Source organism: Caloenas nicobarica, chromosome 4, assembly GCF_036013445.1.
Source record: "Caloenas nicobarica isolate bCalNic1 chromosome 4, bCalNic1.hap1, whole genome shotgun sequence".
Classification (NCBI taxonomy): Eukaryota; Metazoa; Chordata; class Aves; order Columbiformes; family Columbidae; genus Caloenas; species Caloenas nicobarica.
The window spans coordinates 6,455,371-6,574,696 of NC_088248.1; the positions used below are offsets into that span (position 1 = coordinate 6,455,371).

At 43.6% G+C, this 119,326-nt stretch overlaps 1 protein-coding gene across 2 annotated transcripts; it reads left to right on the forward strand.

Annotated features, from left to right (window-relative positions):
* The first annotated feature begins 24,155 nt into the window (after window positions 1-24,155).
* On the forward strand, window positions 24,156-97,409 carry TET2 (tet methylcytosine dioxygenase 2). 2 transcript variants are annotated; one of them, XM_065634084.1, is made up of 10 exons: window positions 24,156-24,238; window positions 73,074-76,458; window positions 78,681-78,771; window positions 82,333-82,426; window positions 83,549-83,757; window positions 84,560-84,710; window positions 86,870-86,959; window positions 89,475-89,612; window positions 91,062-91,422; window positions 92,709-97,409. In XM_065634084.1, exons 1-10 carry the CDS (start codon window positions 24,209-24,211, stop codon window positions 94,115-94,117), a joined length of 5,958 nt encoding a protein of 1,985 aa, XP_065490156.1. In that variant the 5' UTR covers window positions 24,156-24,208; the 3' UTR covers window positions 94,118-97,409. The 2 variants fall into 2 exon arrangements, with proteins under 2 accessions (XP_065490156.1, XP_065490157.1); XM_065634085.1 differs by having other exon boundaries at window positions 24,162-24,238; window positions 73,200-76,458.
* Window positions 97,410-119,326: the final 21,917 nt, after the last annotated feature.

Below are 119,326 nucleotides of genomic sequence, written 5' to 3' on the forward strand. Positions count from 1 at the left end.
TAAACTCTGCCCATTTTCCATCTGAGTTGTGTCCATCAGAGCCAACTCTGCTGCACCAGAGGCCAGAATGAGAAGTACAGCTGCTTTGCTTCTGCTCAGTGTCAGTGAAAAGTCTCATATTACAAAAGAACACCTCCTCTTGGCTGAAGTCTACAGGTAAGATACATCTCTGGTAAGTTGCTCCAATGGAGATAGAAATTTTTTAAACATTTCCATCTGCTGAAGAGTCTGGCCATTAGTTTGTCCTTGTAAATTCCTAAGTGGCATTGGTTTTCCAACACTGAAAAAAGGGAAGCAGTATTTATGGGAATATCCAAATCCATAAATATTGCACAGACACGCACGCACACTCACAGAAAAAAAGTGTGGCATGTGATGCAAAGGCTTGCTCTTGCCAGTTAGTGCGAGGATTTTAGGAGTGCCCACAAACTCTACATGAAAATGGCCTTTTAGGCAGGCTTACATCACCCAGATGTTTTTAATTACAATGACTCTGGGACTAATTTCTCTGCTTATCTGTTACTGCCCTCCAGCACTGGTTCCTGTTGATTAAATCTGCCTCAGTAACAGAGTACAACTTTGCTTCTGGATATAAACCGGCTGGAGATCTTCAGTTTCCTGATAACTGGGTGTTAAGTCTTCGCTGCATTTTCACATAAGATAGCACGAATAAGGGAGATCAGATCCATAGCATGCTAATCCTTTGCCCTAACATGGGTTCAGAGTGCATTCCTGTCCGTCTCTCTTCTCAAAAGTTGCCCCGTCTCTATGTATGTCCCCGTGTGTCAGAAGCCAGTGGCCACGGTTTCCAGAGGTGACCAGGACCCGCAGCTTCACTTTGAAGAGCAAGAAGATCATCTTCTTTGAACACAAGGGCTTGTGTCTTAAGTGGTGGAAATAGCTCATCCCACAAGTGCAAGCTCTTCTCCCTTTCACAGGCGTACATGAGATTTCATAGTTTCAGACCAAGCATGTCGTTCAGTTCAAGTCAATGAAGACTTCGCTGTTTAACTTAGGGCTTCTTCCCTCCTGTTTTAGGCTGTGGCGAGAAGGGCTGGGTAACACATCCTGCCATGCATGACGTTTGATGCACTAAGTAGCTGCAACTGTACTTTCAAAAGGGAGTTTTGCAGGAACCAGCTTGCCGATGCGCACGCTCGCTTTGTGTGGGAGATGACACGACCTGCATGGACATCCCTACACACCACCTGTGGGCACGTACCTGAGCTCCCAGGGCTTGTCTTCTAGCTGTAGTGAAGGGCTTCACACACATGGCAGCCCTCTCCCAGATAGAATCATAGAATTATGTAATGTTTTGGTTGGAAGAGACCCTCAGGATCACAAAGTCCAACTATAACTTACTCTAGCACTAAACCATGTCCCTAAGAACCTCGGTCTAAACACCTTTTAAACCGCTCCAGGGATGGTGACGCCACCACTGCCCTGGGCAGCCTGCTCCAATGCCCGACAGATCGTGCCTGCCAGGAGAAGCCTCTTTCGTGATGGGCAGCGAAACGTTTTCACGATGCAGAAAATGATCGTTTCTCCAGACAGACAGCCGCTGTGCCCAGAGGGAGAGGGAAGGAAGGTTTATGGACCGAGGCCAGGGCTCTGAGCTGGAGCAAAGCGGCCGTACTGATGCAGTTTGATAAGAAAGAAAAAGCAACATGAGAGACTAGCGGCCCAGGATCCCAGCAGCAGCCCCGAGTGGTGGTTTTTCTTCTAAATCATTAGTGATTATTCGAGTTTCAGGGCACTTTAAAAAGCCCTTATAAGTGTGGAGCAGGGTTTGGGCTTATTAAATTAAGTGCCGTTTGTATTTTGTAAATATCTGGGAGGACATCGCATCAAAGCCTGATCTTTAGAGGTATTTAGAGTCATTCATTTTCACTGGCTTCAATGGAGAGCTGCATATCACATACAGCTTGGAAGTGGTTTCTCCCAGCAGCATTAAGAAAGCCGTAGAGAAGAAATGTCTCTCTTGCCCACAGGTGCGCCTCCATTTGAAACACCCATTCAATACCTAATGCGGAGTCTGGAGTGGTCTTCCTCCCTCTTTTGTCCCAAGAAATCCCTTTCCATGGTAACGTTATTAGCTTTTATGGACTTCCCTTTACATATTTAAAGTGACTGTAGTTCCACTAATGACTCTAATTGTTCCAGACACCCATTAATTTTGATTTATTAACTTATTCAATTTCCCATATTGTAGTCTTGCCCACTCTATAAGTAATTTACTGTTTTAATGTTGTGGGTCAATACTAATCATATAATCTGTAAGTTGTTTAATTAATAACAATTAGCACTTCCCATGAAGAGCTCATTTTCCTGCATGAACACTGTTAATGTGATTTTTCAGAATAATCTACCTGTTTCCTCCCCCAGCTGTCTAGTCAACTCACTTCACCAGAAAAGATGCTTTAAGCAGCCACGGTAGATTGCCATATTCCATGATTTTATCAAGCATCTTGTCATATTTGCTTTCCTTAAAGCCTTGGCCCTTCAACAGAGTAATATCACAGGAGTCTGGTTTTCAATATAACAAAAAAGTGTTGATATAGCATATGAGTGTAGGAAAAGCCCTTGCAAGCATAAACAGCAGTCTCAAAAACCAGAAGGTAAATAAGAATTAAATATATATATATGTATTCCTTTCATTCTTAAGATTTCGGGCTGACTTCTGTTTTTTCTGAGCCCGTCATTTTTTTTTTTAATATTGGCCAGCGGTGTTCCTGCAGTATTTAACAAGGAATATACCAGTCTAACAGTATTTAAACCCCTTTCATAAAGACCTCTGCAATCCCTCTATGGTGTGGCCACTTAGCAATTGTTTCTCATCCAACTTCCTACTAGTATTTCACTATGAGGATGCTGTGTGCTAGAGGTAACCGGGTTAAGCCACTCACAAACCACACGTTGCTTTCGTTGTCACGTTAGCATAAACCTGGACTTCCCATGTGGTCGACAGAAACGCACACGGGGCAGCACACGCAGCAGCTATTACGCTCTTGGTACCTCCTGAACCAGCCCAGGAAATGTGGTTAACCCTACGTGTGGTACGTCAGCGCTAGCAGTGACATAGCAAATGAGACAACATGGAAAAAAGACGATCAATATTCCTATTTTTACACAGATAAGAAAGTGATGCAAAGAGAGCTCAAGCACCACGGAGAAAGCCTGTGACAGACCTGATCCGGGTCCTCCATCCATCCTTCCTCCTCGTGCTCCCCCGTGGGACGGTCCCTGCTCTGCGTGGTTCCACCACATCCTCGCCTTTCCTCCCCTGGAAGCGGCTCTGCTGCAGCAGGTGTCCGCTCCTAGTTTGCTCTTTCCCAAAGGAACAGGAGGCAAGGAAGCAATTAATACAAACACTCAAGTTTTCAGAAAAATACCAGACATGGGAGTTAACATTAACTGCTCCCAGGAAGTTTTAACACTATCAAAAAGATGTTTACCCCAAGGTGGCTGGAAAAGGTGTTACAATGAGATCCCTGGCAGTTGCTTTATCCTAATCTTCCATGTTAAAAATTAAAGACTGTATTAATACAATGTCAGACTTACTTAATAGTACTCTTTTATCAAGTTGATATGATGGTAGCTAATTATTAAATGAGTTAATGTATGTCTTGTTGTTTAATGTACCGTGACTGATAATGAACTGTGTCAAATACTTATTAGGCACTCATTCCCTCTACACCTGGCTGACACTAACATGGCCCACAATTAAACACCAGTGCTCCCTCACTGCCAGCACAATCACGCTGTCAAACACGATCCCACCAGCTATTCCTTGCTCCTAAGTGGGAGATGTGTCATCCTCCATTTTTCTGGTCCCAGAAACTGTCCAAGAAAGAAGAAAACCAGAGACAGTCTGAGGCGAAGCCATCAAAGCAGCTTAGGTATGCCCAGAGGAACTCAAAACCATTGTCTTATACAGACCTTCCTTCATCCAGTTCAACATCACCTTTTTCATTAAGGTGGAAGCAGTGTCCCAAACACAGCCCAGATACTTAAGAAAGTCTAGGGCTCATCAGGCTCTAGGAACTTCATCGAAACATCTTTGAAGCTTCATTGCAAGAAGCAGAGCTCCAACCAATTCAGACGTGGCTTTCGGTCACAGTACTGCCAAGACTGAGATTTTCTTTGACCACAAGAAGTCTTGCATTGCCAAAGGGTCACCACCCCTCGTCAAGGGGCAGCTACCACAAGGCCACCAAGGACTGCTCAGGGTAAGCGAATTTCTTGAGCCATGCTCTTATTGCCTCTCTGCACCACCATTCAGTCCTCCCTCACCCCCAGTATCAGCACCCCTCCAAAAAAAAGGTAGACCAGTCACCTACCCTCATCTTCAGCCAGACTGACTGAGCCCCCGTTTTGGGCTTGCTGTCAGGGCCAAACTGAGCCTGGAGGTAGGAGCGGTGAATGCTGTTCATCTGGAGCAAGGCTACAGCTCTTGGAGCCAGAAAGAGTGGAGAAGAAGAGGAAGAGCAAGATCCAAAGCTCAACATGTGTGATTTGCTTTAGGCCTTCTCAAATAGCTGCTTTCTCACCACTAAGAGAACAATTTCCAGTCAAGCTGTCAAGCAGCCTTCTATTGTGCTCGCTTTGCACATTAAAAATTATATCTTTCCCCAGCAGAAACCTCTGAAATTTCTCGCAGTCATCTAGAAACACCAACACAGTGGGGAGATTTCAGCCAGAGGAGCATTTTCTGAACAACTGTGTGGGCCATGCTGCTAGCTTAGCAACCTGCCCCGTGATTTTGACCTTGTTTCAGGGAGTTGAAGCTGGGATATCAAATGCTTGACTTCATCACTTAGTTATGGAGCTGACTTTGGCTTGCATCTACTTTTGAACATCCTGGCCAGGGGAATGTTCCTGCGAGCTGCCTCCAAGTCCCGGTTGCGTGTTAGCTTGCTAAGCGCATGGAGTGCATGGGGTTTAGCGAGGCATCTGTGTCTCTGTTTATACCTCTGGAAAACAGCCCAGTGGGCTTTCGTAGGAATCTAAAGGCTGGGAAAATGAAGAGTTTGAGTTATTGGCACACTATTCTCATTTATCTGGAGAAGTTTATATAGCATCTAGCAGAGTTATGATAAATCTTGGCCAGCGCTGTTGGCCCCTACCTTGTAATAAGGCCTTGTAAGATGCTAGGGAATTTCAAAGCTGTATTTATGGGGGAAAATCAAGAATGAAGCAACAAGGTATTTTATTTACTGACTTACTTGGGCAAAAAGGCAGAAGTCAGAAAGTACAATATTAAAAACCAGTCATGACTTCAGCTCATACAAAGTCTCAAGAACAGGTTTAGTCCTAAAAATGGAAGAAAGTTGTTTGTTTGCCTGTCAAGAAGTCAATTGAAAATAAATTAAAATACAGCCTGTATAAGAATAGCTTCCCACCTGCTTGTGAATGCCTAAGGGAAATTACCTGAAAACGCAGAAACTGTTATACAGATCAAACAAAAGTACTTATCTATAATTACTGGACTTATCTGTTTGTCTCGGGACTAGCAGCAACAGCTCCCTTTGTTAGGAATAAATTTGAAGCTGTGATTTGTATTCTCTTCTTCTATCTCTTCCACCAAGATCACTCAGGAAAGATTCAGTTTATAAAAGAAAATGGTTTCCTTAACTTCACTAAATAAAGGCAGATTGAAGAGATTTGGCCAGGTAAATAAGTGGGGGGGAAAGAGCGAGAAAAATAGCCAAAAGTTATTTGGAGAAGATTCTCTTTTAATAACTTTACAGCTGGACCTGCTAGTATCTCAAAGACTTTGGAAGGTCTCCTGAGAAACTCCTCGCATTTCTGCTATGTCCTGGCTCTCATCCTACCTATTCAATAAATAATTATTAAAGTTTTAAGTATTTGCAGAAGAAACTTTCTGTCGCTAAGACTGCATGGTCTCCTGCCAACTCGACAAGCCAACATTGCACTGATCATACCAGTATCAAAGCCAAAGCGTAATTACCTGGTTTATACGAAGCTGAAGGAAGTGGGTGCCCCTGCTAGTTTGTAATCATTTGCCATTGGCCAGTGGCCATAAGGACTTGTCTCCATCGTACGCCCTCAAGTTTACAGCTTTTTGCTGGGAAAAGCTGTGCTTGTGCAGCTTCCACTCGAAGACGAGAGCAGTTAATTGTGCTTCGCTAAGTATATTAGAGTTCAGGGAGGTAATTTTAAAGTGAATCGAAGAAATCTGTCTGCTGTGTCCTGGGTATGTCCAAAACACATCTTGAAACAGAGCAGGATGGACAATGTACAACATTGACACCTGGACACCTGGATGACACCTGCCCCAGTATGCAGTTGGAGACCCATCCTCCATGAGCCCTTGCACCTCCAACTGCAAACACGCATGACCCTACAGCTGCAGAGAGAAGACACATCACTCCTACCTGAGCTTCTGCACAGCATTGCTGAACCTCTAGTGTCAGCAAACATCAAGATCCTGGGTGAGAAATGAGATGCCTGTGCCCCAACTCCAGTGCCCAGCGGCCACCCCCACCTCTGCCAGCACCTCCCTCCAGGAGGGATAAACGGCACAGGGGTAGGGATCAGAGCTGCTCCCAGTAACTTCTAAGCCATGAAACTGTCATTTTGGAGAGGATGTTATTGCTAGAGGAATTTCTTAGTTAATCATCAAGGGACAGATCCATTACACACACACAAAAAAGAAAAGCTCTATCCGCAGGGCTCCCAAAAAATCAATTACTGGAAATGGTCTGCTGTGGCTCTCTGCAACTGCTGTTGGCTTAACTGATTATTTCTAATTTAATACAAATCACACACTCCCCCTCACACTTTCATCCACCCACTTCCTTGAGGTCAACCTGCCTGTGCCTGGATAAAATATTCGATGAATCCCAAATCAGCATTGCTGCTGCCTTTCAGAGAGGAGAATTCAGCTGTTACATATTTCTGAGGACTTGATTATGCCCTTAGGTGCATTGCAGAGCTCATCCTCCAGCCCCCTGTGCAAGAGCAGGTCCCGGGAAACGCTCAGATCATTATCTGTTTCCAAGGGTAGCTTTTCCATCTTTCTTCTTTTCCCCCAAAGTTAGGGGAAGTCTGTACTGATGTGCATCAACAGCAAACTGTGGTGTTCTTCCCTGGAGAAAGGTCCAGGCTCTTTCTCCCACTTGTTTCTCAGAGGAAAAGTGTAAGCAGATAAATACATGTGACTTGGTACGCCAAGTCTTCAGACCAGGGTTAGGATGCATTTCTCAGTCAAACACAGTTTTGGGATAAAATTAGATTTTTCCACTAAGCAATGTTTTTGCAGCCATTTGGAAAGCTTGCTTTTTCATTCAACACCTAAAACCAGAATCCTTGGATGAGGAGGAAGGAGAAAGTGAGAAATTTTGGCTATAAAGTTCTGTATTTTAAATCTCTTTCACAGGAGCTGGAATTTCTTTCTCCAGTGCCTTTGCCTCCCCCATCTCAGGCTCCCCGAGCAGATATGTTTCTGCATTTTCCATGCTGGACTGTCCCACACATCCCACCAGTAACCCAGAGGGTGGTACCTGAAGGAGGTGGTGCACCTGCTTAGCAATGCAACACCATCCACCCGATGCACAGCAGCACGTGGAGACCATGGAGGTGAACCCCACAGGTCAGTTTGAGGAACCCCAGAGTCTCCCAGAACACAGTCACCATCTCCCCTGGTCTCCACCAGCAACAAGCCCTGGTCTCAGCTGCTGAGGAGGAGCATTTCATGACACACTGTGGATTGGGAGCCAACAGGGAAAAAGCCATATAGGAAGAAAACCTGGATCCTGACAGCTCTGGAGACTTTCTGAGCAAGTATTTTTATATTTATAAGGAAACCAGCTTCTGTCTGCATGCAGCTGTAACGGTAATTCAGGCCCAGTTGTGGCAGATGTAGAACCCATCAGTTTGCCTCTGCACGCTCCCATCCCACGGGTTTCGGTCACTCACCCGCCCACCTTCTCATCTTGCTTTCTCCAGCCTCGCTGCAATGGCTTGCAAAACAAAACACTGCACACCGGGAGGACGGTTAGCAAAATTTAGCCCTTTCTGTTTTGTTTTAATAATGACTAAATTCACGGACCAGGTGTATTTCTATGGTGAGAGTGCAGTAGGCTGTATGATGTCAATGTTTTCCCCTTTGAGGGTGAGTGATACTGAAACTAGCCTCTTTTTCTTAACCTCATCTATTTTTACTAGCTTTTTCTTTTAACATGCAGGACAGAGTGTTTTAGGAAATGTTTCCTCTTCATAGCTTTTTTTTTTCCTACAGTAACCCTTTTAAAATTCAGAGTATATGCTTGCTCAGATAATGTGTATCTGAACACACTGATTATCCTATTTTCATATAATTAATTTTTTTTTGTTTCCATGTGCATTTCCTGCTCATTTGACCATGTAATAATTAATTAGCATTAATTATCTTAGATTGCACTTTCACTGTCTACACATACACACAATTAGAAAGGCAGGCTTTTTACAGCCCTCTACTTTTCAGAGGGGGCACCCACAAGCAGTGAAAACATACCCGTGGCAAGGACACATTTCATGCTTGCTAGGGAATTCTGAAAAACTATTACTATTTGCCAAAACACACTTAAAATCTCAGCCACAAGCCCACATTGTTTCTGCCACATCCACACCAGGGCCTGTGGACTTTCCTCCCTCTCCCTCATTCTCCCCATTCCCTGCATCTGTGGGAAATGGGGATGGCAAGGGAGAGGGGAGAAAGTCCAACCTCTAGATATTTCCTTCCTGAAAGGAAGGATATTTCCTCAATATTTCCTTCCTCTGGATATTTCTTTATCTTCAAAGTCCTCTCACTCTCTGGACTAATCCCTTGGCTCTTTCACCTCCATTCACCCTTCTTCCGTCTCCCATCATCTCCAGCTGGTGCTGGCAAACACACAGTTTAAAGCCCTCATGCCCTTCACTCTCATTATCTTCAGCAGCTCTTTCTCACCGCCTCATGGGCCAACAAGTATCTCAGAAGACCAATATCTAACTAGCTTCATTGCTGTAAGCTGAAAGGGCTTCACCTTGGCACTCTGAAAAGCTGAGTATGGGCTTTGTCACTCTGAGTGGTTTGGTTTTCTTCAAGGCGGAATGTGCCCGCTTGCTCCAGGGAGAGGCATTTGGGAAGACCCTTCTGGTAGCGTGACACATTTTCAGCCAAGCCATCTCGCCACCTCAGCCAAGTCCTGTAGAAGCAAGACTGGAAGATGCCATGGTAATCACTGCCCTCCTAAAATACAAGGGATGAGACGTCAAGGAAAACTGTTGCCCCCAGATAACTGATGCTATCTGGATGCCACATAGCCCCAGCTGTCAGGAAATAAGAAAGCAAAGAGCAGAGAGTACAAAAAAACCCAGGCGGTGCTGCTCAGCAGGGAGGGAGGGAAGTGGTGGCACAACTTTCCTAGAAGACCGACTGCAGAAGACGGTGCCCCTGGGACTGAAGAATTTGAAGCACCAACATGAGGAGATGAATCATCTGGGCATTGAAAAAAAAAAAGTCTAACCTGAGACTGTGCAGATGAGCACCATGCTGATGCCAGAGATGAATCATCTGCCACCTGCACTGACTCAGAGAAGTGACAGCCGCATGTCACGGGAAGCAGCTGGTGCCGACAGCAGCGCTGCTGAGCCCCTGTGCCCGCACACCGAGAAGACCACCCTAAACCCCTCAGAGGGACGGGGGGAGGGATGCAGGGAGGGTGGGAGATGTGATCCGCTTCATCTCTGTGTCACTGAGCCAGACCCCATTCACCAATAAATGTTTTCGGTGCACATGATGTATATATGCATATGTGTGTGTATATATATACATATACACGAATGTATGAACATATTTGTGTGACTGCCTATATAGTCACACATATACCCACAGGAAGCACGCATAGTTTGGCAGTTATTTGCACTGATTGCCATTTGTGACTTCTGAGCATCTGAGCATCTTTAAGGCACATGTCACAAACCTGCCACCAGGAAGAGGGAACGGAGTTTCCCCTCAGAGGCAGGTAAGTGGCTTTATGCTGCTCTCCAAGCACAGATGAAGCTCTGGCAGATGTCACCAGAAATACAGGACTAGACCTTAACTGCCTGTGGTGGCAAAGGGATACTCCCCCTGGAAATAATTTTTCTCTAGTAAAATTAACATCTTTACCAAAAGAGGTTACCACAAAATGAACCAAACCCACGTGTCATCATCAGTGGGCTCCAAGCGAAGGGCTGCCTGCACCCCAAGCCCATGCCACCCCCTTCCCATCCCACACCTTCCCGGGAGCTCTCGCTCCAGCTGTAGCAGTCTGGTCCAGCCGCCCTTCCCTGTGCTGTCTCTGCACGGGGGATTTATTTCACCATCAGCATTTTGTGGTGCTCCTGAGGTCTCGCTTCCTTGGAGGGGAGCTGGCAGCGAGGTGAAGCCCCCTTCCTCCAGGAGGCAGGTCTCTTTCTGCCGTGGGGCCGTTTCCTCCCCAAATAGATGCTGTGAGGAACAAACTTGGCCTCTAGGAACAGCCACAGGTGTGAAACCCCCACAGCTGGAGGCTCAGCTGCGGCGGGGAGGGCACCATCAGCACCTCTCTGCCCCCAGCAAAAGCACAAGGCGATAGGAAAGAAAGGGGAGAGTGGTGCAGGGGCTGCTCCTCATGTCTGGTCCCTTGCAGGGCGGGAGGAGGAAGCCCAGGGAGTAGTGAGAGGGAAACGTTGAGGGGGGCTTCAGGTGGCAAACCCCTGGACTGATTGTTCCAGCTAAAATCATGCACTTACATACATGTATATTTTTTTATGTGTCTTTATATACCATTCTTGCTTAAGCTACCTTCAGGTTTCCCATGGCCAAGGCCCCAAGCACTCAACCCTTCCCTCCTGATGGCTCCATCACCTTCTCCTCCCAAACAAGCTGGCGCAGGGAGGACAAGCAGGTGATGCTGTCACTGCTAATGTCCTCGAGCAAAGGCGTGCAAAACTAGGGTAAGGGCAAGGACAGAGAGCCCCTCTTTGGAGCACATCCCGGGCTCACACCCCTCCTGCTGACACCACGGTCCTGACAGCAAAGGGGGTTTTGCTGCCTCTTTCCCACGTTATGTTGTTCTTTGCAGCTTTCCTGAAGGAAAGTCATCTAACTTCTGAAGCTTTTTCTTTCATTTCTACCCTCCCCACACTGCGGATAACAGCCTTCCTAAAAAGACCAAGTGTTTCTTCCTTGGTGGGCTTGTTGGTATGAGAGCACATGGGAAAGGGGATGCCCGCATCTCATGCATCTGCTTTGGACTAAAGCAACGTAGTACCATCAACATGAAGATGGGGGGTCTCTGCTGCTCCCAGGGGGGACTGGACTCCTATCCCCTGCCACTCCGACTGATTTTTCTCGAGCTAAAAGAGCAAACCTGCTTTGATCTTCCCACGCAGCAAGAGCTACCCTCCCTCTCGGGCTGCCCTTGCTGCAGGCTACATCAGCCCAAAAACGGGCTCCTGGTGCTCAGCCACATGGGAGATCAAGCTCTTCCCCAGGCTGACCTCTGGGAGCCGCAATGTTCTCATGGGAGCAGGGAAGAAAGCCAGGAAAAAAAAAAAAAAAAAAAAAAAAAGCCCCAACCCAAGCACTCTTGGATTTTTCTAAATTAGAATTTAAACGGCTGCGAGCCTATCTGCTGATAGCAGAAAGCAGATTGTGAGTGTAACAGGATGCAATTGAGTCAGACAATTCCAGGGAGAGCACCAGAAGGCTTAATATTAGCACTACTGGCATTCACAGCCTTTGCTAATGACTTAACGATTGTTTGTGCTGATTTGTGTTGGCTTCCGTACTCAGAGAGCAACACTTTCTGTTTAAAACTGGGAGAGACCATCAGGGTTCTTAACTATCTGATGGCTGCTTTCTCATAAATATATATTTTCAACACCTTAATGTTAAATAAATATGTGGAGGAAATGAACAAAACCCCTTAAAAAACAACAACAACAACAAAAGCCAAGTCTGCAGATTGCACGCTGAAAGGATGGGCATTTTATAGGCATTTTCCTACCCAGCAGCATTACCTCGGGAGATGAAACACACCTGCAGGACTCGACAGGATTTAGTGCCATCAAAATCCAGCAAAAAGCACCCAAAGGAGAGAAGTCGTTTCAGTTGTGCAAGGCTATGTCTCTCTGTGGGGAAATCCCTCTCTAAATCCCCACTCCTGCAATGACGAGCATTTAAGAGAATTTAGATGGGTTAGAGCCCAGACACGTTCACCACGCTGTTGCTCTCGGAGATTTCTCCTCTGACTTTAAGAGCGTGTATATTAAAAGCATTTCTCCGTGCTTGGGATGTGAGTTTTGCTACTCGTTCCAGTCGGAGCCTTTTCCTCCTCAGAACACCTGCCCTGAAGGACGCTTTGCCCTTACGGTTCATCCTTCACCAGCAGAGAGGCACTTTGGGAAGCGGTCCCCATCCCTCACCTCGGGAGAAGCATCCCTGATTGCAGCGGGCGCGTGGGGATGGCCACCCTGTGGGTGCACACTCCCAGCCACACGCATGGGACTAATTAGCGTGCATGAGGTAAATAACGACAGCTCAGCACCTACTGTTGGGCTCCTAACAGCAGGAAGAGTGTCAACACTTTTTTTTTTTTTTTGGGGGGGGGGGAGCGGCGCTTGGAAATAGATATTGATTCGTAATTCCCATTTAGCGCTTCCGTCGGGATGAGGCCTGGCGTACTGCAAGTATACTTTCAAAATCCGCTGGCAGAACGAAAGCCCAAAATTTAAGTGGGGGAAAAAAAAAATAAATGAACCAAACAACCTGGAAAACAACACAGCAAGCAATAAATCTATTAGGAGGGACAACCCCAGCCCCTTGGGAGCCTGCAGCGTCCCACTTAGGGCACCTGGCTTATTTCTTCTCCCCTCACTGAGTGGCAGCACCGATAGCATCCCACTTGCCCCACGCTTGGGCCGGTCAAAATTTGGGAGCCCTTAAAACAGGTCTGGGCTGATCAGATCATGGCGCTTCTGTATTTTTTTTTTAATACTCGACAGCACACTGGGACGTTCCCGTGCTGCAATCCACCATGGTCAGGAGGAAACACCACCCTTTTCGACAAGGCTACTCAAAACCCTTCGAGAGCAGATACATCACGCCCCAGGCAGCTGGTGGGTTCTCTGCCCCGTGGCCTCTGCCATGGGTGGCCCCGCAAGGGGCACACATGAGACCATCCGTGGAGAGGATGGGGAAACCTCCCGGAGTGGGAAAACGCTACTGCCAGGCCCGGAGGGGTGAGGACATCACCGGTGCTTCCCTTCAAACGCTCGGCAAATATAAAACAGGAGCAAGCCATGCCTGTGTGGTTACCTGTGTGTGAAGGAAGCGAGAAAGGAGGTAACGAGAGAATCAGTTAAAAAAATACAAGCTCCTTGTGGCTCTTGGATAAAAAGAACACACACACACGAGGTCTCTGCGCTGCCATGTGGCTCTTCTCCATTCACCCCCCACCAGATACCGCTGCAGATGTGCATGACCCGAAAGGGTCCAAAGACATCGCAAAATCAGGCTGTCCCCTCTGGACATCAGGTGGTGCACATGTCAGGTACAGCTTTGGCATGAGGAGGCTTCAGAAAGGGATTTTTGCCCCCCCACATTGCCACTGATTTGGATGTAGCAAAAATGGAGTTGGGAGAAAAATATCAATGAGTTTAAATAGACTGAAAGGAAAAAAAAATCTGTTCTCGATGATGTTCAGCTCCGAGACCAAATCCTTCCCTCCTCGCCTTGGCAAAGCTTGTCCTCAGTGAGCCTTATGGACTCTGATCCATATTGAAACCCCCACTGACAAAACACAAGAGCTTTGCTGGAGAAGATCTGGACGAAAAAAGCAGCACCACTGGGGGACATGATGAATGCTATCTGCCAGGAAAACATTGCATTTGAAATGTCAGAGGAGCAAAAGAGAAATTAAGAGCTTGTTTTCCAATGTGGAAAGTGTGATCTCACCTAAGTTTGGAGTGAAACGGTATACATTTCATCAACTGAAAAGTTTTAGGCTAAAATGTCTTTCCTGAGAAGACAACATTTATGCATATGTATATGTAGATACCCTTGTCACTAATCTAATATAGACACATATGTACCTAGATGGTGCTTACTTTCACTTGAGAGAAGCATCTTTGCTTTTACCCAGTAAAATCTCCCAGCAGACACCCAGAGCTGCTACAAGCAACCGGCCTCAGCAAACATCAGCTCTGTCGCTTGTCCATTCCCTCCTAATGCAATTAGAACAGATTAACATGGGTGACTAGATGTGAAAGGCAAACGCACCTCACTATCTCCATCCCACCCGCATTTATTAATTTGAGTCCTGCCCTTTTCATAAACTCGTTGCTCTCTTGACCTCCCTCAGATGGAGTACCTTTTTTTTGTCACTTGAAAATTAAGAAGAGCTCTGTCAGGGAGGGACAGCCAGCTGAAACCATCAAAACCACGTGAGTCCCACAGCAGTAGCCCACAAAGTCTCTTTTACCAAGCTAGATACGAGTAGGAGCTTCAGGGGCTCAAAGTGGGACAGCAGCTGCTTTCTCGACTCCTTTGGCAATCCCTGGCTTCGAAAGTCCTTGAAGGACTGTGCAATTAATACCATTATAATTCTTTTGCACGGTGTGTCTTGCACTTTATCTCTCGAATGCCAAACATCTGCTCACTGGATAGGCCTCCAGCGCACATATCTTCAGGTTGACCACTCACATCACAGTAACAGGACAAAAGACACAAAATCATGATCCACGAACTAGATTAGATGCCACTAATCCTCTCACCTGACCTCTCACACAGGTAACCTTTAGGTAACCAGCCAAAGCAAGCCATGACATGTATTTTAGAAAAACCCTTGATGAGAAGGCTCTGCCACTTCCCCTGCCAAATTGTTCCACAATATAGGAAAATAATATCGCTCTTATAAACAAGAACCTTTTGGACTGAATTTGTCTAGATTTAGCCCCCGCCCATGGTGTTTTGTTTTGCCTGTCTCTGCCTGATTAAAGAACTGGCAGCTACTGAGAACTTTTCCCTTTGTAGACATTTGAGGACTGTGATCTTAACCTTGCCTTTCTTAAAATAAGTAGGTTGAACTTCTTTACATGTCTCAGAGGGAGACAAGTATTCCTGACCTCAGAAAAAAGGTCAGGAACTGATGGCAAGCTGGCAGGTCCTCTCCGAAGCTTTTCCAACCTGTCAGCATCATTTGGATGCACGTCCTCCACTCCCAAACGGGTATAGCCTTTCAGTAATTACTTTGAATGTTCTTGCTTCCCTATGTATTTCCCACTAGAATTTTATTTCCTTAATTTCAGTTCACATTTACATATTTTCTGAAGGTTGGCTTTCTTGGACTGCTACCTCTAGAAATTAAATAACGTCTTCCATCCAAGTCACTCCTCAGTTTACTAGTCATATTTTTTCAAAGCGTATTTTAATATTCCAGGTTCAGTCCACTCCTCAGAATTTCAGAAAAAAAGTGATGTAAATTGTGACCCCTTCTTCATCCTTGACCATGTAGCCAGTAACTCTACAAGTGAGAAGAGCCCAGGAAACGGCACATCTCCACTACTTTTCTTACTTTCAGCACCCAGATTTTATTTTCTGTATAGTCTTCCAACTGGGATGCTGTGGTTTTTCCTGGGACTCTTTGAAAAGTCCATAATTTTCACATTGTGATGGAAACATGGGTCTGAGAAGGTCTGCAGGTGGTTTCCTGGTCCACCCTTAGCCTGTATGGGTGGATGTATCCTGACAGGCTCTGCCCTGCTGAGTCTCCACTGAAATATCTTCTCTAGGCAACTTGTTTCAGCACAGAACTACCTTTACAGTCAGAAATTATTGTCTTGGCAAGAGATGTGCCTTGCTGCCAATTACCCCAGGTTCTTTTTGCTTTATTTCCAGTGGATGTGAAGGGCAGGTGATGCTCAGCTTTTGAACAGAATTTAACACGGAGCAGATGACTTACCATGTCCTTACATCTGCCAAAACCCTGATTCAGCTGCTCCAAGCCCTTCTGCTCGTGGGAGAGCCTCGCTGTATAAGCTGTCATTCCTGCAGACCATCTCTGAACTCCTTCATCTAATACGCTGCTGGAAGCACAGCTCTCCAGCTGGCCGCATTTCTCCATCTGAAGCCCCACCAAGCCATGAACAGCAGAGGAGATCTCCCCATGGCAAATTCACCGTGGGGCGCAGTTTGCCCTTGGACAGCACTGTCTGGCTGCTGGCCCCAGAGCAGCACCCGCTGGTGCCTTTGGAGCCTTTTCTGCCGTACATCCCTGGTGTACAAAGAGCCTGTGCCCCTCCCGGGGACTGTCCCCACCAGGGGACTTCACCAGGTAGGTGACATCCTTTATCACCTGTGGGTGACCACTTAGGAGCTGCTTACGTGGTACCATCCCAAAATCTCCCTTCTGATCAACTGGGCTGTAACAACCCTCCTCTTTACACCCTCCTCTTTTCCCTCTTTGTCTGTCTCCAAACTCCTTCAATAAATCTTCCTCTTGCTTCCTCCCGAATGTCAGATGAAGAACAGCCTTTCTTGGTGTTTGCTGCAAAACTTAACCCCTGTTTTCTCTGCTTAGTTTTCCTAAATCTGCCATGCCCTTCCCTGCCCGTTTTTCCAAGCTGTGGTCTGTCCCCCAGAGCCTCTGTGGTGCCTTTTAAATCCTGGTTTGCTTCTGTGCTGAGTCTCCAAATATTTCCTGTTTATTTTCTGTAATTCTGGCATGATTTCTGAAGGAATTAAAAACAAATCTGTTTATCTTTGCTAAATCCCTCTGCTGATAAGGGTATTAGTGATCTTATTTACAAATGGAAAAGCAAGGCTAAGTGGGACTGGAAGTAAAAATCTCATAAAGCAGGTCCCTAATTTGAGATGCCCTAAAAGCACCTGGCAGTTGAATTTTCTGAAAATACCAAATAACTATCCTCTAAAAGTCATGCCCCTTAAGCTGCTTCTCTTTAGGGACCTCCAATTAGTGGCACCCTCACTTCCTTGGCACTGCAGAAAACCAAGGATGCTGTCACACAGGTGGGGAGCTCATCCACAGCTTTTTCCTGGATGGAAATAAAATAAATACAGTGCAGACTATGTGGCAATCAGAGTCTGTGGCCACAGACAATCTCCTTCTCTCACAGCGATCACTTTTTAATGCATCTTCTAATTTTTCAGTGATGGAATTAGCAAGGCACAGATTGTCCCAGCAGCTATCATATATATATTTTTTTTTTTAATTTTTTTTTTTTTTTTTTTTACCAGCATTTTTTCATTATCTCTCAATACCCCATTAAGTGAAGGAGAAGACAGAGCAGGTTGTCACCACTGAGCAGCACCACGGCTATTTTTCATTTTGACAGCCAGTGGCACATTACATCGGAGGCACCAGCTGCACGGAAAGGTGCACGATGCTGACTGAGGGCTGACCACGGGCCGTGCTTTGGCCACCAGCCCCCAGCCCTGCCCTGAGGAACCCGCTGACACCAGTGACCAAAACTGAGTCCCACCTGCTGCCACGTCACCCCGCCGCCTGCCAAAAAGGGGCGCAGGATGGTACATTTTGCCCACAGAGAAAGGCTGGAAAGAGCAAAAACTGTGCCAATGGGCTGTGAAAGGCAGACAGATTTCCCCACTGTCCAAATCTCCCAAAAGAAGACAGATTTTTAAATTTTATTTTATTTTTTTAAGTTGCTCAGGGCAATGAGGACTTCTGCTGGTGCCTCATAGCTGCAGAGCCCTGCCAGGCTATTCCTCTTGTTCTTCGAATCTTCAGACAAAAATGTACCTTATAATACATATAATGCGGTGACTGTGTGTCTGATGTATATCTGCAGCTTTCAGTAGAGCTTTTTTACAGCTCTTTGAAGAAGGGAGGAAGGAAGACCCTATATATCATCCTCACATTCACAAAAAAAAAGAAAGGACCAAATGCAGAGGTCTTTCCCCAAGCTGCAAAACCCCAGGCTATTGCCAGGTCATGTCCGAACCCAGACCTGTTGCCCCCGAGGAGCTATGGTGCCGACTCCCTGCCTAAAACAGTAGCAGGCACGCAAGAAAAAATCAAAGCAAGCTGACAGCTCAGCTTGGACCACAGACGGACTGCTCTGCCAGAGAAGGGAATCAAAAGAGACAAAGACAGCTAGAACATCTTCTTTATATATTGCTTCTAGATTAGAAAACCCGCACTAAGGAGATTGCGAGTACACAAGCATTTACATCGCTTTTGAACACCATTTAGCTGCTGAAATGCAGGCTGCAATGCAGTTATCTTCGCATGTAGGTTTTATGTGATTTAAGCAGAATTTAACTCAGTATAATTGTGCCTGCGCTAAGGGTATGAACAAAAGTGATGCAGTCACGTCTGCTCAGAGGCTGAGAGTTTCTGAATCACGGAGGTGATGGCACCCCTGTGATTCGGTTTGGGCTTCTCATCTAGATGTGCTCAGAGAAGGGAAACCAACAAGCCGAGTCCCACTGAGCTTGTTAAAAAGGCAAACGATGATTAAAAACTAAAAGGTAAAGCTTGTTACAAGTTGTCTGACCATGCAGCCCCTGCCTTTCCCAGGTCTTGCCTGGGCACACAGCTCAGGCTCCTTCCAAGGGCTGGCATTTGCCGTGTTGCAGCCCAGGTCACTGTGTGCCACCTGGTTTAGCTGTTTCATCAGCCCCTAATGGTTTTCCCTCAGCGCTTTTCCCTTTGCAGGACTTTCTTGGGAGCCAACTTTCACATCTGCCAGGAAATCACAGGCTGCAATGCAAAACGTAGGAAATCTCCTTGACTCATCCTGAGTCAAGAGCAAGACCTTCTCCTTTCTACTTTTGAGGCGAACTGTAGAAAATGACCAAATTCCCAAAATCCAAAGTCGTATGTTTAATCCATATTATCAGAAAATATTGAAGTAAAAGTGACTATTACTGATTCTCTGAGACTGTCACTAGTGACACCAGCGGACGTCAAGCTCACCTTAAACAAAGCCACCTTTCCTCGGTGCCTAACTACAGACACGGGCACCCTGGCTTCAGACACCTAATATGAAAATGTGGTTGCATGAGGCAAGTGCTCAATTACTCCTTCATCTTCTACTCCAATTTTCCGAGGAAGCCGGAGTCAGTTTGCAAGGAGAGGGGATACTGAGCACCTCCCAGAGACCAGCACCCGTAGGAATTTAGCCCTCCATCGTTCCCCTTTAATCCATAATTGATGAAAAGTCATGCCCAGGGACAGAGGACAGAGTGGCCGCTGAAAACAAACCACTGTTCAAATAGAGACACTTTTAGGTAAAGCCGAGGAGAAGGCAGGGCCCAGGAGCAACGTGGTGTTGGCTGGAGCCAGTGCTACCCATGTCCATATCAGAAACAGAAGTGTCAAAGTCTCCCACACCCACCCCTCTTCACACGGGCTCTGCTCACGCAGATACCGAGGGCTCATCCCAACCATTGGGCAACTTGCTCCCCAAACTCCACACCGAGCTAACGCATTTCCTCTGCACCGTCTCATGGGTGCTGTCCTGGAAAAAACCCCTCCTGTCCAGGGAAGGAACACCAAGAAATGACAATAGTGACCTCTGACGAATAAAGTGTCGTTCTGTTATACTGGAACCCCAGGCCACCTCCAAGCCCCACCAGCAGAGCCACAGCTGCAGCCCCGGTACCAGTTGGATCCCTCAGCTCTGAGGCTGGACTCTCGAGCATAGGGACAAACAGATGCCTCAGAACCTGAAAAAGCCCTGCTGAAATGATAAACTAAAGCAAAATGATGGCTTGCCAAACTGGTCCCGTTGCCTTTCCCACCGGCAGTGTAACACCTTGTCCCTGTAGGGCTTCTGCTGGATGCTGCTGTGATCTGGACCGGGGCCCATGAGAAATCAGCATCCCATGGTGGAAGACAGAGATAAATGTTTACATGGAGAAAAGACCTATCGTGTCGCAGTTGCCGGTCCTCCGGACTGCCGAGTTTTGCTCAAGGAGGTGGAATGGGCTATCTAGCACATTTGTTTTCCCTGACCTCATGTAGCTGTTCACACTTTTATCGCAGCAGGGAGAAAACATGAATAAAAGAACATGAAGAGTTGCATGCTCAGTAGAAACAATTTAATTATGGCCCTGAACTTGTTTTTTTGAACAGAAATTTTAAGTTAGAGTTGAATTTGGCTCAGCGAGCTGTGTGAAGTGGGTGGTTAATATAAACTCCCTTATTCTTCAATGCAGGTAAAGCATGAAAAATTATTTGCACTGTATGTCTTTCTGAACGTTTCATGCAGGCGTTTGGGGGAGAAGGGGCAAGTACATTATATTCCTTCAGATAGTCAGAGTCAGGTTTGCTCATTGCAGCTTTTGAGTTAGGAGGAAACTTTGGCTGCGATTTACGCCCTGGTTACCCCAACATCCTTCATGGGGAACGAGCTTTCCCTCCAGCAAAGGGGTAAGGCCCACTATCTTTTAAACTGTTGATCTAATTGTGTGCAATTACACATTGTACACACAAATGCTCTAATTGCCAAGTGACAGGATGCTTTTTACCTGCATTTGGCCCATGACATGTTTGTTTTGCTGCAGCGCCAGCTGGGGAAATAAGAAACATGGCTTCAGCCGAGACCTGCAGGGATTCCCCCCGAATCACACTGTGTGGTGATCAGGCCTCTGGACCTTATTGCTATTAACCCTCTGCTCTGCAAGTTAGATTGAAGCAGATTATTCTGTTCCCAGCAGATCTCGAAAGCTGTTCCTGACAAGGACAGCAGTTGACACACATAGTCTGGAGAGGATTTTTTGGTAGGATTCTCAGTGCATTTCATCAGTTGTTGAAATGTCCTTTTTTTTTTTTTTTTTTTTTCTTTTCATTGCTTACAGATGCAAAGACCGACTGAGAAGAAAAAGGCTGGGATAGCCCTAGAAGCAGCTCCAAAACACTGCTTGAACTGAGCAAGTTTCAGTGCATTTCCAAGGAAGCTGCACATCTGTTCTTCGCAGCAGGTACGTCTCTTGAAAAATGCGTGCAACTCCAGGCTGGGAACAGCATGCTCGAGAGTTTAAAAGTTTGGGTTTATTTTTCCCCAGCTTTTAAGGATGAAAGGGTGTGGGTTTTTTTAAGTCACTATGGTCAAGTTCAGGAATATTTTTCTGCCCATTTGATACGCAAAGACACGGCAAGACAAACTGGGTCAAATTTTCTCATTCAATAGATATGTAGAAGCCAAAAGAGCTACTCCAAGAAAGAAATTAGATCCGTATTCTTTTCATTAGGTTACTAACTGATACCAAGAAACGTGCATTGAAGAGCAAGCTGCATTTGACAGAGGCACGTGTACTAGAAAGCAGTTGATCTGGAAGCCAAAAGATCCTGCGGTCTGTCAAAATGTGGCAGGGCTGCGGGAGGGCACCAGGTCAATTAAGAGGCTTGTAGGTCAAGAAAGCTGAGCACAACCCAGCCGAGCAGGGGAGGCTCCGGTAGATGTGCCTTGTGCTCCAGGAACAGCACTGCTGCTTCAGCAGGACTGCTCCTGGCGTTGTTGGGGCTGGTGATTACAACGGGCTGTCAATAGGACAGTAAAGGGTTGTTGTTTGGTTTTGGGGGGCTTTTGTTTGTTTGTTTTGATTTGTTTGGGGCTTTTGTGTGTGTTCATTTGGTTTTTGTTTGTTGTGTTGGGTTTTTTTTTCTTTTTTTTTTCTTTTTTAAGAAGAGAGAGAGATAAAGAAAAGAATAGAGAAGTGAACCACACCTATGACAGGAAGCATTTAAAAAATGCACGCTTCTCTCGCATTCATACGTGCAGGTCAGATATGCATGGGTTGTTTCTTTATCTTCAGCACAGGAGCACAGTCGGAAAAGAAAAGAATCCCAGCTCAGTGTAAAACCCCTGCTTGTGGCTTTGGGGTTGGTTTGGGTTTTTTTTTTCTTTCTTTTTTCATTTTACCCACCCAGTTTGCCAGGTTTGCAGCTGCTTGCTCATGCGAAGGGAAGAGAGGGCTGTGCTCCCGGGAGCCGGCCTGGCAGAGCCCTGGCAAAACCAGACACCTGCTCTTTCCAGCCGCAAAGGGTGGACGGGCACAGGAGCGATCTGAGCCACGCAGTGGGGAGTCGTCTCACCCAGCACAATGCAAATACTGGAGAAAAGCAGAGACAGAGGCCTGGCTGAACCCTGTCAATGCCGTGCCCTGGTTAGGCAGAACGAGACGGTGCAGAGAAGGGAGGTGTCTCTGCAGGTGCTGTGAGAGCGGCTCAGCAGGAGACAGCACTTTGCACCCACTAAGAGGTCGAGTGTTCTCGCTCCTGGTAATGTCAGTTGGATGTGCCACAGCAGGGGAAAAAGCAACCCTAGGCTTTAATAAATATGCAGACTGAAGAGTTTGAAATAATGATGGAAACCAAGTAAGTATCACGAAAACACAACAAATCTGGCAAAACTGAGGCAGATCTTAACCGTTCTTTGCATCATTTACTCTTCAAAACAGAGACAGAGACTGAGCCTTTTTTCACAGGCTTAGGCTGCACAAGACAAGTCAGTTCTGTGGAAGCAAACACAAAGACCTTTGTCTAGAAAACTTGCTTATTTTCCTATGGGATAGGGCTAACTGGGCCAGCACCTTTCTGAGGGCTGGGGAGAGCGAGCACGGGTACAGGAGTGACACCCTGCTGGCAGCGCAAAGAGATTTTAGCAAGTTGAAAGGGCAACCTCTTATCTCCAGTCTGCTTCTGAAATGTTTCGCAGAAATTAAAGCAAAACCAAAACCCAGAGAACAAGCTGTGATGTGAAAAGCAAATTACTCAGTGATGACCTGAACTTCCTAGAAATCACTCTGATCTGCATCGAGCGCACTGGATTTGGCAACTTGCTAAAGCCTTTTCTCACCATCCTGACTTCCCCGGGCAGAGGAGAGCTGGGGACTCGGGCACCGCTGGTCACCACAGCGTCTGGAGACCCCTCCTGTCACCTCCGCGGTGAACGACATATCCGCGGGTGGGAGACGGTCTGTCCGGGAAGCGAACGGTCGCCTAAAATTCCGCCCCAGCCCCGCAGCGCGTCGCGGACGAGCCGGAACAGAGCAGCCTGGGGGATGCTCTAGTTCTTGCAGCGGAGACGGTACCGTGCAGGGGAGACCACCGGCTCAGTGCGGTGCTCAGGGCTCCGGTGCGGTGTTTCGGCCGTGAAAGCGCCGGTTCCCACAGAGGCGGGTTTGCATACTTCTGCTCCCCGCAGCCGCCCGGCTGGAAAGGTTGCAGCTCCTCCGGTGAAAGCGGGGCGGCGTGCGGAGGGGACGGCAGCGGCAACCTGTCGCTCGCTGGCGAGGGCTGGCCGGCCGGGGGGGGGGCACCGCACCCCGCACCGCGGGGCTGAGAGCGGCAGCCAAACCTCCTCCCTCCGCGGGCACGAAACCGCTTCTCTTGCGGAGAGCAAGAAAAGTGTGGGGGGTCGGCAGGGGTGTAATTGGCCCCGTTCGCGAGGGACGCGGGAGGAGTCACGCACACCGCGGGGCTGCGGCTTTGCGGAGCGGGGAAGCGGCGCTCGCCCGGGCGGCTGTGCGGGGGCCCCGGCACAACACGTGGGCCCTGGCGCCAGTGGGCACCGGACTTCCTTTTGGGGAAACCTGGGGAGATTTTGGTTTTGTTGTTTTTTTTTTTTTTTTTTTTTTTTGGCTTTTCTGTCACGCTGCCCCCTCCCACCGAGCCGCAGCCCGGGGGAAGAAGTCGCGGCCCCCGCAGCTGCCCACCCCGCCGCGGGAACGGCAGGCGGGCGGCCGTGGGAAAGCGCCGCCGGCGCCCGGGGAGGGATGCGTGCGGGAGGGGGTGCCCTGCGTGGCATCCCGCGGTACCCCACGGACCCACCAGCTCCCGCGCAGCGCGAAATCAAAAAAAAAAAAAGGGGGGGGGAGGAGTGGGAAGAGGGGAAAAGGGAGGGGGGAAAAAACCAACCCAAAAGGCCAAAAAGCGGCAGCAGCCGGTACAAAAAGCCCCGCGGTCGGGGACGGGGCGCCCCCGCTCGCGCCCGCTGCACGGGGGCGCCGGCGCCGCGCGGAGGGGGGCGCGGGGGGGGGGGGCAGTGCCGCGCGCGCGGGGCGGCGCGGAGCGCGGGGCGGGCGCCGACGTCAGGGCGCCGCGCGCATATTGATGCGGGGGCCCGGCCGCTTTCGTCAAGGAGCAGAAGGAAGCAAGATGGCGGCCCTGTAGGAGCGGGGAGCGCGGCGCCCGGCTGTGCGTGCTGGATGTCGGCAAGGCTGAGGGACGCGGCAGAGGTCAGAGCGGGTCCGCCGCGCCGGCCGCCTTCCCCGCGGGCTCCCCGGGGGGTGTCGCGGGGCCGCGCCGCGCCGCTGGGCATCGGCGGGGGGGTGGGCGCCGCCGCGGCTCCCCCAACATGGCTGACTGCCTGACTGACTGACAGAGGCGGCGGGGGGCCCCGCCGCCCCCTCCCCGCGGGGCCGGCCCCCAACTTCGCCTCGCCGCCCCTCCCCGCGCCTTTGTCTGCGCGGCGGCGGCGGGGGGGACGGGGACGGCGGCGGGAGCCGCCCCGCAGCCCCCCCCCGGGGGCTCCCCGCCGCGGGGCTGCCCCGCTGTCCCCGCCGCCCCGCCCCGCGGGGACCCCGGCGTTCGGGCCGCCCCGCGCACAGCCCCGCGGAGCGCGGCCGGGGGTCGGCGCCCCGGCTGTGTGCGCTCCGCGGCCGCGGGGGGACACAAAGGCGGGCGCAGCCCCGGGGAGAGGGGGTGGGCGTGAGGAGTTTGGGGAGAGCGGCGGGCGGGTGGGGGGAGCGAAACGCGGCTCTGGGGGGCGAAGGAGAAGTGTGTGCGGGTGGGGGGGGGGGGCTCGTTGCGAGGCCTTTCCTTTTTCTGAGCGATCTACACGCGCGTTTTGTCCGCGTTGCTAAATGCTGCCGGCGGGGCCACTTGCACAATGTGGCCACGGGAAGAAGGGAAAAAAAAAAAAATTACTTTCTCGTGCATGTTCCCCTAAAATGACGCTTTCGGCGAGGTCGGACTTGTTCCCCGCCAGATGACAGACAAGAGCAACAACCTCAGCACGTTGTGAGCCGGACGCGCGGCTCCGTGCGCTCGCACCGTGAGATGTGTCGGCGTTAGATCACCCCTCACACACCAGCGGGCATTTTCCAGCCCTTAGTTAGAATGAGGCTCTTCGGCTCGCGGTTTGAATCTTGGAGATTCAGCAGACCCTTTTTCTGCTAAGTAATTTTCCTTTTCAGAGAGTGAGGTGGAGGGAGAAGTGTTGTGGTCTAGTGTGCTTCCATTGAAATGTTGCAACCAAAGATCTCATCGCAAGATTTGTTTTCGATGCTGAGAAGCATGCAAATGTGCAGGCTTTGAGCAGTGATCAGTTCAGCATTTTTTTCTTTTTTTCTCTTCCTTTTTTGATTGTGAAGTTTAGGAGTTTCAAAGATGAGGAGATACTGTCCCTAGTGAAAGCAGGTCACAGGGTGTTGTTTGTCGGCTAATGAGGCCATTCTATTTGCATGTTAATGACAGATTGACTTACTGCAGCAGGGGGTGAAGTGTAGTAACATGTATATTCACTTGTGTATCTGCATGTGTATTCCGCTACGGCACTTTCTCTGGAGGTTGTAAAGTGCGAAACAGGACGTGGTTGCCAAAGATATTCAATAGGGAGATGTTAATGGTCAAGGGTCATGTATAAACTCGACATGGAGTGGGATCTGACTGAATAAAAGGTGATGGAAACAACACCTTGGTACATGCAGTGTCTTTTTAAGAGAAGCCCTTGGCATGGCAGGCTGACCATAGACTATAAATCATTCCTTCTCTTATCTTTTGGGAGTTAGACAAATTTCCTTAAGTGGCGTGTGATGAATGTATTGGTTCCTTTTAACAGTAGCCACGGAAAATGAGCGCATTTCTTTGAGCCCTTAGGGCCACTTTCCCCCCAACTACTGTTACATTTCGCCAAACTTTAATTCTTAGTAGGTTTTTTCTTTTCCTGGTCACCTTGCAATTAATTTCTCTCACCTCTCCAAGTAAAGGGAAGCCTATGCAGTTTCTATATAGATTACCATTTGTATATTGTTGCTAAAGGTCCGTGACCAGCAATGGTCAGGTAACAGTTTTTAACAGACTAACATACAGAAACAGAACCTCTTTCAGCTCTTTGTCCCCGAAACACACGGCGCTTCAGTTGCTCATGCCCTTTGACGCTTCAGTTCTCCGTTGCTAAATGTCTGACTTTTTTTTTCAAAAGACTCAAAAATGAATACAAACACTGATACTATTTTGCTGCATCTGTGTTAAAGACAGTTTCGCGTATTTCTTTTCCTGCTCCCAAATGATATTCTATTATACGTAAGTTTGTTGTGTCTTGAAAACATTAGTAAATCTAGCAAGTGAAGAACTTTTGGTCTGCCAGATCTGCTGCTGTTAACGCTTTGAAAGAATGTATGCATCTTGGATTTTATCTTGCAGAAAAACAACACTTTTGAACCAATGTAAATAAATCACTGCTGGGCAATATTTTGTCTCTCTTCCTCAGTGTCATGGAAAGTGTAGTGTGAACCCTGCCAGTGAAGTCAGAAAACATTTAAATCTAGCAACCAGGGTGTAGGGAGGAGGAAAAAAAAAAAGGCGGGGGGACAAACAACAGTGCTTAGGTGGTGGGACTAAACTGCTGTTCACATGAAGAACTCAAAAGTCATCTTTTAGTGGAGATATTTGTTTCAATTTGGGAAGCGACATCAAAAAACTTTGTGAATGCATCCAGGGAACCTCATAAAGTATTTTTGTATTGCCCATTTCAGAACTAATTATTAACAAATCTTCAAAAGAAGAAAAGGTTGAATGGAGACACTGAGCCTCCTGAATTTGCCGAACTATCACTTCGTAGTAAGGCTTTTAACAAGGACTTTGGCATTGTGCTGATTCCTGGCTTTTAGCCAGGGAAACTGGTATTGTTTTGATATAGTGTGCATGGTCCTAGACTTTGGCATGTCAACATTGTTTAAAGAACGAGAAATGTGTACCCGCTGAGGAGTTATTATGACTGACAGATTTCCAAGGTCTCTTGCTGGCACCAGTGCTGCATTGGGTAACAGAAATAGGTGGTGGTAAATATTTTGGTTTCTGCGTGCAGAAGTGGGAGACCCTGTAGATGCTGCTGGAACGGGGATTTCAGCTGCTAGAGTTGGAAGGGACTGTTCCCACTTCCCCCAAGCACTTCAGATGCTGCTGGGACTCCATCTCCCATACGGTTCCTTTAAATACTAGCAACAGCCAGACAGCCCTAAAGAGAAAAAAAGGAAAAAACCAAACCAAAACCAAACCAACCTTACTGTGTTTTGGAAACAATCTGCTGTTCAGGTGTTGAAAAACTTGAAGTTTGGGTTGGGCTAATGTTACGGACCCTGTTTGGGATTACAGGGAGTGCTTCACTTCTAAGTTACTTGCATGGGCAGTAGAGTGGTTTTCTCAGAGTGTGCCTAAGCAGTGCCTTTAAATCCCTTGCTCTGTTTCATTCTGAGTGGAAGATGTGTCTCTTGTTTCTACTGGAGCCAGCTAAGGGCATTTTTAATAAAATTGTCCATTTTTCGAGGTGGAATTTCAGGTGAGCTGTCAAACTTGGCTTGCCACAGCAAGTGACCCTTCTGCCTCTCTCACTTGACTGCCACACAGTAGCTCTAAGCGTGGTAGCAGCATCTGCAAGCCAGCTTCACAATTGGAGCCTGAAAGTGGTAGAACAAAGTTGCCAAGTTTCAAGTAGAGTTGGTGGTTATCTTGGAAACTGTGCTGGAGAACACAACCACAAATGATTTTGCCAAATAATATACAGTATTTATTTAGTCCAGCTCTCTGATTGCTGTTAAGGCAGACAGCCAGCAGCAGTAAGTGTTGTGACATCATTTTGAAAGGCAATGTGCTGGTTCTGAAATGGAGTGGGATGTACTATGATTCATTATTTAAAAAAAAAAAAAGCTGTAGTCTGAACAGAGATAAAGCATATGACTGCATTATGGCTGAAAGCCAAAAAGGGAATTATATGAATCAATCACACTTGTAGCATTATTCCAATCCCATACTCCATAAGGCAGTGAATACCTTCTTACTCATTCAATTATATTCTGCAGGAAAAAGATCCTTTTGAACACTGAACAAGTAACTAGTAACAAGTTGCCATAGTTCCGGTTGTTGCACTTTCAGATCGTCACTGCTTGCATGTTCCATTTGCATAACTCGTCCCAGTATCCTAGATAATAAAATGTTACAAATGGAAAGTACCATGAGTAATCATCTTCTCAGTCATCCATGGAAGTCACTTCTGCCTTCCCTTAGGGTAGACAAGGCTCTTAAGATCGTCACTGATTTTCTCAGGGAAATGCTCAGTGGGTGGAGAAGACAGACTTGGTGGGGTTAAGGAATAGAATTCTGAACCTCCAGCATTAGTTGGACTAATCCCAAGGACAGCTGATGACTGACCCAAAAAAAGTTGTTTGGATTGAAATACTAGGAATGTGCCTCATATTACGTAGCAGGGAGTAACGGAAGGAAGGTAGAGAAAAACAAGGTTTGAGAAATAGGAAGAACAGCCAACTGATTTCACCCACGTATCTCTCACTGTTCTTGAAATGAAGAAAAAAAAAATTGCCCTGCCTTATAAGAGGATCTGAAAGAGTGTTCTACTAGTTGTTCGTAGGAAAGGATTTTAAATCTGGGGACAATTTAAAGAAAGTTGCTGTTCTTTGAAAAACACTTTAACAATTAGAAGCCATAAATATTTAGATTCCTGTCTGTCTTTTCAAGCAGGCTTGTCCATCTCTGTCAAACACCTTCCAGAAAGCTGAATCATCTTAGCAACCTGAACAAAATTCAGGCTGTCCTTCAAGAACAAAGTGCTCTGTGGAGGTGTGGATTCCAAGTTGGAGTGTTGTTGCCTTGTAGCATACATATGGCAAGAAACCCCAGTAGGATTATTCTTGCAAATAAATAAAGGCTTGCAGTATTGAGGCTTCAGTTTGACCTAATTCTTGGTGTGTGTGTTTTTTGTTTTTTTTTAAAGGCAGCATTTCTATTGCAGTATGCAAAGGAATAGGCTTGTTCTATGCTTAAGTTCAGCAAGAAAGGAAGATTCAACGTTTTAATCCTAATCAAGTACATCATATCTTTTAAGACAGTTTCAAAGAAGTAGCAAAGAGAGCAGGTGAGTGGTTAGATAGCTGAGATAACCAGGAATAGCTAAATAACCAAGTACCCCTTGGAAGTGTCTTCCTTGGTTACAGAGCAGTAGCCTTGGCACTTTCCGATTAATTACTGTGATGCAATTTAGACAACATGAAATATCTTCACATGTCCTACAGCATTACCTCTAACAAATATATTCCATGTAGGTTCCCAGCGTATGAATACTGGCTTCACCAGGTGTATGTGTGGGGGTGGAGAAGTTTCCAGGTTTAAGTTGAATTTTTCACAGACGTATGAAGAGGATAATGACTTCTGCATTCTGTACTCTACATGAGCTATTCTTAAACTTAGTTTTCAATGACTAAAATTTAAACAACTTCTCTGCTTAATCTCCTTTCTAATAATGCATAAACAGTCCGAGATTTGTCTTCCAGTGTCCTGGCATGAGCTGCTTTAAGTCACATCATATTGGAAAAGGATTTAACTCCACTGCAGTAATACCCCGGCTTACCAAGCGGGTAGATATTAGGTCAGGAGGATGACTCTCCATGCGGTTGCACACACGTGGTTAGTGTTTACAAACAGTGTCCCAGCACCCTGGGCAGCTGCCTTGACGCAGCCAGCGAGGACAGAGTTCTAGGAATGTCCCTAGTCCTCACGGGCAGCGGAGCAGGGGGAAAGAAATAAAAACCGCAGAGTTTAAGAAAACGTATTGTAGTTTGGGTTTTGGCTGAGCTTTCTGCATCTGTGTTCCATTCTAGATCACTGATTCCTTTGTCAGATGCCGCTGTTTTTTTCCCCCCACTCAAGTGCAATCTGGGTTGTATTGATACATTTCCCTGGAATGGACTGGCCTTAAGTAAGAGATGGGAGTTAACGGAATTGCTGCAGAGGTTTCCAATGATTTCCCTGCCCCCCTTCCCTCTTAAAAAATGTATAAGGAATTCAATCCCTGAAAGCTTTTATGACAAAACAGCTCTTTGCCGTACAAGAATCCCACTGTAAATGGTTATATTTTTTCCTTAATTAGGCATGACTCACTGACTGTTAAAATACTAGAACAATTCCCTTTTTAAAGTACAAAAAAAAATAATGAATCTGACTAACTTTATAAGTAAAATCAAATAGCTGAAAGTCTTTATTACTTAATGAGACATGTTGACACAAAGAGGTGTTGCTGTTATGAAAGCTAATACCACTGCAAGGCAAGTTTTGGATCTCCATTAGGCATGAGAAGCTTGGTGGAGATTTCTGCATTTGCTCAACCAAACAAATAATGGCCACCAATCTGTTGCTTAAAAATAAAAGGACAGGGGAGAAGTGGTGGTAATTATTGGGGGTGTCTTGCCAAGATGGTTTCAGGAAGCACAGAAGAAAATACATAATAGCCTGTCAGAAGCACCCAACTGACAATGTATTTCATGCCCGTGGACCTAAACCAAAGCTGTCAGACAGGTTCTGGTCTCTGGAGACACTTGAAGCCTGTGTTGGGAGTGCGTTGTGAGACCTTATTATTACAGGTTCTCTTCTTCACCCAGAAACATTATTTTCCAGTCCCATGCACATTTTTCAGGCTTCCTTGTGCACTTTTGCAGCAAGCACTCAAGACAGTGTGCAAAGCACATGGCTTGCTTTACAAAATTAATCCTGAAAAATGGCTTTTCCTCACAGGGGAAGCAGTTGGTGCAAGTGTCTCTTCCATATTCTGAACTTGTCTAAATGAGTCATAGTATTTACCATCATACAACAGAGAGTGAAGGCCAGTCTGCAGATCTTGTTATACACATGACTTCTGCTGTTAGTTGTATGTTCACATTGGTTGCTTCCATTTTTTGTTAATGTTGATTAAAGTCACTGTATTTTTATTATTACACTCCAGTGGTTTCTTTCTCACCTGTCTTCTCATTTGTGAGACACAATTATTTGGGTCACATCCAGAACCTGCTTCTCTTTCACTAAGCCCTTCACCACTTTTTTCTTTTCTGACTTCTTTTTGACATGCAGTTCCCATTACTCTTGCAGCAGCTGGGTAGCAGAAGGTAGCAAGCAGGAATAAAGAATATATGAGAGAATGTGACAGTGGCATTTCTGAGTTTGCACTGATTATTTGTTCCTTCTCTTGCCACTTTTAGTGCTGTTAGAGAGATCAAAGGTTAAACATTAACCCTAGGCCTGATGCTGACAGGAGAGTTTTGCCTTCAATTTCAGTGTCCTTTAATAACTTTCCATATTTGTCCCTTAGCATGAGAGACAACAACTGTTCGTGCAGAACTCACCCCCATTTCATGCCCCTGATACTTTTTTTTTTCATCTTTGTTTAATCTATTTGTTCTTTCTGTGCTACTTCACTTGTGTTTGAAGTCACATACTTTGAAGTTATACAGTTTTTATATTTGCCAAAGGACACAAAACTTTCAGCTCTTATGTAAGCAAAAACCAGAAAAGAATGATAGAATATTTCCTCGTGTGCAAGTAGCGTTACTGTCCTGCCCGTGTTAAAATTAGGAAAATGAGGAGTTGCAGTAAAACAAGAATTGCTTCCCTTCCCCCAAAGTTACTAAAGTTCACAGAAATGAGATGTTTCCTTGGAGCTTAAAGTGCATGTATATAATAGCTTAATAAAAGGAATGCAATTTATCCCTGAAAGAGAACATAAGAAAGCTGGAAAATACATTGAACTCACCTCTCCCTGGGATTTGGAGAAGTGTGTGTGTGTGTATGTATTACAGACCTTAACATAATTTCTTTTCAAATGACCAATTTTCTCTTCCCACTGCACTCCTTTGCTTGCCTGCCTATTTAAGTTTGTCTACCCAAGAAGGCCTGAAGTATTACTAAAATGGGAACGATAAAAATCAAAACCACAAAAGCTAAGCAACTGAAAAGGGTCAGTTTTAACACTTATTTAACTCATAAAACCAGTAGACATTTTTGGGGAAAGAAAACCTATGCTAGTGAGTCTCTGTTCCACACACAGTCAGTTTGCCAGTGTACACATCACATATCCAGGAGCAAATAAAAATATTGACCGAATCGGGAAGAGCACTCGTGATATTTATAAACAGGAAAAATGCACAAAACACAAAAATACAGCCTTTCAGTTCTCTGTTTCTATGGTGCTCTCCATACTTTCCATAGAACATTTGTTCTCTTTAAATGAGTTTAGACCTGTTCTTTTCTGCTTCTCTGTAATCGTTAATGCAGAGAAGCAGCTTTTGTAGCTATGAGAAGGTAGTAGGAAAAATAAGAATTGTGCTGATCTATTTTCTTTCTCCCTGTTACTACATGTAGTGCCTGAGAAGTGAGAGACCAGGTAGGAAAACATGGATTTCTATGTATTTTTCTACTGTGCCTATCTTGTGCAGTTGACAATATGTTAGCTATAGGTAGCTTGCTTTTTTTTTTCTTTTTCCCCCAGTGCTGTCAGCTGACTTGTGATCCTGCAAACTGATGGCAGCCCTTGCCATTTTCACAAAGCTCTTTTCATTTTCCTTGGGCTCACAGAGCTATAACAGTCTGCCTATGTACAGACACTTGCAGGAGGAAGGCACCCAGTCACATACTTTGTAGCAACTGAAGAAAAGTACTTTTGGGAGTATTTTTTCTTTGATGGACCACAAAGAGGAAACAGATGGAAAGTCTTAGAGGCAGGTATAGAAGCTAAAACCTAATTTTTACTTAAAAACTGGGATAAAACAAAACCTCCTTCGGAGCAGTTGCAAGTTAACATGTTTTTTACTATAAAACAAACTCTAGCTTATGGATTGGAAAGAAGTTTTTGACTACCTACTGAATAGCTGCTTTTTCTTGAATCAACTACTACTAGCTGGTTGGAGATATTTTGTTGGACAAGCTGGAGCATGAGTCTAATTCAGGATGGCAACTCTGCTTCTAAATATGAGAGTGGATAGAGTGAAATTAATTATTGCATGTTAGGAGGCATCTCATATCCCAGCCACGAAACAGAATCCCACTGTGCTTGGAGCTGTATAAACATAAGCCATTTTTGTACCATTTTGCTGTTTAATTCGGAGAAGGGGGTTCTGGCAGCACACAAGGGGCCAGAGTGTTAGTAGCTCTTGTTTATAATGCAAAGCAGAGGCAGGCAGCTCCCTTCCAAAAAACTAAATATTTGCAGTAAATAAAGCAAAGCTGTTATTGCTACCTGCTCTGTGTGTGCGCGCAGAGGAGTTCCTAACCAGCGTAGCTGCAGTCTTTTCCCTAGGGTGCTAATATAAATGATCAGGCAAAATGTGCAAAGAGTAAGAGGAAAGGGTACAAAATTAACAAGCAGCAACTGATAGCCAAAGCACACAGAGATCATGCAATGTGGTACAAACCCTGCTGGAACCATTCATTTCAGTGCCTTTCTTTTTTTCTTTTAACCCTAAAAGACATACAGGAAAGCTGTGGTATAGCTGGGAACTGAACCCATATCTCCTAAGCCCCAGTGCTTTACCCATGATACCCTCTTTCCTGCTCATTCAGAGGTTTACAGATAGTTTTCTCTGCTTACTAAGATAACAGAAGTATCAATTTTAAGAAACAGAAACTAGACTCAGAAACAAGTAGCTTTTCACTTTTTTTTTTCAGAAATTGGTTTTCAGTAGCCTTTTCTGTTGATTGACAACACGTAACTTTTTTTTTTCCCCTGCACAAGCCTTTTGACCTTTAAACTATCAGTGCTCATCCAGAAAAGCCCACCAAACTAAATACTGTTGCTTATCTCCTCAATGAAAAGGACAGCTTTTTGCGCACTGCTTTGACCACAGCACTGTTGAAACCCTCCACTCCAAGTGAAAAAGGGTGCAGGAGAGGATGTTATCTCAGTTTTACTGGCACTGCAGGTATCTCCATGCCCCTCCAAACAAATAAGCAAAATTTCACAATGAGCTAATTGTAATTAAAAATAGTATGTTGTGTCAGTTAATTGTAGTGTGTGAAACCAAGTCGTGTAATGTCATTTCAATAAGTAGGTACTCCAGTAACTCCCATTAACCTTTAATACCCTTGATCCTCCTATTCATTCAGGCAAGATTTCCCACAGTCTGCAAACTGTTCCTGTACATCAGCTCCAACCTACCACACGACTCTTGTTTTGATCTGTTTTATGAGTTAAAGGTTTGTCAGGGTTCCTCAGCCTTCATGCTGACAACGTAATTGGTAGTGGAGCTCAAGCGGGAGGGTGGGGGGGAGAACAACAACAAACAAAAAAAACCCCAAAACAACAAAACAACAACCAAACCAACTTTCATTTGTTGCCAGAAATCTCTCTGCTGGAGATGGGATGCACAAACCCGTGCAGGTGACGCAGCCTTTGCAGCCTTCATAGCTTTCTGTGCAACAGTCACCTGTTACCTCCTAGACCTGAATCAGAGATGGTACATTTTAATGGTGTCTCTCTCCAGTCTTTTAGAGTTCTTTTGCTGTGGGTAGTCATAGCTCAGCCTGCCTGGTTTGGAACATAGTGCATTCAAGTGAGAGCCTACCCTAAGTAACTTCAGCACATTGACAGACTCGTGATACAATCCATGATGAAATGCATTTGGAAATAAAATCCGATGGGTGATTTAGCTCATGCAGCGTCTCTGGATGCTGACCAAGGCAGTTGACCATGAAGGACAGGTGGATTTTTTTCCCTGTCATGTTTGCAGATCCGATAGCGCCGCAAGCCACTTTGGAAAAAGATGGAGCGGGAGCATTCAGACTCGCTTCCCCCAGTTGCTCCTCTTTCCATGTGGTCTGGAGGTTCAGTGGCCAAGCCCACACGTGGCTGGGGTGCATGTGGCCAGGGTGCACGTGGCTGCACTGTTTACAAACACCCTCCCAGGCGTCCCCTGGGTGCCATGCTGCGGGGACAAGCTGCCTTCGTGTGGCCTGTGCGAGCCTGTTTTTCACCCACGTCCGGGGCTGCTCGTAGCAGTCACGGCCAAACGCAGGGCGGTGACGGGCTGGCGGAGGCTGCTGCCTCGTTTGGGTTTGCTCGTTTTACATGTAAGCAATATTCAGGCCAGGGGTTTAGAGCAAGGTCGTCCACAGTGAGTGAAAAATAGAAACTTTATTGCTCGATAGAGTAGTAGCGCTGGCTAGACATACGTGCAACAGCGAGGAACGTACTTTTCTGCTTTCCAAAGATGCTATTAGGGAATTGGGTAACACTTAGAGTAGGGCAGGATTTCAGAAAGCGTGTGGAAGTGAATGGGCACGTTTTTATTTCCTGCTAGCAAACCAGGGACCACCTTTTGTCCGGGTTTAAGAGGCGGGTCTAAATGAAACACAAGTAGCTTGGAGCAGCTAGTATTTGAAACCACAGTTGCATTATCCCTCAGAGAAAGAAGACTGCCTTGTCTTGGCTTTGTTTTAGCAGGCCATTGGCATACAGCAAGAGGTTTGAACAGCTGTGTGTTGCTGCATTAAATGGCCTCTCATAGCTGAGCCACAAAAAGACAAAGCATGCTTCTTTCCAGTTGCTCAGCTAAAATTGTATTGACTTACTTTTTGCTGCTCTCCTCACAAGTTCAGAGTTCAAGGACTCATGTATCTACTGTACCTTGAGTTCAGATAACAAGATATAACTCCATGGAGGGAAACAAACAGAAAAGCTCGTGTTCTTCAAAAGGCAAGCATTTTTCTGTGCTTGTTCCCCTGTTTTGTTTCGGGGTGTGCACTGTTTATTTTTCTCCTTTTGTTTTACTCTCCCTCCTGGCGCCCGCTCCCGCTCACCCTCTGTTGCGTGCACACCCTCTCCCAGCCGCCTCGCCGGCCGGCCTGCCCCACAAGTGCAGACTCAGCAGGGACTAGTAACGCTTTAACTCTTTGTCCTATTCTCAGCTCTCCCAGCAAAGGTCACAGCAAATGAGACTTACAGCTGCACTTGAAACAGAGCTGGTGTAGGAGGGAGGGACTCTGACCTCAAACTGTTCCCCTGCTCCTGTGTTTTCTTTCTTGAAGCACATAAAGTGTGTGGCCAGAGTGAGATGAAACTTTCTGTAGGCTTTGTGGGGCTGTATCTGCTAATTTCTCATTAAGAGGAAATGAAAGACTTGTGACTTCTGTTTGTACTCGCCATATCTAGCTTTATGCAACCTCTGCTGATACACAGAAATAATTTAGAAGTTACTTCCTCAAATGCCTGAAACGTGGTCTTAATTTCACCAGTGCAAAGCCAGCAAAAAGCTATTACAGACATGAAGTCTCAGTTATCTGTTTTTGAAGTCATTTTGGAAACTTTGGCAACGTTCCCTTATACAATTCTTTTTTCCTAATAGCCATAGTTTTGCATTGTGTTGTGGGACCACACTGGCTCCAATTTCAGTGACTTAGGGCAGAAATGAGGTTTATTTTTCTCAAGAACAATTCAGTGCTGCCATTAGCTTACAGCTGAGAGAAGGAACCTGCCTAGAGACCGTCAACACTCGCATATATCCACACGTGCAACGTCTAGGAAAGAGGTTCCCATTTACCCTTCGAATAGCCCGCCGTGGCGTTTCGCAGGGCTGCGAGGGGCACGTGCCAGCCGCAGAGTTGGCGCTGGTTGGTTCAGCGACGTCGCCGCTGACGCCAAGGTTTACCTCTCCAGTCCGCGCTCCAGGTCATGCTGGTGTCTCGCCATGTGCTGACGCGCACATGGCAGCAGTGTTTACAAACATGACCCCAGAACTCCAACCGGCAGCTATGAAAGAGCCAGCGAATGCCACATCCCCGTGCACGAGGGTGACCTGGATCGCCGGCGCTGGGAGCAGACAGCAAGGCGCTCGTGCCGAACACAGGCTCTGAGAGCCTGTTCAAAGTGGATGATTTTGCTCCCAAACTGTTTTGAAATATCATTGCCACCATGAGAGAGTTTTCCACCGTAAACTAAATATAGCTACTATTAACCAGCAGGAGCGGCGGGTGATTCAGCAACTCGGGGATAGAAGTGACTCTGTTCTTCGGCACCATAAGTCTGTTTCTGTGTTGAACTGAGTCAGAAAGTACATAAAATTTTCGAAGTGGGAAGGAACTGCAAAGCTGGCTTACTTTGGCTAAAAGAAAAGAACACTGCATGATCCTGTGGTTCCTGATTGACGGTTCCTTTTTTATTCCTTTTATTAACACTTGCACTTGGGCACTATTAAATACTTTGTAGTCAGGTTGTGACCATCCATTTAGGAAAAGGATGCCTTAGTATTTTCAAATGACATACCTCCATCTACAAAATATGAATACCACCGTATGACTGACTTTTTTTTTTTTTTACATAGACCTTAAGAAATAAATGCATAGCTGAAATGCCCCTTTAGCAAACCAGGCATTGTATGCTCAGCTGTCAAATGTCCACATCCTATCTTCTTATATAATTTTTAAAAATCACTTTTGGATGCAGTAAATATCTACTTTAAAAAAAAAAAAAGTATCCCTTCCTTACCCTTGAAGTTTTTCGAAGAAGTTTGTGTTGTATGCCAAGTTACTGTAAAGCAGTTTGCTTCCTAGAAGTTAGTAGCTGCTTATAAAATGGAAGTATGTGGTCAGACAATTAGTTTTTGACAGATTCTAGTGTTCCAGTTTTCACAGAAATACACATATGTGGAGGAAGACAGGCTACATAACTGGGACTGGTTGCGAAAGATAATCAGAGCTTTATTGAAAAAGCTGCTAAACTAGCAAAAATAACCCATACTTGTTAATAAATCACTTCCAGTTTTTACTTTTGGAATCAAAGAATTTAAGCCTAGCATTACAAAAGCCTACTAAATGGTGAAGGATTTTTTTTTTCCCCTCCCAAATAGAAAGATCGACCTTTTAGAGGAGACAAGATGGTAGAAAGATGGTAGTTCTATTTTATATTAGTAACTATGATACATCTCAGTGTTTGTCAATGTAATGACAAAGCCCTTAGGAAAGATACACTACAAGCTTCTCTGTGCATCTTTTCCAATGTGATTCACTTCCATTACTGAATAAAACTTTTATTAAGTATAAAGCTACTCCATAGTCTTCACGTTTTCCATCCAGCTCTGCATTAGAGGTGTCAAAGCTCCTGCAGAGCTTTTCCACTATGTAAACAGAATAAAACAGGAGAGGCCAACATGTGTCCACTCTGGCCTGGTCACTAACTCATTTCACATGATGAGAGAGCTCCAACCTGAGCAGGTCAGCCCCTGATCCATTGCTGGTTTTGTCCAGTCTTGTAGCTGATTTCTAATGTTACATTCAGAATGTGAGCGAATGTGCTTGCGTCAGTTATTGATGTCTTTTCACTGCTTCAAGTTCATTACAATGTTCATTACACTGTATATAATAGACCTAGAAATAAGAATGGAAGTACTGAAAACAGGTCACTGCTGTGCTCCTATTTTAAGAGTTCTTTGTGGCATTTCTGCTGCCTGAGGAAAGCAAATCCACCTTACTGTGAAACTGTGCAGGTATGGGCAGACTTGGAGAAAGGGGAACTAGAGTCTCACTGTAAAATCTTCTCTATATCTGTATAGCTTTTTTCCTGGGTACATAATTGTATGTTTTCTGGAGTCTTTCTTCAGAAGCCCTGAAGCACTTTTTACAATGTTCTGAATCAGAAAGTACTGAGGTTTACAAGGAGTGGTTTATTTACGATGTCTGTGGGCTTTAGCAGTACATTTAACTTTACCGATGTAAGATCTATACAGATACATAAATTCTGTGTCTGGTGCATCTTTGACTCAGAGAATCTTATTATTGTTACCATTTATGATATTTTACATTATACGAAGACCTTCTTTAGTCACTGAAATAAGACAATATAAGGGAAGAAATGTTGCTTATGATGAAGATTATTTTATTCAATACTCTTAGCTGGGGTCTAGATGTAAGCAAATAGTGTAAGATTACCATTGTATTCTACAGAGTGAATACAGCCATTGTGTCAGTTTAGATGAGTATCTCAAAATAAATACAGGCTCTGTCATGGGTTTGTCCTCTAGGTAAAAAAGTAATGGAAATCTTGTTTAACAAGTTCAGCGAAAGGCACACCTAAAGTTTAATTATGTCTTCAGATGGATGGGTGCAATTCTTACTAAAGAGTTTTACCCAACTACCAGAGAACAGACTTGGGACTTTTGATTTTTTCTTAGATCATATGCTGATGAATAATCACGCCTGTGCATAGTTTGGGGAAAAGAATCCTTTGGCAGAATTAACAACTATCCTCAGCCATATCTTTTTCTGCCAGTCCACTTGTCATCGTTGCCCGCCCCACCCCGCTCCTCCCAAAGCAAATCTACCAAAAGCAAGGGGAGATGGAGAAGAGATGAAACAGCATCTGTGGTAGTTACCAGAGGGATTTTTCATTGGTGTCTCTTGGAGTTAGGAAACTTGGAGGGGATCCAAATTGCACTACCAAAATTTGCAGCACTGAATGAGGCAGCAAGAGGACTCCCTGACCCAGGAGGTGGACAGACAGACACCAAGTTGTTCCTCTGTCTCTTCTCTTACTCATTGATTTCTCAGCAGAATGCAGTTCCTTAACAGACCAACTGCTTATTCTTTTTGTGGACAGAGAATAAAGTATACAGAACACCTGCTGGACAATACATTAAGTTATATTAACAACTGCCCACAGCACTCAAAGGCAAGGTAGGAACATGCAACAGGCCTGCAGAATATCTGCTCAGCACAAACCACAGGCAGAAAATGCTTCCCATCACCCTACTTAAAAACAAAGCAAGTCTTGTTAATTCAAGAGTCACAAGAACTACCATGTGTGGCAAAAGAGAGCAAAGACAGTGAAAGGAACAAGGAGTATTTTAGATTTTTACAGTCCTGGGGAATGTATGTGGAAAAACACCCAGAGATGTTTTTAAGAAGGCAAGAAAATCCTACATTGTAGAGTTAAGTTTTAAAAAAGTTGGCTGAGTCATAGCAGCAATGGCTCTTCATGTTCACAGGATTAAACCAATGAGGTGCTGATGTTTCTTCCCACGTCTTTCAGTACCAGAACAAACACTACTGTGCTTTGCCCACCAGCCTGCTTTTGGCCAGGGCCAACCTCCAAAGCTTCAAAATATGATGAAACCCCCATTTCTAGAAGCTAAATTATACATCAGCAAAATAAAACGGCCTTTAGTATGTAACAGGCAAAGCATGATTTATGAATTCAATAGAGATATACCAGACACAGCAAAGTCAGGCCTTCTCTTCTACTCATGTTCCACTGTCCTGGCAGCTTTTTTTCTTTTACTAGTTATTTTTCCTTGCCATCGGTCCACAAGTGTGGGGACAATAGATGTCTCAAGAACAGTAAATATCATGAAACTCCATGTGAAAGAATGTTGTGCTCCAGCATAACATTTTGATATGGAAAACTGGGGTTTGTTTAATTTTAGGGGGAAGAGTGGTCATTGTCTTCCCTTTGTGAGCCCCTTAAGGCCTGTGCAAATTTGCTTGCACCCTTGTCCAGGAAAATTCCCACCAGGATATACTAAATGGAGTTTTGATCAACTTTTCTCCTTTTGGACAGATACAACATTCTAGCTGAGGCCTTGACACGGCTGAAAAGAAAAGTAACTTAATGCTTGACAAAGCCACACAAACAGGACTATAGCCTGTGCAAAAATTGCCTTTTTTTCTCAAAAAGATTGACATCAACTGTTCAGCTTGATATTCACTGTAACTCTGGGAACTGCTGTTCCTCATTCAGTGTTTGTGCTCATGATTGTTCCTGCCTTTGGAGACATTGCCCTTGGGCTACTAATGTGAGAAACCCCAGAAGAACTTCAGAAAAAAAAGATAGTGTGAAAACAGAGAAGTTGGTGTCATCAAGGAGGAGGAAATGCATACTGAGGGAATCTTAAAATAAGTAATTACTCTTTTTTTGTGAGGATCTGGTGATACACTGGACTGTGAATTTCTTGGACAAGGTCTGTATCTGTGTTACCTGGGCACACTGCTGCTGTTCCATGCATAATGTAAAGAGTTCTCTCCTGCCAAAGATGATCTGGACAATATCATGAATAGCTTAGTGTAGGCACTTGCTCAAGGTGGCACTAAAGAGAAATGGGAAAAACAGATGCAATGCAGTACTTAATCTTAGTAATACGTACGGTTTTGTTAAGCTGTGGTGGATAGAGATAGAAGTGTGTTTCAGGGAACCCAAAACACTAGAAAAGATTTATCTTGAGCTCCAGTTCCAGAGGTGTGTGGTTTTGCCATGGGAAGAACTAAGATCTCCTCCTCCTGTTCCAGTGAAATTTTCAAATTATGAACGTGCCCATGTATTCTGACTTCAAATACAGACCCAGCCTGTGCTGGGTCAGGGCCTCAAAATGGGCAGCACGAAGTAGAGCACAGTGAAAATAATGTTGGAAGGTGAGCTAGATACCATACGTTAAAGGCAGAGAAAGGCTCTCAGGAGCTTACCTTTGGCCCTCTAGCACAGTTTGAAGAAAGAGATTATTTGAAGAAGTAACAGCCAACATATTTCAAATTGCTGAATCTAAGGACCTTGCTGTCACAACCTGTTGCTGGTGCAGGTTCTTTTGTAAGTAGCAGGCATTTCTGTGAATTAGGAGAACGTCTAGGCTGCTGCTCCTTAGGATACAATCTACAGGGGGCTTTAAGTCTCATGGTTTTGGCTGTAAGCTGGAGGTTGGCTGAATGCATTGCTGAGTGTTTATACCTTTTGGCTGAGGCATCTGCCCTTTAGCAGGCTATGATAAAAACAGACAGTTGTTTGTTGCAGTGTGGCACTTCTCAGCTGCTGCTGGCTGTTTCCCTGCGTGCTCTCTCCTCGGAAGACTTGGAGAGTACTGCAATGAAAACAGGGTCGAGAAAATCTCCTATTAGGAGGAACATATACAAAGTGACCACCTACCCCAAGAAGCTATTTTCTTCATTTGCTTGCTTTTGCAACACCCAGAAAGTTGTTTTTTATGCCACCAGGAGCTAGTGTGGTCATTTAAACAGTTCTTTCTAAAGCAGTGGCATGAGCTGTTAAATTATCTAAAAAGAGCAAACCAGTGTTGGGGTTTTTTTTAAGATTAGATTGAAGGAAAAGGAAAAAGCGCTCTGCTGTAGTTCTCTCCTTTTGTTTCTAGTTTTAATATTTAATGAACGTGTGATATTGTTCTAAGCTAGTCCTGATGGTCTTGTGAAGTTAATATTTAAAGCAGATGGCTGCAGCGCTTTAATAAGATGGTTACCATAAAGACACAACACTGTGAAAGCAATAGTTTCTGTAATGCATGGTCTCCTCACTAAACATTTTAAAGACTCCTGATCTACACGTAGCAGGACTAACCAAGAAATGGAAAAGACAGACAGTATGCCTGCGAGGAGTATTTACTTCAGCTGGGGTCCACTTAAACCTAGCTGGATAGCTAACATTTTTGTGGCTCATTAAAGAGCTGCTTGAAACAACATGAAACATGAGAAGAGAGATAAGCAAAAATATTGATGGAGGAGACAACTGTAGGCAGGAGATAGATTATTTCAGTTATCTCGTTTTGGAAGGTGAGTTGGACTCAAACGTTAATACAAACAACTTTAAAAGCACAAAACACCCACAAACAGTTAGCTAATACACCCAAATATTTACTTTGCAATCCTCAGGCTTTTTGTTTACTTCATCCTTGTATATCTAACATTGCCTTTCAACACACTTGTTGCAGCCTAATGCATGGGGAAGGACACATTGTGTACTTTCAGGGATCTGGGCTTTTTATTACTGCTTCTAGTTTTCCTTATTCTGCCCAAACTGTTTTAACCCGAAAGTACCTAAATTCCACTGCATGTGCCAAAGAATTTTATAGGCTATGACACAGACTTCAGAAATCCTTTTTAAAAAGGTAATTATATCTATGAATATGAGTTTGCACTAAATCAGGATGTTCAGGGGGGTAAGCGGCAGCCTTTTTGGAAGGGTTACTGGTCTCCTGTGTAGAACTGGGCAGGAAAGTGCTGCCTCATCTGCCTGTTTCTCTCTCTCCAGGGAATTAAGAAGTAGTTTTCAGCAGTCACAGAGGACCAGTACACAGAGATACTGGTTGTAGGACTGTAGAAATTATGAAGCAAAGGAGGTTTCAAAGCAGCAGTAACCTGACGTAAGGGTAGCACTTGTGAGAAATATCCATCCTTTCATAAAATGTGGGCATCCTGCTGGAACTCCTGTCTGACGGTATAGCTAGCAACAGTGCTGACCTGGAGTAGGTTCAGAGGGAACTGGAGACAACCTGGGCATTTTCTTTGCTTCATCCTTTCTCTTGTTTCTTTCTGTTCTCCTAAACTCAGCAGGTGTTTGTGTTTGCATGTTTTTGCTTCCCTTCGCACTTTAAAACACCTCAGCTGGGCAGGCCCAGTTGCAGGGTTCGCCTCTTCCATGAAGCTGAACACATCATAATTTAAATAAAAAGAAAGAAGAGGGAAAACCTGTAAGACACACTCAACTAATAGGGTTTTCCTCCACCCTGAGACTTAATTTGTTTCGTTGGTCCTTTTTTCTGTATGGTCATATCTGATTCCTCTGCGGGCTTTTTCTATGACTTAAAACTTTCAGAGAAAGAAAACCGCATATGATCTAAAACACTTCCCACCTTTCTGCTTTGTCACTATGGTCCTCACCACTATCATCCTCTACACCCCAAAGTACATCTTGCCTACTTCTCACTGTCCTTTAGTTTCTTTCACATATTCTATCTCATCTCACTTGTGAGGCTTAGCCTGTTGCCTTCCTGGTGGTATTTTTCTCTCTCACTCCTGTGAAGTGTTACTGTGAGAAACACTGCCCACAGCTTTGCAAGTTTAGCAAGTCTAGAAGTCGGAGGTATTCCCTGCCCTGCTTTACATATTGTCTGCTTTGGTTTAGAAGTATTATAGTGCAGCAGTAGAGCTATAGACAAGTATTCTGAAACCAACATCAAGCCCTTATTCATGAAGCTCATTGTTTTAGATAATTCTTCAGTACAGTGTTGGTGCTCTATGGATGAGGACGCTCACCCTCAGACTTACTCCAAATGCACTTACGCTAAACACAGAGGCACAGCACACAAAACGAGACATAGTATCTCTGTCTCTATTTTCATAACAGGAATATTTTTAGGCATGACAGATATTATGAAGGAACTCTGCCCAGCTGCACTCAGGATGGATGGGGCAGGCTATTTTAGGTTATTACATAGCACTTCTCAAAAAAGAAAGCTTTGTAGCATGCAGGCAAAAGCTTAGCAGGCAAATCTCTCCCTGGGACACCAGCAAAAGGAGCCCTAGGGGAACGGGTAGCCCTGTGGTCTGTATGTAGATTTAGCCTTGGACTCACTTGGTGGCCCCAGGAGGGCTTGAGGTGTGAGCACCTGTTTCCAGTCCCAGCCTTTGCCGATCTGTGTAGGAGTGTGGTCCCTGTACTAAAGAGCTTTTTCTGCTTTTCCCTTCATTAACTATAAACCTGAACATGAGCACTTTTCCACAGTGATGATTAGTTAATCTCACAAATAATGTCATTGACTGCAGTGAGATCCCATGTGGTTTTAACTGCATCCATGTAAGAAACTCACAATACAGCCCTTTGGGAAGAAACAAGATAACAGCGAGGGGAATCAAAAGCACATTATATGTCTTTACAGTGTCTAACAGAAGGAGGCCCTAAGCTCAGCTGAGGCCTGAAGACATTGCTGTGGTACATAAATATTTTTTTTCTTTATAAGCTGTTAATTATTTGTAAGTGCAAATACTGGATAGAGCTGCAAAACTCAGGACCCCACCAAGTAGGACAGCATAAAGTTGAGAAAATCCTTGCACCCTAGAGATTAAAATACCGCTTTTGTGGCAGAATACAAGAGTCAGAAGAGGCAGATAGCTCTTTGTAGGAGGTTAACAATGGAAAAAAAACAAGCCCAGGTTTAGTACGACTTGCAGTAGTAACATTTTGCCACTTGTCTGTGGTGCAGTGGCTTATCATTCACACAAGCAGAAGCTGCAGAAGAGTCTGGTGATCACAACCTCTGGGAGTACTGCTGTTGTGATTATCTCATAGCACTATCTGTGTTAGTCCTAAAGGGCTGGAAATCTTTTACGTTGATGCAGTCATAATTAAATGTGATCCCATTGCAGTCAGTGGAGCTATTTGTGGAATTAACTAATCACCGGTATGAGTAAGGGGCTCATAAGTCAGCCAGTAGTTACTGTGGAAAACCTCTGTGGGTTAAACTGAAAGCTGTTGAGAAATGTTGATATTTAAATGGCAGACACAGTAGCTCAAGAACATGGGGAATAAGAAACTCTGCTTCTAACATTTCCTGGCATATGACAGTTTTGATAAGGGGATTACTCTAAACAAAATTCTCAGTCTCAAGAATGTTCATAGCTTTAATTAGACCAAGTGTAGATGGAAATTTACAGCATGCTTAACCTTCTATTTAAGTCTCTCTGATATGTTCCCTTTGCACATGTGTTTGAAATAAAGTGCGAGTGGAAAGAATAACCTTCGTGGTGCTCTTTCAGGCTTTCATTGTACAAGATAGGTGCCTGTGTCTGGGTAAGTTGTCTTAGTTACTTAGTATTTGATTTTTTTACTAGATAACTAGGATTTGTGCGTGGAGAATGCTTGTTAGTGGGTGCAGCAGGCAACTGCAAGTCAGTGGCTACAAGAGGAGACTGTGACCAAAGTGTGAAGACTCTCTGCTACCTAATTCTCATAAGTTGCCATGATAATATGCAGCAGATGTGTAACCCTGTCCCAGTTCTGTCTGTAAATTATATTTTATTGAGTAAAAATACACTGTTCACTCTTCTAAAACCATGAATTTGAATGTTACAAGCTAAAGGGGTTACTTCTGAGGGAAAAGACCTACCCTCATAGGTGGAAGTGTGAATATCAATTCTTGAAATGCAATTTCACATTAACTTTGTAATAGACTCTGTGTTTGCTAAAAGAGGGTCTTAAATTTGTTTAATTTTGAAATAGCTATTTGCGTGGGGGCTAGAGATCCTTACTACAAAATAAAAAATCACCATTATGTGGTAAAATTAAAGGCCCGAAGTGGCAGCTGACAGATTACAGCATCAGAAGGATTACACAGCTGTACCCACCACACCTACTGTCCTGACAGAGGAGACCACAACCCGTAACCTGTGTTCTAAATCACAGGCATTGCATATATACTGACACTCTTTTTATACATAAATTCTGAAAAGACCTTCTCACAAGAAGATGTAACCACATGAGAAGACTCTTGATTTTTTTTTTTTAAAAAAGTATGCTCCTTAAATGCCCCCACCTCACCCCCATAAAAATGGTGCTTTTTCAAACTTAATCCTAAAACCACTGAAGTGACTGAAACAAATCTGATTTCAGTGATCTTGGGATCAAATCATTATGTTCAATTAAGCAAATGCTGCCCAAGTGTAAGGATATAAAGAACTGCATTGACTTTTCATTAGAAAGCTCCTGTTAAAATCCCACCTGAATCGTGTTTCTAATGAGCCCACCAACCTTTGGGATCAAAGTTTCTGATGATTTATAGTTTAGCAGCGAGCTTGCCTAGATGCTGAGTATTCTCTTTTCTCTGCCTGCTGACTTCCCTTCTCCCTTTTCTCCCCCCGTTTATTTACTCTGTTTTTTTGCTATCAGTACGTGACACTGTACTGTACATTGTGCAGCTACATTACCATTTATCTGATGGAGCTGAAAGCCTAGATCTTTCTCTGTAACTTTTGTAAGCCAGACTTTAAAAGCTTCTCCTTCTCCTCACCCTCCCAGATCCCTTCAGGGAAGAAGCAATATGAACAAGAATATGCACAGATCTCTCAAGAATACAAATTATGTTCTGAACAGAAAGTTGGCTCATGCATGTCAATTACTTTTTATAAAGAATAAAACATTCACCTATAGTTAACCTTTAGAGGGAATGGAAAAAAGAAAGTTACTGCTTGCTATATGCTATTTACTAAAGTGGCAACTGGCAGGATGAACTGTAGAGGGGAAAAAAAAAAGTTGCTCTAGAGCATTCTGGGAGAGTAATTTTGAGCCGGCAGAGAGAGAGAAAGTCTCACAGCAAAAGACAAAATTGATTTGTTGCCAGGGTGTGCAACATGGGAAGAATAGACATGCTCAGCAGTGGTGCTTAATTGTCCTTTTTATACTTTCTGCACCGTCTGTAGTCAGGCAGAAATAAAAGCCCAGTCCTGAGTCAACTAATGCAAATGCAGAGGAGTTTTGGCCTGCCTGATCCAATGGCCTTGCTTAAGCTCATTGCTTATGTGTGTTAATAAAACACTTGTGGTCTCAGTCACTAGGAGATATGCCATGGATTATTTGCTTCAGAGAAAGCCTGTTTCTGGTGTATCCACTAGTATGTGCCTTTACAAAACACTTTTGCTTTTTCATTGAAGAGGATCCCTCCCTTTGTCTTAATGCAAGTAGCATTTGAGGCGTGCTTTATTTCTTTATTTATTGTGGATTTTTGCCCTCTATTGCGGGTTCTTAAAGAAGTAATATCTTCAGGAGAAGATTGCATTGGTCTGTAGTGGCATAATCGTAAATCTGCCACTCTCATTAGATAGGATTAGCATACTCCATGACTTACTAATGTAAGCATCTGCAAAAGTAATAGTTAGGAGGGCAGGGGGAATAGAAATTGCCTGGCCAGTCATAAAAGCATCAGAGCTGCTGGACAAGTTAGCGAAACGTGCTGCCAACAGAAATGAGATATATGTTTTTTTGTGAAGATGCATAAATACAATTATAGCACCTAAGTTTTAAACTTTTTTTGCCCAATGTTCATGAGAAACTGGACCTCAGTGAGTTCTCCCCTTGACTTGAACCCATGCTGCTCCACAGTGGCACGGAGAACAGACTTACACCCTTCGCACTGGAGTTGTGCTCTATGTCTCTTCATACATGGCAAGGCCCAAAACATCCACTACAATTTAGTGGATAAAATAAACCTCTCAGGGCACACTATAAGACACAAATGAATAGGGAGGTGGTGGAGTTTTTTTAAATTTATTTTTGTTTGTTTGGTTTTTGTTGTTGTTTTTGTTGTTGGTAGTGGTGGGAGTTTTTTGGTGTTGTTTTTTTTTTTTTTAATAGAAATATTATTTGCTTGGGATGTCTCTGGTCTCTGAATACAGGTATAAAGTCTGGCTTAATAACAGAAGCCACAGGTTTCTCTGTTCACAGTTCAGACCCAAGTGGCAAGTTGACGTGTGAGGTTATTCGGTATCTAGATCCTGATCTGCTGATGTGTGCCTCAAAAGGCACGAGGAGTAGTTCAGTCCCACACTTGCTCCAGACACTCACATTCCTGAGAGAGAGGCTGGTGCATAGCTGTAATATTACCCATGGTGACAGTCAGGTGATGGGGAGGTGGCTGGGACTGCTCAGGCCTTTATGTTACTCCTGACTTCTGGTCACCTTCTGGAGGTGAAAGCAGAGCACTTTGAGCCAGTCATCCAGCCAGACCACTGGGTGCACAGGAGCTGCGATAAGTCATTCCTGGTTTGTTTGGGGTGGAAGGTGTTAAACAAGGGCATTTCCTTCTTCGGGAAATGGGTACTTGCAATAGAAAGTTATTTTTAGTCCCTCTGTGCTCCAGGAGTTGATACATAGAGCCCTGACCTGTCTGCTGATAACACATTACCTCATTTGCAGCTCTGCTGTTGATGTGTGCTCCACTATGTCCTTGCTTGAACCTGGCAGGCACCATGTGGTACAGTTGTCATGGCATTGTCTGATGGATTAAACTGCAGCAGTGAGGTTGCTACCTGTTCAAACCGACACAAGAAGCCCAAACAAACTCTCAGCAGCAAGGTATCTTAGCAGTAACGCACGAGGGGACAGGCTTACATCTATGTTATACCAGAAGTATCTGGAACGGTACCGTTTTACAGCAGCATAGCTGACACAGTCTCATTGTGTTAACACCATTGTTCAGACCTCGAGCCAAAACTCAACCAGTATGGCTCTGCTGAAATCAGTGGAGCTACCCTGATCTACAGCGGTGCAATATCTGCGCTTGTCTCCTCCGTGTCTTGCAAAAATCACTGGATTTTTTTGGCCAAAGCAAACAGCATCTTCGGCAAGTGTTCGGTCTCCTTAGAAAGCTGGTCATGAACAGCCAGCACCTACCCAACAGCCTCCCTTCTCGTCTCCGCCAGGTTTTCACTGCTGCCAGCACAGCACCACATCCATCTGGACAGCCAGACGAGTCGCTCTCTTTGGAGGCGGCCCGGTTGCCTTTCCATGAATTGGCACGGAGGTGGCGTGGCGGCGTGCCGATCGGCTGGAACCCTTCCGCCGGGAGGACGCGCGTCACCTCTGTGGCACGCTCGACATCCCTTGGCCCAAGGCCCATGGCCTGCAATCCCGAGTCAATGCTCAAACTAGGTTTGTCACCCAGCTGACAGTGTAGTGACCTTACTCTGTGACACAGATTCAGTTCCACGGGTCACAGGAAAGATATCGTATAAGCCATTTGATCGTTTTGAATGGGATGTTCATAGCAGCTATTACGAACTAGTTAGATGGGTAAATTCATCCTCGTGTTTTTGCCTATGTAGTCACTAGAGACCTTTCTCTGATCATGTGCATCACTATTACGATTTGGTCACACCATGCTAACTCTAAAAGTAGGCGAGATTGACAATTGTCATTCACAGAAAGCCGAATCTCACAATTTTGGTGGTGGCATGGCTTTAAAAGGAAGAAAAGTCTTATTTCTTTATCCTCTCCTTCTTGGCTATATAAACTTTGTTTCACCTCTTGCTTGCTCTGTTCTCTTTCTACAAGCTGAAAAGCATTACTGCTTTATTTCAAAACTTGCTTTTGAAAGTTTTTCCTTCCACTGTATCCAGAACCTCTTTTTTTGTATCTAGCCTTCTCCATATCACATTCTCACTCATCTATTCTTCCCCTCCTTTAAGATCCTTCCTTTTATCTCACTGCTTTTTTTTCCCCCAAAAAGCCAGACATCTGATTAATCTAACCAAGGTCTGCATCTCTATCTGGATACATACAACACACTCCTAACTTAATTCTTTGCAGCCTGCTTGCTCCCAAAGCACCTATACATTTTCTGGTTGTGTGACCACCCTGCTTCCCTTCACATCCTTCAAACTTCTCTCTTCAGTTCTCACCAGCAAACTTTGCAACTACATTCAGCTGTTTCTAAAACAGTTCCCTTCCTAAATTAAAAATTAGGAAGGGACTTCTAATACACTCCCAGCTTTCTGCCCCTTTTGGCTTTGAGGCTCTCCAGTCTTTCACATATGTGTCACTTTAATGTGTGTAAAATTGCTCTCTGGGAAAACTTGTTGACCAGCACGAAATTCCTACCCTGCAGTTGCATGACTTAACATGCATTAAAACAACCCAGAATTTTTCTAAACTGCACCACCTCTCTGCCCTACCCCTTTCAGAAGCGCTGCTCTGGGTGCACTGCCAAACACTTCTGATTTGTTTTCCCCAAAACGTCAGTTCCTGAGTTTCTCTCCATAGAAGAAAAGAAAGCTATCAATCCAAAGTACTGTCCTCTAGTCAGTCTCAAATTACAGTAAGTCTATTTCTTGAAAAAGCCTTGCTTGGTTTTACTTCTTACCTTCTCACCTCTCTCTGTGAACTCAAACAGTGATTGTCTTCCATTAAACCATTCCAGTTGCCTCCAGAGGAGCCCTGCACACAATCCTCACCGACCTTGTAGGGTCCAGGAGTCAACTACTGTCCAGGCTTGCTTGCAAATTACCCTTCTCTGTTGCCTCCTCTCCACTTCAGTTCTTGCAGATAGTGTTCCCTGGTGTCCTCTGACTTGTGGCTAAGGTGGTATGTCTGAGAGCTTTCTGCTCTTTGGTTTAAGTAGATTTCCCTTACTTATTTTTACCAGCAACCATTCTGCTCACTGCCGCCAGCTACTGCTGTCATACATCCCTCTTGTGACTAGAAAAATATATATTAAACTAGTTTCCCAGCAAAATTAATAATACAGGATGATACCATGCCTGTCCAGCCCCCACAAAGAGAGTCTGAGGCAACTGGCTCGTTTCAGCCACGTGTGATAGATTTAGTGCTCGTACTGTTGTGCGTATCGGAAGCTGGGTAAAGGAGAAAAAAACCCTGTAAACATCCCAAGTGGGGGAACAGCAAATGCATGACCTCACATGTTATTAAACGCCAGAGAACCCTCATGGGATACAGCCCTTATACGTGTTCCAGCCATGGGAAAAGCTGCTGCTGAAACTCACAGTTGCCCAAGAAAAGCAAACCAATGGGACTCTCAGGCTTCCTGAGACTTGCTGCTTCCAGAACTACCTGCTTGGAAAGCACGACACGGGTCCCAAATCAGGAACAGTTTCCACTCCAGTCAGAATCATTTAGCGTTTTGCATTTCAGCTCAGGAATAACAAATACTTGTTCACAGCATTGTGTTCTTAAACTTCAAAATACAAGTAACAGTACTGAAATCCCTTGTGTGGTTGCATGGCCTGGAAAGATGTTATTTCTTAGGTGAATGTTCAGGTCTAAAAAGCTCTGTAAGTAATTCAGGATGATGAAAGGTATGCACCAATTCTGGAGGAATCATCAGCCTGTTGGAGTTATTGCTACTGACTCTCATGTCACAGCACTTCTCCAGCAATGAGTTTTTGTATAAACTGCTCACTGCAAAACAACTTACTTTAATGGATAGAGTTAGAGCTTTACAATATACTAATAAAAGTAGAAATTGCAAGAGAAACTGGGAGGTTTTGAGCAAGTCTCAGGCTAACTAGTATTCATAAAGAAATAACTACTGTAAAAGCAAGAAAAAATTATTTTAGATAATGCTAAAGTGGTTTAGAATAATCTATGCAAGTCTAAAGGGAGGAAGGAAAGCACATGGCTGAAGCCACTTGGGAATATTCTGGCTTGCACACAGCATCACGCTCACTAATGCAGTTACTCACATTTCTATATATAGCTCTGTGTATCCCAAAGATTCTCAAGGTGTTCTGTATAGTTTATATAAATAAAAACCCAACATGTAAAGATCATTCCTTTCACTCCCTGCCCTCTGCTTACTCTGAGCAAAAATGTAGTTAACTGTTTCAGAGGAAGACAGATTTTTGTGCCTGTAAATGAAGCTACGTAGTCTTTCCGTGTTGAGGGTTTGGTGCTAACAAAAGGGCAATATGGTTTTACATATGGAAATGAGCCCTACTTCCTGCGCATTTGACTTTTCTTTGCAGCTGAATTAGTTCACCTGTGTAGCAAGGGAGGTCCAGTATGGACTAAGGCAGAGGGTGGAACTGACCCATGGCTCAAGCTGGAATTGCTACTGCACTTTTTTTGCATAACACTTTGACCTCAGCTTCACGGGGCTGATTCTGGCGACTGTCCACATATTGACAGGATCTCGCAGAGGTCGATGGCAATTCCACAAACTATGTATGGGACTGCTCATCAAATGCCAGAGGCAGGCATTTTGGAGAGCTGGCTACCAAAACACCAGCAGTACGCAGCAGAGCTCAGGTTCCCTGCAGTGGAGTTGCATTCCTAAGCAGCTGATCTGTGCATACTGTGGTCACCAAACCTGCATACCTGTCTTCTGGTAAAGCAGGCCCTAAGGACCGTCCCTCCAGAGGCATTTAGATGTCTAGAGAGTCATATGGGTGCTTCTGTAATTCTCATGAAGTTTCTAATTATGTTAACTACCAAAACAATTTTGTAAACCCCTTTGAGGTGCCCATCTGCCTGTCTATGTGCTTAAACACCACTGCACGTTTGGGCCCACCTTTTGTTCATTTCTTCAGTCTCGTACTCAAGTTTTGTTAAGGTTTCCCAAGCAGTTGCTGGGAAGAACAGCCACCAGCCAGCTGGAGGGTGGGCCCTGTGCCACACCATGTCCCTTTCTAGCCTGGGCAGGAATAAACACGGCTTCCCCTCCGTGTCCCTGTGCATTGCGGGCGCTCAACCAGCAGCCGGGCTGCACGTGGAGCCGAGAGCTGCTTCCTCAGCATGTTCCTATCGGGCAGCTGGCTCCAGCCCAGCGAGGAGGCTGCCTCCAAAGCACGTGGATGCACATGCAGCTTTTTCCAGCACAGCAAAGCTGATCCTCTCCAAGTCTAGAGATCAAGGTCCTCACAAAGAGCCAACTCCTTTCTCTCTTGGGGATTTGTCCGCCCTGCCTACAGGAAAAATCTTACACGCTTGAAAGTTTCACGGCAATTATTCCCAAGTTTAGACAACAATGAATGCACATGTAGCAGAGTAACAGTGAAAGCAGTTCCTCAGCATTTTATGTATGCATGGAGCTCGTATTAGTCACATACAACAGCTACATGAAAGTCCAGCCTGTTCTTCATGATCACCAATGGATGTGGAAATAATTCTGTTGCCCGCTTTGCAGCGGTCACCTCACCATTGCGTTCTTCTCTTGCATTTGCTGGTTTTCCCCATTACACAACCCGGTTAGCTATTTTTCCTGAATTAAAGCTACTCCCATTCCTTGCATGTTTCCGTGATTACACCACGTTTATGATGTAATTAAGAGCTCTGCCCATTTGGCATCATGCATGCTTTCTGGAGTATCGCGGCACTCCACGCTCCTACTTGTGCCTTCTGGTTTCCAAGCAAGGCCGTGGGAGGACAGACTGAGCAGCAGAACCCAAAGGGTTTCCTCACCGAGACCAAACCTTCTTGGCTTCACCAAAAATCTGTTTATTCTCATATTGAATACTCAAAGTATTTTTGGGACAACAGAAACAGAAGTCTTGCACCTAGGCATATTTCCTCCTTTTTCACTATAATTAGAAGTTGCCTGGAACGACCCACCTTTTCCCATCCACCCCCTCTTGCACGACTTCCTTCTGGTTTGTAACTTCCCATCAGGGTGTGGGAGAAGAAAGGAACAACCACCCTTGGTATTTTCTTCAGACAAAACTGTTCCTGAAGTGCTCTTTCCTTAGCATGTTGGTTATTGTTGTCCATAAAATAATGAAAGGAAAAATGTGCCTATGTTAACTTGTCAAGGGAAGGAAGCAGGACAAGAGGCTTTTTTTTAATTAGTCATTTTGTGAACGTTTGTGCAAGGACAGAGTCTGCTGCCAAACAGCATCTCAATTAGCATGTCCCTGTGGGCAGACCTTGCTTGGGCTGATCTGTGGCTCACAAAGGTGGCAGGGGGAGAAGACACAGAAAGGATTTGTTTGCTTTTTTTATTCCAACCCCCCCCCTTCCGTTTTTGTGTTGCTAGGAGAGGAGACTGGTACAGTGCGTGGTGTCTGAGTGGGACCAGTGACCCAGTTCAATAAACCTGGCTTGGCTTCTGTGAGACTGGAGCAGGGCGGTGCAGAAGAGCAGGCTGGGACCCCACCAGGCACGGAGCAAAAAGCTGTTTCTAGTGCTTTGTGAGGGAAGAGAGGTGAAACGTGAATAAGTAAGACAGGGAGCAGGAAGGATCTGAGAAAGTACAAGGATGCTGAGCAAAAACATGCAAAAGTAGCCAGCAGTTTTCACTGACCAGTATTTCTTCACAAAGACCACTGTATTTATCAAGTTCTCCAGACTTGGAGGGGATATTGGGTAGTGGGGGGGAGAAGAACTGAAGGAAAGGAATATTTTTTTCTTAAGAAAAAGTTAATGAAGGTTATTTTTCGCTGGTGAAAACAAGGTGTGCCTCCAGGCTAGAGAAAACCACCCAGGATATTTCACCCAGGATATTTTAAAGGTTTTGGCATTTTTGTCACACAGCAAAACAGTGTTTTGCATCGCTGGAACTCCCTGAGGAGTGCAGTAGCATTTCTCAGCATGTTAATTATCAGATAATGCAGCCGGTAGCTTCTGCTCAGGAGAGGGGGGTGGCAGTGAAGAGATTAAAATGATGATTCAATCAGGAGACTCTCAGAAATCTGCCTAGTGACAACATTTTTTTTTTTTTTTAAAGACTCAGGCTGTGTGGCATAGTTACAAAGGAGGGATCTTAATTAAAATTAGCAGGCAGATGAAGCATTTGAATGGGCATCTTTCAATTCTTCTCCCTTTCAGCTCACAGTGAACCCTCTTCTCCTTTTCTGTCTTTTCTCACAACAGCTTAAGTTTGCTTCAACAGTTTTGCTTGTCCATTTTCTTTCCATCATCAAAACATTCCCTTAAATTATACTCTCTCTAGAATGCAATGCAAATAACTTGCATTTCTATGATGCCTTTCAGCCAGGAGCAATTTAAGAGGCAGTTCTGATTCTTACCAGCCTCTGAGTTACTCAATATATCACTCACTATCCCTTGTTATAGCTTGTGAAACAGGGGCAGAAATTAACTTAGGGTCTGCATCATGATTTGCTTTTGCTGGGCAGCCATAACAGAAGTTACATGTGGTTTATTTGCAAGTTTATCAGATCAGAACAGAAATGCTGTTCAGCTCTGGCTCCAGCTGCTTCTGTTTCTGACACCTGTTGACAGTTAGGGATAAAATTTCCTGCACTAGGAGAGGCAAGCAAAAACTCAAACTGTGCACATCATAAAGCTAAAATAAGCCCTTGGGCATTCATACGTATATATAAATACGCAAGATTCTCCTGTTAGTGGCAAAAATCATGTCATACTACATGAATTCAGATATAGGTGTTATAAATGAGGGTAATCGACAATTTAGTTTGCACCCTCTGTTTCACTACCATTAATCATGCAGGAGAGCAGGCAAAGCTTCATTGCCTGCTTTCACCAGAGAAATGAGACAGGTTTACATTTTCCTATTTACAGTGTCACTTCCTTAAACCAAATTGTCCTGACAGAGCACATAGCAAAGCAAGCACGTACTTTTGAGTAAGTAACAACATTTGAAGGACAGACTGATGAAATTCATTTTCTGATTATCATCATTGTATAATTAAACAGAGCGCAAAGCCAGGTAACTTGGCTTTTAAGTTTGTTACATTCCTGGATTTTGGAGCAGCTTTCAGCTCAGCAACTTGCTATGCATGTGCTTTGCCAAGCAGAGCAAGCCAGCTTGCTTCATTTCTTGCTAGGGTTTGGAATTGAAATGTAGATTCAAAGCAGATGGGGATGTTTCTGCAGCAGCTGAATAGAAATACACAGAAATTGAGAAAACTTCCTCCCTCCTTCCCCTCCCCCTCCCAAACAAAGTCAGCTATCATCTCATTCTGACAAAGGCCTATTCTTCTGTGGGCCACATAAAATTATCTATCTGGTGAGGATCTGCATTTATGTACTATCCTGGCTTTTTGTGAAGTGCTGGCCAGCCCTTGGGCCAGCAGCAGCCACATTTATTACAGACGGGCAGGACGACCTCTGTTCAGGAACTCCTTGAACGTCTGTTTTACATACAAAGAGAGGGGAAAACAAAACAGCAAGAACTGAAAATCAGTGAAACTGAAAATTATTTCCTAGATGGCCGGTACCCCCCATGGGCATTCAGTCTAACCTGATCTGTGCGGGAGCAGCACAACAAAGCCATCCTCCTGGATTAGAGGTTAGTAAGTACAGACAGCTGGTCTCCCCTTGGATCTCTCCCCTACACTGACCTTGCACAGGGAATCCCTTCCTCCTTTATCCTTAGATAAACTCCCATCGTCCCTGAAACGGGAGTAACTGTGCCATCTCACAGTCATATTGCTTCTGCATCTGTCATGCATCCTTGTGAACCACCTTTGTTTTCAGCGGGGAGTTTCAAGTCATTACCTGCTTAAACCAGGGTTTATTCAATGTGTTACTGACTGAGGGTTTTCTTAACCCAAGCACAGGAAGATTTCCCGTATTTGCATTTTTCTTCTCTGTTGAATAAACATTTCATCAGATGATGAAAAAAAAAATAAACCTCATCCCTTCCTTTCTCTATCTAAAAACCCAGCATCTGAATACTGATCTCTACCATTCTACCCTTGGTGGGTGCATTTTCCTTTTACAGACTTCAGATCCCACACAGATTTCTCCATCTCTTTTTGTTACAGTCTTTTTGGTGTAATTGACCTTAGCTGTGATACTATGTATTTTCTCATTCCCCTGGGCAAAACATCCCCTCCAAGCAGTTTCTGTCAGTTCTTTTCCTCCCTCCTTAAATAGTATTTTACCTTTTAGGAAAACACAACTGCCTCCCCTCTGATACTGTCCTTATCTCCTCCATGCACAGCAAGAAAAAGAATTTCTGCTTCTTGGGAAAACACCCATGAGCTCAAGGAGAGAAAAGGTCAACTGTGACAAGGATTATGCATTTTTGTAACTCCTTTTTTCTCCTAATCTAGAAAGATTCCTATTTTATGTCTGATCTACAGAACTAGAGTTTACCCTTGCAAAAACAATAATGTTGTTACACCACTTGTATTGCCTAGTGCAAAGTGAAGATACCACTCTTCATTATGACAGAGGTTTGTTTTTCTGAATTGCTAAATACCATTTAAAGCTAAAAAATAATCCCATTCTCTCAACCCCCTAAAGATTGCCAAGAAATATCTTAGCTCTGTTTTAAAATTGAGAAGAACAGAAGAAAAAGGAATATAGAACTTTTTTTTCTGTAGGACAAAAAGCATAAACATGAGGTTTGCCTAGATTTTCTTCCCTCCTTGGCAGCTCCCAAGTATCATACAACTAATGATGAAGTGAAAACAGTAAAAACAGTCAACTGTGAGGACTGTGGAACTGAGGAAAGATATTTCTGCCCATCCATTACTGATTTTATTCCCAACTCTAAAGCATTTTGCAGTTCTGCTTGTAAGACAGACACTGACCATGGACTAAAGTCATATAGAATATGAAAATATCTACCTTTCTGGGTATGGGATGTCTTTTAGGAATACCCCTCTTACCTAAGACCTCACAGTGTCATTTTGACTTCCCTGGGCTTTGACACAAGTGCTCAGATGCTAAATTGGCACAAGCAGAAATGCGGCAACACAGATGGGTGGGATTTTGGAATACGCATTCAGGAGCAACATTGTACAGGGCAGGAAACTCTAATGCAACTACTTTGCACATTTTAATATCGCCAAAGATTTTAAGTGCAGAAACGCAGTTTCTCATTTGTCATCTGTGGTGACTTTAACTAAGCTCTCCGTCATGACTAAAAGATAACAAGTGAGAGAGCTGCGTAAATCTTCCTAGCAGATGATCTGTTCGACAACATAACTTTGTCAAATGCACTTTATAACACTAAAAGAGAAAGCTGATGATCTTTGCTCTTTGGGGTGTCAGGTACTTAATATTATCCATATTTTTTTCTTTATTCAGATACTATAAATCTATTTTTTCCCTTTAAGAAGATGAGAAATACAGAAACTAGACTTGAAAATTAAAGTGTGGGGGTTTTTTTAAAAAAAAAAAAAGTCTCACAGAAGAGTTTCCCTTCAAGCAAAAAATACGAAGAATGCAAATAAACATTGTCAAGCAATGAAAGACTCAGTATTACAAAAGAAGAGCACTGCAGGAGTTACTGGGGCATGACCAATATTAAAAAGTACCACCACTGACTACTTTTCCTGTTCTTGAAAGTAGCACCTCTAAGTTGCTAGAGTCTCTAACAGTTCTGTGTAAAATCTGGTCTCTGGTCTAGTCAATGCCAGTTTTCCTGTCATTGCAATGGTAGCAAATGTTTATGGTCTGCTTTTCCATGTATAGTACATGTAAATGGAAGTGTAAAAAATAAGTGCAGTGATTTATTACTTTAAAGTAGTTGTGCCTGAAACTAAATTTAAATGATGATAAGGCCACGAAAGATGACAAAAGCTAACAATGAATGTTACTGCTGCTCCTGTTGAAGACCCGCTAAATCTCAAGTTAAAGAACTTCATTTAAAACTTAAAAGTATAGCTGTTTCTTTTACAATGTCTATGAACAGTTCATCCCTGAACTTCCGGTCAGAAAAAGACCCACCCTGTATCCTGTCCTGCGTGCTGTACTCTTTGCCATGCCAGGCTGTACACGGTGTGCGGCCGCTGTTTTACAGACAGGCAAGCTGCGATTTGAACAGACAGATGCCCAGCTTGCCGCTTCTCATGTGAGGTCCTAAGTCCCCTGAGTATTGAAATGAAAAAACCTGTGTAGATACAGACACCGTGCCTACCAGGTGCCCAGAGGGGAGCCAAAGGTGGGAATAGCATCTTGCAAGCTGCGTTCCTCAGGGATGGAAAAGCTCCTGGGTTTTCCCAGCCGTGTCAGTCTGGGATACGGTGGCAGTCTGGCCACCCTAAATCCTTCGAGGAAGGTTACTGTTCAGCTTTACATGTGCACTAGTTACCATCCTCATGCCTTCGTGCGTGAAATGCAAATCAGCTCTTAAAAGAGAACGTTGGCAGTACTCGCCTTAATTAACCTGGTTCTGTATAATATAAATATGTTCTGTACCTTTAACTGAAAGAGGTAACAGTAATTAAAATGCTTACAAAATGTGTTTCCTAAGTTTTGCACATTGTTACGTATTGGTTACTGTAATTCCTTGTGAATCTGTATCTGCCATCGTGACCTATAGGAGCAAAATAACGGGCAGAGGCTGATGCTGTTTTAGCCGAGACATAAAGCAAAGGCTCAGTGGTGTCACATGCAAGCCCCAATATCATCCCGTAACCCGCTGCGGGAAACAGGAGGGCTCCCCAGGGACAACTGGCCTCAAAAAAAGGGGCTTCATAAATCTCACAGTTGGTATCTTGGGTCAAATGAGCATGTTTCCTGGTACCAGGCCAGAGCAGAAGAGAGGATTTCAGAGCAAGTCGGCAGGATCAGGGAAACGTACAGAGTTGCTCTGCACTGGGAGATACAGGGCATCCTGTGGGCCAGTTCCTATAAAGACTGATCTGAATCAAAGTTATTTCACTTACTTGGAAATGAGTGCCATAGTTGCGAAGCATGGGCTTAAACTTCCAGTTAAGAAGGAAAGCTTTTCTTATCAGCTATATCTGGAGGAATTAGCTTGATTCTCTTGCCTTTTTGGGCCCTTAAATCACTGTTACAGTTCTAAGCAACAGATGAACAGCACACAAGATATGATGCTGCAGTCATTTCAGCCAGAATTTCATTACAGTCCTCTGACTCCTGTGCAGACACATGTATTCTGTAGGTATCCCTTATTGCTTTTAAAACCAAAGCTTTTCTAACTGGTAAAAATAGTGGTAATTTTTAGTTCCACAGTCAACGTAAAGCAATGCAGTAAGTTCCTAGCTGACCTGAGCAGGGGGTGAGCCTTCTGTAATAAACACCCAGCGAAGGTCACTGCCTGCCCAGTGGGAGCATCTCAACAAGGGGAGGCTTGAAGACTGGGCCAGGTGTCAATCCTCGGTGTTTTCATCTCCAAAAACTACTGACAGTGTTTGTGCTCAAAGTCTTTAGCTCCAGTCTCTAGTCGCTGTGCTGCCTTCCTCCAGCTTCCTGCAGCTCCGGGGAGCACATTCCCCCGTCCCCATCACTTCCTCTTGTTAACCTTGCCGTGGAAAAATCTCTCTCAAAACCTCTCTCCCTCTTCCTTGCTGCTATCTGAAGTACACCAATCTTTCCTCCAACACAGATACAATCTGAGGCAACAAACAGAGAGGGAGTTATTACTGCTGACCACATATTTTAATCTATTGTAGCAATTTCCTTTGTAATGCTCATCGAGCTCTTCAGTATTCGGTAGATGCGGGCTCTCCCCAACAGGTCCCTTGTAAAAGGGACTGCAAATCCTTGAGCTTTGTATTTCCCTCCTCCCAATCTAAAGCAATAGTGATGCTTACTAGCATCCAGTTATTTGCAAGATAGCCTGTTCAATCAAAGCAGGATTTAAAAACCTAACATCAAAGAAGCATCTCTTATATCATGGAAGTTTTATTCTTTTGCAAGGCTGTGTACATTGTTTTAAGGCAGTTCCTCAGCCATCAGCCCACAATACCAGACTGCTTTTAGCATAATCTCAGGATCTTTTCTCAAACTCATTGGCGACAGCACCACTAGAGTTAAAGTGTTTTGTTTTTCTGTTTTAGCTTTAACATCTTTTTGCTGATTTCTGAGTATCTTGCTTTACAATAGCCTCCTTCAGGCAACAGACTCCAGAACAAAATTTAATCTTCAGAGAGCATAACAAAAGAAATCAGCCTTAGTTACCAAAAGATCATTAAGTAGTAGCAGCTGTTTTTAAGACATTGAATTTTTTCAACGAAGCCAGAAAAACTGAAGCATAGACTGAGACTTTATGCTGCCTGGTTATATTGCAGCGTATGAATTTCACCAGCCAGTGAAAGGACCTTTAACGGTGTCAAAGGGAGAAGGTGGGAAACGGGATGAGCTGGGAGGCCGCAGCACCCCAAACGTGGACTCTCAACAGCTTTGTGCTCTGATTTCTCTGAAGGAGATGGCGTGCTGCAGAGTTGATGCACAGCAGTAGGGGAACACGTATCACCTGATCTGCTTAAGTCTTCTACATGCTTTTTTAAAGGTTAATTGCAGGTATTCCAGAATATCTTTTCTGCCCATCTCATTTTTAGTTCTAAGTACAAACTATCTTTCCAGAACATTTGCTTAATCATCAATACCTATCATAAACTTTTAATATCATTTTGGTTTGAGGGGCTGAGGCATACTTCTGATTTACTACACATCAGTTACACGCAAGCTTTCGGGAGCTAGATCATGTCGTTAGGAAGGGTTGTTTGCTGGGGAGTGTAATGCACAGGTGAACTTTGCCATTCATCATTGTCCCTCACCCTTCCCACAGTGAAATTATTAGCTCATTTTCTCATAATCAACCTGACTGACTCTCAAATTGTTAACAAACCAAAAATAAAGTGTCCTGACGTGCATTCAACAGTGGCATGCATTGTTGGGTTAAATGACTGTGTTAGAGATTTAGTATCCTGATAGCTGTCGTCTTCTCTTTTCTCCCAATCCCCATGTTTTGCCACAAGGAAAAGCAGCTCTTCATTGCCCCCAACGGCTGTATAGAAGTTTCCTTTTTCTTTGCATTTTCTTCTGAGCAAAACTGGTTGCATATGTCAGAATTTGATGCCTATCACCCTTACTTTGCCCCAACCCTGTTTTCTCCCTGATGTATTTTGGGGGAAGGAGGGTGGAAGCTGGAGCAAAGGTTTGTATTGGCAAGAAAAGCAGCAGCTGTGCTGCGCAATCACACTTCACATACAAGGACACACATAAGCTTACAGGGACTCGACCAGCACAATGTGAGGCGTTCATCCCTTCACCTGCATTCCTGAGCTCAAGACCACCACAGCTATTAGACTTCTGGCTGAAGGACTAGCCTGGCAAACACTCCACATAACCTTGCCAGCAAGGAGCAGTTCTGCAGGACTTGCGGGATCAGGTCCTTGTTGCTAGAGGTGTGGATTTAAATAACGAAAAGTCACCTGACCCTTTTGAGGAGAACTCACCTGCCACCCTTCCAAGGAAGAGTGAAGAGAGGCATTTAAAATGCTTTCATTAAATTTCACCATCTATAGTAAAGATGTTTACTTAAGCTGAAAAAAAGTGTCAGCTATGATTTATGAGTTTCATTCAAAGCAGTCCTGTATCTTAGTTTTGTCTGTAGTTCCCAGCTTTCTAAATCCAGTTGAGTGTGTACTTTACAATGGTGAGCTTTTCATCCACACTGCTTCTTTGTGCACCGAGAGCGTGACTGTTATGGACAGACAATAATCAATTAGTGAAACGGTATCTCGTGACTGAGAACATGAAGTGGGCTTTGCGGGAGCTGACAACAGCTCTTTTAACTCACCCGTTTCTGTACTTCTCTTAAATATCGCAAAATAGCAAAGGTCTTTCATTAGAGCTTCAGACTCTCTCAAATCCACGTGGGCCACTGGATACCTCAGAAAACCATGAACTGATGTGAGCCGGCAGCAAACGGCGAGTTGCCAGAATGAAGAACAACCGACTGTTTTCAAAGCTTTGAAAATATTTGAAAAGGAAGGACAGAGAGAGGAGTGTTGCAGTTCCCTTCAGGACTGCTCAAATGCCGCTCTTCCAAGTGTCAGCTGCGGGAGGCTGAAAGTCTTAGCGAGAGTTAAAACACAATCTGCCAGTTCTTCCTCCTCCTCCCCCTTTCAGCTTAGCAGCAGCAAATTTTCTGTCTCTTCATGTTGCATCTCGCCGTAAAGAGGAAAATTTAAACAGGAGAAAGAATGTGCTTTGAATTACTGGAAATTAAAGCAGGAATGCCAGCTCATTCTGGGATCCCAACCCTTTCTCAGCACAGCAATCCCAGGTTTTTATCCAGTTTTGTAATTTAGTTAAAGTGAGAAAGCTTCACATTAGAGCTATGTTTTTAAACAAACATCCCATTTGCAAAATCTAGTCTTTTTATTGGTTTCCAGTTTCCCTGAAACACCGAAGGGAGATTCCACAGAAAGGCAAATGCCTGTTTCCCTGTAATAAGTTTTTTCTGTAGTTGCTCTCTAACTAAATTTTTCTTGCTACAAAATACATAAAATTCCCTGTCTACTGCCCGTTTATGCTTAAATGTTAAGAAGTTTTAAATTGCTATAGATAAAAATTGCATTCACTGTAAGCGAGGATCTACCAAGATAAGAAGGAACTCGGAAGCGGCTGCAATTGTGTGGAAGCATGAACTGGAGCCTGTTGCTTCATCTGAAGAACAGGATTAATAGTGGCCTTCTAAAGAAAAAGCTTAACACTCTCTTGCCAAGTGATAAAGAGCTAGAATTAGAAAGGGGAGAAAATTACTGTAGCCAAGATGGTGACTACAGAAAAATCTGGTTTTGAAGCCAACCTTAAGAAGCTAGGTTGTAACTCCTTGATAGGTGCTGACGTGATGGGAGGTGGATGTCTCTTGCCTTACAATTTGTTGAGTATCCAAAATGAAAAAGTAGTCCCGTGTCTTCATCTCCAGCCTAAAACCAAAGGGGATGGTAACAGTACCCATGCCGAGCTCCCTTGTGTGCTCAGAGCCGTGGCAAGGCAGCACCACTCCCATGTTTTTGTTTCTCTCGCAGAGTTGTGCTTTTATCCAGGTTAGATCTTGACTGCTCTTTGGTCGTCAGCTGGCTCTGGTCATCAAAAACACCTTGTCTTTCATCTCTTGTACATCTGGAGGGGCAAATGGAACTATTTTTTCAGATGTAGATTGCAACACGATAATCCATGCCATTGTTACATGTAGATTGCAATAACCCACATGAAAACTGCTCCTGAAGACCACACATGAATGCAGAAAGAAGCTGAATGGCAACCATAGCTCCAGGGGGCATCTTCTAATAGACATCTAAAAATGCATTAGATTCTTATCTTCCGTAGTGCCTCAGCAACAGTGGAAGTCAGAAGAGATGTTTGTGCCAATAGCTCACAGTCTTAAACATACTGAAGTTAGAGGTTTTAAGGAAACATCCTCCTCTGTAAAGCTCTGCTAGAAGTAAGGAGCCTGTTCTGTGCATTTCAATGCAATTTATACAGTCCCTCTCTGTGCTGAGGGAATAAAACTGATTTTAGTTACTGGGGGGAAAGCCAAGTTAATTCATACAGGTATTTAAAATGTTGCATAGGCACATATTATAGCTGCTTGTATATAAATCTAGCAGCATGTGGCATGTGTATAAGGTCTCCGAAGAACAGACTGTTTCATTTGCTTTGTGACCTTGGTGCATCTGGTCAGGGAACAAATGGTATGGATATAGATCCACTCAGGGAGGAGATCGGATGTCACAAACTGGGTTGTTTATTCTGTCTAAGAGGAGAGCATTAATAACAGTCTTCAGTTACACAGGGAGAAAGAAGCCATAGCACTGAGAAAAAACAACTACTCTGTGGTAGATGGGAAGAGATGATCTAGGGTTGTGTTTTAAGTGGTAGAAGCTTTCTAATAAGTAAGGTTACTGAAGCACTGCATGTAACTGTGGGTTCTTATGCATCCCTCATCATTAGAGACCTTTGAAAACAGATTGGAATGGGCTGGTACAGGTCTGGGTGCTGCCGTGGAGCCAAGGAACGGGGCAGTCATCTCCTCAGGCCCCTGACAAACCTATTTTTCCCATGCGTTTATGAGTGATTGGTTCGGTTTGCCGAGCATGGGAGCTCTTTCTCTGCTGCCTCTTGTTTCTCATTGTTCAAGACTAGTAGCCAAAAATTGAGTTCACTACAGTATCCCAGCCTAGGTGCGGCAGAGACATGAGAAAAATGGAGTAGAAATGCGTACAGGGGTGTAAAGGCGACCACAGTGAGGCCAGCGAAGGGGCTGAAAGCTCCGCTTTATCATCTGGACACGCAGGAGCAACAGAGTCATCATCCCTGATCTCTGTATTCTCCCCACTCCCATGTTGGCAGAACCTTCACATTCAACTTTTGAAGAAGTTTAAGATAACTGAATTTCATCCAAAATTCTCTTTTCATCAGAGATGGGAGACCAACAGGATTTCCTATTTGAAGTTCAAAGGATAATGGAAAACAGAGCGGTGTAAATCAGCTTTCTGAGGATGCTGCAGCCCATGTTTTACTCTCTTCTATCAGTTCTTCCATCCACGTGCCAGACGGGACCATTTGTGTTCCTATTTTCTAATGTTACTGTCCCAACATGATGAAACGCCAAAATCTTTAGCTTGCCAGTGGTTTTTCCTTTGGCTCCTCCATTTCTTCTTTGTAGTATGCAGTGAAAAGAGCCAAGAGAATCTGTTTCACTGCTTCTAGTTCTCGAGGAGGATGTACTACTTAATAGCAAATTACTTAACTCTGCCAACAGCTGCGATGAAATCATCATGGATAACCGACCTTCAGCTGGTGTTGGGAAGTGATCTACCCAAGAAATCCATGCTATATCCAGGTCCGAAGCCAGATGGAAAAAGATCACAGAAACTGGAAGATAATGATGACGCTGACCTCTTGGTAACCTTCCCTAAACAGCAGGTTGATAACATCAAGTATTTCTTGAAGAACGGTTCAGCCACCGGTTCAGCTTATTCTGGCGTGCTCACACAGAGCTCGGTCAGAAGAGCCTGAACAGTTCGCTGTTGCTCTCGGGTAGCTGATTTTAATCAGCGGCCAGTATCATTATTACCATTTGACATATGGGGTAGCTGAAGTACTGAGAGGAAAATCATCCCTCAAATTCTACCATTTCTCAAGAATCAAAAATATGTCTGAGTACCAGTTGTGCACCTGATAGCAGAGCCCACCCTGTCTTGCCAGCCTTTGCTCAACACACCTAACCTAGCATGATAACGGGCTGAGATGAAGGAAAATAGGAGACGTGGTTCTGCTTTCCTAACCCAACATGTTTGCCAGCATTGAATTCACAGGCACTGGTGAATTACCCAAATGATGCCCTGTGTGGGTCGCTATTTGAAACAATTTTGCTAGTCCAAACTTCACAGGCACACAAAATAAGTTTCTTATTATACCCAGGCATACAAGTATCTCAGTGCACACTTCTTTGAGCATCCCGAGTGTTTAAGAATCACTTCCATCCCCACAGCCTTCCTGTTACAATTATCAACTGCAATGTCTCTCAAAAACAGCAAAGGCAAAAGGGTGTTCTAGTTCAGCTTCCCTGTATTTGTGAAAGATATGTTAATAGTCAAGGTGGTGCTGAAGAAATTGAGCAATACTGGTTTTAGAGTATGTCGGCATATTGATACCCAAGGTAATGTCAAACAGGCTAATGGGGAAGTAATACAGATCTGTGTGATGGCCTGGCGGTGTAAACCACCTGGATCCACCACACTCCAAATCTAAGCCACAGAAATGAGCCCGCAAGCAGCAAGAACAAGCATAGGTACCAACCTCATCTTGAGCGTTCTAGTTATTACAGCAGGAAGGTCCTTTTGTCTCTTAAATACAACCTGGTTCTGAAGTTCGGCCTTTTGGGAAACAATTCTAATCTAGTCATACTATGGTGGCATTAGAAGCAACTTCAAGAGTTGTGTTCTTCTGCTAGAGAAGTGCTGCATGGTACAATTAGGTGCAAAGTTTGTACAGGACATAAATCAGAAAAAAATAGGAACTGGAGAGCTGTGTGATGCAACATTATAATTCCTATTTACTCGCATTTTATATTCCTTAATTCATTTCCTTCACATAATTGGTTTTTTCCACCTATATTGTAGAGGCATTTAATTTTCGCTCTCCTTGATTTTATGGAATTGTTAAAATAGTGCAATTTTTCATGTCTGGGTAGATATTATGCAGCATCCAGTCTTGTTGATAGTTATATAACGTAACAAGGGGAAATCACTGTGCAGACCCGTTTAGCTTTACTCTCTGTATTAAGGTAAAAAAAAATCAAACTGATTCAAGTGCTTTTCCAATTAGATCATTGCATCACTAAAATGCAAGAACTGATTTCAATAAATTGAGGGGGGGTTAGCACTAGTTGATTTAAAAATGCATGAATTATGAGGCTTCTGGCTTGCAGAGGATTTAATGAATTATTAATCCTTATATTTCACAAATCCCGTGCTCTTCATTCCCTTATGTCTCCTTATGTCTATATTCACTACTCACCCTTTTCCCTGCAAATTAAGGATAAATTAGCTATAAATTAGGTAACAAATTTTAGCCATACTACATTTTCTCTTCTGTTTGACACAGATTATTCGTAGATCTAAATGCCAGAGAAGACAATTATATGCATGTAATATGACCTCCTGCAGAATACAGTCAGAGTCTCATCTAGTAGTTTCTAGATTAACCCCATAACTGCTATTTAAAGCTACAATGAGAAAGCGATATATATTAGAAAGAAATACAGCCTTAATTTCAAAACTTCAAGGGACAGAGAAGGCACAGCATCCTTATGTGAGTTTTTTCCAAGGCATTGCTAATGCACTGAATAAATACACTATCCAAATGAAGAGACAGCTGAATGCAGTGCAAAAGGACCCCATTGTAAGCCACAGAGCCCAGCTAACAACAGAGTGTCCTTGTCCTTCTCAGGCCTCCTTCACGTCTGCCTTAAAGTTTCCCTGAGCCACCACACTTGCAGCAGGGCCGCAGCGATGCTGGGGGGGAGCAGAGCAGATCCTTAGGGCACGTTGTGGGGTTCAGAGCCTCAAATCACTGTAGGCATGAATACAATCTCTCTTCCGAATCTCCTTTGGATAACAACGTTAAAATTCTCTGTCACGGGTGCCTTGGTTTCAGAAAAGCGTGTTAAACCTATATTTAAACAATAGTCCCACACGGGGTTTGCTTGCTGATGATATTGTAGTTATTACAAATTACCAGCAAGCCTGGCCTGGGAAGAAGCTGTTCCGCGAATGGCAAACCACCCAGAGTTTCGGGAGGTGTAGTCTGGGCTTACCTCTCCCTTTAGTTTCCATGGGGAAGCTTGCTTTGTTTCTCATTGTATAAACATAGTGCACCTTCAGTGTGAAACATACAAAATCCTTAAACTACACCACAGTTTTCATGTGTGCAACGTCTTATCCCAGCAATAATGGAAATGTCTCACTGATAAGCTTTGATGTGTTATATCGCCCAATAGCCATCTGAGTTAACTGTGCATCTTTTCTCCTCTGGTGACATTTGCAGCTTGCTTACAGGTCTGAGCCCAAGAAACTGATACTTAGGCCAGAGAAAAATGACATCCCACGATAACCGCACAGTCATAAAACATGGTGTTGAGCACCATAACTGCTTACACATCTTGTTCCAAAGTTAAAAAAGAGAAAACTTTGACACACAGAGTTAATCAGAAACAATTTTGCATGTATGCAAGTCCAAAAGATTTAAGGTTTTAGTGCAGAAATTGAGCTTTCTGATAATGCCACGTATGAGTGTCCTTACTTAGGAATATTATAATAAGTCTATTCATGCTTTTTCTTGAATTTTCATTCATTCTTGAAATAGCAAAAACAAAACAAAACAAAACAAACCCTTCACTTCAGGAGTTTTTTCACTTTTTGGAAGTTCAGGATTTAGAGCTCTTTGCCAACAGCATGAGCTTCAGAGAAGAGAAGCAACTAGACAACAGCACATAATACTACATAGCAAATTAAGCCAGAAGAGAAGTTCACTACTGTACCCAGGCGATAGGAGCAGGAGAGTGCAAGCACAAAGTACAGCTTACCAAACTGGAGTTTGGCAAGACATATAGGTAAATTCACCTCCCATCTAGAAAGTGCTAGAGGTTTCCTGTCTGGGAGCAGTTTAGACCTCTGTGTCATCTCATCTGGCAGTGGCAGAAGGTGCCAGCAGGACAGAGGCTGTGGCAGCACTCCAGGAACAACCCGGCGAACCATTGCAAAGCTCCCAAGTATCTGACTTCTGCTTTCTTCAGTGTCATCCTGATAATCACTTGAGCACAAGTCAGCTGAGGTTGTGATCTCAGGACGTGTATTTCTGCCAGGGAGAAAAACCTCTGAGGAAATACATTTCTATCCCAGCTAACCCCAGAAGGGGAACCAGCCCATCTAACATCCCACCTTTTGGCCCTCTCAGGGCCACAGATACTCTAACACAGCATCCCCTCACCTTTTTTTTCTACTGGGAATCTTGCCCAGCTTTGCAGATAACCCTGCAGTGGATGGATTCGTCCATTCATTCATCTGAGCTGCTTTGCATTCACAAACTCCCCAGATACAAGTGCTAAATAGAATAAGGTATGAACTGCTAGAACTGGCTAAAAGTAAAGAAAGATTTTCCATGAAAGAAAATGACATCACCAAGAACACTTCTGCTGCTGCAGAAATGTTGTGCTCCTAACGACACCTTCCACAGTCTTTCGGTATTCCCATATTGATAGAGGTTGTCAGGAATATGCCAAACTTGTCCATAAAACAGAAAAAAACCCCAACCTCAAACTCTCTCTTTCAGTACCTGGTTTGCAATTTGTGCCCCATACATGGCAAGAAATAAGTGTACATACATTGCTTGCATCTGAAAAAGTCAAACAGTGGTGGACTGAATTATTACTTGAATGCATATTGGTGGGATGAGATGCTGATCCATTCGCACAGTAATGTGCTATATTTAAGTCACGCATCGTGGCATCTTCAAAGAGGCCAGTCATAATTATGATGGATTAGACTGCAGAGTCAGTCCTACGTGCAGTAATTGTTTCACAGATGCTGCTGATGTGACTTGAATTTCTAATGAATTATAGCTGAAGAAGAATATGTGGAGCTACTAAGTGGTCCGGATAAAATACAGTTATGGGAAAGACAAAAAAGGCTAACTGCTAGACATAGGGAAATGTAGATTTCCTTTGAGCAGCAGACAGTTCACCCCTCAACAATTACAAAGAAGAGCGCAGAGACTTTGTAAGGTGCGACCAGGTCTGCTTAGTAGTAGCATCAAGAATATCTTCACAGTGTCCCAATTAAAACCAGTAATAAAGGTATCGCTGCTTTTTGTCTTTTGCCAATTCTATACTACAAATAATTGCTGTGATTTGTAGCTGCTTGAGCAAGCTTTGTACTCAGGTGTGACTTGAGGATTGTGAATAACTGAGTGTAGACAGAGAAAGCAAAGAAAGAAGTATTAAGAGAAAGCCACCACAATCCTAGATGCATTTCAAAGAATGCAAAGTTGGCACTTGTAATCAATGAATTAGCTTTGTATTTTAAAGAAACAGATTATTCCCTTATACTCTGCAATGTCTAACACCAGTGCCTTTTACACGGGAGGTGATCAGAATGTGGGGGAACTGGTTGACTCATACCATGAGGTCTTTGAGAATATCATGAGTAATAGTCCACGTCACACAGTGAACATAACCTCACAGGTTTTGAGGACACTGTGAACCTAAGACCTTTCTGAAGCACAGTTGTGCTCATTCGAGGAGTTTGTAAGCTAAGTTCAGTGAAGTCAGGCAGCCCTCACCTTTAAACAAAAAGGTGTTTTTTACCTGTCAGTAAGGAGTCGAGAAGAAAGATTGGCTGGGAACTCTCGGAAGGAATTTGCGTGCAACCCACACGGTACACCAGGACACAAGCAGCAAGGCGGACTTTGAGGACAATGGGAAGCTTCTCATGGCTCAGTCACACAGACTAAAACTTCTTTAAAATAAATTAAGTATTTTAGAAGCAGCTTGACAGCACAGTGTTAACTACTGTGGTGCCTTTTACTTCATTGCATACTTGTGAAATACAGCAGCCTACACACTCACGTCTGAGTTGTAGTTTGGTTGCAATTTCTAGGTATGAAAGATGTGAAGGCAAAGAATGGTTTCCAAATTAAGCTGACATTTTATTTTTGAGACACTTTGGGAGTATCATTCTTCTGCCTGGCCTAGAACGACAGATCAGAGGAATCCTTTTCACACTGCTTTCTTTTAAGCATGGAATATTGTCTCTCTGGGAAAGCTGCTAAGGCTTGTGTTTTGTGGTACTTTAAAGATGGACAAACATTCTTTTCCATCTCCCTGTTCTTAGCTTTCCCTTCAAAAACTCTTTTTTTTTTTAGGTACTGTTACTTGCAGAGATAACTTCTTCACTCCTGTCATACAAAACATAAATTGAGTACAGAAGGAAAATCAAAAAAAACTTCAGGAGGTCAAAAGCAAATCTAAAACCAGGTTTGGGATAAGGAAGAAGTGGATACAAATCATCATATAGGTGCTTTCCAGTCAAAATATCTGTTTGAATTGTCCTGATACTGAAATCAGAGCTGCAAGCAGAGGGGATTCAGCTGGATGTAATGAATCTCATGAATTAAGATTACTTTTAAAAGCATTTTAGAATCATATTATTCAACTGAGTACGGCAATACTGCACTGAAAACTGTATAAATTAGATGTTCCTTAGCATTTAAAGAAAATATTAGCATAGAATAAATATATAAGCAGAGCAACCACGATAGGAGAAATGTTTCAGTGTAGTAGTTCTTCCCATGTTGTGGCAACAGCGGCCAAGTGTCGTGCTTCTCCTGACTTTGCATTCCAACCAGGGGTGACCTGGGAATGGAGAACCCTTTGCATTCCCCTTTGTGCAGACTGAAAATAAAAGCTTCAGGACGAAGACATGTATGAGTCCAGATTTTCGCTGTGCAGTCTCACATCTGTAAGAACTTCTGTTGGTCTGTCTTCTGTCATTTGTGACTGGTTGAGAACCATAAAGCCAACAACAAATAAATTACAAGCAGAGTCAAACAAGGGCTTTATCTATGTTAACTGGGATTGTGAATCCTGGGAACATCCATGTGAACAGGATTAGCTTGTCATTACACGGAATTTGTTCACTGCACATTGTCAGTACTTTTATCCAACTAAAAACTTCATTTTATAAATAAAATATAAAGGGTATATGAGAAAATGGGATTTTCCATCCAAACAAAGAAGAAAAAAATCCTAGCTCCACAGCTGTGGGCCTCAGTTCAACACCCAAATGCATAGATTAAGCCATGCTTGATGTCTGTATTGTACATTTGAAAGGAAATTAATACCTGTAAAAACATGACTTCCATCAGACCTTTCAGAAGTCTCTCAACTTGTTTCTGTCAACATTCCCAAGATGTTGATGAACTGCAAGAGTTCCCATGGACAGCAGTCAGGCATGGCTTTGTCTCACATGTATCAAGCCACTCGCGTGGTCTTTAGGAACGCCAGTTTTAAAAGACCTTGTCAGACAGCTGAAGACAGAAAAAAGGTTTTCCCCTCTAATTGGCAAGCTTGGTGACAATAACCCTTCTAGTCATACAAAAGAGGTTTGGCACACTTAATCAAATAATGGGATTAGCACCAAGTCTGGGAGCCATGGTTTCAGCATGACTTTCTGCCTTACCAGGGGAAAACAGTGACAACGGGGGAGTCTATGTACATCATTCCAAAGCAGAGAATATTTTTTGCACTATTAGGAGAGATATTTTTTTTGTAAAATATCTGCTTGTGTGTTAAACGGGGGTAAGGAGCTGCTCTGTATTTTCACTCTCTTTTCACCTTGAAGAACAAACCTTCAAGAAAAAGGGAGACACGGGGCTGCAAAATGTGATAGGACAGTGAAACTCCCCTCAGGTGCTTCTGCAAGCTCACGTGTGTTCGCGCTGGTCAGGATGACGGGTGCTCGAATACTGCAGGAGTTGTCAGTAACTGGCTGTTCATCAATGGAAACTAAAACTGACTTAGATTCTCTCTGGTTTCTTTTCTCTTTCAGATACATTCAGAGGGTAGCCTTGTGGATGGCCCCGGAGCAGGCCAGATGGAACAGGACAGAACCAACCATGTTGACGGCAATAGATTGAGTCCATTTCTAATACCACAATCTTCTCACGTTTGCCAGGCAGAGCCTTCTGCGGTGAAGCTACAGAATGGAAGTCCAGCAACAGAGAGGCCTGAAGTTGAAGTCAATGGAGACCACAAGCAGCTATTCATTAAAAGCAACTATGGAGTGCCCCACCTGAAGGGAAGCCCAAACAACTGTGTTAGCCCCGACCTTTTACATGAAAAGAAAGTATATTCCAAATATATGCAAAATGGTGGGATAAAACGCACTTTTAGTGAGCCCTCTCTGTATGGACTTCACGAGAGCAAGAAAGTGAAACAAGACAAAGAGGTAAATGGAGAAAAAGCTGAGCCAGAGGATAATAATGAAAAACCAAGCGTCTCCAATTGTTATAGTGAGAAGAAACCCGAGAGTTTTACAGGACAAGAAAATGAAGCTTTGGATTTGATACAGTCTACAAGATACAACAGTGGTGGTTCAGAAAACCCTCGTGACTTCCTGATCCAGGATGAGCAGGAGCGGGAAAACGTTCATTGCCACAACAGGGACATTGTCTTACTACTTAAGAACAAGACGGTGCCAATGCCTAATGGTGCTACAGTTTCTGCCTCTTCCATGGAAAGCATGCATGGTGAACTCCTGGAGAAAACACTGTCTCAATATTATCCAGAACATGTTTCCATAGCAATGCAGAAGAACACATCTCATATCAATGCCATTACCAGTCAGGCTACTAATGAGTTGTCCTACAAGACAACACATTCATCCCATACCTCAGGGCAGATCACTTCCCCACAGACCTCAAACTCTGAGCTGCCTCAAGTGCCAGCTGTAGTGGTTACTGAGGTCTACAGTGCAGAAGACTCCAGTAAACCACCTGTATTGCCAGGTAGCTGTTCGTTTCAGAAACCAGAGCTACAGCAACAGATTCCAGGCTATGATCCACACCGGTTACCCACAGTGAACAGTACTGTTCATGGAAGTACAGGGCAGGTTCCCAACCCAGACCTCTCTCTATGTTCCAGCAGTAACCTGCAAGCTCAGAGTGCCGCTCTGGAAAGGTTTTCTGAGCAAGCAGAAAAAAATGGTGCTTTCTTTACACAGAACTCAACGTTTCACAAAGATTCCTCTACCCCTCCTGCTCCGGAAATGAACAGTGCACTGCCCGTCATGGTGCGAGAAGGACACCATTCCTTTGGCAACAGATGTGATGAAACTCTTCCTGGGGAGATAAAGAATGAAGGGCAACAGCAGGGACCAATGTCAGAAAGTCCCAGCCTTGGCCAACAACAACTTCACCCTCAGCAGAGACTTCCGCAGCAGGCGCAAACGTCGCAACAAGATGTCAGTGAAAGCAGCCCGCAAGCTGCTGTGGCCGCCTTGATTCAGCAGCACCCAGAAGAAACGCCGCCGGCATCAGAGCCTCCGCTCCAAAACCCGCAAGCGCGCGGAAGTGAGGGTGAGTTGAAGCAACACTATCAGCATTTCCCAGGACAGAGAGAATCTGAGATTCCTCCCAACAAAGAAAAGGACCAAGCGAAAGAGCCTGCGCAACAGGCTCAACATCATTCAAAAACAGCCTGGATAGAACTGGTTTCCACCCAGTTCCGCCAGGGACAGCCTCCCCAAAAGCCCAGCGAAGCATTATTGCGATCAATTCTTCAGTTCCAAGCAAACACAGCCGAAAGAGCCTATACAAAACAGTATGCTGGAAGTCCTGATGCATTAAAGGGGCCTTCAGGGCAGCCCCAGAGCCAGAAGATAATGCAACAGGAACAAATTCCTCCACTGTACAAAAGCGAGACCTCCCAGCTGCAGCCGCATCCCCCAGCTGACCAGCAGCTGCCGTTCCAGAAGCACTCACCGCAGCCACAGCTCACAAAGGTGGATTCCCTGCTCAAGTCCCAAGTGCAGCAACAGCCTCTGCAACAGCTCCATTTCCAGCAAAGACCAGAACAACAAGCCGAACAGCCTTTAGGGGTCCCGTTGAAACAGCAGCACTTGAATCCCCAGCCAGGGGAAAACGAGCAATTCTTGCATTCACACATTTTGCAACAAATGCTTCAAAAACAGGCACAGCAGGTACAACTGCCGTGCAGTCCGCAGCTAACCCCAAACCAGCAACGGGCTCTGCAGATGAAAAATAAAGACCTGCCTCAAACCGTTTCCCACTCCCAAAGCAATGATGAGCAGCCGCTAGACAGGACATCCTTCAGTCAGCTTAAAGCAGAGGAGTGTTTTCAAAGTGGGAATAAGTACATGAAATCAACTGCGTTCCCGCTGCATAACCCTCAGCTAGGCCTAGAGCAGGTACAGAGCATAAACAACAAAGCTCCCCTTTACACTCAGACAGCAAACGCTAATCTGCAGCATCCCTGCCCAAACAACGTACACTCGATTTCTGAGAAGAAAGAAAGCGCCGGGAATATGGAACGCTTTGGAGCCAACAAAATGCAGGACTTGCAACACGCGCAGTATTTTTCAAAAAACTTGACTGCAGAGCAAGATGTGAATCACTCTTTTCAAGAACAAGAGCAGCAGACACAAGCAGCTTCAGTTATACAGCTACCACCACTCCAGCAAACGCCATGCTACGGTGGTAGCCTGAACCAAGATCTCTCGAGCCAACAAGCTACACAGATTCCTCAGCGGTACTTACCACACAGCCAGCAAACTGCCCCACACTCCCAAGACCAGAGAGGCTGTCATTTGCAGTCCCAGACCCCTAAGGATTTTCAAAAGCACGCTGCTCTAAGGTGGCATCTCCTGCAAAAACAGGAGCAACAAGCATACCAGCAACCCAAAACAGAGATTGGTCCCAGTGCAGCACGCAAGCCCATAAAAATTGAGGCTGGCACAAAGTCTAATGTCTGCATGCGTCTATCGGCTGGACAACTGGAAAACAAAATGTGGAAAAAACCAATTAAACAAGAGAATCAGCACTTTGGCTGTGCGAACATGCAACAAAAGAGCATCATCGAGACAATGGAACAGCAGCTAAAACAGATACAGGTCAAATCACTGTTTGATCATAAGACTTTTACTATCAAATCACCTAAACATGTGAAGGTTGAAACAGCAGGCCCTATTACCATCCTATCAAGAAATACTGGTGCTGCAGATTTTGACACTCAGACCTCAACTGTAGATCAGCAAGCAAACTTATCTGCTGAGAAAACCCCGACCAAAAGAACAGCTGGAACTGTTCTCAATAATTTTTTAGACTCACCTTCCAAGTTATTGGATACTCCTGTAAAAAATTTATTGGACACACCTGCCAAAACCCAGTATGATTTTCCATCTTGCAGCTGTGTTGGTAAGTGCTGAGATGTACTAAAAATGTACTAGTTCACAGGAAGGAAACGAGCCTTCAAGTTGGGGTCGCGGGGTTAGATGGATGTTTTTCTTGGAGGATTTTTTGTTTTGGTTTGGTTTTTTTTAGAACAGTAATTAGTAAAGACTTACAAACTTGCAGTTTTACACACTTATGCCTACTCCACTTATCCAACCCTACACATGTGCCCTTTCTCCATATTTCATAAAGCAATTACCTATTTGCGTTTTTCAGTCAGAATGCTTATGGCCAGAAATGTATCCCCTCACATCCATTCTCCTTGAGCAGCAGGCATGTAATGACAACATGCTGATAAAAAGTAGGTCTTAACTTTATAATCTATTTGTCAAGGTTAGATATGGCATTTCCAAAACACGTCCTGTGTCCCAAACTTGAGATCCTTACACCACTTTCTGCCCTAACAGTGAAATTGCTCAAGCTTCCCTCAGTAAAGCCAAAGCAAAGAAGGGATGACAGATTATTCCTCGCTTGTTGCAAGAGTTTATCCTCCCTTTCACACACTTGTCTCCTGCAAGGCTAAAGGGATTGGCAGTTTCTTAGAGAAGCTACACAAGCAGCACTAAAAAGGCAGCAAGGGGGACCCTCGGTGTTTCTAGATAGCATGCCCAGTCCCCAAAAGCTGGAAGAATGGAGCAGAGGGAAGCAAAGCAGAGTGACAAGCGTGACCCTGTAGCTCGAGCCTCCTCCGTACAGCACTGACACTGCACACAGCTCTAACAGGCACTTTCAGACTCTACTCAATGAACTATTAAGGCTGAAGCACCAAAAACGGGAGGTGGGGTGGAAGTAATAATTCGTGTTGTAGTTTCACTTACTGGGATTTTGTACAAACTATAAAAGAGGAAAGTTAAACCAATGCTCCTCCAAAACTGCAAAATGGAACTTTTTGCGTTTCTGAAGACTTGGGGCTGTGTCTCAGAGATGACCCATGGGAACTAAAAGAGGAGGCAGTGGATTTCCAAAGCTCCCAGGAAGAAAACTGGAAGCATGTTCCTTGCTGTTTTTTAAGAAACAACCTACAAAATGTAGGGGTTTTTAAAAAACACTGAAGTTTGTGGTGGTTTTTTTTTCTTGAGATGGTTTCTCCAATGTAGTTGGCACAAGTTTTTCTGACAATCATTTCATTATTTTCACTATTTTTCTAGCCAGTACTGCAACTGCAAACTAAGTAAAATAGATTATTCTCCACTTGCATTTTAATTCTTCAGTCCAAGCAGACTCTCTAGGAGATAAAGGAGCATGAAACTTAGTTCCTGCCATCTTTGAAGAACCCAGTGCCAGAACATAATCGATAGGATTTATTGCTGTTTCCTACCAATACTTGTCCTTAGGAAGATTAAATTAAGCCATTCCCCCATTGACACGTTCAGGTTTATAGCACGTCTCCATCACGTTTCTGGAGGCTGTACGTCAAGAGCAGCGTCACCTCATCCAGCCTTTGGAGTTAACGTGGCAGCATAAAATCAGCCCTCAGGCAAGTCAGCACAGTTCCACCAGCTCTTCCTGAACCCTCCGCACCACCAGAGCCTGCCTCCCGGTACCAAACCAAACATACAGCGTATATTGGGAATGCTGACATGGTCCTACCTACGCACAGAAAACCAAGGCCACATTCATAGCAGACAAGTAATTTGACTAAGCCTTGTGCAGGATTTCTTTCAGCAAACTTGCTTTTTTTCATTTCACAACGGCTTTCTGAGGATGGCAGAAATTCTCTATGTAACCTTACTGGCCACTTTCTCAAGCTGCAGGTTCCTCCACTGTAACACGTCTGCTGAAAAACAAGTACTGTACAGCTCCCTAATATCAATATTTACCGTTGTTATCCCATTTATCTTCCTTTCTAGATACTGGGAGAGGAGGAAGTGGGAGAAGGAAAAACAATTGTTCAGTGATAACAGGAAAATGCCTTTTAAATTTCAGTGTAGAGCCTGAGACGTGAAACAACTGTTTGTGGTAGCAAATGGCACAGAGTCCGTATCACAGCTATTTGCAGGATTAGCCACGTGCTTTGCATATTTTGTACAAATTGCATGGGCATATTTTAGACAGAAGCGTTTGAAAACTCTGACCCCAGACCCACACAGCAGTATTCTGACAACCTAGATGTAAGCTTTGCAATGTGACTTTTTACATTAAAGAATTAAGCTTCGAAGTAATAACCTTTATTTTGTTTTAAACAGAGCAAATTATTGAAAAAGATGAAGGTCCTTTCTATACCCATCTAGGAGCCGGTCCTAATGTGGCAGCTATTAGAGAAATCATGGAAGAAAGGTAATTAGCGCAAAGGCACAGGGCAGATTACCGTTTAGCCTTTTGTGGATGTCAGAATTTTTCCAGCTTTTGCACATAAAGAAATAAACAATTGCAAACCAAGTAATTACTTGTAGGCTTAGCCACTCCAGTGTTGCCAACATTACGCGCTGTGCTATTCACCAGAGAGTCACAATATTTGACAGGGCTAATAGTCTGCTGGCTGGCACGGGCTCCGCACTTTGAGACAGATGCCAGCAAACCCGAGCAGGAACAAGCAGTCACCAGCCTGCCAAGCAGGATGGTTGGCAATGGCTGCAAAAGCAGGCACGGACCTGGTGTTCCCTCTGGGGAGGAGAATGCCGAGGTAGAAGGAAAATGAAGAGCAGAATGCCAAACTCCAGAATCTCCAAAATTAGCTTCTCCCCCCACCCCCCCAAATTACTAAGTATTTAGCCCTATAAAGGGCTAAATCTAACTCAGTCGCATCCAGGAGTGCCACAATGTTGTTGGATAGGATTTCAGCCCAAGAATTGATAAGTATTTCTGTGAAAAAAACATCCCCTTTCCTCAGAGTATTGCACAAAACCAGCCTTATCTTGATTCTGGACAGTCCCTCTATCATGTTGCATTCTGTGGTATATTTGTTACATCAAAGCCAACCAAACTAGAAATTTTGAACAGCACAGAATAGATACATGATCTGTGCTATTTAAAAATATGTGTAAGCGCAAAACCCACAGCCTTTCTAAGGTATTTAAATTTAAAACTGTCACAGAAGTGACTTCTGCACTGTGAATTCTGCATTACTTGTAGCTTTTGGTGTGCTTAGGCATTAATGGACAGATTTTTAGAGGTATCTGGGGATTCAGTTCCGCTCTGAACCAACGAGCGAGCAAAAAGCTCCCCAGTAAGACAGATGGGAATTTGATTTGTCAATACGTTAAAAGTCTGGACTCCAGAACTGCAAAGAAGCTCCAGCTGGTTGCAGAACCAGAAGCACATGGGTGTTGTTGCAGTGCTGGGTCTGAGCTAAGCAGCACCACTTCTCAGCAAGGTCTGTTCATTTGTGCTCATCACCTCCAAACCCTCAGGTCCTTTCTCTTTCTGAGCACCTCCTTCTCCCTGGCACTCCTGTGCAGGGCTTGTCCCCAGACTTGTTTTCAGCTCTGTGAGCAGCTCACATGCATGCAAGTGACATAAATCAGCTTCTTCCTGTGAAGGTGGAGTGAATACTGACCCTTCTGAGAAGCTGCTTACAAATTGTTATCTCCAGAGCCCTCGTTGACTGGTTAATTCTTTAGTATTTACAAATAATAAATAAAATTGGAAAGTCATTCTTGTCATGATGTCAATTACGAGCTATGAAACTCTTTTTATTTCGTTACTTTGGAATGTAATTTTTCATCCTTAATATTGACCTCACCGTTTTTTTTCCTTTTTTTTTTTTTTTGGCATTTAATTTCATGTTGGCAGAAGGAAATCCTGAGAGATTATAGATAACATGCATCTACTCAGCCAGGTTCAGCACAGTATAGCAGCAGTCACTTGAATAATGGCTAGTTTTCAACTGTTCATATGGTATGAACTGTGCAATTCCCTGACTGAAGAATTCCATAACTCCTCCTTGCTAGTTAATTTTGTATCTCTAAGTAAACAAAGCACTTAATTATAAAGTTACTCTCAAGCACATGTGTGCAGTTGGTGACACTAATCACAACTGAAGCACTTTTAAACTGGCTTTCCATGAATATGGATTGACTTTTAAGGTATTGGTACTGCCAAACAAACCAGCATTTGGATTTAGACTTGCAGTTAATATTTTAGCTGTACTAGAACAAATTTCTTGCAGAGTCCATAATGGGTACATACATTTTACCTCTTCTTTCTCCCAATCCCTACTTTATGCTCAGTGAGTTTTTGCTCTGGTTTTAAAGCCAACCGGCTTTGGCCTGAAAGCAAACATGACAAACATCAGGCACAAATTCCTTTGTGACAGTTGAAAAGATTTGAGACGAATTCCATTTCATTTCCAGTGTGTAATGTACAACATCTATAGCAGCATCCACATAGTTGTCCTGTAATCCAGATTAGTGAATTGATAGAAAACATTAAGATTTAATTTTTTAAAATGTGGTTAAAGAAGCAAACGTTTACTAACATCCAAGCCTAAGTAGGAAAAAGTGACCCAACAGCTGCCTGCAGAACATGTGTAGTACGACTTGATTTTATTTGTATAATTTCCTGTGACACTGAAATTTCACAGTGAGATCACATCTAAAAATAAGCATTTTTCATTTCCTTTACAGGACAGAAGCTTAAATAAAAATATTTGCTCTTAAATACCTCACCGAGATTTTAGTGCAAAAACAAGAGGGATGAAAGGTCAAAAGTTCTCAAGGCATCATTAAACTGCTGCATAACAGGAAGGAACTATATTGATTGCTCTGTAGGTAACAGGCAAAGAACAAGGAGATTGTGATTTAGTCCCCACACTCGGTTATTTTAAAAAAAGAAAAGTAATGCAAATGAGAGCGGCAGAATTCAAGAAATGGTGATGGAAGTGGAATTTGCCCAGTCCCCAAAATGCAGCCAGGTCAACACGGTAGCTGGATCTGTAATGTTGCAGGCACAGAGGTTTCAGACTCACGACCTCACCCGAGACCTGGCGCGTTCTGGGGCTCAGCAGGTTTGCACCCCCTGGCTGCAGCAGCCTGGGGAGAGCCCTGACCACAGAACCTGTCTGGAAATGGCTTAACAGGTCTGACACTTTTTCCTGAGTCAAGATTCGCTTCGCTTAGTGTTTGCTGCATTATTTCCACCTGGTCCATCAGAGGACATGGCAAGTGGAGCCCCTTTGCTCTGGGTAACAACACTACTTGCATTTGGGGCTAGATTCTGCCTTGATGGCGTAATCACCTTGATTAAATGCTTCAGCGAGAGCCGAGCTTGCCCTCCTCAGTTACAGAAAGACACACTCAAACAGCATCATTTGATGAAAGCTTATGATTCTAACTCAGTATAGAAGTCAGGCAGAAGTAAATCAGTAACAATTCATGAGTGGATGATAAAGTAAATAGATACGATGCAAGTTAATCATGACTTAACTGATTGACACTGTATCTAAGCCAGAAACAAGCGCATAAAATTAATAGAGTGACTACTGCACGCCAGCTGTTCCATGACAACTTAATTATATAAATTTCAGAGTAATAACTGTAAGTTTAACCCAGAAATTAAAGAAAAATGTAAAATTCCTCTCCAAAATAGAGACACTGCAAGTCCACTTTTCAAAATGTCATGTATAACAAATTCTCTACAGAAACAGTTAAAAGGTTTGCAAATATTAATGTCATATGGATAATTTTTACTCATCTGAGATGTATTAAAGACAGTTGCCTCTCTTAACATATCAATCCACCACTGTAATAAAATCGGCAAGATAAACTGCAGTGCACATCCCTCCCTGTAATTCATAGTGTGTATTTTTTAAGATAAGACTGGCAAATGTGCCCCATTTTTTTAGTGTTCATGAAGAACCAAATGAAATCTGCTTATTTTACATATTTTTGTTTGTTTAAGATTTGGACAGAAGGGTAAAGCTATAAGGATTGAGAGGGTTGTCTACACTGGGAAAGAAGGCAAAAGTTCTCAAGGATGTCCAATTGCTAAATGGGTAAGTGATGCACACAAATGTTAAGACTAATCTGGTTCAGCGTGATGGTTCCTGTAAGCAGACAGCAGTGACATGTCCTTCTGTTAGGTGACACTGTGAAACTTAAAATAGCTCAATGGCAGCAGTATCGCAGGACCCCTGTAGCCTGCTGCCACCGGTCTCTCACACTCCATTTACTTCTTGCGTGGAGAACTGCAAGAATAAAATGTGTCTTAAAGGTATGAAAACCTGAGAAAGAAGGGAGTTTCACTTAGGTTTAAGATGCACACCAGACATTCTCGTTGCTGTTTAATTTTAGCTCACAAATAAGTCCAGTAAGTGCACCACTGTGATGTTTGTAAAATGCACTCCGAGTTTGAGAGAGGCATTAGAACACCCTCTTAGCAAACACTGTTGTACTTTGGCACAAGTTACCAAGTGGTTTGGGTAGGCTGGGGAAAGACAGGATGAGGAAAAACTGGTACATGATTATAGTCTTTATCTGTGCCAGACTGCACCTTTTTTTCAGAAATACCCACAGTAGCACAAACACTGACAAGCAAGGACACTCTATGTGAACATCTACTGCTTTCCTCTCATCACTGTAGTGCTTGTATGTAGTAATGGCAAGTGAAAACTGAGTGGCTGATTACAAGTTTAACTGCTTAAGTTTGGGAGAGAAAAGAGAGATGTCCCGTGTCCATTTATTTAGTCCCTTCTCTCCACATGGCTCCTACCTTAAGTGCAGGTGTCCAGCATCCAGCTCTGTGCAGGGAGGCATCTCACAGCTCACTTCTTTTTGCCCTTTAATCAAACTGGGCCACTTGTGCCGTAGTGCAGATTCAAGGGAATATTTCTGCTGAGTCAGAGCCTGGGGGATACCTTTACAGAACTGCTTTCTGCCACCATGGCTTTCTGTGCCATCAGTCAAGCTTAGCCTCTTCAGCTTCACTAAACAGAAAGGGTAGCCCTGGTCTGTGTCACTAAATGGGAAAAATGGAGCAGGTTGTCAGAGACAAAGACGACAGAAGTAACCTCCCCACACGTGTGCCAACGCTGGGGTTTCCTATTCTCTTGCTCTTCACATTAAGAAATGCATTGTTTGTGTTGGGGCTCCGGGGGTGTGTGTTGCTGTGCATGCAGGTAGTCCGCAGAAGCAGTCAGGAGGAAAAGCTACTCTGCTTGGTGCGCGAGCGAGCGGGCCACACGTGTGAGACGGCCGTGATCGTGATTCTCATCCTGGTCTGGGAGGGCATCCCAACAAGCTTGGCAGACAAGCTCTACACCGAACTCACCGACACCCTGAGGAAGTACGGCACACTCACGAACCGGCGGTGTGCCCTCAATGAAGAGTAAGTGGAACAAACTTGCAACCCCATCTTCAGCCTCGGACCTCGCACCTCCACTCATGCTATTACCCTGAAATAAGCATAACTTTTCCCACTATTTCAGGCAGTTTGAAAACCCACAAACCTTGTGAGAAAAGGAAAGTAAACGTTCTTATAAATCAAGGAAAAACGTCTTCCCTGAGCATCTCAGTATATTTAAAGGAAGAGATCTCAGCAGGGCCCAGGACAGCAGATGCCTCAGCCTTGAAATAAAAACTAGATGCACTAAATCATACTATAAGCCTGTAGAAGCCAGCCTGAATCTAAAGCAGTTGCACTATATCATTTTCCCATGTCTGTCTGATAGCAAAGTTATTAAAATAGTTATTAAAATTAACATAGTTATCGCTCTATGTTACTTTGTCCTCATGGGTAGAGTCATATTTCAGGAATTATTACTTAGCCCCTGTCAGAGGGTTCCCACATTCTTGCAGTGCTGTCAGCATGTACCCCTTTCGTGTCCCACGAATATCACCACCTAGCAAGGCACCACACAAACATACTCTCTTTGGAGCAAAGCCAGGTTTTTTTACAGAAGCATAGAAACCCCTTAGCCCTTGCCTTGCAACCGTGAAACTATTCACTCTGATAAATTCTTCTGTCATAATGTGTTTGCCTCCACGTTTCATTTTTTCATTATTCACTGATGGAAGACGATCCCAGACCAGTGATTCCCTGGAGAGCTGGCAGAACACTGATGTCCACAGCAGGCGTGCCATGGGGTGACCCACCTGCAGCTAACAGCCATCTTCTCTTATTTTTTCAGACGGACTTGCGCATGTCAAGGGCTGGACCCTGAAACTTGTGGTGCTTCATTTTCCTTTGGTTGCTCCTGGAGCATGTACTACAATGGTTGTAAGTTTGCCAGAAGCAAGATTCCAAGAAAGTTTAAGCTGATGGGGGATGACCCAAAAGAGGTTGGTGTCCATTTCTAAATAAGCTTCATTTGCAAGGAAATGTTTTCTGTCACTCTGCAAATAGAGATACAGTCCAAGAGACCAGGGGCCAGAGCCCTGCCTGAATGGCATACACGTAGGGTAATTAAATAACTGCCAGTCAAAACTGATTGATTCCAGTCACTGAGCCAGCTGAATTGACTGTCCAAATTCTGACAGCTGGTAAAAGCTCTGAGGCTTGGAAACCATATTTGCAGGCTTCTACAATTAGAGGAGAGGGCACGGCCTGAATAATTGTGGCTGTATTAGACCTGCAACTGGGGATTCCCTAGCGTCAGAGCGGGAAGTTCACCAACTGAAGGCACATAACGTTGCAACTGCGAACCAGTGGCAGGCTGCATGGAGACACATGATGAAACTCTGAGATGACAATAAGGGGAGGAGGATAGGAAGACCTGTTCTACATGCGGTTCTACCCCACTGAATATTTCCAGACTGGGCTCTGTGTTACAGCAAACTGGCAACTGTTTAAAACGAGTCAGAGTAATAAAAATATCGACCTTAGCCTGGGCACAAGATACCTCTGAAGTCACGACTGCAGTGACTCCTGGATACCCCCAGTCAGTCATGTGTCTGGGGGCTCCAATGGCCCAGTCTGATTTTTGGCAAGCACGTGCAGATTTAGGCTCTTGCTTGTGTACTGGCGCAGAGGCCCACAGCTTTCAATCTATTCTGGTGTCTTACACAAATCCAAGCATTACTTTCATGTGATTAGAGAGCCAGGTACTTCTGCATCCTATGGCCTGTGCTGATAATAGCAGACTATTTAGAATATCACCATAATCAACATACAGTTTTTCCTCCCCACTGCTCTTCTACAGCCCCGAGGATTACAGAATAGTTCCCCTTCAATCGTGTTGCGGCACAAAGCCTTCTTTATCAGAGCCTGCAATCCTAAACCCCCTAAATTTTCTAAGCTGGATACCTGGCCAGAGCCCACCAGGGCACTCTTCCAACTTGCATTCCTGGATTTACTTCCCATGGAAGCCAGAGCTGGGCAGGGAAGATGGTTTTACCCTCCAGTTTTGTTCCCACACAAAGTCAGGGCAGCCAAGGCATGCATCCAGGAGCTGGGTCCCACAGCATAGACACAGTTTATAGACAACACAAATAGGATCCTCACTAATAAAAACTAGAAATAACACTTATAAATGGTAACTTACAGGCCATACCAAGGCTCCAAAGTTCTGGCAGCAGCCACAAGGTCACAGCGAGATATTTTTGGCAATTTGATAATGTCATTTTGGAACTCAAAACTAGGATATAGTCCCATAAGGGGAGATAAAAACTTTGAGTGCACCAAACAAGCCTCTCTCAAACCCATAGGTTTTCCACAGCTCTTCACATATTCCTAAAATACACAAACTCCTAAAAACAAGCACACCACTCCAGTATGCCACTGTTCTTTATGCCCTTGAAATTAAAAATAAGGGCTTCATATAAGCGAGGTTTCGAATTTGGAATTCTCATCCTGAGAGGATGGGGAACAACTTTGGAGTGTGTTATTAGAGTACTTCGTTTTTAAAGAGCCCTTCATTTTCTGAGTGTGTACCTCTCCTTATAGTAAAAAAGAAGTATGCTCGTTCCTGCCTCTGTATCACCAACTGCAAGACATGTCCACAGTTCCTCATTGCTGAAGACTGGGAACTTTTCAAAGCCTGAAATATTTAAATAACTTTAAGTTACTGCATGAAAAGATATTTCAGTGTGTTCAAGTACTGTTGTTGCAATGTGCAAAATCCTTAAAATAGCCAGATTTCCGTGATGGACCATTCTGATATTATGAATATTTTTCTCAAGCTTTCTGAAGAGTATTTCATTTTTCCAAAACTGCAACAGGGAAAATAATGAGGATCATTGCACTTGGACCTAAAACATCTCCCTGTTAAAGAACATGTGAAGATCACACTACACCACTTTACTACTTCTTTACTTTAAAGGCTGTGAAACAACAAAATTAAAAGTAGATTCACAACAGTTATTGTCTAAACAATAATGGTAACAGTCTAGGCCTTTACACAACTTGTCAGTATAAACAGAATTGTGTAAAGACCCTAACTTCTTAGATCCCATACATACAATATCGAAGCGTCATTGAACTCTATTTCATCTCCTAACAGGAAGAAAAACTAGAATCCAATTTGCAGAACCTGTCAACCCTGATGGCACCCACCTACAAGAAGCTTGCACCTGATGCATATAACAACCAGGTACGCTGGGGAAAAAAGGAATTGGAGCAGTCATGCAAATAACCTGATTTTTATCACACTTCCCAACACTTCAACCTTGCACCAAACTATTATGTATGTTTTGTGCCAGCATTCCTTTCACATCAGGGTAAAGATGAATGGAAATTAACAATTCCACCTAAAATGCTTTCAGAAGTAAAACTAGCAGTATTTAGTCTGCTAAATAGAACTAATCTTTCCATCTACATCAACACAATAAAATTACTTCACAGTTGAGCAGAACTCTTCGGCTCTACAACACAAATGTCTGGATTTAGCATGATTCACCAGCCAAACTAGCAAAACAGCCATGAAGATGGTGTGAGATTGGGAACAGCGTCAGCAGGCAGCGTATCATATTGCACTCGAGTCCTGAAGCCACAGTTTCAGTTCTGCTCTCTCAAGTGGCAGATTAACTTCGATTTCACCAAAACAGCCATTACAAGCATGTCTTTAAAGCAAAGTTTCATGTTTGAACGCAGTCCTGCGTATATACACGAGTGCCTGTACCAGCCTTCTTGCACGAGGGGATTGTGCGTGCACACTTTCTGTGACGCAGTGTTCACAGAAACACTCAAAGCTCCCAGTGTGGCTGTCTCTCATCTGCATTTATCAAACATCTTTCAGACGTTTGCATCAAAATTTGACAGCATAACTCTTGCAAACACATAACCGTTGGCCTTCATTTTCCTCGCTCAGGTTCACTACCATTAAAAACGCTCACAGAACTTAACGGGTTTCCAAAGTATCAGCATCACTGCAAACTCTGATGTCATCTTTCCTGTTGGCAGTGCTATGCTGTAGCAACCAGCACAAGACAGATTTTCAACTGTAACAGTAAACTCTCATAAAACTGTCCATTTTTATTTGCTGTAAAATTCACTCCTATGCTGCATATTTAGTAGCAACTAGACAGGATAAACTGATTCAGTACAGAGTTACCCAGTTTCACTTACCTGATCAGATAATGTTTGGAGACTCATTCTGGAGGAAACTGTGGCCATGTGCCCAATAGCTGTGGTTATCTGTCCAAATATCTGAGAGACATTCTGCAAGAGAAGAAAGGAAGAGGAAGAAGAAAAAATGAGGGGGTGGTGAACAATAAAATGGTTCTTTGCTTGGGCTGCTTTTCTTTTCCCACAAAAATTCACAAAAGAACTTTTCTCCGTGTAAGCTGCGGTCCTGCCCAACACTTGTTGCACATACATGCTTTTACAAGTTTCAGTTTTTCCCTTGTGTAATAAGGTGTGTGCATAGCTTGGCCTGTTTCAGGAGTTTCACACAGAGCTTGTGTTTGTGAGGAATCCCTGATCAGGCTACAGTAAGTGGCTTTAAAGAGGGATGATTGAGGCCTAATCTGTATGGTATCGTAAAGAGTTCTAAAACCAATCCCCCTTTGAATCCTGAAAAGAAATTCCACATTCCCAGATTTATTCTAATGCAAGTCTGGATTGCTGCTGGATTAAAATCTAGAATTGGAAAGGGTCTATTTTTCCAGCCAGACCCAGCAGAACATCTGAGAGACCAGTTGCACCAGTATACTTTAATCAGACAGTTATAGTCTGACCAATGTTTCAGATCGCTCTCATTTAATTCCAGAGTAGTTTACCCATTTCAAGTTTTGGTTTGCTTTTATTTTCGGATTCCAGGGAAGCAAGTATTCCAGATGTTAAAAATAAAGGTCTGCGGGCAAACTATGTTTTTAGTGATCTTGGATCAAGACGACAAAACTTCTAATTTCATCTTAACATGGGATCCACTAGGCGTAGATCTCTTGCACTCACTTGAAAGGTTCAGGAGTTCCAGCAAAGCATTTTACAAATGTGGTTTCATTTTCTAAGTAAAATATGAAACTATTATTTGTCTAAGGCTTGATCTTCTATTACAAAAATACTTTCTTTTTGTGTAAAGTTTATTGTTGCATTACCAACTCTTTGTAAAGCTCCTTAAATAATGAGTACATGGGTAGAAAGTACTGTCTTGACTGAATTCTCTCTCTTTTTGGTCAAGGGTTAGAGTTGTACTTCAGCTAATGCAGTTTACATTTAGTGTGCCAAAATATTACAAATCAAAAAGCAAATTATTATTTTTCATTAAGTCATTCTGAAGTCAGTTTTCTAAAGCCATTTTACCTTAATAGCTTGGTATATTTCCAGGCTACACAAACATCTCACTCTTACAGTGCCAGCACTGCATTTGTCATGTAAAAACACCAACCACTGGCAAAGAATCAAAAGTAACACACAAGAAAAAGTATTATTGGCCAATTTCCCAATCATGCCAGAGACAGGAGGTAACAAGGAGCAAAGCAGCAAGGGATCAAGTATGGACACAAAATTGCCATCAAATTGCTCGATTTTATTTGTCTTCAAGATCTATATGTTGCCACCTCCAAGACGTAGGAGACGTACACGTGGTCACAGCGGAGCGTTCAGTGCTAATTCCGCGTACTGGAGCACCCAGCTCGGTCGCAGTGATACTTGTCGTCTCTTTCCAGATTGAGTATGAACACAGAGCGCCCGAGTGTCGCCTGGGTTTAAAAGAAGGTCGCCCATTCTCAGGGGTCACTGCTTGCCTGGATTTTTGCGCTCATGCTCACAGAGACTTGCACAATATGCAGAACGGGAGTACACTGGTAAGTCCCTGATTCATACAATCTTCTTACTCCAGCACTAATTTCATGTATTCAATTCGTTATGTCCCGTCTGTTCAAATTTATACTTGCATAACACAGATTGCCAAGAAAAGAAACACGAAGCAGTAATTGAGCTAAGTTATTACCCCCTACACAATTTTTCATTCAGATGAATGAGACTTATGGTGTATTAAAGAAAAGTTTAATATAGAACTGGTAAAAGAGAAACCGTGGAGACAATGGGAAGAAGGTCCCAGCAGGGTGGAAATATCTGTTTCAGCCTTCTTGGAACAAAATGTTTTATACCTGTCCTCTCAAAACGCTTTTTTTCCTAACTATTTTGGCTTATGTCTTCTAATGAAATTAAAATGGAAACAAATAACTTCTTTCCAGAAGCATTTTGGAAGTTGTAGATTTCATTCCTGCATGGGACGAGCAGAAAGCCTGCAAGCCTTGCCATCGGTCGTGTTGTACACGCACCCTTTACTCTTCAGTTCTAATCTCTAGTGTGTACAGCAAAGGTTCTGTAGAAGATACCAGAAAAACAAGCTGGTTTTTAATGTGTATTGGATAGTTTCTGCTCCCTACATAGTCTTTCTGTGAAAATACAGTTGGGGTAAATGTGAGAAGGAATAATCTTCAGTTTTGAATAATCATCATGGTTATAACTTGAAGCAACTAGATTCACAGTGCAGCTCTTACTATGGCCAAAGAGAATAACTTCTTTTTAATGCCAACTAAATTTTTCCTGTTCCCAGGGTCTGACTTGACAAGTCAACCACCACCCATACAATATATATTCCTGCCGGAGCTTTCTTCCTGAAACTGGCTGATGCAATGACTTTGCTACATAATATGTCTTTATCAGCACATTTTTTTCCACCGAGATCCTCCCAATACCTGTTTTAGCTGAAGCTAACACAATGAGTGAGCTGCACAATACAACAGGAACTTCCTTAGATGATATTATTAACGTTACAGCGACTTGCTCCTTTGCGAAGTCCTGCCATTCTAAGGGGGTGTGAAATGCAATGGCGCTATGTTATATTCCACACTATTTCTAATAGGTAGTTAGCTAATATATTACAGCAAAAAAATCTTCAGGTGAGCACAAAGTCCCGGGTTTGACTGTTTTATCTCTCTGGCTATGGTACGATGGATTTCACGCTAGGGTGATCCCTGCCTACACTGTTCATTTCAGCACCAGTACAAGAAATATACACATAAATACCTTCTGTTTCTATTAACTCCATCTGACAGAGCAATGGAAGAAATGAAATTGCAGGCTTGTCGTGATATACATAAACTGCACAGAAACTTAGATTTTATTAATAGCTTGCCAGGTGCCAACACCGACAGTGGCTGGGCAAGGTAAAATGCACAAGCGAGTGCTTCAGATCTCTTCTCAGACTGGTTTGAGAGGGTTACTCTAACGCACCTTTCTGACAGGTTTGCACACTAACTAGAGAAGACAATCGTGAAATTGGCCAAACACCAGAAGACGAGCAGCTCCACGTGCTCCCGTTGTACAAAGTCTCTGATGTGGATGAGTTCGGAAGCACTGAAGGCCAGGAGGAGAAGAAGAGGAACGGCAGCATCCAGGTCCTTACCTCCTTTCGCCGGAAAGTAAGAATGTTAGCAGAGCCCGCTAAGACGTGTCGGCAAAGGAAGCTGGAAGCAAAGAAGGCAGCTGCGGAAAAGCTTTCCTCCCTGGAGAATGGGTCTAGCAAAGCTGAAAGAGAGAAGCCTGCTGCAGCACGCAACAAGCAAGGCAATTCGGAGGCGGCAGGTCATGCAAAGCAGCTAGCAGGTAAACACGTGGATCTGATTGGGATCTGTATTAACAGTGGTAAGCTGCCTAGAAATTAGGGCCATTTGTAATAAGTCTCAAGAAAACTATTATTTTCAGCCCAAGAACATTTTAAAGTAAAAAGGATAAAGTTCTTGAAAGTAGATACCAATATTGTATATTTATAAATACTAGAGTGCCAAATTGTGGTACACTCTGAAGGAGGAAAAAAAAAAAGATTATGTATGAGAAATTCTTTATTGTTGGATAGTTAACACCTGTAGAAATTGGTGCTTTTGCAAACTCTGCTTGCCATCCAGTCTATTGTAAAGTACCTTTAAAAGATTAGTAGTGCTGGAAGCCACGAAGAGAGGTGTGTGGTGCTGCTGCCAAAGAAAGAATAACCTACGCATCACTCACTGTGTGCTGCTGTAACAGACAACCTCCTAATTTGAGGGAATTCAAGCCTAACCTCTTCACCACTATTTATACTCTCTGCTTCAAGACCAAAAGCAGAGCAGGTGTTTCCATAGCAGAGTAAGAGTTTAAAAATCCACTTAACAATTGCTGGCAGTTTTCATCAGTAGATGTGAGAGTCCTGAGCAAAGGAGTTCATCATGACTATTTCATTGTTACAGCAACTTTCTCAGGAATAAAGCAATACATCCAAGGCCACCCAGGTCACTGAAATACCTATGAGTAAAAGTCAGCGGTCCTGTGACCCAGCCAAGGGTTGTAACCATTAAACAATCCCATTACACTTTAATTAATGATGGTCTTGCTCTTATGTCTTCAGTTAATCTCACTTGTTACTGAACTGTTCTCTCTATCAGTGAATGTCACCGTTGGGTTTTTTTTGCATAAAGTTAGGGACATTTTTTTGAGACAGTTCTATTAATATAGATGAGAAGAATTATTTATTCTTGGGGAAAAGAAGGTCACCTTGTGCACGGCTGTTTCGGTGCACTTTGATGCTCCATTTCATGGGCTACTTAAATGATGATTCAACTCTTTGGACTTTGTGCATGTGACTGTGAACAGATTGCACTGTCCTCCGTTTCCCTATTGCCATTAGCATCTGATCTTACTGGATACATGCCAAAAAGGATGAGTAGCCTTAGTATTTATTCAGCTTCTTAAAGGACAGTATTCGAGATACAAGAAAGGGAACCTCTGTTAACATGTCATATGATACACTTTTCATAATGCATATTTATGAAATTTCTAAGAAAGGTCTATAAAGTATGTGGTTTGTTGGGTTTTTTTGTATGTTTTGTATGGTTTTTTTTCTCTTTTCACATCTACAGATCTTTTGCGCCTTTCAGGACCAGCCACACAACAACAACAGCAGCAACACCCACAGCGCACTCTCCCCAACAACCCTCAGTCAAATCCTATGAACTCTTACTCGGGTTCAGGTTCTGCAAATCTCTATGTAAGGTTGCCTAATCCAGCCACTGCTTATCCAAGCTCTTCATACACTTCAGATCCCTATGGAGGGTCCAGTCCCATGAACCTCTACACAACCTCATCACAGCCTGCGGGGTCTTATTTGAATTCTTCCAGTCCCATGAACCCTTATTCAGGATCATTAAGTCAAAATAACCAATATCCACCCTACCAATGCAATGGAAACGTATCTGTGGACAGCTGCCCCTCTTACTTGGGCTCCTACCCTTCCCAGCATCAGCACGTGGACTTGTATAGTTGCCAGAGCCAAGACCCTATGTCTAAGCTAAGTCTACCACCCATTCAAACGTTATACCAGCATAGGTTTGGGAATAACCAGAGCTTTGGTCCCAAGTACTTGAATTATGGAAACCAAAATATGCAGGTAGACTCCTTCAGTAATTGCACCATCAGACCAAATGTACACCACGTAGGGTCTTTTTCCTCTTACTCCACCCATGAGGCTGATGGCCATTTTATGGAGGTCGCCTCAAGGTTAAAATCCAATCTGAGCAATCCGAGCATGGACTATGCCTCCGTGAGTAAAGCCAGTGAACACCATCAAGTGCAACCCCCTCCACATTTAACACACGACTACCATTCTGTTCCAAGCATGTTTAGTGGTCCTCCTAATTCACTGCATCTCCAAAATAAGGAGAGTGAAATGATTTCACATGGAGTTAATGGTTTGTCTAACATGCTTCCAGGTCAAAACCACGATAGGACTACTCCCCAGGGTGGTTTAGATAAAACCGATGTGCTGAATCCAGAAAGAGCAGAGGATCCCGATGAAGTGTGGTCAGATAGTGAGCAGAGCTTTCTGGACCCAGAAATTGGAGGAGTGGCAGTTGCTCCATCTCACGGGTCAATTCTCATAGAGTGTGCAAAACGTGAGCTCCACGCAACAACTCCCTTAAAAAATCCCAACAGGAACCATCCCACCAGAATATCCCTTGTCTTTTACCAGCACAAGAGTATGAATGAGCCAAAACACGGCTTGGCTCTGTGGGAGGCAAAGATGGCTGAGAAGGCGAGAGAGAAAGAAGAGGAATGCGAGAAGTACGGTCCGGACTACGTGCCTCAGAAATCTCATGGCAAAAAAGCCAAGCGGGAGCCTGCGGAGCCACACGAGCCCTCGGAGCCAACGTACGTGCGCTTCATCAAGTCTCTTGCACAAAGGACGCTGTCGGTCACCACAGACTCCACAGTAACTACATCTCCATATGCCTTTACACGGGTTACAGGGCCTTACAACCGATATATCTAACTTCACACCTTTGTTGGTTACCTCATTTGCAAAAACACCTTGTCAGTAGGATAGTTCTTTAGGTTTTGGGGAAGGCAAGGGTGGAGAAGAAAAACAGTGTTTTAACGAAACTCATCAGTGGAAAAAGCCTCAGCACACCAGCAAAAAGAGGTAATCTCGCTAGCGCACTTATTTTCCACTGATTTTTAAGTGGTCACAGATGGCATGTAGGAAACAAGACCAAAGCATCCTATGCAAAAACAAAACAAAAAAAGTGTTTCACAATTTACATTTGAAAACACTGGCTCCATTACTGAAAGAGATAATCTGCAAATGGATTTTTTTTTTCTTACAGTTTTGCACATCTGTGGCCACTTTTAATGTCATCGAGTTTGCATAGTCATGGAACAGGAGCAAAAAAAAAAATCTTACAAAAATAATACTGTAGTATTACAACTGCAGGAATCTTAAAATAACATCTGGTGCTGAATCTATGATGTACTGAAATACTGGAATTATGGCTTTTTAACATGCAGTTTTTACTGTAATCTTATTAGTCTCTTGATTTTATTTAACAAAGTAGATAACATAATGAGTAGACAGCAAAACACTGAATTTGTTTGGATATTCTAAAACCATGGTGCTATCTAAGAGAATGGTGTCTTTATTTTAAGTCAAACAGTTAATGCCTTTATAACAAAATGTCAATGATGTAGTCAAATGTTCTTCAACAACAGGGAGGACCTTTTCATTCATGTATGTATTGAATTTACCAGGTGTTAAAATAAGCTTACTTTTTAACATATGGGAATTACAAAGACCTCTGGATTTTGCTCATCCAGTCAAGTCCTAGAAAAGGACAAAAAAAAATAGAGATATTTTTTTTTTAAATAGTGTTTCAAAAGCACTTTGTCTACCTAAGCTTGGCAACTTGAACAATGCTAAGGTACTAAGACATTAAAAAAAAGAAAAAAAAGAAAAAAAAGAGTTTACTTTGATTTTAAAATGCAAAGATAATTTTTTTAAACTAAAAAAAGCTTTTAAATACTTTTGTTTTAGCCATGCATCTGCTAGTGGGCTACATATCCATTTTTAATACAGTCAGTTATGGTAAAAATGGGGCTTACTGGATATAAGGGAATTACTTTAGTACACAAAACACATGTTTTTCTGGTGCTCATCTCACACAGCTATACTGTAAACTGTTTTCTACAATTATTATGACAAGTTCATTGCTCAAATATGTACAGTTTTAAGGAAAGAATTTTATATTAACCACAGGTAATAACTAGCAGCATGTGACAGACTACAACTAGTTAGCTTGGGCTTCTGCTGTTTTTAAAGACCTGTACGCTCTTCAAATCCCGAATGGCAGATTGCTTTTGTGTTCATCATTACGTACAATGCGGTGTCAGTCATTTCTTGGTGCAAGTGTCCTCTTTTCCAGGAAGATTGAGCAGACCGATGCCTACACGAGATGAATGAAACAGGGTTAGTTCTGTGTGATTCCGTTGATTAAATAGAAAATAAAAAAAAATAGGCAGCTGGCTTGCTGTGGTGGTTTTAAATCATTAATTTCTATTAAAAAAAAAAGCAGGAGAGTTGTATAGTAAATTAAATTGTAAACAAAACTTTTTTTAACGCAATGCTTTAGTATTTTAGTACTGTAAAAATATTAAATCTATATATATTTGGGTTTTGAGCTGAATTCACATCATGGTGCTACTCAGCCTGCTACAAATATATCATAATGTGAGCTAAAAATACATTAAAAGGTTTGAGTGATGTTCCTACTTGTCATATACCTCAACACTAGTTTGGCAATAGGATATTGAACTGAGTGTGAAAATTTATATATTGTATACCATCTTTTTTCCCCCCCAATAGCCTTCGGAAAAAAAAAGAAAAAAAAAAAGAAAAAAAAAGAAAAACAAAACAAAAAAACTCTCTCAATACTTGACATTTTAGCAAGTATAACTTGAACTTCAACTTTTTTTTTTTTTGGTTCTAAAAATTCAGGGATATTTCAGCTCATGTTCTCCTATGCCAACGTGTCACCTGTGTGTATGTAAAGCTGTTGTAGGTTAAATATTTTATTCTCGGGTTTTTCGTTTTGTTTTGGTTTTCTTTTCAGGGATTTAATGCTTTTCTTTTGAATCCCTTTCTCTAATTTTTCTTGTACCTGTATTGATGTAACTAAAACTAATTTTGTAAATTTGTTAGCTCTTTTTATTGTGATGAAAGTGTTTAAGAGATTTAGAATGTTTTGCCTGTTTCAAACGAATAAACAAAAAGAAAGTAGAATGCACTGAGCTGATTAAAGGGAAAAATGTAAGGCAGGGGTTTGGCAAGTGACTGTTTGCTAGAGTTGTTCAAGTCACTCTCTAAACAAGGCTTCTTGGATACTGTAATGAATAAAATAAAATATAAAAAGGTACAGTCTGTACAAGGGCTTCCCTAAACACGCAAACCTCCATGTCCCAGATGTATCTTGTGCAATATACTGTAAGATTAAGTTTGGTCGAAAGAAATTTTATCTAATAGAACCACAACCTAACTCGAGTAAATCAAAGGAGGCCTTTGGGTTTAATGGTCAAATATTTATTATGGAAATTTTGTTTTTAATTCTCAGTCTGTGACTTTAGCCACTGCATTGAAACAAAAGTTTTGCCTTTAAAAAAAAAAAAAGTGGTTATATGTCAGATTAATTAAATCATTATAAATCTTCATCTTTCAGTGATTTTTTTTTTTTAAGTCCTGTATTATTCATGTAATTCATAGTAGATGTTGGGTTAATATGCCGTGCACTGTCATTTGCCAAACTGCTGGCAGCAGGAGCAGGAAGCTTTGTTGGTGAATCAGTTTTGTATTGTAAATACCTGAAGTGTAATTTTTGGTGTACAGAACCCTGCCTCAGTTGGAACGAATGACAAAGCAGACATAAAATTGCTTGTATAGGATTATCAGGTTGACTATAGCCATACTTGAAGATGCTTCTGAGTGGTGTCAACTTTACTTGAATGAATTTTTCATCTTGATTGACGCACAGTGGTATAAAGTTCACTTCTAAAGCTAGTGGTTAACTTGTGTAGGAAACTTTAGCAGTTTGACACTAAGGTAATGAACTTCTGTGTGCATTTTCTATGCTTATGTTATACTTTTTTTTTTTTACTTTAGCTTCATTCATTTTCATGAAATGTTTGGTATGTCTATAAAAAGAATCTGAGGATGGTTATAAATACTGTAAGTATTGTAATGTAATGCAGGTTATTTGAAAGCTGTTTATTATTATATCATTCCTGATAACGCTGAGATGTGGGTGTTTTTAATAAAATTTATATTTATTTAATGCACTCTAAGTCTGTCTTGCGGAAACTTGTCTTTCCCTGTTATTTTTATCAGCTAACAACGCCAGCACAGTGAAAGGGTGGATGTCAAGAGGATGGGACCAGACTTTTTTCAGTGTTGTGCAGCAAAAGGATGAGGGGCAGTGGGCACAGAATGAAGCACAGGAGGTTCCATCTAAACATGAGGAGAAACTTCTTTACTTCGAGGTGCCAGAGCCCTGGAACAGGCTGCCCAGAGGGGTTGTGGAGCCTCCTTCTCTGGAGACATTCAAACCTGCCTGGACACATTCCTGTGTGATCTGCTCTCATGAACCTACTTTAGCAGCTGGGTTGGACTGGATGATCTCCAGAGGTCCCTTCCAACCCCAACCACGCTGTGATTCCATGAAATGCGGCCTCTAGTACCAGCCGTGGGGTCAAGAGCCCCAGGGAAACCAGACCACAGCCACAGGGCCAGGGAATCTGCTGGCCTGGAGAACCTAAATCTAAAAGTGGCTTACGAGAAACAAAGGACATTGCGTGCTTTAGCAGCTTAGAAATTGAAAGCATCAACTGGCAGACCAGGACAACCCAAACTTTCCAATGAAGCAGGCCAACACACACCCCACCTCCATCTTCCCCGACTCCAGCGTCACACTCAAAATGCATCACTAGGGACGTCAAAACAGGAGCTCTAGACAGCACGTTTATTCCCAGCTCTGCTTTGGCTCTTGCCTATAATGGGTTGGGACACCAGCTGCCCAGCCCAGGCAACTGCTCAAGAAAATCTGTATTGACAGTGAAGGACGGAGGCATTTTATGGACAGGAAGAGGGTGCAGAGCATCACTGCTGGTTTCCTACTGGTGTTTGTGGACATAGATGAACATTCACTGCTGGCATTTCCTCACTGCTCGAGTAACAGCTGCAAATGCACACCTGGCAGAGGCAGCACAAGGGCGAGACCCAAGGGGTTAATTGGCTTATTTGGGGCATTTATCTCTACCTGTTCATGCATTTTTTTTTTCAGTTGATTTCAAATTATTGTCAAATGGTGGGACGCTTCAACAGTATTGTGCTAGGGGAGGTTTAGATTGGATGTTAGGAAAAAGTTCTTCACTCGAAGGGCTGTCAGGCATTGGAACAGGCTGCCCAGGGAAGTGGTGGAGTCACCATCCCGGGAGATATTTAAAAGACATATAGATATGGCACTTAGGGACACGGTTTGGTGGTGGACTTGTCAGTGCCAGGTTAATGGTTGGACTTGACCTTAAGAGTATTTTCCAACTTAAATGATTTTATGATTAAGAAAAAAACAACATTATAAAAGCCTAAAACCTCACGTATAATCCAAATCACATGTAATCTAGACAAAAGCAGAAGCACTAAGAGTGCCTGAACCAATACCAGGACATACATTCTTGCAGGCACCAGACAAATGCTTGTTTTCGTGGTCCTGTCTTTTAACTTCAAGGGATATCAGGACGGAATCCTGAAATACTCTCTTCTCTTTAAAGACCCGAAGTTTGTTGTCAGCCCTGGTTAATCCATCCATCAATGCCACACACCTTGGGAAAGCCCCCTGCTCTGTGCATTCAATGGCTAAGGGTCCCAGGGAGGCAGTGATTTAAAACTGAGAAGACTGTGACATTCACCCCTGGCTCTCAGCGTATTCCCAGATGGGAAGGTTTTGAGGCAGGCTGGCACCCTGTGCAGCCACGTGCTGCTCTGTTCTGAGTGCAGGTGCACCTTAACACATTACACAGCTGGAACCCAGAGCTGCACTCACTTCAACAAAGCTCTGTCACCTCTTTGGCTTTCCCCAGAAAAAAAAAAATCCAGCCACTAATGAACGTTCCCACAAGCCACCTTTCAACATGAGCAGCTCTCTCTTCAGTGACTTCCACAGTTCTCACTGCAAAGGCAGCATTGCCATCGGCACAACGCGCCGGGAAATCAAACCAACCGTGCTGCCCCCACAAACGCGCTCTCCCCGAGTGACACAAGGGCAGTTTCCTGATGTGGTTCAGGTGGCAGTGACCACCACTTAGCATCACTACCCAGACCACAGGCTGCCCGCCCTGATACACTGGTTACACTGGAGCCCAGCTGAGCATCCAGCTCCCACAGGTGATGCCTTGCCTTTCCTCTTACCCGTTTGTTCTGTTGTCTTCTGCTTTTGGACATCTCACAGAGGACACTACAGCTTTTTAATGGAAATGACTGAAAAGCCTGTGATGACAAGCCAAGCCAGGGTGAACAAACCCCAGGCAAAATTTAAGAGGAATAGGTGGTCAACAATACAGGAAAGTATCCAGCATAGAAGAGTGGGAAAAGAAAAACAAACCAACCCTAAAAACCCCACACAATTAAACAAAAGGATTTCTTTTGGAAAGGTAAAATGCCTTATGGAAGAAGGCAGGGATTAAGAGGTGGTGGATAATGGTGGTTCCTCCGCATGCATGTTTTCACCGCTATATTCAAATACAAATTAGGCACTATTTTAAAAACCTCACATCTTTTCACTCAAGTAAAACTCAAAGCAGGGTAACAAGACCTTGGATTTGAATGTGAACCCTGTGGTTCACACCTATCTGCAAAGCGCATCTCCCAGAAATGCTCATTCTCTGGCCCGCAGGCTGTCCAGGGGCGCACAGCACCGTGCCCGCCAGCAGAGCCAGCCAAGACCTGCCGTTAATTCTACACTTGCGTGACAAGTGTCACGCCAAACTCACTAAGGCTTGCTGGTAGTCCAGCAGCACCGAGATGAGAATGGGTAGCTATCATCATCTCAGCAGTAAATTAATACTCTGCTATTTAACTGACACAGTAATGTGTTTTTTCGGAAAAAACATGCATCTGCCAAGTTTGTTGCACTCAACTGTGTTTGCCCAACATGGACACAACTAATAATTCTAAGCCACTCAGTAAATGAGCATTTTGTCTCAGAGGACTGACAGTTTTACCCCCATCACCCCGTAAGCTACAACAGCAGCTCTCCCTCCATCACCCTGTGTGAGACATTTCATTTTTCAACTAAGTTTATGTATTAAGTGGGTCCCTTTACTTTGACCTGTAAATGATTCCCTAAGTTAGTTTCATTACGGCAAATATTGTACTAGGAAAAATTCTTGCAGAACTTACAAATAAGTCCATCAGCTCCATGTTTTCCTTGTCTCATCTCCAACCAGCAAAGTGAATAACTAATGAGCATGAAGTTAGCACAGAAAGTGTTGCCGTTTTAAAGAAAAAAAAAAAAATCTCTTTCTGTTTCAAGGGAAGAAATGCCTTGCACTGGGTTAAAAAAAAAGGGAGAAGAAAATAAGGCAAAGGTCTGTTAAAGATCTACTGCTTCTTTTCTGATCAGAGAAACCTGTGGCTGAAAGCTGTGTACTTGACTTGCACGTTGCTGGCAGCCCCTGTCCCTGCGGGGAACACAAGGGAGGGATCCCTGGATGCCAGGCCATGGGGAAGGGAATTGTGTACTTCCTACAACATGGTATAAAAACAGAGCCAAAGCCTTTCAGCTTAGAGATCTCCTTATTCTTGACTTCAAAATGTTGCCTGCCTTCCAGCTTTGACGCCTGCACCTGTTCCTTTCAGATGTAGGAATGAGGCACCACACTTTCTCCCTCAGACCATTTGGCCATTAGTTCAGTGGTCTGAGTAACTCACAACCTTGACATTCAGGTCCTCCCCGTCTGAATGAATTCAGAGGACCTTCTCACAGGATGCAAAAGGCTTAAAATACTCTGGGGTACACACAGGCACATCCCACCATCCCACTCCTTTCCACATTACATTAAAAAAAACCCTTCAAATCATTATATAAAGGAGCAGGAGGAGGGAAAGCCTGCGGTTCCACTTCCTTTTAAGTTGGGGTAAAACCCACGCCCCTCTCCTGGCTCGTGGTCCCAGTGGAAGCACAGCACTCGCTGCTAGAGAAGGCCAAGAGAGGGTTTGCAGGTCTTTCTTTTCCAACCCAGCCAAGATAATCAGGGTTAACATGTTTCTCCCACTCATGATTTGCTTCAACTAGCACATCAAATATTTTGCCTTCATAGTATTTTACACGAGGAAAACCATCCCAGGGTAAGCACATTTCCTTCCAATGTCATGGCAACACAGCTGTACACTCCTAAATCACGGCAGAGAAGCCAGCCCGGTGCCCTGCAGGAGCAGTTTGGGACTGGGGTTCAGCTTCCTTGGAGCTTCCACTGCATTAGCAACTGGAACCTCATTGGATTTTCAGGCGTAATCATTTTCCTCTTATTTTTCTGCTCCTGTTGTGATTATTTGTAGAAATGACAGCACCATTATCTTCTTGTATGTAAGCCTTCGTACAGACCACTTTGGTAAAGAGATTTAACTGGAGGGGATGGCTTAAAGTGCAGTCTGCTCTGAAAAGGGATGGGTAAAGTGGCATCCTGGGGCTCTCAGTCTGTATTGTCAATTATTGTTGTAGCTAATGTGCCCAATTTGGAAGGGGGGGGGTGGCATTTTCCCCCATCTATCCCTCCCTAAACAGATGCAACAGATCTCCTCTGACTAGCCCTTCTGCCCACCTGCGTAGTCCTGGCTCTGTTGACATTTGTACAGGCACAAAGCTGGTCGGATGGCAGGAATCCAGTTCTAATTAACGGGAGCAAACCGTTTGCTATAAACAGAGGAAGGGTTGGTATGGGGGGAGGTGACAGATGTCAAGCAAGGGGAAAACATCTATTAGCTCTTCCCCTCCTCCACCACCACTCCCAGCACATTTGTTTTGCATGACAGCCCTTCAGTTCAGGCCCTGGTTTCAGACATCCAGACTCTGTATATTGGATCTGTATTTTAACCTTTGCAGCATCCACACAGCCTCCTAAGGCAGAAGGACAGGATACTGGAAGGGACCGTATAAGGCAGAATTTTAAAACCTCAAGCTTGCCTGCTCTTCAAGAATTTATAGAGTCTTATAATCAGTAACCCTGGCAAATCTCCCCTCTGTCTCTCTGCTGTTAACACTCTCCATACCAGATGCAAGCATGCATTTTGTCAGAGGGCTGCAGCTTGCAGGCATTTATTCTCCCAGCTCTTAGAGCACTCCAGCGTCTCTGGCACAAGATGCAAACAAGAGCAGCCCATTCCCACCTTGACCCAGGTGGTGCAGCACCCTCAGTCGAGCTGCAGAAACTCCTCAGCTGAGCTGTGCCAGGGAAGACAGGGCCCAAGGCCATGGCACAACACACATGCCTTGCAGAGGACGCCTTGAGCTCCTCCTGTCCAAAACTCCAGGCAATGATTACAGCTGATTTAATGGTAGCACTCAGAAAACTCACCGGTATCAAGACAACAACACTGTGAGGAGGTGACAGACAAAACCAAAGCAGTACAAGGAGAAAAAGGGGGTCTGAGAGTTCCCCGCAGCGCTCAAATTGCCAGGTGCAAATCCCAGACACGTAAGGTGACAAGACAAAGGTGAGTCTCTCTCACAGGACTGCCAAGAGGACACGGGGAACATTTTACATCTGGTAGCTCGGTCATTTTCCCAGCAGCAACACACTGGCATATTACAGAAGGATTTGAGACTCAGGATACCTAGCCCCAGCATAGGCAGAAGCATGGCTTCCACGTTAAATAAAACTGCAAACCAGATACGCTTCTGTCAAGGAAACCAGGTCAAGCAGAGCTCCTGCTGCTGTGTCTGTTATGTGAAGAAAGCAGCGCCTCCTCTTCCTCCTCCACGTTCACTATTGCTGCACAGCAGCAGCTGCGCCCTTAGGCAAGGCAGGCAAGCAGCTTCCTTACACATACTTAGACCCAAAACCACCCCACATTTTAAGTGCAGGGGAAAGAAGAAAACTTCACAAAGTCTGAAGAGGACCTGACAAGTTTCTGTGAATCCAGCAAGTATTCCTGTGTGCTCTCCTCATGCGTTTGTAGTAAGGTGCTATAGAACTACTCAAATACACAGCTAAGTATACAGACAGGTATAGCTGACGTTTGACTAGTGGGGAGCTTTAGCAGCTGTTTTCTTCCTCTTCCCAAGAAAGCAGAGTTTGCTGCCAGTTGATGGTCACCAGTTACACCCAGCTGTTAGATTTCTCTGTAGATAGATCTTCGCAGTGTAATTCATTGACTATGGCTGTAGGAAAGCCACTGCCCTCTTTTGGAGGGGTTGTGTGTTATACTTGTGCTGATAAAAACAAACCAAAGAGATTTGGTGGTATTTGATGTCTGCCCGCTTGCCTCTAGAGCATGGATGGAGCAGCAAGCAGACAGTCTTTGATCCATGGAGGGCCCTGCTGCTAGCGAGTATTCCCAAACAGCTCCTGGGAAAGAGCAAACAAAGTTCTCGCTTGTTCAGTTAACCCTGATCAATCAGTTACAGTTAAGAAGAGAGATTATACATTACATGTGACCTTTTGCTACACAGGCCGGAAAGAGATCTCTTGCCTATCACGCATGCGAAAGTTTTCCAAAAATGCAGCTGGGTTCCTGTGTGGAAGCACGGTCACCATTTTTAAATGACTTTCAGAAGACATTCAAGCCTTTAGTGCAGGGGTGAAAGTAAGAGCGTTAGCCCAAGACAGTCCCCTCCTGCAGGAAGGAGACTGTGCCCACCACTCAACCTAAATTATAATAATGTATTTGCTGGGCCAGAGGGAGAGAACTGCCTGAGGGGAAGCATGACTTTGTAATGCAGGAATGGAGAGCTCTGCTGCCTGTTCTCATTTCTGCTCATGGATGTGATGTTAATATTAAACAGCACATTAAAAGACAGTGCTCAGAGACAGCACTTGACCCCTGCCTTCCTCTTCATAGGCAAGACCCTTCCCCAGCGGGCTCTCTCCTTCCCCAGTTATACTTTAAAAATGGCCAGAACAGCGACGTGATGCTTGTCAGGAGCTCAGCCCCCCTGAGCAATAACTAAGCTTTGATCAGCACTTAGGCAGAGGAACACTTGGTTGTGGGGTCAGGTCACACTCCCCCAAGAGCTGTGCTGCAGGGCTCCCATTCTGAGCAGTCCTGGCAAGCATGAAAGCAAAATCCAGCTGTTTGCAGATGGTGGGGAGATGCATCACTTCAGTAGCGACTGAACAGGCAGTATACAGACCACAGTTATGGATTTCAGCGTCTAAACTGTGCTTAGAACCTGCTTTAGGCACCCAAGCCCCTTACTGTGTTTCTGGGTCACAGTTTCCTTGCAAAAGAGTCTCTTCCAAACCGCACAGGAATGTTATAGCAATAAAGATGTTAACAATTTAGGTGGATACTATGGTAACTGCACCTGAATTACATATCCTTGAACTGGGAGAGCTCAACCACTGCTTTCCTGTTTATGTTAACTTTCTTCTTTCCAGCTTTAAACTTTCACCCCTTATTAGATAGGCCCTATTAAAACACTTGGCTTTTCCATATTTTCACCTTAAAAATACCTCCTTTAGAAGACTATCCCATTGTTAATCTGCAGTTTATTAAAAAAACAACAGGGGGGGGGGGGGGCAGGCAGGAGGGGAAGAAAGAATGAAAGAGACACTTTTCTGTAAAATCTTCCAGTTCATCTAGCCCATCTCAGAGCAGGTATAGACAAGAATAGCTGCTCAGCGTGCGTGGAAAATTGTTTTACTAAATGTGAAAGGAAAAGCATTGATTCAATCTCATGGACATGAGAAGTCAAAATTGCACAGAGTAGCCATTAGTGCTCTTGCTGCTGTGAAATCTGAAAGGATGGAACGGCCACTCGTTCAGAGGCCAACATAAAGGCAATGAAGGAAGCCAAAATTACTCTTCTGAATTTCCTCTCACTGCTGCTATAATTGGGCACCCCAAGGTTTTCTCTTCTCAGCCACAATGGTGAGCAGTCAAACCTGCCACTGCACATACAGTAGGTAGCACAGAATTGACAGCCAGGGAAACTTTTTCATTGATTTTTCATAATATGATCGATAAAATGTTTTGTTATGACCCATACAATCCTATTTGCATCATCAAGAGATAGGAAGGATGCTGCCATGTCTGAAAACAACAACAAACCAAAAGACAGCACACACCCCAAAACCTAGAGATGCAGATCTGCTGTAAAAGTCGGTAAAAATCCGTACAGAATGATTTATTTTCCAATTCTAATCATACCATATTAAGTACTGGCTAGCTGCAACGGTAAAAAACCACTCTCTAGTCCCTCAGGGGTAAGGTAGTCAGAGGTAAAGATATTTACAGTCTCTTCCTTTAGTTTAACTCCATGTATGTGGAAAGCAAACACTCCAGTTTTGGCATTTTTCCCCTCCACTATCACTACAGTTTAAGGGAAAGAAAGAAGCAACATCTTGAAGTCTATAGAAAATACATGGCCAAATACACTACAAGCTCTTGGAGCCTTGTGAGGTTTTCAGAGTGCACAGCTTGAAAGCTTTTAAAGCCGCCTGATATTGGAATATAGACAGGTACTTCAGCTTCTTTTTGACGTCTCACATTAACCATCCAACACTCAGCCAGCCACTTTGAAAATTGAGTGTAGACCAACTGTAGATGAGACTAGATAAACATCTATTTCCATACTTTTTTTTTCTTCCTCCAATTACAGATTTAGAAAGGTACAAGTTGTTCATACAATTTGTGATTGCTCACAAAATAGTCTATGGCATACTGCAAAACCTGGGATGTGAGTAGTATATATTCTGGGAGCTGTTTTATGAAATGTATGGTTTTCTCAGAGCCTTGGCTTACAAGACTGAGCTCAGACTGAGAGAGCTATTCAAGACACTGCTGCCTTGACCCTCTTGCCTTTTCAAGATGCAAGAAACTCTCACAACTGCTTAGTTCTTCAAAGGTCCTTCCCAAAAGGCAATTCATAAAGTTTTAAAGCACTGTGGTTGCACTGGATATAGGACTTGTGGGAAAGTTCAAGGCGACACAATGCAGCCATTCTGCAGAGCACTACAGAACAACCCTGAAAGTGTAAGAAATGGCACCAGAAGCGAGCGAGCTGCCCTCACCCTTGCCTGTTTGTCAGTAATAGAACAACTGAGCAATTTTTTTGCAGAACTTTAGCCAGGCTCACAGTTTTTTACTCCAAGATGCACACAAGCTATACTGAACAAGAAGCACCACCTTGTAACTGCTACGAGTCAAAGCAAGATGTGGACTGAGGATTTCTGGATGTATCATATGTAACAGAGGAAATACTAGCTTGAGAGATAGAAAAAAGGAAAAAACTCCATCTCATTCAACTTCCTCCTTAAAAGAAAAAAATAGTGAAAAAAATCAGCATAATACTGGCATAATACAGAAGGGGCAAGGAGAGGAAGGACTGTCTGAGGAGAGAGATTGCAACACTTTCTTGCTGTGGATGCGATTTTACAGTTGCCTGTTGCAATGCTGCAGGAAGTGAGGCCAAGACAAAGAGGATCGTTTACACAGCAAAGGGAATCTACTGAGTGTCCGGGGTCTCATTTATAACATAGGGCTCCATCTGATACGCTCCACAAGCTGGGACCTGAATGCAAACAGTGACCAGACAACACTACCTACAAAGTGTGCCCCTGGGAACGGAGCACAAGGAGGTTGAGTGTAAAGTGAATCCACAGGAATGGCAGAGAAGTGGATCTGGGTGGCCAGAACACAGATTTCAGAGCTGGCACCACATCTAGCGTGGGAGCACCAAGATGTCAATAATGACCGCAAAAAGTCTCAATCCTTTGGGGCCACATCAGCTTCTGCACTTTCCAAATTCCTCCAAGGGATTTGAAGACTTGCTTCTCTGCATCCCTTTTTCAGGTGCTGACGGGATCTATTAATATTTGCTCAACATGCTAGAAACAGAAGTTAGGCAGTGCCATTACCCAGGCTGTTATTTCTTTAACTGTCCAGACTTCTTTGCACCAGTAACAAGACCTCTTCTTTCTACTAAGAAATCAGTCTCAGCAGTTTAAACCTCACCGTACACCAGCTGCAGCTTTACAGGACACATAGTACCTTTCAGAGCTCTTCACTCTTCTATGAAGCTCACCACCTCAACTGGCTCAACAGCATTAGCTGGCAAAGAAATTTAGAGAGAGCTTTTCTTCTCAAAGGCATTATGAGAATTATTAGATGACCTCTATTTATTAGATTATTTTAGTAAAGTGATTTGAAGCCTTGCTCTGTATACTTGTCCACTACACTCCATCAGTCAAGAAGAAAAACCTGCTTATACTTTCATGATATTTTCCTACCATGGAGCTTTATTACTACAAACACCTATACCAGTTCCAGAAAACGAACAAAAAACTTCTTCCATTGAGAGGAGCTCACACATGACTCCAGAAGGGAACATCCTACCAGATTCTGCAGTCACTGAAATGCAGCTCTTGGTGCTTGTGACTCAAAATGTTTCCAGAAGACCAGAACTCATACCTATGGTCTCTATTTCCCTTTGGTTTTTTTGATCCTCTCTACCTCCCTTCATAGCAACTCAATAACCAGTTTACCATACCTATAGAAGCCAGCATTATAAAGAGAATATCTGTAACCTGTAAGGAAATTAATAGAAAGGCTTTTCACACAGAGTGGCAATGAACAGAATCTAAAACGATGCCCTGTATAGGTCAAAATTCACTGGTCAAAATTCGTTTTGACCCATTCATTTTAAAAGAAGCATAAAAATATGAACATTAAAGCTCCTCACTTTGGATATTTTCAAAGGAAAGTCAATGAACAACAAATCACTTCAAGTAATGTCACATGGGAGCCACACCCAAACTGTGGTGTTTTATATTTGATTTTAAGAAACCTTGAAAATGAGAAAGGAAGAAAGGAGTTGGAGGATGACTAATTCCCTTAGGCTGGAAGACGGTATGATGACTGAATCACTAATAAAAATAAATTATATTCAGAAAGTCTAGAAAAAAGTTACTTTAAGGTAACAAGCAAATAGGAGGTAAAGAAGCCCCAGGAGTGAATGCCAGACCGTCCACACACATTAGAAGAAAGTCAGTCTCACTCTATTTCACAAGAAGAAAACGCTTCTGTAACCAAAATAGACACTTCGCAAAATGACCTGACTCATTCTGGATACAGTCAACACACAAGTTTGTTTATTTGGTTGGTAAACTGTCCCTAAGTTGTCTAAACAGGTTAAGAACATGTAGTTCCTCCACCTGCCCTGTGCCAGCCCTGCCAAAACGCGACGCGACCCAACCATTGCTAATCAGCCTCTGCCTAGCACAACGGGAGCCCTGTCTTGGTCTGAATATCTGCCCTTCCGACACAGTTTGCTCCTTATCTGCCGAAGCAAGAGGTTTCGCATAGCAAAGTAAACTCTTGCGAGCTGCACAGGAAGAAAGTGTAAGGTATGGTTTCTTGCTGTAATGCACAGAAAGCTTTAGCAGGAAAAGTAAACGGAGAGAAAGGTCAGTAACAGCCAGTTAATAAACCACGTTTCTTAGCTGGAACACAGTCTCTTAAAATTAGTAATAATTTAGCTGAAGCCTGAAATGTTTCCAGGGGCAGGCAGTTCCTCCTTTGCTTACTATCTCAGATTTCTCTTTGGTAACCCAGGATTAAATGGCATCATCTTGGTAAAACCAAGAGGTTTTACCTGTTTTCTTGGGCCCCAACACACTAACCTAGTTTGAACATATAAGCTCTTGTGCTCAACTACATATTTACTTCCAAAATATGTTAATTATTACACTAACAAAGCAGTCCTATCAATGCTGCATTAAAAAATTAAGACATTCATTAGCTGTAAGAGCATTTAATCACAGGATTCAATGTAGGGACGGACGCCTCCATACAAAGCTCCTTTTCTGCTTCCACCAACACACACAAGCCTTCCACTTTCCCATGGCATATCACAAGAGCCTTAATCACAGCCTCACATCAAACCCTAATGCCTGACACACCCCACATCACAGCTCATCTCTGCTTTTGCTTACGGAATGCCCCCAGGCAGGGAGCCAGGGGTTACAGACACCCAGCTCTCTCCCAGGTTATTTTATCACACATGGAACACAGAAAGAACGTGGATAGTTACACCACAGGATGAAGCAGCACAACCCAGAGTGATTTTGCCATTTATAACTGGATTATTTTTTCATGTAATGAATTAAGCTATTTTTTTGCACACCCTGCCCTCTTTTTTAAAAAAATATAAATTATATAGTGAAAACAAGCAAAAAAAAAAAAAATCCAGCTATGCCCAATCAGTTGCCAGGTACTCAATTACACAAAGTATTTTCACGTTTCAGTGATTTCTCCCCTGGCAGGGCTGATAGCTAACAGCAAGGAATTTAGCCCAAACAGGGACTCAAGCAGTTCCACATTGCAGAATATAACCGATCACCAGGCCTTCAGTGGAACTCGGGACCGCGTTAATACAGCCACTAAGCTTACCCAAAGCCCAGGGACAACCAGGTACCTCAAGAGGAGATGCAGGGGTAGACAAGCAGCAGAAGCTCTTATAGCCTGCCCAAGGCCTTCAAGGGTTTATTAAGAAGCAGCAGGGCTGGTTCGCAATGCATATCTTCTGATTAAAAGCACCTCTAGTTCTACTCATAGTGCTGGACTCATTTCCTTCAGAGCACAGCTAGTTTGGCATTTAACTGAGATATGGCAGACTAAGCCTTAAAGCCCCTCTTTTTCTGGAAGAGTTCCAAATTTGTAATTCTTAGTTCCCAAGAAAGCAACCTCACAATTAAGCTAACGCTATCCCAGAGCTAAGATATCCACTCTTTTCCAAGGGCTTTTTATGCGTTATTCGCTACATAGAGAAGAGCATGAAACACCAGAGCCTCCCTCTCCTCTCTAACCCATTCCCACCTCACCAGAAAACTTCATTGTGAGGCACAAGGTGGGGACTGCAAACTCTGAGCTTAAGGGAAAAAAAAAAAAAAAAAAAATCACACTTCCTACACTTCTCAAAATTACCTACTATCATAATCTTTTTCTATTGAGCTTTACCCCTCAGCCCAACTGGGAAATGCCCCCGTACAGCTGCCATTATACCAAGGGAATTACACTTCTGTAGCACCACAGCAATGACATCTGAGATGGCCGTAAAAAACCAACAGTCCTGTTAAATCTTGTCAGTCCAGTTGCACTACAAGAAAATGCAACACACGCTCTGAGGTACAAACGTTGTGGGAAGGGTAAGACAACAAAAAGGCAGCTGTTAGTGCCCTTCAACAGACACTTCAACTTCTTCAAGTTTAAGCTTCAAGACTTCTTGCCAGGTAAAGCTGCTCAGTGCTTTCCAGACACACCAGTAGCTTAGCCACATCCTTTTTAAAGTAAATGTTAGCTTTAACCAGGCTTATTTGAGATCTCAGAAACAGAGCATTGCATTTAAAAAACATTGAAGCTTTATGAAAACCAAAGGTACTAAAACCAAACTCACCTTCTTAACTCATTTCTCGCTAAAGGCTGCTCAGATCTACCTTGAAAAGAGTCCTCCTCTCCTTTGCCTTTGTTCTGCAGCCTCTGTTCAGAGGCAGCTGGCCTTTGCCTGGTGGCCGGCCAGCCCACCCTGGGGAGGGAAAGCCCACCTGAGCACAGCAGCCCCCACCCCAGCCCTCCATGAGTCCCAGTTACACCCACCCTGCACAGCTGTAAACACTCTCAACCAGCCCAAGTCATCAGGGAGCAGGTGAACTCATTAATAAAAAGCTGTAGTGTTATAGCAAAACCACTTGTATACCCTTCTCCTCAACACTGCCTGAGATTTTTCACCTATAGATTGAAATACTGTGCCCTTAAATGATTCTGCCTCATAAGCTTGCCAATTATCTTTTAAAAAAAGCAGAAATGACAGAACCTGCTTTTTGTGTTCCTCCCAGTTAATTGGATTTAACTGGGTGGGGAGGAAGGGAACTCTCTGCTGGTTTGGTGGCTTTCTGTGTGATGCTGTAATTCAGCTTTTCCCTGACACTCCAGAGCACACCATCCCTTGCTCAACAGCAAACTCCCATTCCTGCCATCCAGACGGTTTCTGTGGCTCCACAGCAGACCGTCTGAGATTTCTGTCTAGGGTACAGAAGCATAATTATACTAATTATGAGAGAGAAAAAATAATAGACACACAAGTCCTTTTCCTTAATCAGCTCTAGGTCAAAGCTTTACCTACAGCTAACAAGGAAATAATCTATTAATGAGGAACCAGCATAGTCACAGCAGCGCAAACATAGAAAGGCATAATTTGCAACAAATGGGTTAGAGCTACATTTAAAAAAATGGCAGTCTTGGGTTTATTTAACTAAAGACATTATTATCTTGAAACTACAATTGCCTCAGTGTTTGGTCTTGGCTTAGAAAGAAAGAAGGCATCCATCCAAAGCAATGGGTGCAATATACTGAAACTTCAGAGCTCAGGGCTACCAGAGTAAATGCTGAAAGTCCAGAAAAATCTTTGAAAATGCCAATGCATTATATTGGCCATTTGGAAAGGTGCTTTTTTCTTATTTCTCCTGCTAAGCATGCTGCTTATTCAATAGAAAGATGCCATCCATTCTTGAATTACGGTAATGTGTAGATCATCAGGACTCTGGGTATTAAACCACCCTAGGCAGTTTAAAGCTTTCTAGAGAAACTGGACTGCTTTGTGGTTTGTTTTTTTTTTCTTGTACAAATATTTCATTACATATTTTGTATGCAAGTGGGATGCTGAGAAATTGTTACGTTCACAGAAGTATCATTGCGGGTTTTGCATATGCTACAGGTGGATTTTTTTTGTAACTGCTGGTAGATGTCCCACATGCAGCAAAAGTGCAACAAGATGCAAGGAACTGATTTTCAGTGCTGTGTCATCTATGCTTCTAAGAGCGAAGTGATGCAAGCATTATAAGCTATCCTTGCTGTGCCTTCACTATTGCTATGACTGATAAGCTTTTTCAGGGCAGCAGTCTGGAAGGAAGCCTGCTTTTTGGTTTGCTTTTTTTCAGGAAAGAAACCCGTGCACAGATGCAAATCATGACTGACAGGTGCTCTGACAGCAGCCTGCAGTGCAGATGGGACACAGGCTCTGGCTTTATGTTACCTCCTTTAATTCTGTTTCAACTGTCGAAATCGTGTAGTTATTGGGGGTTAATGTATATTTAATATGCAGACTGCTCGGAGGAATGTTTGGGAAGAAAGTAGTACCAAACGCTGCTTTTCCTCAGTACAAGCACATACTGCTCCTCAAAAGTACTAATGCCCCCTAAGGAACAAGCTATTGATCTACTTGTGGACCCGGGTTTGTGGTGCAGCAGTGCCACACAAAAGCACCTAACTATTCCAGCCTTTGGATTCTGCAGCAGAAGCAATTGTTGTGAATTCAGTAAGTAGGCTCCCCATGCAATGTGCAGGAAAGGGCTTGAAGCTTCAGAGCGTGATCCACACAAAACAGCTCACTGCACAGTAAGTTGCTTCAACCAGCACCAGGGAGCACCGAGGACCTTAAACCCACCTCTTCAGGGGGCTTAGGCTCTTCTTCATTTGCAGTTCAACATGCTGAGCTCTGCCCTGCCTGCCCCTTTGCTCTCATGAGGAAGGGCAACATCTCTACTACACAGCGTGGCCAGAGGAAGCAGCAGTTTCCTTGCCCTTCCTTAGCAGTTAGAGCACTCGTTCAGGATGTGGGAATTAAACGCAGCTCCCTACCTACTTGCTGGGACTCAGATCCATCTGTTCAGCTTCACAGCAGCTGAATTTTCTCAGAAATCAGAGGTCTGAACACGCTGACCCCTGAGCCATCGTGTAAAAGGACGGGTCTGAAAGCTGCCTGAATGGAGCACTGCAGGGAGAGCAGCCTGGCCGCGGCTTAGGTGAGAGACAGCCGTGCCACACCACTTAGCCCTGAAGAAAAGGCTAGTGGCTTCTGAGAACAGCAACAGTAGGACCGTCTGTGTCTGAGGATCAAATAGTTTCTAAGCTCAGATGATCGCAAACTGGCTGCGATGGGAGGTGTACTGGTCCTTCCTCCAGACCAGTGCTTGTGACACCAGTGCTCCAAATTGGAGACAGAGAGAGGCAGCATTTCTTGTCTACGATAAACAGACCCACCAGAACAGAGCCCAAGCACAATGCTTCCCAACAACCAAGAAATAAATAAATCAAAGGACTATCTGCCTCTTCAGGAAATTAAACAAACAATATCCAAGGCCATTCTTGTTGCCTTGTTACTTATTGAAATTTCCCAACGAAAAATGAGGCTAAAACTCTGAATGTCTAGTATTTTTTTTTGCCCATTACCTCCCACTTTGTTGATTAGGTGACATATGTAAGAGCAGACACACGGCATAGTTTGAGCATTTTACTTTGCATCTTCCCTGGGACAACCTTCCATGTTTATGGCTGACCAGCAACCCAGGATCGTAACCCGACAAACACTGACGTAATGAAGATCCTTCAGATACCACCATCCCTTTAAAAAAAAAAAAAAAAAAATCATTTCCAAAGATAATGGGGAACAGCTGCTCAAAGCAAGGCAAGGCAGCATCCCCTGTCTGATATTAAGAGAAGTCTGACAACCTCACATCAAAGACAGAGGTCATAGCTGTTTTGTTCGTGATTGTAGCTAAGAGTTCAGAGACAAATAAGGAAAGCATTCACTGTAATGGAATTGTTAGATTCAGTTGCAGGAATGGGAGAACTAGCTTACACTCTAAACAGGATAAACCAGCTCATACTGGTTTACATAAAACGCCCTAAATAACAATGCCAACACTGTGTGTCAAATCACTGAACTAACAGAGCATGAGATCAAATTGCTGCTGGATAATCAACAAGTCCTCTGAGACAGACTGTGCTTATCTTCAAAGAACTGGTATTCACCTACCGACTCTTCAGGGTGCCTCAGGCTCTTACACCCCAATTTTCTTCATAAAAACTTTCGATGTCGAAAGGACGGTAAAGAGAAGGGACAGGGTGTTATAAGACAGTCTATTCCCTAACACATGGCATGGAAAACATCTCATCTCTGCTAAAATGCACCTTTTTTGGCTATGGCTGTCACTCTACTCACAATATACACGGCACGGTGCAAAGCACTAACCGCTTTCCAAGTCCCCTCCTCGTGCCTCTGCTGTCTCCACTTCTCCTCGTATCACCTTGCAGGCTCCCACTGTGTGCAGGGTGCTGGAATGGTCTCGCTGCTGTGCATGTGAGAGTACAGACATCATCCAGAAATGACTTTGTAGAGTCACATACAGAATTTAAACGTATCTGCAGTGCTCTGGGTTTCTGGTCTGGCAACTCTGCCTCAGTACATCCCTGCGCTTTTATTTCTGTAAGGCAGCAACAATTCAATCACAGTTCCCATCTCAAGTATTATTCTAGAAATGATACAGCAGAAGGCCATTTTTATTTGTCCCAGCAACTACAGATCACAGCTTCTCAGCTTTTGGGGTAGTTTGCTTGTTCCTGAGTTTTTGGTGTAGTTCAGGGTAGGGTTCTGTTTTGATTTGAAAGCAGAAGAAAGAGAAGGGAAAGTAACTGTTAACCTTAAAAATCTGTGAACATGAAAGTTGTGTGTTCTTTTTCAAATAATGCATGTTATTTCCTGTCTTTTTATTTGTGATTGCAATTATTCTTGTGTTGATAATGTAGGAGGCAGAAGGCAATCTGTTCGCTTTCAACTATGTTGACCATGCAAAGCAGATTTTAATCTAAACAATAAGCAGATTCAAGCCAGAAATAAACATGTTGGTCTCCAAGTAAAGGAAGCCTACAGGATACTCAGAGTAAGATTTTTCAGGATTAGTTCCACTGGTATCTGTTAAGTGAAGTAAATTGGCAGCAGCCCCTTTATTGACAATAACAACACAAAATACAGCAATGCCAATCATTATTTCGATTTCTTAATACTTATACAGACCACCATTTTTTTGGGCTTTTTGGCGTTCGGTTGGGGTTTTTTTGGTAAGTCATTACACAGCACACATATAGTTAAAGAGAGGATCCAAAATGCATCTACCCAGCCTTGTCATTGTTGCATTTCCCCTGACCTATTTACTAAAGAACAAATTACACTACAGATTTATGGGGTCTGAAAAAAGCTATTAGTGAGAATTTGATTTGCATAATTCAAGTATCACCATTGAAAAGTAAATGTTATTTATTATCACAAAAAAGCAACAGAATTGAAGTGGTGTTACTAGGTGGTCACTTGCATTGCAATGGGGAGAAAGGTCAAAACCATTTAGCACTTTTTTAAAAGGAAGAAATGTCTTCAAAGTAGGTCACTTCCAAACACCTAATTCATCCCTAATAGCAGTTCGCTGTAGCTTCTGTGATTTAAGAGTCCCAAGGATGTACTTAAACATCTGCAATTTCATTATTTCATTTTTTTATACCATTAGCTTAAAATTTTGATGAGCCATTGTGCAGGTAACAAGTCGAGAAGCTGAGGATTACTATCGCAGGAGAAGCAATGAACCCAGCTGTTCCCCATGATCAAGAAAGGATTATTTCCTGTGACAGGTCATAGCTGAGGATTTTCTTGCTGTCGTTTAATACCTGCAACAGCTGAAAAAACAGCTGCTTCATTTGAACATTTCAAAATTCCCCAATGAAAAAAATAACCTTAGTTTTCAGGGGGTTCTGTGTTTTGAAGGGTTTTGTTTTGTGTTTTGGGTTTGGGGGAGCATTGTTGTTGATTTGTGTGTGTTGGGTTTTTTTTTAAGAAAGAAAGAAGAAAAAGCTGCAGAGCTCACAATCAACTTGTTTGAGATCTCTCAAATTCATATAATCCCACTCCTCTCTAACAAAAACATAGCAGTCTTTCATGAAACACAGCAGAGTAGGCATGTCATAACAGCCTCTTGAAATAACCAAGGCTGTTTTAAATACATTCGGCATAAGGTACTGAAGTCTTGGAGCATTTCCAGAAGAAAGGCAGAAAAAATATTATGTAGCCAGCCGCAAAGAGCCGCTCACTTCTCCCACCCTTCCACGGCCACCCCGACACGGTAGGGCAGCATCCTGCCCTGCTGCCCAGTCTCATCATCCCTTTAAGATACCCCTTTGCCTCCTGGAGGACAGACTCCCCTTTAGCCAGGGTCTGACCCCTTATTCCAGCTCTCTCCTTGTAATTATGGGAAGGGAAGCTGATGTCTCAACGACTCCACAGCTTGGAGATTCACACACTTTCTCCAGGAGTTCCTCCATCACCGCATCCAGCCACATGTGCTCCTCCTGTCCTTTTCTGATGTGTTCCATGAAGCCAAAGGGTCACAGCAACACAACTAAATTAGCCACCTCTCTGTCTGCTTTTCCCTCCTCTACCTGATTTTTACATTTAGTGTTGGACTAAGTTTAGAGAATGCAAAGAGCAGGTCCGATTCAGCATCGGACTGCTAATAATCAGAGAAGTAGCACCACCACTGGCCTGCTGCACTTTGCTGGTAACAACTCCTTTGAGAAGCAACATTTACTTATGGCACTGCAGTTTCAAACAGGCTGAGTTCCCTTCATCCAGGTCAGGACTTCCCAAGCTGTGGTACGCACCCCACGCACAATTTGCAAAGCCAGTTTGAAGAGATATGCGCTAAAACCAGACCTGCCCGCAGTCGTTTCTCTGGGGGAAATGGGAACAGTAAATACAGCCCATGCTGCTGAATGCTTCTTCCTCTGCCTGCCAGCAGCCTCGGACCTGCCACCACCTTTGTATGAAAAAAGTCAACACTGAAGGTGGAAATTAGCAATCTTTGAGCATTTACTCGTCCGCACAAGAATTCTTTATGCTGCTTTGCCCTCTCAGCTTGCATTTTCACAGAATCAGGCTCTGTGCACAAAGGTACTTCACTGTTCACTATTTTCACATCTCCCAGTATGGAGCACAACACCAGAGACCCTCCTGTGCCATATGACAGTGGGTCCCAGGAATATCTTTGCCTTTCCCTTCCCTGACTTGGCCTTCTGACGTAATCAACAAGCTACTTAGTGACAATGAGGATAATGTGACCCTGCAGCTGTGCTCAGTCATCTGACTGCCATGTGGCTTTAACTTGGAAGTTAGTCTGGATGAAGCTGTGGTTTCTCCTCATCTTACCTTCTCTCTTCCCTCACCTCCTGTAAGTCTCCTAGAGATTAAAATGGCATTTCCCCACTCAGGGTATTGAAACACTTCTCACAAACTCATTTCGACATCCAGAAAGCAGATTGCAGGACATTCAACCAAAACTCTTGCATCAGTGGGGGAAGAAAAGGCGATGACAGTAACACACAGCCCTCCATGGGAAGCAGCACGCTTCCAGGAAAGCCGCCCTCCGAGCTGACACACCGCACCACTTCCCCTTGCCCCATCCCAGTGCTGTGGTTTCTCTTGGCCCCTTCTGCCAGGCAAGGAAGGGGAAGGAAGAGGAAGGAAGAGGGGCCGCCAGGAAGGTGGCAGCTGAGCTACCCCTGCTGATGGCAGGCAGAAGTGCGGGGTGTCATAGGGACCCCCAGCCCGTCACAGCTGTGCCTGTCTTGGCCAAGCCAAAGGGGCGCCCAGGGAAGCTGCAGCCGATCCTCACTGCTCAAGATCAATCTCCCCATGTAGGTGTTTAACCAAGAGTCACCCAAAGGTCACTAAATGATTCAGTCTGCAATAAAACTTGAAAGTCCCAATGCTGTAAGTCTGCCACTTGCTGTAACCACTAAATCGCATACAGAAATCAATGTCTGTAATAAGTCTTCAGTTTCACAAAGCATGACTGCACTTTACATTTGGGATCTGGAATGCAAGAGACAATTTTCCAACTACTTCAAAAGGAAAAATTAACTCAGACTTAAGCCTCCTTTTGTTTTGGATAACCTTTTCATTTTAACTTAAACTTTATGCAGCTCTGTCCCCCCAAACATATTTTCTTAAGGTTAGGGCTTTTCATTTGCCTGCATCACTGAACTATGCTTTCTAACCAACTTCCACATGTAATCACCTTAATGAAAAAAAACATTGCCTATTCTAACTCATTACAAGGAATTAGACAAAGTCACTGAATATAGGGGAAAAGAATAATAAAAAAAAATTTGGAGAACCATGGAGAATGCATGACCAAACGTTAAAGTTTCTGCAAACATGGAAGTACTCTTTCTGTTCCTCCTGACATTTCCAACTACTGTTTTCCTTCCTGGGTCAGTGCCTGCATTGTACAGGATCTTTTCTTGAGAAGACACTGTAAGTAGGAAAATAACACAAGATGGCTTGAGAGCTTGATGGCTTTCAGAAGTGAATGAATCAACTGCTCACCCTAAGCTCATCCTCCTTTCAGAAGTTGTTGGAGAAGCTGAGGCTACCATCTGTATAACTCCTTTCTAAGCATCACCACTGTCTGAACATATTCTCAGAATTAGAAACAAGCTATTGTGGTCAAAGCGTGTGTCACAGGGGTTTTGCCCAGTGATACAGAAAAGCTGATGGGCACTGAGGAAAAAAAAAACCCACAAGGGAAAGAGGGGTCTCCTTCATTTGCTCCCACTCATGAGTATAAAATTAGAGCAGTAACACACAAGGTGGGAAAAAAGATCCCTCAAAAAAAAAATACAAGGTGGGAAAAAAGATCCCTCAAAAAAAAAAATACACTTATTTCTTCCATCTCCAGAGTCTCCTTAAAACCCTCATCTCTCTCTCTCCTTTTCATATATTTTGCCTCCATAGTGCACATTGCCTCTTCTCACCTTAAGCACCCAGACAACTCCAGTTCCAATACTCTCTCCTACAAATCTGTGCTCTCCAAAAATGAGTGCACAAGCCCTCATCTTGCCTGAACACCCACCACCCCTAGCAAGAAGAAAACTGTCTACAGCTCTATCGCTGCCTAATCCCATGTGGCAGATCAATTTTTCCTCTGTGTAAGTTCCTCAGCTTTTCATTCTCTGCTGTGCACCCTTTCTGCTGACTTCTTGTCTCAACAAAAAGGCAGAACTCCTCTGAGGGCAGCCATATGGCATAGAAAATACACATGGGATGCCGAATGTCCATCG

Bases quoted from the DNA above. Each gene is read 5' to 3' on its own strand.
- TET2 (XM_065634084.1), top strand. From the start codon at position 24,209: ATGTCGGCAAGGCTGAGGGACGCGGCAGAG. The intron at 83,758-84,559 runs GTAAGTGGAACA...TTATTTTTTCAG, and splicing joins CGGTGTGCCCTCAATGAAGA to ACGGACTTGCGCATGTCAAG. The intron at 84,711-86,869 runs GTTGGTGTCCAT...ATCTCCTAACAG, and splicing joins TGGGGGATGACCCAAAAGAG to GAAGAAAAACTAGAATCCAA.